Raw genomic sequence first — 144,179 nt, forward strand, 5'->3', positions numbered from 1 at the left:
ATACTTAGTGGTGAGTGAGGGGCTTATTAACAAGGAACACTGATTCCACGTTTGGAAAGCCTTCATCCCTCTCATCGGGTAATACTCCTTCATCTAAATTTTATCTCCATTTTATCGCCACTTTATCTCCATTTTATCCCCTTTTTATCTTTGTTTTATACCTGTCTTATTCCCAATTTATCTCCATTTTACCTCCATTTTATCTCCATTTTATCTCCATTATATCTCTGCTTTATCTCCATTATATCTCCATCCCATCTCTCCATCCTATCTCCATCTCTCATCCCATCCCATCTTCATCTCCCCATCCCATCTCCATCTCCATCTCGCCATCTCCATCTCCCCATCTCCATCCCGTCTCCATCTCCCATCCCATCTCCATCTCCCCATCTCCATCCCATCTCCATCTCCCGATCTCTATCCCATCTCCATATCTCCATCCCATCCCCCATCTCCCCATCTCCATGTCTCCATCGCATCTCCATCCCTCCATCCGATCGCCATCTCCCCATCTTCATCTCCCCATCTCCAGCCCATCTCTATCCCATCTCCATCTCTCTATCCCATCTCCCCATCTCCATTTTCCATTGCATCTCCATCTCCCCATCCCATCTCCTTCACCCATCTCCATCTCCATCTCCCCAACTCCATCTCCCCATCTCCATCCCATCTCAATCTCCATCTCTCCATCCCATCACCATCTCTCCATCCCATATCCATCTCTCCGTCCCATCTCCATCTCCTCATCTACATCCCATCTCCATCTCTCTATTCCATCTCCATCTCCACATCTCAATCCCATCTCCATCTCCCCTTCTCCATCCCTTATTCCCATCTCCATCTCCATCCCATCTCCATCTCTACATCCCATCTCCCCATCTCCATCCCATCTCCATCTCACCATCTCATCTTCATCTCCCCATCTCCATCTCCCCATCTCCATCCCATCCCCATCCCATCTCTCCATCCCATCTCCCCATCTCCATCTCTCCATCGCATCTCCATATCCATCTCCCCATCCCTTCTCCATCTTCCCATCTCCATCTCATCTCCATCTCTCCATCCCATCTCCATCTCCCCATCCGATCTCCATATCACCATCTCCATATCACCATCTCAATCCCATCTCCATCCCATCTCCATCTCCCATCCCATCTTCATCTCCCCAACTCCATCTCCCCATCTCCATCCCATCCCCATCTCCCCATCCCCCATCTCCATCTCCCCATCTCTATCCTATCTCCATCTCATCTCCAACTCTCCATCGTATCTCCCCATCCCATCTTCATCTCCCCATCTCCATCTCCCCATCTCCAGCCCATCTCCATCCCATCTCCATCTCCCCATCTCCATCCGAAATCCAACTCTCCATCCCATCTCCCCATCTCCATCTCTCCATCCCATCTCCATCTCTCCATCGCATCTCCATCTCCCCATCTACATCCAATCTACATCTCTCCATTCCATCTCCATCTCCACATCTCAATCCCATCTCCCCATCTCCATCTCATCTTCCCATCTCCATCCCATCTCCATCTCGACATCCCATCTCCCCATCTCCATCTCCCCATCCCATCTTCATCTCCCCATCTACATCTCCCCATCTCCATCCCATCTCCATCCCATCTCTCCATCCCATCTCCTCATCTCCATCTCTCCATCGCATCTCCATCTCCATCCCATCTCCATCTCCCCATCTCCATCCCATCTCCATCTCCCCATCCCCATCTCTCCATTCCTATCCCATCTTCATCTCTCCATCCCACCTCCATCTCCCCATCTCCATCCCATCTCCATCTCTCCATCCCATCCCATCTCTATCTCCAGCTCCACATCTCAATCCCATTTCCATCTCCCCATCTCCATCTCCTCCATCTGTCTCCCCATCCCATTTCTCTATCTCCCCATCTGTGTCCCCATCTGTCTTCCCATCATTCTCCCCCATCCGCACCCACTTCCCATCACCCTCTCTACCCTCTCCCCATCTATCTCTCCCTCATTTCCCTCTCCCTCTCCCTCATCCCCTAATCTCCCTCATCCCATGTCCTTCTCCCTTGTCTGTCTCCCCATCTGTCTCCCCATCTCCATGCTCCCTATTAGCTCCCTATTAGCTTCATTATATCTCCATTGTACCTCTGTTTATCCCCATTTTATCTCCATTTTATAGCCACTTTATCTCCATTTTATCTCCATTTTATCCCCATTTTATCCCCATTTTATCTCCATTTTATCCATGTTTTATCTCCACTTTATCTCCATTTCACCTCCATTTTATCTCCATTATATCTCTACTTTATCTCCATTATATCTCCATTCCATCTCCATCTCTCCATCCCATATCCATCTCTCAATCCAATCTCCATCTCCCCATCCCATCTCCATCTCACCATCACCATCTCCCCAACTCCCATCCCATCTCCATCTCCCATCCCATCTCCATCTCCCCATCTCCATCTTCCCATCTCCATCTCCCCATCTCCATCCCATCTCCGTCCCATCTCCATATCCCAATCCCATCTCCCCATCTCCATCTCGCCATCTCATCCCATCTCCATCTCTCCATCTCTCCATCTCTCCATCGCATCTCCATCTCCCCATCCCATCTCCATCTCCCCATCACCATCCCATCTCCATCTCCCAATCCCATCTCCATCTCCACACCTCCATCTCCCCATCTCCATCTCCCCATCTCCATCACATCTCCATCTCCCCATCCCATCTCCAACTCCCCATCTCCATCTCCCCATCTCAATCCCATCTCTCCATCACATCTCCCCATCTCCATCTCTCCATTGCATCTCCATCTCCCCATCTCCATCCCATCTTCATCCGATCTCCATCTCCCCAACTCTATCCCATCTCCATCTCTCCATCCCATCTCCCCATCTCCATCTCTCCATCGCATCTCCATCTCCCCATCCCATCTCCATCTCCCCATCCCCATCTCCCCATCTCCATCCCATCTCCATCCCATCTCCATCTCATCTCCATCTCCCCATCTCCATCCCAACTCCATCGCTCCATCCCATCTCCATCTCTCCATCCCATCTCTCCATCCAATCTCCATATCCCCATCTCCATCCCATATCCATCTCTCCATTCCATCTCCATCTCCATCTCCATCTCCATCTCCATCCCATCTCCCCATCTCAATCCCATTTCCATCTCCCCATCAACATCCCATCTCCATCCCATCTCCCCATCTCCATCCCATTTCCTTCCCATCTCCATCTCCATATCAATCTCCACATCCCATCTCCCCATCTCCATCTCTCAATCCCCATCCCATCTCCCCCTTCTGTCCCCCATCTCTACCATTTCCATAATTTTCCTCTCCACCCTCTAGCCCATCTGTCTCTCCCTCATCCCCCATTTTCCTCATCCCATGTCCTTCTCCCTATCTGTCTCCCCATCTATCTCCCCCATCTCCACGTTCCCTATTAACTTGCTATCAGCTCCATTATACCTCATTATATCTCAGTTTTATCTCCATTTTATCTCCATCGTATCCCCACTTTATCTCCATTTTATCCCCATTTTATCTCCACTTTATCTCCATTTTAACTCCATTTTATTGCCAATATATCTCTATTTTATCTCCTTTATAACTCCATCCCATTTCAATCTCTCCATCCCATCTCCATCTCCCCATCCCATCCCATCTCCCCATCTCCATCTCCCCATCACCATCCCATCTCCATCTCCCCATCCCATCTCCATCTCCCCATCTACATCTCCCCATCTCCATCTCATCTCATCTCCATCTCTCCATCCCATCTCCCCATCTCCATCTCTCCATCGCATCTCCATCTCCCCATCACATCTCCATCTCTCCATCTCCATCCCATCTCCACCTCCCCATCCCATCCCATCTCCCCATCTCCATCTCCCCATCACCATCCCATCTCCATCTCCCCATCCCATCTCCATCTCCCCATCTCCATCTCCCCATCTCCATCTCATCTCATCTCCATCTCTCCATCCCATCTCCCCATCTCCATCTCTCCATCCCATCTCCATCTCTCCATTGCATCTTCATCTCCCCATCCCATCTTCATCTCCCCATCTCCATCCTATCACCATCTCCCCATCCCATCTCCCCTTCTCCATCTCTCCATCCCATCTCCATTTCTCCATCCCATCTCCATCTCCCAATCTCCATACCATCTCCATCTCTCCATTCCATCTCCATCTCCATATCTAAATCCGATCTCCATCTCCCCATCTCCATCCCACCTCCCTCCCATCTTCCCATCTCCATCCCATATCCATCTCTACATCCCATCTCCCCATTTCCATCCCATCTCCATCTCCCCATCTCCATCTCCCTATCTCCATCCCATCTCCATCCCATCTCTCCATCCCATCTCCCCATCTCCATCTCTCCGTCGCATCTCCATCTCCCCATCCGATCTCCATCTTCCATCTCCATCCCATCTCCTTCCCATCTCCATCTCCCCATCTCCATCTCTCCATCCCATCTCCATCGCTCCATCCCATCCCCCATCTCTATCCCATCTCCATCTCTCCATTCTATCTCCATCTCCACATCTCAATCCGATCTTCATCTCCCCATCTCCAACCCATCTCCATCCCATCTCCCTATCTCCATCTCATTTCCATCCCATCTCCATCTCTACATCCCATCTCCCCATCTCCATCTCTCCATCCCCATCCCATCTCCCCCTTCTGTCCCCCATCTCCACACTCTCCCCCATTTCCCTCTCCACCCTCTAGCCCATCTGTCTCACCCTCATCCCCCATCTCTCTTATCCCATGTCCTTCTCCGTCATCTGTCTCCCTGTCGGTCTTCCCCATCTCCACGCTCCCTATTAGCTCCATTATATCTCCATTTTATCCCTGTTTATCTCCATTTTATGTCCATTTTATCTCTGTTTTATCTCCACTTTATCTCTGTTTTATCTCGATTTTATCCCCATCTCCCCATCCCATCTCCATATCACCATCTCCATCTCCCCATCTCCATCTCATCATCTCCATCTACATTTCCCTCCACCCATCTCGATCTCCCCATCTCCATCCCATCTCCGTCTCCCCATCCCATTGCCCCATCTCAATCTCCCCATCTCCATCCCACCTGCATCCAATCTCCATCTCTCCATCCCATCTCCCCATCTCCATCTCTCCATTGCATCTTCATCTCCCCATCCCATCTTCATCTCCCCATCTCCATCCCATCACCATCTCTCCATCCCATCTCCCCATCTCCATCTCTCCATCCCATCTCCATTTCTCCATCCCATCTCCATCTCCCCATCTCCATACCATCTCCATCTCTCCATTCCATCTCCATCTCCATATCTAAATCCGATCTCCATCTCCCCATCTCCATCCCACCTCCCTCCCATCTTCCCATCTCCATCCCATATCCATCTCTACATCCCATCTCCCCATTTCCATCCCATCTCCATCTCCCCATCTCCATCTCCCTATCTCCATCCCATCTCCATCCCATCTCTCCATCCCATCTCCCCATCTCCATCTCTCCGTCGCATCTCCATCTCCCCATCCGATCTCCATCTTCCATCTCCATCCCATCTCCTTCCCATCTCCATCTCCCCATCTCCATCTCCCCATCTCCCCATCTCTATCCCATCTCCATCTCTCCATCCCATCTCCCCATCTCCATCTCTCCATCCCATCTCCATCACTCCATCCCATCCCCCATCTCTATCCCATCTCCATCTCTCCATTCTATCTCCATCTCCACATCTCAATCCGATCTTCATCTCCCCATCTCCAACCCATCTCCATCCCATCTCCTTATCTCCATCTCATTTCCATCCCATCTCCATCTCTACATCCCATCTCCCCATCTCCATCTCTCCATCCCCATCCCATCTCCCCCTTCTGTCCCCCATCTCCACACTCTCCCCCATTTCCCTCTCCACCCTCTAGCCCATCAGTCTCACCCTCATCCCCCATCTCCCTTATCCGATGTCCTTCTCCGTCATCTGTCTCCCTGTCGGTCTTCCCCATCTCCACGCTCCCTATTAGCTCCATTATATCTCCATGTTATCCCTATTTTATCTCCATTTTATGTCCATTTTATCTCTACTTTATCTCCATTTAACCTCCATTTTATCTCTGTTTTATCTCCACTTTATCTCTGTTTTATCTCGATTTTATCCCCATCTCCCCATCCCATCTCCATATCACCATCTCCATCTCCCCATCTCCATCTCATCATCTCCATCTACATCTCCCTCCACCCATCTCGATTTCCCCATCTCCATCCCATCTCCGTCTTCCCATCCCATCGCCTCATCTCAATCTCCCCATCTCCATCCCATCTGCATCCAATCTCCATCTCTCCATCGCATCTCCATCTCCCCATCCCATCCCATCTCCCCATCTCCATCTCCCCATCTCCATCCCATCTCCATCCCATCTCCATCTCCCCATCCCATCTCCATCTCCCCATCTCCCCATCTCAATCCCATCTTCTTCTCCCCATCTCCATCCCATCTCCCTATCTCCATCTCATTTCCATCCCATCTCCATCTCTACATCCCATCTCCCTCTCTCCATCACCATCCCATCTCCCCCTTCTGTCCCCCATCTCCACACTCTCCTCCATTTCCCTCTCCACCCTCTAGCCCATCTGTCTCTCCCTCATCCCCCATCTCCCTCATCCGATGTCCTTCTCCCTCATCTGTCTCCCCCAACTCCACGCTCCCTATTAGCTCCCTATTAGCTCCATTATATATCCATTAGATCTCCACTATATCTCCGTTTTATCCCTGTTTTATCTCCATTTTATGTCCGTTTTATCTCTGTTTTATCTCCATTTTACCCCCATTCTATCTCCATTTTATCCCCATGTTATCTCCACTTTATCTCCATTTTACCTCAATTTTATCTCCACTTTATCTCCATTTTATCCCCATTTATCTCAATCTTATCCCCATTTTATCTCCATTTTATCCCCATTTTATCTCCACTTTATCTCCATTTTACCTCCATTTTATCTCTACTTAATCTCTGTTTTATCTCCATTGTATCCCCATCTCCCAATCTCATCTCATCTCCCCATCTCCATCTCCATCTCCATTTCCACTACCCTCTCCCCATCTCCATCTCCCCATCTCCATCCCATCACCATCTCCCCATCCCATCGCCCCATCTCCATCTACCCAACTCCATCCCATCTCCATCTCTCCATCGCATCTCCATCTCCCCATCTCATCTCCATCTCCCCATCCCATCTGCATCTCCCATCTCCATTTCCCATCTCCATCCCATCTCTATCCCATCTCTATCCCATCTCCATCTCTCCATCCCATCTCCCCATCTCCATCTCTCCATTGCATCTCCATCTCCCCATCCCATCTCCATCTCCACACCTCCATCACCCATCTTCATCCCATCTCCATCCCATCTCCATCTCCATCTCCATCTCCCCATCTCCATCCCAACTCCATCTCTCCATCCCATCTCCCAATCTCCATCTCTCCATCCCATCTCCATCTCTCCATCCCATCTCCATCTTCCATCTCCATCTCTCTATTCCATCTCCATCTCCACATCTCAATCCCATCTTCATCTCCATCCCATCTCCCTATCTCCATCTCATTTCCATCCCATCTCCATCTCTCCATCTCATCTCCCCATCTCCATCGCTCCATCCCCATACCATCTTCCTTTTCTGGCCCCATCTTCACACTCTCCCCCATTTCCCTCTCTACTCTCTAGCCCATCTGTCTCTCCCTCATCCCCCATCCCCCATCTCCCTCATCCCATGTCCTTCTCCCTCATCTGTCTCCCCATCTGTAACCCCCATCTCCACGCTCTCTATTAGCTCACTATTAGCTCCTTTATATCTCCATCATATCTCCGTTTTATCCCTGTTTTATCTCCATTTCATCTCTGTTTTATCTCCACTTTATCTCTGTCTTATCTCCATTTTATCTCCATTTCATCCCCATTTTATCTCTGTTTTATCTCTACTTTATCTCTTTTATATCTGCGTTTTGTCTCCGTTTTATCCCCATTTTATCTCCACTTTATCTCCATTTCACCTCCATTTTATCTCCGATCTATCTCCACTTTACCTCTGTTTTATCTTCATTTTATCCCCATCTCCCCATCCCATCTCCATCTCACCATCTCCATCTCCCCATCTCCATCTCATCATCTCTATCTCCCATCCAATCTCCATCTCCCCATCTCCATCTCCCCATCTCCATCCCATCTCCATCTCCCCATTCCATCGCCCCATCCCCATCTCCCCATCTCCATCCCATCTCCATCCCATCTCCATCTCTCCATCGCATCTCCATCTCCCCATCCAATCTCCCCATCTCCATCTCCCCATCTCCATCCCGTCTCCATCCCATCTCCATCTCCCCATCCCATCTCCATCTCCCCATCTCCCCCTTCTGTCCCCTATCTCCACCCTCTCCACCCTCTCCCCCATTTCCCTTTCCACCCTCAAGCCGATCTGTCTCTCCCTCATCTCCTTTATCCCATGTCCTTCTCCCCATCTGTCTCCCCCATTTGTCTCCTCATCTGTCCATCTGTGTCCCCATCTGTCTCCCCAGCTCCCCCTAATATCTCCGTGTTAACTCAATTTTATCTCCATTTTGCTTCCGTTTTATCTCCACTTTATCTCCATTTTACCTCAGTTTTATCTCCATAATATCGCCATTCTATCTGTACTTTATCTTCACTTTATCTCCTTTCTATCTCCATTTTAGCTCCATTTTATCTCTGTTTTATCTTCATTATATCTCCATTATAGCTCTACATTATCTCCATTATATCTCCATCCCATCTCCATCTCTCCATCCCATCTCCATCTCCCCATCTCCATCGCCCCATCTCCATCGCCCCATCTCCATCTCTCCATCTCCATCTCTCCATCTCCATCTCCCCATCTCCATCTCATCTCCATCGCTCCATCCCATCTCCCCATCTTCATCTCTCTATCCCATCTCCATCTCTCCATATCATCTCCATCTCCCCATCTCCATCCCATGGAGGGAGTGGGAGGGTCCTGAGGTGACATGTGTGCAGACATGTCCTGTGGCGCATTTTAAGTTGATGAATTCATTCCCGTTCAATCCTGAGGGCCCATGGTGGCCAATAACCCCACCACGTACCTCCAGTAAGCGCCCCTGCGCTGCGTTGCAGAGAGGTGGGCCAGGCCATGCCCCTTTTTACACCTCTCTGCAACGCAGCTCCGTGGTGCTTACTGGAGGTACCTGGTGCACTAGTTGGACCCCAGGGACCCTCAGGATTCAAGGGGACTTAATCCCCCAACTTACAACGCGCCAGGGGCGCGTTCGCATCGTGGTGGAGAAAGGGGGCATGGCCTTTGCCTACCTCTCACCAATCCCACTAAGTGGGGCTTACTAGAGGTAAAAGGTAGACTAGTTGGCGCCTAAAGGACCCCCAACAGTGAAGGGGACCTCAATCCCCATCCAAGAGCGTGCCAGGGAGCACATTTGTAGAGTGGTGGGCAAAGAGGGCGAGACCTGATATGAGTACTTACCAGTGCTGCTGAGTGGGACTGACTGGAGGTAATAGTTTGGGAAGTTTCCCCCAAGGATGTCCTGGGGCCAACTACTCCTCCTGTTACCTCCAGTAAGTCCCACACAGTGGGATTGCTAAAACGTCTTCGGAGGCAATGGCACCCTTTCTCTACCACTCTGCAAACGTGCCTTGTGGCAGACTAGTGATGGGGGTTCAAGTCCAATTTAGTCCTGAGGGAGTTTGGGGGCCAAGAATCCCTCCTGGTACCTCCTGTAAGTCCTATGCAGTGGAATTCCTTAACCTTCTATTGGACGCCCAGCACCTTTTCTCCACCACTCTGCAAACGCGACTAGTTAAAGTAGCATATTTCTGCACCTCTGACTTAGAGGTAGTTTAAATCCCACTGCCCTATTATGTACTAGGGCCTTACAAAGGGGGTCATGCTAATCACAGGGGTACCCCAACGCAGTGTTCCCTAGTGTATGTCGGTTTTTTCACTGTATTCCAAGTGTCTTTTAGCATAGCACTGGCTCTAGGCCTGGTTAGTCAGAGTAAGTTACCACCAGTACCCGTCTGAAAAAGTTGGGGGTACAGTATGATTTTGCAACAAGGCCTCTTTCTGCTCCTCTGTTGGTGCTTTCTGCACATGTCTTGCTTCTTCCTCCACTTTTCTTCGTCTTTGTGGACTTCTGTTGCTTCTTTCTGCATTTCTTTTGCTTCTTTCTGTGCGTTTTTTCTTCTTTCTTCACATGTCCTACCTCTGTAGGCATAGTTAGAAACTAACATTTAAAACACCTTTGAGATTCACTTGAAAAAACATAGGTTTCAAGCACGTTATAGTTAGAAATTAGCATTTAAAAAACCTTTGAAATTCACTGAAAAAAACATAGGTTTTAGGGAAAGGTATAGTTAATTGGACATTTCACTAGTACAAAACCAGAGAAATTGCCGCTTTATGGTTAGTTCAGCTAACTATAACTCGCGCCCCCGCATGCACTGCTGATGACGTCACGTATCACATCACTCATGACACGGTCAGAGACATCATTGATGACAACCCTGATGTCATCTCAAATGACATCACTGATTACATCACTGATGAGATAATCTACGTGAAAATCTGATGCACCCCCTCATACCTTAATATAACTTATGATACACCCACTCTAAATTATAGAGTGCCATTCTCAAAACCATAGACACTCCAACACCAATAACTATATACTCACTCATTGATTCTTAGGTTTACACACACATCCACTCACTCACCCGTACAGTCACTGTTAGTGTTTCTAAAAGGAATCATGCTTAGCCTCACACTGAACCATAAAAAGTAATATATGTTTATTTATTTTAATTTGCCTTATGAATATTAAAAAAGGAAAAGACCCTTGATCTTGCAATATATTGTATTATCTTGAAGAAATGGATAAAATGTATATTCTTTTTTTGAGTTTGCCAGTGCTTGTTGATTATAAAAGTCAGGCTGATACTGAATGAGCGCTTGAGAGACAAGAACCCATTAACATATGGTGCCCGTTGTTTGAGGAGACAGTTGTTACAGGTGCACCAAGTTTCTTCCCTACCTCATGAAAAGACCCCTCCCTCCAGCACAGCTATAAACACACTGAACGAGGGAGCAAATGCACTTATGCTTGTTATCCCTCCTTCCTTACCTAAAGTCCGGATTCCCTCATCCAGCAAATCTTCTGACGGTGCCTCTCTCTTCAGTGGTTCTCATTGGGACTGCAGCGCGCTGAGCAGTCTTCCGGTCCAGCATCGTTTCTCTTCCCTTCGCACAGAGGAAACTCTTTTCCCTGCTTTTCCGGTCCAGTTTTAAATGCGCACCAACCTGAAAAGAAAAGTAAGGTTTCTGTATTTAACCCCTTCGATGCTGATGACGAGCTCAGCTCGTCATCAGCTATGGCGCTCGTATGCTGATGACGAGCTGAGCTCGTCATGTTACTCGGGATTTTTGAAATCCCAGCACACAGCGGGAAAACCGCTAGCAGTCAAGGTGTTAAAAAGAGACACGAGCAAGAAGCAAGTAAGTGGATTTTAACATCTTGATGTTTATTCATTAAAGGGGCAATGCGCATTGTACACTAATATAAAAACCGAAGAAGCATTTTTGCTTTTGAAAGGCAAAACGCAATAAATACAGACTTGTGACAATTCTTTAATAAGAAATAAGATGTTTGTGAACTAAAGATTAATATAGTTTGTTGGCACAATTAAACATAAGCAATCGTGGAAAGGACCATAGATCTTACAAAAACTGTAATTTACTTTGAATTGCTGTATCAAACTTTCAAACTTGAGGAAAATTCCAGGATTTCATTACACCTACAAGAGAAAGACAAAAAAGAACATGAGCAATTTAACAAGTGTTTATTTTGCATAATAATTCTTAAGTAAGTTTTGTAAAGACAACATGTTTACTCGTAAATCATAATTATTTCGATCTCAGTGCAGTGGTGAATATTATTGTACAAGTTTTATTTTTTTCTTTGCAGAAGATAAAACAAATTATATCTAAAACTGTGCCTTAATGGAATTAAGATTCTGGTGAAGACATAACCAGATGTGAAAGATATATTAGTATTTCCTTAGTGATTCATAGATAAACATGCCAGTGTAAAGGACAATTGTTAACTTCCTTATTGTTTATTTCTCTGTGAATAGAAAGACAGTCCATAGACGCAAGCACATTCCAGAACTGAGTGAAGCAGGAACTTGGAGTATCTCTTTCTGTTGGTTAGTTTGTCCAAATTCCCCCTTCCCTTGGGAGTTTAATCCTGTCAGGCTGTGTTTAGAGATTCATTCGCCAGGAGTGGATTCTTGAGGGCAAGAGAGAAATATCTTCACATCTCTCAAGTTGAATAGCCTGGATTTCAGGTGAGTGAAGGCATAACAGAAGCGTAAGCCTTCACAAGAAATAGATTCTCCTTGAGAGATATGAATTTGGAAGACAATAGAATAGATGGTCAGGCAATGGCTCAGGCCCTTAGTGATGATGCTGAAAGAAATAATTATGTAACTGTGATGCAACACAGATGCAGTCAGAACTAGATAAGTTAAAACTAGAGAATTTGACCTTGCGTCAAGAAGTGGTGCGTTACAAACCTAGAGAGTCTTTGTGGGAAACTCCTTTTTCTTCTGCTTTTCGAGATTCTACAGAAACAGGAGCTAGATCTAAAACTTTGAAAACATTTATGGTATCCAAGACAAGTCCATCACCAGTGCAGGTTACTGTAGCTGTACCCAATGTTGTGCTGCTTTCAGCTCCAGAACACTTTTTTGGTGATAGTAGCAAGTTGAATGTGTTTGTTAGCCAATTTCAGTTGCATTTCATATGTAAACCACAATTATTTCCTACAGACGCAACTAAGATGGCTTCTGTACTCTATTATTTGGGGGGGCACTAGAGCAAACTGGACTATACCATGCATTGACAGAGATTATCCCATTTTACACAATTGGCCCTTGTTTAAAAGGACAATGACTAAACTATTTGCTAAACACGCTTACATTCAAGCAAGTGACAATGAGTTGCTTAATTTAAAACAAGGAAACAAAGCTCTGCTAACTTATGTCACCACATTTAATAGGTTGTTAACAGAAACCCAGTGGCCTGAAGAAAAGTGCACATCTTTATTTTATAGTGGTTTGCGAGACGATTTAAAAGACGCTTTAGTGCACATTGTAGACTTACCTGATGATTATTCGGAATTTGTAGATTTGGTTGTTAAACTAGATCATCGCTTAGGTGAAAGGAAAAGTGATAAGACACGAATGGAGCCTAGATTCTCAGTAATAAAACATGAGAAAAAGGAGTTGGAGAAGACTACAGAACCAGAACAAATACAAATAGGAACGATTAAAGGGCCTTTGTCAAATGAGGAATAAGATAGAAGGAGAAAATTAAACTTATATTTATATTGTGCTAGGTCAGGACATTTTGCAAAATATTGTCCTGTCAAACCTGAGGTACCTAAAAAAGACAAATGCTTTAATTACAAACCCTTTAGAGCAGGAAAACTGAAAAACTCATCAAGAACGGAGATCGCTTGTACAAGTAATAAAAAATCTCAGATCTACCAATATCTAGCAAATACTGTGCCATGAATACCTAGACATTTTGTTATACACGTCATTTTAATTATCAGTACTCAGTAGCGTCAATCAGTACCAGTCTTATTAGAGTCTGGAACCACAGGAAACTTTATGGACATAAAGTTAGCCCAAGAATTACATTTTCCCACAGAGTTGAAGACTCAACCTGAAGCAGTTTGTGCAGTAGAAGCATCTCAATTATCATCAGGAATGATAACAAAGAATACCTGTCCTATCATAATGGTGTGTCAAAATGGACATACGGAAAAGATACGTTTTATTTAATCGATACACCTACTTTTGGGCTTATTTTAGAGTACCTTGTTTGGCCACACATAACCCTAAAATAAATTGGACCTCAAGAACAGTAACCTTAGATTCTTCTCATTGTCAAGCATCATATTATAAAGAAGCTCCTAATGATTCCTTGACTATTTTACATTGTGCAGGTACAGTGATACCCTCTCTTGGTATTCCATCTGAATACCAAGATTTTAAAGAGGTATTTGATCCTGTAAAAGCGTGCTCATTACCAACACATAGATCATATGATTGTCTTTTTTTTTTTTTTTTTTTTTTTTAAATTTTTTTTTTATTAAACAAGCCGTAGGATAAACATTGGAACATTAAATACTTCATAATTAGACAAAAATTTCCAGACAATATACAAGAGACAAAACTACACAAACTGCAATAACGTACGACTAAAAGTTTTTCCTTTCATAAAGTGCTAAAACAAAGACGTAGTCAGATTGGAAATATAAAAACTATTGGTATGGAACAAACATCAAGATTGCAATACGGTTGATAAAGTGCTAGTGCAATGTAGTATGAAAGCCGCTAATTTAAAACAGCAAGAATATTATTGTAAATTTTTTAAGTGCTAGTGCAGTAACATGTAAAGTTGGCATATATAAAGAGACTAGTGCGTTAAAGTGCGTGGACCGACAATATATATCAGGAGGAGTATTATCATATTTCTTTAAAGTTCTTTAAAGTACAAATGCAAAATCGCGCAACATTAACAAATAAATATATATATGATAAGGTACACAGACAACTGATATAATATAGCAGATTAAATATATAGTTGAAATTCTTTAAAATGTAGAAGCAATACAATCTAAAAATTTGACTTAAATAAGACAATTAACTTCCTTTTATCGATTCAAGCATCTCAAAATATTTCCAGTTCCTTTCAAACCTTGCAATCGCTCCCACTCTACCTGCATAGGCTCTCTCAAAGTTACATGTTCTTCTCATTTTATTAATCCATTTTAATTGGCATGGGGCTATCATAGATTTCCAATTTTGTAAGATCAAAGACCGTGCTACCGCCGTAGAGATAAAAATAAACACTTCTTCTGATTTGTTAAACCTGTTCCTTTCTTTACAGATACCGAAAAGGGCTACCTCTGCCTCTGGTAGTAGAATTTTCCCAATTGCCATCTCCAAGTCTGTAAAAATCCCTTTCCAAAAGGATTCTAACTTAGGACAGGAGAAGAAGATATGATACCAGCCACCCTGACCCCTAGTTTTACATCTAAAACATTTATTCTCATATTCAGGAAATATTCTCTGCAAAGCCTCAGGGGTATAATATAACAACCAACGAGAAAAAAAGGACATACGTTTGTAATTAGCTGCTCGGAGTGCTTTGTTTCCTAAATGACATATAACTTCCCAGTCTTTATCTGTAAAAACACACTGAGTCATAAGGCTTATTTTTTCTAAGTGACAAGCAGTTATAGGAGATGGTCCAGAGGGGAAGAGCTTTTTATACCAGAATCCAGTACCCGTATGTTTCTCCCCATATAGAGCTGTTAACAAAACATTGGGTGTTGTGTCTAACCCTCGTATTTCTTTTTTTATAAAATTGACCAGTTGTATATATTCGAAAAACCTAATACGTCTAGGATGTGCTCTATCTATTACCGTTTGCCAGCCAATTACAGAATTTTGGATGAGTAGGTGCCTTATTTCCCCAAATCCAGCAGATTCCCATTCTAGCAGGTGATTCAAAGATATCTGAAGACCCATCTTAGCACATTCTATCAGTTTCAAATAAATAGATCCATCTGAACCATATTTTTTAAATAAAAGCCGTAATCTTGATGCATATCCTATCAGTGTCTTATATCTGGTTTTCTTAGGAAGCTTTGCAGTTTTTAAAAAGAAAAAAATTTGAGAGCCTGATTCCTCAAGCATTTTATCCAAAAAAAAATTGTCTCTTGTCTGTCTATTCCTTAATAATTCCGCCACTATGTCAAAAAAAGCTGCTTCATAATATGTTTTAAAATGGGGCAGAGCGAGTCCACCTAGGTTTACTGAGAGTTGTACCACCGAGAGCTTAGCTCTTGAGGCCTTTTTATTCCAAATAAATCTTCTCATTATGGATTCAAGTTCATTAAAAAAGGCCATGTTAACTTTAATTGGAATATTGCTAAACAAGAATAAAAGCAAAGGCAGTACGTTCATCTTTACCAAAGCCACTCTGCCAATCAAAGACAAAGGCAACAGGTCCCATTGTTCAAGTAAGCTCTTGATTTTGTTCTTCGTTCTTAAATAATTTAAACGAAAAAGTTCTTGATACTCCCTGGTCACATAGATCCCTAGGTATCTTATTGGATCCCGTTTTTCTGCTTGGGGCTGAAGTTCTAGCGGAAGAAAATCTAAATTTGAGCATAAAACAAGAACTTCTGTTTTTTTCTCATTGATCTTATAACCCCCAATCTTTTCATATTCCTTAAGATCTTTCATAAGATGAAGAATATTTTCTTTATCGGGAGCCATATATAAGATAATATCGTCTGCGAACAATTTTAGTTTTGACATTCCAACGATTGGGGGAGATATTGCTACATTATTCCTTAATTTTATTACTAGAGGTTCAATAAAAAAAGTAAAAAGCAAGGGGGATAAAGGGCACCCCTGTCTAGTGCCTCGATTTATTTTTATCTTCCCTGCTTGTCTAGCATTAATTATAACCTGGGCTGATGCCCCTTCATAAATATTCTGTAGCATATTAATAATTAGAGCAGGGAACCCAAAATAACCCAGGGAAGTAAATAAAACTGACCAGTTAACTAAATCAAACGCTTTTTCTGCATCAATCATTAAGATGCATGCAGGGATTGAGTTAATATTAAAAAAATCTAACACCTGTATCAAATATTCTGTGTTAGCAGCCATATAACGACCGGCTATAAACCCCGTCTGGTCTTGATGTATTACCTCCTGGGCTGCGAACACAAATCTTTGAGCCCAGATTTTCATAAAGACCTTATAGTCCGAATTCAACAGACTAATTGGTCTAAAGGAATTCACATCCTCGGGGTTCTTATCTTTCTTAACGAAACTAATAATTGTGGACTCTTTGAACTCTGAAGGAACCGTACCGCCAATTCGAATATAATTAAATAGATTTTTCAAGGGATCTTCTAGTTCTTTCAAAAACACCTTATAAAACTCAATTGGGAACCCATCTATACCTGAGGCTTTCGCTCCCGCTGTTTCCTTTATACCATTTTGCATTTCCAGGGAACTTATTTCGCTATTTATTTGATTACGCCTGGAGACAGAAATTTTTGGTATATCCAGATTGTCAAAATATTCCCTCATTAGTGTTTCTTCCACTTGAATAGCTGGAGAATAAATTCTCTTATAATGATCAAGGAATATTTTCGCGATCCCCTCGCACCGAGTCTCTGTACCACCGAGGGGATCCTGAATTTTCAAAATAATAGAGGACTCTTGTTTTTTTCGGATCGAGTTAGCCAAAAGCTTCCCCATCAGTTGGCTATCTTCATATAGTTTTTGCTGGAAGGCCTTTGAGCTGTTTATCTCTTCCAGAATAAAGAAGTCCCTGAGCGATGCTTTGGCTTGTTCCCATTTATTAGGCATTTGATGCAGTTTTAATGCGTACTCTTTCTCAGCGATACACTGAAGGGTAGATATTTTTCCCTTTACGGGCATTTGCCTTGTTGCTGGAAAATGCTATAATCTGTCCTCGGGCTGCAGCTTTAAATGCGCCCCATACTGCAAAAGGCTCTGCTGAATCCTTATTAACCACAAAAAACTCTTTTATCCATTCTCTGAAGCTCTCTACCCATAATGTATTCTGTAAGAGGGTACGATCCAGCTGCCACCTAGGACGCACCCCCTCCATACCCTCCAGAATCAATTCATTTTCAATCCTCCCGTGATCTGAAAACGGATTACAACCTATCAATGCGTTGGAGATTTGAAACGATGATTGTCATATAGATCTTATACCTGGGGCTCCTTTACCGAGTGGTAGAGTGTATGCTCTTTCAGAGGAAGAAACCAAATACTTAAGAACTTACCTGGATGAGTTTTTACCCTCCGGTTTCATAAGACATTCAACATCCCCTGTATCCTAGCCATTATTTTTCATTCCTAAACCTGATGGAACTTTACGCGTCTGTATAGACTATCGCAGTTTAAACAAAGCAACCATTAAGAATAAGTATCCACTGCCATTAATAACAGTTTTCCTTGACCAATTAGTCATTCAATAATTTACACCAAGCTAGATTTAAGAGGGTCTTACCACTTGGGCAGAGTAAAAGAGAATGACGAGTGGAACAGGCTTTCAAAACCAAATTTGGCCTATATGAGTACACTGTTATGCCTTTTGGTTTCTGTAATGCCCCTGCGGCTTTACAATACTTTATTAATAAAGTATTACATAAATTTCTTGATATTTGTGTAACTGTTTATATAGATGATATACTTATCTACTCTAAAACAAAAGAGGAACATATACACCATGTAAAAGCAGTATTAGCTAAATTGCAAGAAAATCTTTTATTTGCAAAATTGGAAAAATGTATCTTCATACGGACACTGTGGATTTTCTTGAGTATTGTTTATCTCCAGTTTGAATGATGATGGATCTAAAAAAGATGAGCGCAATTGAGCAGTGGCTAGAACCCACATCTGTGAAAGAAATACAAAAGATTTTGGGTTTTGCACATTTTTATACACGTTTTATACCTTACTTTGCAGAAACTGTAGTACCCCTTACTAAATTATTACAGAAAAAGGGCAAGTGTGTGTATGAACTGACCATGACTTTTGCTCATTGAAAACAAAAATTTACCTCAGCACCTTTACTAAAACATTCAGATCCAGATCATCCTTTCTTTGTTAAAGCATACGCTTCACAGGTGGCAGTGGGAGGAGTTCTTTCACAAAGAGATACTCAAGATGGTCAATTGCATCCTGTAGCCTTTCATTCGAAGAAATTACTACTGGCTGAGCAGAATTACACTGTGGCTGAGAGGGAGCTCTTAGCCATTAAATTAGCTTTCCCCGAATGGACTCATCATTTAATGGGAACAAAGTATCCTGTGATCATATTCAGTGATTATAAGAATTTGCAATTTTTTAGTTCTGTCTATGAACTTACACCTCGTCAAATGCGATGGTTAAATTTCTTTAGCGCATTTGATTTTGTGATCACTTATAGACCAGGGTCACAGCAGCTGCAATCAGATATTTTGTCTATGTACGGTTACACAGATGAGTCTAAAAAAGATGCAAGAGGTCCTACCATCATTCCTCCTCAAAAATTATTGGCAACCATCACTCAAAATGATTTTATGATGACTGTTAGAACAGAACATCTTAAATTGAATGCACAAGAATGGTTAAACGATTCCCAGAATTCTATCCAAGAAGGTTTATTTTATCATAAATCCTTACTGTTTCTACCAACCATAGCATTACAGGAGAAAATTATTTCATGGCATCATAATTCAACCTTGGCCAGACATCCAGCTTACCGAAAACCTTTAGACAGTTGTAAAAGACATTTTTGGTGGTCTTCAATGATGAATGATATTAAAGAATATGTTAATACTTGTCCTGTTTGTGCTAGAAATAAATCTTTACACAAGGCACCAACTGGATTTCTCCAACTATTATCTACCCCTCCAAGTCCCTGGCATACTATCAGTGTGGACTTTATAACCAATTTGCCTACGGCAAATAAATATACAACTATATTAGTCGTTGTCAGAGTATGGTCGGAAGCAGAAGCGAGGAGGCCGTATGGGGTTAATAGTAAAGCTTTTATTTGGGTATTGGGTATACAGTTAGGTTATGTATCAGAATATAGGTGGAAGCAGGATGGCGTAGTTGACAGTCCTGTGGGAGATCTCCGGGGTGCAGGAGTCCACGAATGGTTGTCCGGTCGTCTTTCCCGATCCTGGAAACCTATCACGGGTTTCTGGTGTCTGTTCTGTTGTGGGAAACCTATTACGGGTTTCTGGTGGTCACCCGGTTCCGGAGGCACCTCAAACAAAAAGAGAGTGGCATCAGGGTCTGTCCTTCTATATCCCCAACATACAGCTAGAAAGTCCCACCCTTTTACCTCAATAGCAGCGTCCCACCCCTTCCCTAAGCCCTTATCCCGCCATGTACCGCTAGTAGCCACAACTCTTCTGAGTTGTGGCGGCTCGTGCGTCCTCCTGGCTCCACCAATCTTCGCTCCAGCTGTCCTCGTCTTCTTCGGTCTCGGCATCTGTCCCAGCGTCGGCGTTCTTCCTCGGCAGCTCCCGGGTCTTCCGGTCGTCTCCTTCCGGGGTCTCCTCTGCCGACAGCACAAATGGGATTCCACCTTCCTTTTCTAGTAGTGGATATATCACAGGGCAATCCTCCGATTGGGTGCGAAGCGCGTCGTTCCCGCCTACCCTTGGACGTTGTGTTTCCGAGTTACGTGCCGAAGGCTGTGGGAGGAGAGAAGAATCGCGTGTTAGCGAGGGCGGTCCATTACAGGCTGCTTCATTAACCTCATACTGGTAAGGAATCCAATATGTGTCCTTGGGGCTTGGTTTACTGTTGCGGAAGGGGGCGGGGTCATCCTCACATCCCCCTTCCCTAGCTTTCTTGTCTACAAGAAAAGGTTCATAGGGATACCGTGACATAAAGTTGACGTTTGCATGGTCTTTTCCTTTCCTATGGTGTACGGTGTATCTAAAGCGCTGTAGGGCAAGGAACCACCTTAAAATCCTTTGATTCTGTCCTTTGTTTGGCGAAAGCCATTCAAGGGGTGCATGGTCCGTATATAGCAGTAACTCTCTTCCATCCAAATAATATCTAAGAGCTTCTACAGCCCATTTAATGGCTAGAGCCTCTTTTTCGATGACTGCATACTTGGCTTCTCTAGGAAAAAGTTTTCTACTGATAAAGAGGACGGGATGTTCTTTCCCATTATCGTCTTCTTGCGATAGTACAGCGCCAAGGCCATGGTCTGAGGCATCTGTTTGTAATAGAAATGTTTTCTCATAGTTAGGTTTGGTAAGAACTGGTTTAGATGTAATGGCTGGCTTTAAATGTCGAAACACATCCAATTCCAAGGATGATGGATTCCTCAAGTTTCTTTCAGCCTGACTCGTTTTTCTTAACAGATCAGTTAAGTGACTGGCGATATCAGAAAAATGAGGATGAACCTTCTATAATAGCCTAGTAGGCCTAGAAAGGCTCGGAGGTCCTTCTTACTTTTGGGAAAGGGAAATTGGGCTATTGCTGCAACTTTCTCTTCCTGTGGTCTCATGCAGCCCCCTCCCAGGAGAAACCCTAGGTACTTTACTGACTTAGAAGCTAAATGGCTTTTGGCTGGATTAATATTAAGCCCTGCGTTGTGTAATGACTGACTGACTGAATGAATGAATGAATGAATGAATGAATGAATGAATGAATTTAAACTTATAAACGCGCAACTTTGCCCAAAGGCATCAAGGCGCCTACAAAAGGAAATCAGAAAAGAAAAGGCAAAACCAAAAGCTAAGGGTATGCTTTACCAAAAAGCCATGTTTTCAGAGCCTTTCTGAATGATTGTATTGAAGGTAAGGTCCTGATCTCTAAGGGAACAGTGTTCCACCATCTTGGAGCCAGATTGGAGAAGGCTCTGCCTCCCCATTTAGCTCTTCGCACTCGAGGAGCGGTGAGGAGCAATTTCGCCGAGGAACGGAGGTTCCTTGCAGGAGAATAAGGAATCAGGAGATCTTTTACACCTCCAGTCTCTTTCCTGTTTAAGGCACCAAACACCAGGCATAACACTTTAAATGAAATCCTGGCGTCAATGGGAAGCCAATGCAAAGATTTCCTGGCGGCGGTCGCTGACGACCTTTTCGGAAGGTCCAGAACAAACTTCGCCGCTGCATTTTGCACCGATTGAAGGCCTTGCAACAGACCTTTATTGGCTCCCGCATATAAAGCATTGCAATAGTCGAGCCGGGATGTTATCAAAGCTACGACAGTTTGTTTCCGAGCTTGCACAGACAGGTAATGCTTGATTTTACGCAGGATTGCAATGATGCCCCAGCAGGTGGAAATAGTCTGCCTTACTTGAAGGGCCATGTCTAGGGAAGGGTCAATCATAACCCCCAGATTTCGTGCTGCCCGAGTTGGAGCCGGGCACGTCCCCAAGGATTCGGGCCACCATTCCGCCGACCAGATGTCTTCCTTCTCGCCAAACACGAGGATCTCCGTCTTTTCGCCATTTAGCCGCAGTGAATTGTTAATCATTCAAAGGGTGACTGCCTCCATACAGAGTCTAAACTTGGAGGCAGAAGAGCTGACAGGCTGGGCGAGGGACAGCAAGATCTGCGAGTCATCGGCGTAGGACACTACCTCCATCCCAAAAGATCTAATGAGCCTGGCCAGGGGGGTCACGTAGATATTGAACAGGGTCGGGCTTAGCGCCGACCCCTGTGGAACCCCCCACTTCAGCAGCAGGGATGGAGATAGGAACTCTCCCAGCTTCACTCTCTGTTCCCTCTGGTCCAGGAAAGAAGCCAACAGGCTTAAAGCGTGCCCCTCCACCCCTATCTCCCTCAGACGAGATGTTAAAACGAGGGGAGACAGGGTGTCAAACGCAGCTGTAAGATCCAGAAGGATCAGCAACGTACTTCCACCCTTGTCAACCGTGGTGCGGATGTTATCAAGCACCACAGTCAGGGCGGATTCCGTGCTATGACCCTTCTGGAAACCGTGCTGCGAATGATCCAAAAGACCAGAGGATTCCAGAAAGGAGGAAAGATGCTGGTGTAGATGGATTTCCAGCATCTTTGCCGGGGCTGGGAGCAGCGAGATGGGGCGGAAATTTTTCAGTACTTCTGGGTCCAGCGACGGCTTCTTCAGGAGCGGCTTCACCACTGCTTTCTTCCATTGGGAGGGGAAGATGCCTTCACTCAGGGCCTTATTCATAATCTGAAGTAACGGGGGCAGAAGAGTTTCCTTGCATTGTTTAAGAAGATGGAGAGGACAGGGATCGAGAGGTGAGCCGGACTTGGTCTTGGTTAGGAGGACTTCTAATTCCTGTAAGGAAAGCAGGGGAAAGCTATACAGCAAGGTCGAGTTTGCTGGTCCAGCCGGCCCCGTGAGGGGAGGGATCTGAGAAGTAGAGAGGGTAGGTGAAGATGCAGGAATCCTTTGGAGCTCGAGAGCCGAGACAATACCATCAATTTTGTCCTGAAAGAATTTTGCTATGTTGTCACACAGCTGTTGTGAATTGATAACAGGATCAGGGGTCTTCAGGGAAATTAAAGAGTCGACGATGTTAAAAAGCTCTTTCGGTGAGGTAAGAGCCCCAGTGAGGTTTGAGAAGTATTCCTGCTTAGTTCTTATAACCTCCGCCCTGTATTCCATCAAAAGGATTTTATGAGTCACCCTGTCCTGCATGTTCCCACTAGATCTCCAACAACGTTCCTGCTTTCTACAGGCTTGTCTTAATAGCCTTAAGGACTCGGCATACCAAGGAGCCGACTGCCTTTTTCTAGCACTATAGCGCAAAGAAGGAGGTGCAAGCTCATCTACAGCTGCAGAGGTGACATCTTCAAACCTCTGTACCGCAGAATCTACGTCCTCGACCCTCGAAATTGATAAAATGGAGATTAGTGGAGCCAGTAAATCATTGGTGACCTTCCTCAAATTCTGCCTGAGTTCCATTTTGCTGGGACCCATCGGGATATTATTAATAGGGGTAGTATCCAGTAGCAGCGGGATGGCAAAATGATCTGACCAGGAGAGCGGCACAGGTACTTGGGACAGGTGGGACAGGTGGTTCAGATGTTCCTCCCACGAGTTACTGGAAATTATGATGTCATCTAAATAGGCAGCAGCATACTGCTGATGGGGCTGTAGGATTTTATTCATTAAGCATTGGAAGGTTGCTGGTGCACCATGTAAGGCAAAAGACAAGACCATAAAATGATGTAATCCTTTGGGGGTACAAAATGCAGCCTTTTCCCTATCCTGAGGTATCAAGGGGACTTGCTAGTACCCTTTACATAAGTCAAGGGTACTGACACACTGGGCCTTGCCAAGTTTCTCCACCATTTTGTCGACTCTAGGGACGGGATATGCATCGAACTGAGATATTTTATTCACCTCCATAAAGTCAATACAGAAACGTATAGACCCATCTGGCTTGGGCACTAGTACCACCGGAGAGCACCATTCACTATTGGACGGTTCTATGATATCCATACGCAGCATTTGCTGTATTTCCTCCTCAATGGTGGCTCTCCGGGCTTCAGGAACACAGTATGGTTTTAACTGTACTATTTGCCTGGGTGTAGTATGAATTTTGTGTTCTAACAGGGTGGTTCTACCTGGCGATAAGGAAAAGACATCTTGTAGTGGGGCTAGGGTGTCTCTTAAGTCTGTTGTTAGATCCTCAGAAAGATCCGGGTTTATACTTTGTTCTGTCAGGGCCGTAGGCTGCTGGGCCATCAGCACAGGAGTAGGTCCCTCCCACTTTTTTAACAAGTTTATGTGGAAAATGGGGGTGTTTTTATTCTGGGAATCCATTTCTAGTTTATAGGTAATTGGGGTGACTTTCTCTATCACCAAAAAGGGTCCCTGCCATTGGCTAAGTAGTTTATGTTCCGAGTAAGGGCGTAGCAACAAGACCTGATCCCCAACTTCCAAAGAGCGTTCTTTAGTAGCTTTGTCATACTGTTTTTTCTGAGCTGCTTGAAACTGCTCTAGATTGGTACGTACGATCTCTCGTACCTGATTCAATTGAGACATAAGACTAGCTACGTAGTCTAATAGGGTTTTGGAGGTGTCTGTTTCCTCTTCCCATTCCTCCCTGGCCATGTCCATAAGGGTGCGGGGAGGCCTACCATAGAGTAATTCAAAAGGAGAGTATCCTAGACTTTTCTGTTGGTGGCACCTGATGGCATAAAGGGCTAGGGGAATCATATCCTCCCATTTGCAGGCTTCTTGGTCTAACAATTTCTTTAAGGTAGTCTTTAGGGTAGAATTATACCGTTCCACCAATCCATCAGTTTGGGGATGGTAGGCTGCAGTGCGGATTTGTTTGATATGCAACTGTTGACATACCTCCTTCATAAGCCGGGAAGTAAAAGGGTGCCCTGGTCAGTCAATATTTCTTTTGGAAATCCTACTCGGGCAAAGATGCTAATAATGGCTTTGGCAACTTGGGTGGTGTTAGGTTGTCTCAAAGCCACAGCCTCAGGGAATCTTGTAGCGTAGTCCACTAGTACGAGCACATACCGACACCCATTACGAGAGGGAAGTAGGGGGCCTATAATATCCATGCCCACCCGTGACAAAGGTACATCTATTACTGGTAGGGGTCTTAGGGGCACTCGGGGAGGAAGCGACTGACTGTTTTTTTGGCATACAAACACTCTCTACAGTATTTCCTCACTTGATGATAAATTCCTGACCAATAGAACCTTCCCAAGATGGCTTTCTCGCTTTTCCACCCTCCAAAATGTCCCCCTGACAGATAACTATGAGCCAGATATAACACTTTCTCCCGGAAAGGAACAGGAACTAAAAGCTGTGAGGGTTTGGTCTTATCAGCCTTTCTATATAACAATCCTTTGTTTAAAAAAAACTGCAGACCTACTTGAAGGGGGTCTTCCTGCTTGTTGGCTTGTTTCCAGGCTTCTTGTAGGGTACTGTCCTCCCTTTGGGCGGCCCGAAAACTCCTGTCATGTTCCCACAGAGAGGGTTTTGGATTTGTCAATAGGACCGGCTTTCCTTTTTGTTTTTTCTGTCTTTGCTGTCGCCTGCTTTTCCTGTTTTTGCCCGGTTCCCATTCAGTATGAGGCTCTGAGAAAAAAGGAGCTCCTCCCTCCACTCGGTGACATCTTTTCCCTCCCCTGTTAATAGCTGATTAAAGTGGGGATAATCTGTTCTCAGGATCATGGGTTCTGGTAAATGAGGAAGGAGTCCAACTCTCATTTTGATAGGATTCTGACTGGGATGGTGTTGTATGTCCAAATCCGTCATCAGATAACAACTTATTGTCTCCGTGAATGCATTGGATATTCACTACTCCCGTAGGAAGAGAGGCTGTACCAGGAACTATTTGGGGCCTTATAAGGGTCAGCTTGCTCCACATATCCACTAAAGCCTCCCTGGGTTCCCCCATTTACAGCGATTTTGCGGTGAAAGGACCAAGACACATTGGTTGGTTCGCAGTACAGGACCCTTGTATAGCCGACCTGCATTGGTTCTTCTTTCTGGGGGCATACCCTTGCTATATGTCCAAAAGCCCCACAGTGGTAACACTGGGGACCTAAGGGGGCTGTAGGTTGAGGTGTAACTGGAAGGGGTTGGGGTCACAGTTTCTGGTTTCTTGGGGAATAAAGAGGACCGAGGGGGCCTAACTGAGGGATGGTTAGGTGGTTTCCACGTGCCTTCGTCCTTCCCTTTTTGCAATTCTTGTGCTCTGAAGAAGGCAGAGGCCACCTCTACGGCTCTTTCTAGATTCAGATCGGTGTGTTGTCGAACCCACCTTTGAATGGGGGATGCAAAGAAGTGAGAAATTGATCTAAATATATCTTCTCTAGAATGGCTTCTTTAGTGGCAACCAGAGGCTTTAACCAACGAACAGCAGCGTCTTTTATGTGATAACAGAGGGCTCGAGGGTTCTCCTGTGGTCCTTCCTTGATGTGTCTGAGACACATTCTATAGGTCTCTTCGTCTATGCCCATTCTCTCTAGGACACAGCGTTTAATGTCAGGATAGGGGGTTGTAACTAGGGGATTTGCGGCTTGGTAGGCAGCCTGAAGATCTCCACTTAAGAGAGGTCCGAGATACTGTCCCTACCTGTCCTCTGGCCACTGGGCAGCACAAGCCATTCTTTAGTTTGAAAGGAAAGAGCCGGGATCTTCACTGGGTACATATTTTCGTACTACTACTGAGGGAGGGGCAGTATATCCTCGAGGTTGCCCTAATGTCTCTGTCAACTTCACTATAGCGGCCTCTTGGGACTGACTTTGTCCAGTGATAGTCTTTTGTAGTTACCCTCTATCAGTTTTTGCAGACTCCAAAAATTGGACCATTATCTTCTCTAAACGTTCCTGTCCTTCAGCCATTTTCTTGATTACAGCCTCCATGGCTTTCGATCGCACTTCTGACACCAAATGTCGGAGGGATGGTCGGAAGCAGAAGCGAGGAGGCCGTATGGGGTTAATAGTGAGGCTTTTATTTGGGTATTGGGGTATACAGTTAGGTTATGTATAAGAATATAGGTGGAAGCAGGATGGCGTAGTTGACAGTCCTGTGGGAGATCTCCGGATTTCAGGACTCCACGAATGGTTGTCTGGTTGTCTTTCCCGATCCTGGAAACCGATCACGGGTTTCTGGTGTCTGTTCTGTTGTGGGAAACCTATTTCTGGTTTCTGGTGGTCACCCGGTTCCGGAGGCACCTCAAACAAAAAGAGAGTGGCATCAGGGTCTGTCCTTTTATATCTGCAACATACAGCTAGAAAGTCCCACCCTTTTACCTCTATAGCAGTGTCCCACCCCTTCCCTAAGCCCTTATCCCGCCACGTACCGCTAGTAGCCACAATTCTCCTGAGTTGTGGCGGCTCGTGCGTCCTCCGGGCTCCACCAATCGTCGCTCCAGCTGTCCTCGTCTTCTTCGGTCTCGGCGTCTGTCCCAGCATCGGTGTTCTTCCTCAGCAGCTCCCGGGTCTTCCGGTCATCTCCTTCCGGGGTCTCCTCTGCAGACAGCACCAATGGGATTCCACCTTCCTTTTCTAGTAGTGGATGTATCACAGGGCAATCCTCCGATTGGTTGCGAAACGCGTCGGTCCCGCCTACCCTTGGACGTTGTGTTTCCGGGTTACGTGCCGAAGGCTGTGGGAGGAGGGAAGAATCGCGCGTTAGCAAGGGCGATCCATTACAGGCTGCTTCATCAACCTCATACTGGTAAGGAATCCAATATGTGTATTTGGGGCTTGGTTCACTGTTGCGGACGGGGGCAGAGTCACTCTCAAAGTGGTTATAGATTCTTTGGCTAAAATGGCACATTTCATACCAATATTGAAACTCCTCACTGCGTTAGAATTCACAAACATTTTAATTAAAGAAATAGTATGATTACATGGCTTGCCAACTAAGATTGTGTTGGACAGGGGACGTCAATTCACCTCTAAGTTTTGGACAAATTAGTGTAAAACCCTAAAGTTGGGGATAGCCTTTTTCAAAGCTTTCCATCCTAAAACCGATGGCCAAACAGAAAGAATCAAACAAACATTACTACAAACATTGCAATGTTTGATGGCCGAGTTCACCAGTGAATGGGATAAAGCGTTACCAATTGCTTAATTTATTTATAATAACAATATACATTAAGCTACACAATGTACACCATTATAATTTTTAAATGGCTTTCATCCAAGAGCATTACTCATCATGATAAGCTCTTCTTTAACACCAGTTTTTACAGAACGCCTCAATTAGTTATTAGATGTTCAAGAAAAGGCAAAGAAACGTACACCTAAATACAGAGATTTAATGAAAAAACAAGCAGATAAACCCTTAACGGCCGCCCCAGATTACCAAATTGTAAATAAGGTGTGGCTCTCTACAAAGAATCTAACAATATTAGGACCAAAGAAATTACAACCAAGATATATTGGACCATTTCTTATAACAAAAGCTGTGAATCCAGTAACTGTACAATTAGAATTGCCTACTGCTGACTTGGTTTCTCTGGCTCTACAGCAGCACTGCTGACCTAGTTCTCTGGCTCTAGAGCGGCTCTGCTGACCTAGTTCTTAGGCTCTAGAGGAGCTCTGCTGACCTGGTTCTCTGGCTCTACAACAGCACTGTTGACCTGGTTCTCTGGCTCTAAAGCAGCTCTGCTGAAACATAAGAGCTTATAAAAGTATCCTGCTGTAAACTACTAGCACTCTAGGAACCCAGTCACTGTCTATTCACTTGCAGGATGACTCAGGCATTGAGACAAGCAGTGGTACAGTCAAATGTGCACAATGTATGCGGTGCCTTAACCCCTTGCAGACTACCGAGTCAGTCCTGTAAAGGCCAGGTAATAGTCATGCTTGTCTGGAATCACAACGTGAGTCTATGTCCACTCCTACAATCATCCCGACAGAAGCATGTTCTAATCTGATCACTTTGCTGAAACATAAGCGCTTATAAACTTATTTTGCTTTCAGCACTGTTGACCTGGTTCTCTGGCTCTAAAGCAGCTCTGCTGAAACATAAGAGCTTATAAAAGTATCCTGCTGTTAACTACTAGCACTCTAGGAACCCAGTCACTGTCTACGCACTTACAGAATGACTCAGGCATTGAGACAAGCTGTGGTGCAGTCAAAATGTGTACAATGTATGCGGTCCCTTAACCCCTTGCAGACTACTGAGTCAGTCCTGCAAATCACACTGTGAGTCTGTGTCCACTCCTATGATCAACCTGACAGAAGCATGTCCTTATCAAATCTCTCTGCTGAAACATAAGTGCTTATAAACTTATCTTGCTGTCAACTACTAGCACTCTAGGAACCCAGTCACTGTATATGCAGTTGCAGAATGACTAAGGCATTGAGACAAGCAGTGGTACAGTCAAATGTGCACAATGTATGCGGTCCCTTACCCCTTGCAGGCTACTGAGTCAGTCCTGCAAAAGTCCAGGTAATAGCCATGCTTGTCTGGAATCACACTGTGAGTCTGTGTCCACTCCTACATCATCCTTATAGAAGCATGTCCTTATCTAATCACTCTGCTGAAAAATAAGCGCATATAAACGTATCCTCCTGTCAACTACTAGCACTCTAGGAACCTAGTCACTGTCTATGCACTTGCAGAATGACTCAGGCATTTAGACAAGCAGTGGTACAGGCAAATGTGCACAATATATGGGGTCCCTTAACTCCTTGCAGACTACTGAATCAGTCCTACAGAAGTCCAGGTAATAGTCATGCTTGTCTGGAATCACACTGTGAGTCTGTGTCCACTCCTACAATCATCCTGACAGAAGCATGTCCTTATCTAATCACTGTGCTGAAACATAAGTGCTGATAAACATATCCTGCTGTCAACTACCAGCGCTCTAGGAACCCAGTCACTGTCTATGCACTTGCAGAATGACTCAGGCATTGAGACAAGCAGTGGTACAGTCAAATGGGCCCAATATATGCGGTCCCTTAACCCCTTGCAGACCTCTGCGTCAGTCCTGCAAAAGTCCAGGTAATAGTCATGCTTGTCTGGAATCACGCTGTGCGTCTGTGTCCACTACTACAATCATCATGCCAGAAGTATGTCCTTATCTAATCACTCTGCTGAAACTTAAGTCCTTATAAACTCATCCTGCTGCCAACTACTAGCACTCTAGGAACCTATTCACTGTCTGTGCACTAGCAGAATGAATCAGGCATTGAGACAAGCAGTGTTACAGTCAAATGTGCACAATGTATGCGGTCCCTTAACCCCTTGCAGACTACTGAGTAAGTCCTGCAAAAGTCAAGGTAATAGTCATGCTTGTCTGGAATCACACTGTGAGTCTGTGTCCACTCCTATAATCATCCTGACAGAAGCATGTCCTTATCTAATCACTGTGCTGAAACATAAGCTCCTATAAAGTTATCCTGCTGTGAACTACTAGCACTCTAGGTACCCAGTCACTCTCTATGCACTTGCAGAATGACTCAAGCATTGAGACAAGCTGTGGTGCAGTCAAAATGTGCACAATGTATGCGGTCCCTTAACCGCTTGCAGACTACTAAGTCAGTCCTGCAAAAGTCCAGGTAATAGTGATGCTTGTCTTGAATCACACTGTGAGTATGTTTCCACTCCTACAATCTTTCTGACAGTAGCATGTCCTTATCTAATCACTCAGCTGAAACATAAGTGTTTATAAACTTATCCTGCTGTCAACTACTAGCCATCTAGGAACCCAGTCACTGTCTACGCACTTGCAGAATGACTCAGGCATTGAGCCAGTACCTAAGCATTTATAAATTGACTGAGCACTCTGTTTGCAGCACTGTCATCATTCTAGTTACCAGTGATGTTCTTATAGAATGACCTAGGCACCAACACAAGTACACATACAATATTCTGTGCACAATCCCTACAGACCTCTAAGCAGATACATATTATTGGTACACTCCACTAAATACTGAAGTAGTACTCATGTAGCCTAGGATACCTCCTGTCAGTCTCATGCAGTTCGTCAATCAGCCATCCAGCACTATGTTCTTATTGTATCACTCTGCCAATACCTAAGCACGTATGGGACAGATTTACCAGCCCCTTGCACCACCAGTAGGTCACTTTTTGTAACGTAGTGATGGCGCTGGGGATTCCTCCATATTTACAAGGAGAGAAACTGCCAGCCTGCAGTGAAACACTGCCGTGAACAGGAACTTCGATTCGAAACGCGTAGGAATTCACAATATGAAATAAAAACACTTTGAATGACCAAGAGGTGTGCCGCGACAATCTTCTTTTGTGTGGAATAAACTTGTGAGACACTGCCCTGTTCTCAACGGGAGCACCTACTGGAATGTGCTCCCTTTGCAACAGGGCAACTCGAGTGGGAAAAAAAAAATATATATATATATATATATATATATATATATATATATATATATATATATATATATATATATATATATATATATATATATATATATATATATATATATATATATATATATATATATATATATATATATATATTACCTACAGGTAGGATTTTTTTCAATGTTAAATCTCAAAATTCTATTTGGAATAACTTTGACGCCGGTTGTCGAATCTGACTGAAAATTTCCTCAAAATGGCCTCGCGGCGTTCCGGCCCTTCCCTGAAAGTTTGGGGGGGATTCGTCAAGCGGGGGCCGAGATAAAAGGGGGGTCCCAAAATGTGTTTTCCCCATGTTAATTTCCATAGGGCGGTCGCTTTCACTTTTAGCCCGAACGGCTGAATGGATTTCGACCAAATTTGGCAAAATTGTAGGGACTGGTAGCCCGATGTGCCTTTGCTATGTCTCAAGATATGTGCTCCAGTGGATTTTGAGTAATTTAGGTTCAAAAAAATATATATATCTATGGCAGCGGCTCGGTACGCGCCCCGGGGAGCGCACCGGGCGTGGTAAGCGACTTGCGCATGGAAAGCTGATTAGCTCTCGGGTGTCTGTAAACATTCGAAACAGTCCGGAGCGGCCACCATCTTGTGTCTCGGTAAAATCGAGACACAAGAGGTGGCTAAAAAAAAAGGGGGAAATGACAATAAGGGGGCAGGGATAGACCCCCCTGACGCCCTAGGTTTGTTGTTTGTGCCAAAAAAGGGCCCTGCGGGGCAAAAGATTATTTTTTTTTTTTGGATTTGCGCGGGGCAGCGCCCGGTACGCGCACCGGGGAGCGTACCGGAAAGCTTACCATTGGGAAAAAAGAATGACAGTTTTCAAAAAGAAGTAGCCTTTTATTAGAAATTGGAGGTAGTTCTGAAAAGAACTGTTTTTTTTCTTGTTTTTGTTGTTTTATATTTTTTTTATGTTTTATGAACATTTTGAACTTATTTTGGCTTTTCAGAACACTTTTATATTTTTTTTGTATTTTTCATGGGTAGAAACGAAAAAATAGGGAATTGGAAATGGCTCAACTGGAGCGAAAAAAAAGAAAAGAAATAATTAGGGTCGATTGGGGCATTTGTGGTTGTCCCCAGCAAGGACGATGAGCTTTACGCTCTGTTCTCCGTAGGAGATGGTCTTCCCACAATATTTGCATGTGATTCTGAAATCTGCAAATCGTGGCTGAACGCAACGCATCGTTTCATTTTCTTCTGGTGTTGAGGGAGTGGGTTGCTTTCTTTTTGAGCTGGTTCTTGTTGATGGGGAAGGGTTACTGGCCAGTTCCTTCATTTCTGCAGCAGAATAGTTTATAGGATGCTTGCGCTGCATGTGGCGGATCATTGTGTGATTTCCAAAGGAATATTTTTTAAGAGGGTTCCCTCTGGAAAGTTCCATGCCACAGATTAGGCAAGTCACCTTGGCTGCATTTACCTTTTTCTTCCCCTGTGGAAGAGAAAAAAACTCCCAAATAATGTGTGGTCTAGGCTGGTATGGGGTATTGTGTTCTTGGAGAAATGTTCTCGTCCTTTCTTCCTCCTCCTCCTCCTCCTCCTCTTCCTCCTCTTCTTGACCACCAATGAACACTTGTGGTGGTCCTTTTGGTTGTTGTGGTGGTGGTGGTGGTGCAGATGCACCAGCTGCTGCTGCTACTGAAGCCATTATGAAGATGAAAATTGTACAGAGAGGTACAAGCAGGTCTTCCTCAGTCAAAGGACAAAGTCAGAAGAAAGGAAAAAGGTGGGGTCTTTCATCAGAAGGAAAAAAAAAAGTTAGATCCAATGAAAAGTGTTATTTTCAGGTCACATGACCAGGGGCTTCATCATTATGAAACCAAAACTGTTATGAACCAATGAAAAGTGTTATTTTCAGTTCACATGACCCAACGCGCTTACACTACGCGCCCCGGGGCGTTCCCGGGGGAGCGCACCGGGTCGCGTCGCGTAAGCGCGTCGGAAGTTTACATTGCGCGATCGTATTCGCACAAGTGCTTCCGGGTGCGCTTACGCCGTGCGTTTCACGCAGACGCGGCTACGCGATACGTGACTATCATGTTTAAGAAAACGATAATGGCGCTTATGGGACGCTCCCCGGTGCGCTCCCCGGGGCGCTTCAATTAATTACGCTTTCTGGGGCGCACCCCGGGGCGCGCTCCGGGAGCGCACCAAGGCAAAAAAAAAATAATAATAATAATATATTTATATATATTTTTTTTAAAAATAGGCAAAATTGTAGGGACTGGTAGCCCGATGTGCCTTTGCTATGTCTCAAGATATATGCTCACGTCGTTTTTACGAAAATGAACTTTGAAAAATATATATTGGGCTACATTGGGCTATATATATATTAGAGCCAAAATGTAGCCCAATGTAGCCCAATGTAGTCCAAAGATGGCCACCAGAGACAAAAAACAAAAAAAAAATGTAGCCAAAAAAACAGCCAAAAAAAGTCAAAATATAGCTCAATAACAGAATGTCCCAGAGAACAACCAGTGCGCTAACAGTCTTACTTATAAACTGAGATTTATAGTTAGGAATTAGCATTTAAAAAACCTTTGAAATTCACGGAAAAACCATAGGTTTAATACCAGTTATAGTTAGGAATTAGCATTTAAAAAACCTATGAAATTCACTGAAAAAACCATAGGTTTCACACCAGTTATAGTTAGGAATTTGCATTTGAAAAACCTATTAAATTCATATAAAAAACCATAGGTTTCACACCAGTTATAGTTAGCTGGAAATTTTACTGACATAAAACCATTGAAATTCCCACGTTATAGTTAGTTGGACTCACTATAACTTGCGCGTGCAATGCACTGCTGATGACGTCACATATTACATCACTCATGACATGGTCAATGACATCACTCATGACATCACTGATGACACCATCCAGTGAATGTGTGCCTTTATGAAAAATAAATATGTTTTATATATGTATTTGGAAAGGTCGATGGAACAATACATTTTTAAAAAAGTGTCTAGCTACATGTGTGTGTATATGGGTTATTAGATGTTTTTTTAGTATCAGTATGAATGTCTGTATGGCTTGGTGGGGGTATTACTTAGCACATAGATGCATCAATGACTGACTCACTGTTTGTATGTGTTTTGAAGACAGCATATGTGTAGGACTGTATGGGTGGATGAGTGTGTATATATGTGTGTTAGTGAGTGAATGGCTGTCTCACTAGTGTCTTTATCAGTAACAAAATATGTTTTAATCTAGTATATGTGAGTATTGATGTATATAAGTGAGTATATGAGAGAGTGAGAGATTGTAAGAGTTCCTGTTTAAATAAGTATGTGTTTCTATAAGTGATTGTTTAAGTGAGTAAGTATGTGTAAGTTTCCTTAGAAGTAAGGTGGTAGTTTGTGTATAGTTGTATATGCAAATAAATGGATGTTCAATAGTTTATTTGCATGTGTGAGTAACTTTTGGATGACTGTCGGTGTGTAACAGGATGTATAGGTGTATCACTACATATGATGAGTGAGTATATGTATGAGTGACTATATAGAACTGTTGGTGAATGAGTGAATGTGTATATAGATGGTGTAATTTCTGAATTGGTTGTTGTAACTGGTATGGGTATCTCCATTTTTTTGAAAATGTTAGTTTCTATTTTTGAATATGTGTTTCAAGGGTTACATTACACTGAAAGGAGGTCTGTCGCTCTGTCACAAGGATGGTGTCATCAGTGATGTCATGAGTGATGTCACTGACCATGTCATGAGTGATGTAATATGTGACGTCATCAGCAGTGCATTGCACGCGCAAGTTATAGTGAGTCCAACTAACTATAACGTGGGAATTTCAATGGTTTTATGTCAGTAAAATTTCCAGCTAACTATAACTGGTGTGAAACCTATGTTTTTTTATATGAATTTAATAGGTTTTTTAAATGCAAATTCCTAACTATAACTGGTGTGAAACCTATGGTTTTTTCAGTGAATATATATATATATATATATATATATATATATATATATATATATATATATATATATATATATATATATATATATATATATATATATATATATTGGCTGCAGAAGGTCGACGTGGGATCACCTGTATCTCGGCGATCACTCACAAAAAGACTAACAAATCCCAAATGGTGGCAAAAGGATATTTATTTCTGAGAGAGGTACAGCAGCGTGGCATAAATATAAATATATATAAGAGAGTAGAACAGTCATTAATTTGGAACGTCAAACGTCGTTGCTGCTTGGTTCGACGTTCCAAATTGATGACTGTTCTGCTCCCCTAATTTTCCCCCCTACTCAAGGGAAAGAAGACAAGGACTAATTGTCAAGAAAGCAAGCAACCTACTCAAGGCCAATAGATACACTTAACCCTTGGACTACAATTAACCATCATTCCTGGTGGGAGAGAAGAGAAGCCACACCCACTGAAGGCGGCATCTTTCAAATGAAATAAAGTTTGATTGAAAAGGGTAAGCGGGATGCCTGCTTTTTGCTAAAGACCCCATGAAGAAGAGGTGGACTGCCTCGAAACGCGTCAGGCACATGGAATAAAATTGAGGAAAATAGAGGTTGCAGGTCATTTGAGAGGCTAGAAGAGCCGGATGGCGAGGAGGGTCGAGGGTGCCTTCCGAAAGCGCAGGAGCGCAATTGCTATTTTTGATGCTTTACACGGCTGCACCTGGTCGTGCAGAAGAGCACCATCTCCGGTTGTGGAGTAGTGTGACACAACGAGGGGAGGCCGTGGCAATGCACGTGGCGTTGCTGCTTGGTTCGACGTTCCAAATTAATGACTGTTCTGCTCCCCTAATTCCCCCCCCCACTCAATGGAAAGAAGACACGGACTAATTGTCAAGAAAGCAAGCAACCTACTCAAGGCTAATAGATGCACTTACCCCTTGGACTACAATTAACATCATTCCTGATGGGAGAGAAGAGAAGCCACGCCCACTGAGGGCGGCATCTTTCAAATTAAATAAAGTTTGATGGAAAAGGGTAAGCGGGATGCCTGCTTTTTTGCTAAAGACCCCATGAAGAAGAGGCGGGCAGGCTCGAAATGCGTCGGGCACATGGAATAAAATTGAGGAAAATAGAGGTTGCAGATCGATCATTTGAGGGGCTAGAAGAGCCGGACGGCGAGGAGGGTGAGGGTGCCTTCCGAAAGCGCTGGGGCGCAATCGCTATTTTTTATTTATATATATATATATATATATATATATATATATATATATATATATATATATACATATATATATATATGTAGCTCCAGAAACACCAAACACACGAGCCACTCTGAAAGCGGGTGCTAGTAACGCGATGGTGTTCGCGTAAATGGATGCAGGCTCCAAATTCCTTTGTAATACCCAGCCGGGTTGAAGGAAAACCAGCACTCACGAGAGCAGCAGCAGTAATTCAGCAGAAAAAGTTTATTTTAGAACAAATGCGTTTTGGGAATAGAATCCCTTCGTCGGTGTTTACATCGGAAAGCATTGTGCGGCACCATTATCTATGTTTGCAGATATCAATGACACAAACAACGGACTTCAACAGTCATACGTATAATGCACGCCATCTTGAAATATGTTATTTTTTCACATATAGTCATAGCATAGTATCTTATTTTTCTCATCTATATGAAAGTCATTTCATGTAAACCGCCGTATCTCAACCCAAATGCACATTAAATCAACATTTGTTATGAAACGATTTCTAGATAAACAATTTCGCCGTGTATGCCAAGGGGGAAACAACGGGTCGCACAACCAACTGGAGTTTTAACAGCAATCTGCTTTTATTTTACAAATAAAAATAGGGCAAATAGCGCACTTGATCTACGCGTTTCGGTGTGTCGCCACCTTGCTCACGATCATCGGGTTTGCCCCACCCATGTACATTTATAACCATTCTTTTTTCAAAGTAATGTCACTTCCTGTCACATGTTATACTAAGGATTCTGGTCCTTGTAGTTTTACAAGTTGTTCGAAACAAAATACCAACTTAATAGTGCACCAAAACAAAATAATTTGAACTCATTATTACTGAGCATCTTACTAGTCCTTCATTCAACTTGTTAATATAACTATGTCAAACGCCTTCCAATAGGCTGATGTCTATGTTGTTGTTCTGCCTCCAAATAGGCACACTTTGCCATCTTGCTTTCAAGTTCATATTCATTGTCCTTTTCTAAGTTACATTGTGCTGTTTATTTACAGGTGCACATATAATTCCTCCGATTGATTCAACCCATTCGGGTGCAGGGTCCTCAGGTTGATGATAAATCTCGATTCTGCTTGCCTTAGTTTTCTTTCTCGATCACCTCCCCGCTCACCTTTGGCGATCGTTTGTATGCCATAAAATCTCAGTTTTTGCCAATCACCCTGGTGTGATTGTTCCATATGTTTTGCTATGGCGTTGGAGCGGTCCTTATGGATAGTTGCACGCATGTGCTGTAATATGCGATTTTTTAGTTCTACAGTCGTACTCCCCACATATTGCATTGGGCACGGGCACTCTACTACGTAAACAGTGAATGGGGTTTTGCATGTGATGCACTGTCTGATTTGCCATTTCTTCTTATTTGCCAAAGTTATTTCCTTCGTTTGCTTGGCTATTTGGCACATTTTGCAGCCGTGGCATTTCACGAAGCCTTTAGTTTTAAGCCAATCGTCCTGTCGTTTTTTCTGGAAATGGCTGTGTATCAGATGGTCCTTTAAGTTTTTTGCACGTCTGTATGTTATGGTTGGGTGAGTGCCAACAATTTCCTTCACTGTGTTGTCCAACTGTAGTAGTTTCCAATTTTTTCTTAGAATTTTGGATATTTTTTCGCTTTCTTGGGAGAAATCCATAATCAGACGGATTTTGTCTGTTTCTGTGTCATCCTCTGGTCTTTTCCTTTTGAGGCATTCCTCTCTGGTTTTTGTGCTAGTTTTTATCAAACAGTTTTTCACTATTTTGGCTGGGTATTTTCGTTTTATAAATCTTTCCATCGTTTTTTTGCTGTTCTTGTCCCACTCATCTTGTTCACTGCATATCCGCCGGACTCTCAGGAACTCTCCGTACGGGATGCTGTTCAGTAATGTTTTCTGGTGGAAGCTGGTGGCTTCTAATGTCGCATTAGTTGATGTTAGCTTTCTGTGGAGAGTAGTGTGTATCTGCTGGTCCTTGATGTAAATTTCGGTGTCCAGGAATATTATTCTGTCTCTGCTCATGTTGTAAGTGAATTTCAAATTTTTCACACTGTTGTTCATTATCTGAAAATGTTCCTGGAATTCTGCTTCGGTACCATCCCAAATGATCAACAAGTCGTCGATAAATCTCTTCCAACTTACAATTTTGTTGACTGATGTTTCATTATTTGAATTCCAAGCTATTTCCTGCTCCCACCATCCCATTGTGAGACATGCGTATGATGGGCTAAAGGAAAATCCCATTGCGGTGCCGTTTCGCTGTTTGAAGATTTCTCCTCCGAATGTGAAGATGTTTTGTTCCAAACAAATTGTAATCATTTCCAGTAGCATCCGATTATGACTACTGAATTCCAAGTTTCTCTCCTTTAAGAAAAAATTGCATGCTTTCACACCCATCTCGTTATCAATGTTGGTGTATAACCCAATTACATCCATTGATATCAACAAATAGGATTCTTGCCAAGGTGTGTACAGTAGTGTTCGTAGTAGGTCACCCGTGTCCTGTATGTAGGAGTTTAGTTTGGCAACATAAGGCTTTAGGAAGTAATCGACATATTCTGCAACCGGTTCCAACAATGGTTGTGCGACCCGTTGTTTCCCCCTTGGGAAAAGTTGTGGATATATATATATATATATATATATATATATATATATATATATATATATATATATATATATATATATATATATATATATATATATATATATATATATGTATATACATCCACTCATTCTTCAATATGTAAGACATATTTTAACTTTACAGAAACAGACAGTCACTGGATGTTGTCATCAGTGATGTCATCAGTGATGTCATTTGAGATGTCATCAGTGATGTCATCAGTGATGTCACTGACCATGTCATGAATGATGTAATATGTGACATCATCAGCAGTGGATTGCGGGTGCGCGATATATAGTTAGTGCAACTAACTATATATGAAATTTCAATGGTTTTGTGTGAGTAAAGTAAATGCTAATTCCTAACTATATATGGTCTATAACCCATGGTTTTTTCAGTGAATTTTCAAGGATTTGTAAATGCTAATTCCTAACTATATATGGTCTATAACCTATGTTTTTTTCAGTGAATTTCAATGGTTTTTTAATAGCAAATATCAAAAGCTTTAAAATGTGAAGTACGTGGTAGGTAAAAACATTTTCGTGTTTATGCACGCTGATGTGCTTTGAACGCTGCCCCCCCCTCTTTTCTTTTAGGAGTATTCTCTCTTTGCAGATAGTGAAGGGTAGGGAACGCAGGCCTTTGCCCCCGTTGTAATGCGGCGTGCCTGCTTCCCTCTCCATTTGATTGATTGTTATCCAAGCATTTACTGTTTTAGAATTGGTTCTCTTTGGTTCATTCTCTATTTACAAACAAGCACAGAGTCGCAATACTCTGTTTAGTCTTTGCAGATAGTGTAAAATCGTTAAAAAAACAAAAGGAATCAAGCAAAATCAGTAGGCCACTAATGGGATCTCTTTTTGACCTCGCTAAAATAGAAACATTAGGAACAACCCCTCATGAGAAATACGAAACTAGTGAGAGGAACTCAGCTCGACACCATGATGGCTGCAAGACAGCTCGGCTCCGCCGCCCACCCCGCCCAAAATAACGACAAACCCTATGCAAATATTATAAATATATACAACACACCAGCAAAGTAACAGGGTAAAACGTTTTATTAAATAACTATTTACATGGCAGCCTGCTGCAACATCGATCCAAATGCATGCCGCCATTCCCGGGATTTCTCCCCGACTACTCTGTGGCCTACGAGATGGATCAGTATGGGCAAATATACACTTGGGGATTCACAAGCAACAACAAGCCTTTATATTTGGGGCTCAAAATCAACAACAGTGACAGAGAACAGAAGCAAACTAAGCACTCAGGGGCTACGTTTAAACGTAACATCATCTCCCCAGAGGTTCATCACCTTACACAGACATGCACTCTGATCTCCTTGGCCTCAGTCAAACATCAATAGTAAGATTTTCATAGGTGAGTGTAGGTTCATGGTTTTCCATCCACAGACTAAAAGCCTGGAGTGGGACTGAAAGAACCATAACTAGGTAAGAAGGAAGGCAGAGGCTGTAGGAAGGACTCTGGATATGGTATGTTGCTTGGTCCCTGAGATGCTTCGATGTCACTGCCTTGCACAAATGGCATAAGTCCTGCATGTTGGGTGCCATAGTTGAGTGTTCCGAGCAGCGCTTGTAACACTGTCTGAAGCTCATTTGCACCTGCTGCAGCTTCACTATTCTCAAAGTAAGTGGGGGCTGTTTGATGACCTGACTGCATTGGAAAGCAATGTGATGCGGTGCCTCCCTGAACCGCTTGACGGAGGCCCCCGAGGGGCGGTGTGGTGGCGCGGACTCTGAGGGGGCGCTTGGCTCCTGCCCCCTCCCCAAGTCTTGTTGCCCTGGTGTGGCCTGAGATCGCCCCCGACATAGGCGGCCGGCTCCCGGGGTCAGGCGGAACTTTTTGCCTTTTGGTGACTCTTCCATTCTGGACCTTGTCCCACAATCCGTTTGACCTGAAGACACGTCCTGCGGTGCCCTAGTCCGACCATCACATATACCTGCGCCAGGAGACGGCGTGGGGTGCACTAGAAGGGAGAGGTGGCGCGAACGAGCCTCCCCCACCTCCCCAGGTGGAGGTTTCTCAGCTACACCCCAGCGCTTCACTCGGCCAGCTGACTTGCGCCCACTCTTGCGGGACAGTGCCTCGCTCGGCCAGCTGAATTGCGCCTGCTCCACACCTTGTCCCACAATCCGTTTGACCTGAAGTCACGTCCTGCGGTGCCCTGATCCGACCATCACATATACCTGCGCCAGGAGACGGCGTGGGGTGCACTAGAAGGGAGAGGCGGTGCGAACGAGCCTCCCCCACCTTCCCAGGTGGAGGTTTCTCAGCTACACCCCAGCGCTTCACTCGACCAGCTGACTTGCACCCGCTCTTGCGACACAGTGCCTCACTCGGCCAGCTGAATTGCGCCTGCTCTTGCTATTACAGCGTCTCACTCGCCATCCAACGGAATTGCACCCAATCTTGCGGTACAGCGACAGGCGGCTGCCATGGAGCTCACAAAATGGCGGTCGGCTCCACAGACTTGGGCCTGGCCTGCAAGGATGTCTCAGGGCAACCCTGGAACTCGGACGCTTGACTGCTAGGGCATGGGCCCCATTCCCAAAAGCGTCCCCTCAGCCTTGAAGATTCTACAAGAGTCACCGGGGCCCCCGACTCCCGCAGACTTCCGGTGGGTACCGACTGCCATGATTGCTCGCGGAATGGCCACGACGGAGCCACAAGATGGTGGTGTTCTCATGCTGACGCCAGCTTCAGTCTGAAACATCCAGAAACACTGTAGACTACCAATTTGATCAGTACCGGTGGAGCCCCAACGTGACCCGGTAGAGAAGAACTAGCCCTCCCCTCTTTGACTGATGGTTCTTGTTGCCTGTCCCTTCTGTTGTCATTTAACAGAACTTTTTGGACTGCTGAAAGGGGTTCTGTTCCGACCGCTGGTTGGTGGAGACATTTTCACTATATTCTGGACCTGCATTGTCGCGTAATGCGTCATATGACGTGCCGCGTTAGCGCACCCGGAAGTGCTCCGGTGCGCGAGGCGCGAAGCGCAGCTTCCCGGAAGCGCGGCGCGGAGTGCGTAACGTAAGCATAACAGGTCATGTGACTTGTTAATAAAACTTTTCATTGGTTCATTTTACTTTTGGTTTCCTAATGATGGAAGGCTTGGTCATATGACCTAAAAATAACACTTTTCATTGGTTTAGAACATTTTTTTTTCCCAAATGATGAAAGCCCCACCTTTTTTTTTCTCACTCTGACTTGTAAAGCAAAGGACCCAGATGCATTTACAGTTTATCACTAACAATGTTCCAGGCTAATGTATTTTCCCGGGAAATTTACAACTGTCCTGCAAGTAAAATATTCCTATTTCATGAAAAAGGGCGTTTCTTCGTCCCATGAGGGAGCTGTTGAGCAAAAGAGGCTCGGCCTGCTGTCTTAGTTGCTGATAGGCCTGAATATCGGATTCTTATCGATCAGTTTATGTTGCAGGAGTGGAAAACACAACAGCCCTTGACCATTTATCTTTACTGCTTACCTGCGTATTATACCTTTTAACCGTCATGTAATCGGGCTGCTTTATTTCACTTGCCTTTTACTGATTCGAAAACAGTGGCTATTATTCAAAACTTTACCAATCTAGGTACTACTACCATGTTTTGTTTTAAAAACCTTTATTGTGAAAATGTCAGTATACAAATACGGGCCTATAACCACGTGGGCCGGCCACGGAGCAAATTGGAATCGTATATGATGAGGGGACATTTACACTGTAGAAGAACGAAACGGGCGGGCCATTAGGTTGCAAGAACTAAGGTGTCTAACAGTTGCGGAATCGGTGGACGTACATTTTATAATTAAAGTACGACAGGGCCAGTTACAATAAAATTATCTAGATATACATTTGCAGGCAAGTACCATGGGTGACGTTAATTCGAACTTTCAATAGTACAGTAATCAATAACACATCAGAACTTAATATCAATAGGGATGTCCAAATGTTCATTCAGTACCCGTCCCTGCCCGCCATGTGCTTCAAAACTGCATACGTATCTCGTGATAACAAGGCTGGGCAACCAGTACACAACAAGGAGTTGCGAGTCCCATTTATACCGGCGCCATTTTGGGCGAGGCCGGGCAGGTCCAGGATATAGTCAAAATGTCTCCACCAACCAGCGGTCGGACCAGAACCCCTTTTGGCAGTCAAAAAAGGTTCCGTTAAATGACAACAGAAGAGATAGGCAACAAGAACCATCAGTCAAAAGAGGGGAGGGCAAGTTCTTCCCTATCGGGTCACGTTCGGGCTCCACCGGAACAGATCGAATTGGTAGTCTACAGTGTTTCTGGATGTTTCAGACTGAAGCTGGCGTCAGCATGAGAGCACCACCATCTTGTGGCTCCGTCATGACCATTCCGCAAGCAATCATGGCAGCCGCTCCCCACCGGAAGCCTGCGGGAGTCGGGGGCCCCGGTGACTTTTGTAGAATCTTCAAGGCTGAGGGGACGCTTTCTGGAATGGGGCCCATGCCCTAGCAGGCAAACGTCCGAGTTCCAAGGTGTCCCAGGGCCATTTTAGTGGACCAGGCCCAAATCCGAAGAGCCGGCCGCCATTTTGAGAGTCCTGTGGCAGCCGCCTATCGCTGCACCGCAAGAGTGGGCGCAATTTAACTGGATGGAGGGCGAGACGGTGTGCCGCAAGAGCGGGCGCAACTCAGCTGGATGGAGGGTGAGGCACTGTCCCGCAAGAGCGGGCGCAATGCAGCTGGATGGGGGGTGAGGCACTGTGCCGCAAGAGCGGGCGCAATTCAGTGGATGGTGGGTGAGGCACTGTGCCGCAAGAGCGGGCGGAACTCAGCTGGATGGCGGGTGAGGCACTGTGCCGCAAGAGCGGGCGGAACTCAGCTGGATGGAGGGTGAGGCACTGTGCCGCAAGAACGGGCGAAACTCAGCTGGATGGCGGGTGAAGCACTGTGCCGCAAGAGCGGACGCAACTCAGCTAGATAGCGAGTGAAACGCCAAGGGGCGCCCCACTGCAGCTGAGGAGCCTCCACCTGGGGAGGCGGGAGAGGCCCGTTTGCGCCGCCTCCCCCCCCCCGGGGCGCCCCACGCCGTCTTTCGGCGCAGCATTGTAGGATGGCCACACCAGTGCGGCAACTTTCTGGACACCACCTCGGTGCCATCCGGATCTCGGCGCGTTGTGCTGCCTTCGGCCTATTCGCACATCGGTCCACTACTGACGCCGCCTCACAGGCCAACGGATTTTGTAGGCTTTTTATAGCCCAAAGCCGCATAACAGGTCATGTGACTTGTTTATAAAACTTTTCATTGGTTCATTTTACTTTTGGTTTCCTAATGATGGAAGGCTTGGTCATATGACCTAAAAATAACACTTTTCATTGGATTAGAACATTTCTTTTTCCCAAATGATGAAAGCCCCACCTTTTTTCTTCTCACTCTGACTTGTAAAGCAAAGGACTCAGATACATTTACAGTTTATCACTAACAATGTTCCAGGCTAATGTATTTTCCCGGGAAATTTACAACTGTGCTGCAAGTAAAATATTCCTATTTCGAGAAAAAGGGCGTTTCTTCTTCCCATGAGGGAGCCGTTAAGCAAAAGAGGCTCGGCCTGCTGTCTTAGTCGCTGATAGGCCTGAATATCGGATTCTTATCGATCACTTTATGTTGCAGGAGTGGAAAACACAACAGCCCTTTACCATTTACCTTTACAGCATTCCTGCGTATTATACCTTTTAACCGTCATGTAATCGGGCTGCTTTATATCACTTGCCTTTTACTGATTCGAAAACAGTGACTATTATTCAAAACTTTACCAATCTAGGTACTACTACCATGTTTTGTTTTAAAAACCTTTATTGTGAAAATGTCAGTATACAAATACGGGCCTATAACCACGTGGGCCGGCCACGGAGCAAACTGGAATCGTATATGATGAGGGGACATTTACACTGTAGAAGAACGTAACGGGCGGGCCATTAGGTTGGAAGAACTAAGGTGTCTAACAGTTGCGGAATCGGTGGACGTAAATTTTATAATTGAAGTACGACAGGGCCAGTTACAATAAAATTATCTAGATATACATTTGCGGGCAAGTACCATGGGTGACGTTAATTCGAACTTTCAATAGTACAGTAATCAATAACACATCAGAACTTAATATCAATAGGGATGTCCAAATGTTCATTCAGTACCCGTCCCCGCCCGCCATGTGCTTCAAAACTGCATACGTATCTCGTGATATCAAGGCTGGGCAACCAGTACACAACAAGGAGTTGCGAGTCCCATTTATACCGGCGCCATTTTGGGCGAGGCCGGGCAGGTCCAGGATATAGTCAAAATGTCTCCACCAACCAGCGGTCGGACCAGAACACCTTTCGGCAGTCAAAAAAGGTTCCGTTAAATGACAACAGAAGAGATAGGCAACAAGAACCATCAGTCAAAAGAGGGGAGGGCAAGTTCTTCCCTACCGGGTCACGTTCGGGCTCCACCGGAACTGATCGAATTGGTAGTCTACAGTGTTTCTGGATGTTTCAGACTGAAGCTGGCGTCAGCATGAGAGCACCACCATCTCGTGGCTCCGTCATGACCATTCCGCAAGCAATCATGGCAGCCGCTTCCCACCGGAAGCCTGCGGGAGTCGGGGGCCCCGGTGACTTTTGTAGAATCTTCGAGGCTGAGGGGACGCTTTCGGGAATGGGGCCCATGCCCTAGCAGGCAAACGTCCGAGTTCCAAGGTGTCCCAGGGCCATTTTAGTGGACCAGGCCCAAATCCGAAAAGCCGGCCGCCATTTTGGGAGTCCTGTGGCAGCCGCCTATCGCTGCACCGCAAGAGTGGGCGCAATTCAACTGGATGGTGGGCGAGACGCTGTAGCCGCAAGAGCGGGCGCAACTCAGCTGGATGGCGGGTGAGGCACTGTGCCGCAAGAGCGGGCGCAACTCAACTGGATGGCGACTGAAACGCCAAGGGGCACCCCACTGCAGCTGAGGAGCCTCCACCTGGGGAGGCGGGGGAGGCCCGTTCGCGCCGCCTCTCCCCCGGGGCGCCCCATGCCGTTTTTCGGCGCTGCATTGTAGGATGGCCAGACCAGTGCGGCAACTTGCTGGACACCACCTCGGTGCCGTCCGGATCTCGGCGCGTTGTGCTTCCTTCGGCCTATTCGCTCAACGGTCCGCTACTGACGCCGCCTCACAGGCCGACGGATTTTGTAGGCTTTTTATAACCCAAAGCCGACTAAAAGACAGGCCAAAGCAGCCCATTGTTGCTACTCCGGGGAGGGAGGAGCAAGGACAGTGTCAAACGGACGGTGAATGCTTTGAGATGGATGTTGCAGCAGACTGCCATGTAAATAGTTGTTTAAAATGTTTTTTATTAACGTGTTTACTTTGTTGGAGCGTTGTATATATTTATAAGTTATTAAAGTGTTATAATCCTACTACTTTGTTGGAGTGCTATATATTTGTAATGTGACACATTCTTGTGAAGACTTTGATGTACAGAAAGGCATCCCTGGAATCTTCCGCTTCAGTCTCGGTCCCACACACCCATACATTGAGAATCCCCTCCCCAATCACAATACAGGATCATTATCAGATAGTAGGAACAGCAGGACATTCCGCCGATTCCCGGAATGCGTGTGGTGTGACGGATCTCATGGGGTGGGGGCCTTGATCTACTGTAACTCCTTTGAAGAGAGGTGAATCTTTACAGATGGGGCCATAAACTACTTCCGCAGGGCTACGTAATAGCCTGGGACCGGCCTGGACAATCGGACACAGAGGAAGAGGAGTGTCAGAGGGTGCGGTAGTGAATAGGGTGAAAGGGAGGTGTCGGGAGGGAACGGGGTGTGATTCTCAGGGAAGAGCAGCGCAGATGGGGGGAGGTTTATGGCCCATGCATGAGAGAGAGAGCGGGGGTGACCAGTGCGTGGGGGAGATGCTTGCGAGGGTAGGGAGCCGTGCTGAGGATCGGCGGCGTGCAGAGAGTGGGTCTGGTCAAGGCATCTAAAATGGCTGCCGTGCACGACAAAAGTGTGGCATTGGAAAAAAAGCAAGATGGCGCAGACAATGTTTATCAATACGGATTAATTTTCCACAGGGAGAACGGGGGAGGTCAGAGAGGGGGGGTGTTCGTAGCGCCAGGGAGACGCGATAGCGCTTTCAAAATGGCTGCTGCTTGCTAGAGCGTACGTGCCTGAGTGGGGACAAGGTGGCGCCGATTATGTTGACATCGCAAACCAGATTTTAACACTTAGACATGAAGGTGAAAACTGCACCATTGCTCCCCCCCCCCGACTGACACCCTCCTTTGCCTCAGCTTGGATCATCATTTGCTAAAGTGTTCAAAGACCCCACCGTGAGTATAAGCCCAACTGGGGCCTTACTGCACACCCTGAGAAAAACTACGCAGCAAGACAATCTCTACCTTCTCCCTTTTCCATGTTCCAACGCTTTGAAATGAACAATATATTTACTCGCAGTGACAAAATGGCGGTCAACACTTCCTGATTTCCTTCAAATCGAACGTTAACAGACGTCACGCAGCAAAAAAAAATTCCGCTCACCCGCAGCCGCTGGAAGTCATGTATCAACATATATGAGCATCCTCAGCCACCCTCAGAAAACATATGGGGTCAGGATACGTCTCCCGTGCCCCCTTATACCCATTTCCCACATTGTTTTCCCTCCATCTTGTGATTTAATTAAAACGAAACACAAAATGGCCAATTCCCGTTACGCTACAGGTTTGCGACCCGGTTCGCGTACCGGGAAGCGCTTCTACCGCGAAAAATCAATTTTTTTTTATTTGCCCCACTGGACCCGTTAATAACCCCAACATCATTCCTAGGGGGTCAAGAGGGGTCTACCTTGCCCCCATCATTAAATTCCCCCTTCGTTTTTCTCCTCCTCTTGTCTCTCGATCCTACCGAGAGACAAGATGGCGGCCGTTCCGGACTGTTTAGAATGTTGACAGACACCGGAGAGCCAATCAGCTTCGCTTCGCAAAGTTCCGTTACGCGAAAAGTACGCGAACCGGAGCGCTACCCAGGACGCTGTCACAGATATATCTGTTTTTTAAAACGTTAATTTCTCAAAATCCACTGGAGCACATATATTGAGACCTAGCAAAGGCACATCGGGCTAACAGTCCCTACAATTTTGCCAAGTTTCGTGCAAATCCATTCAGCCGTTCGAGCTAAAAGTGAGGCCAACCGCCCTATGGAAAACTCAATTTCTCAGGGAAGAGCAGCGCAGATGGGGGGAGGTTTATGGCCCATGCATGAGAGAGAGAGCGGGGGTGACCAGTGCGTGGGGGAGATGCTTGCGAGGTTAGGGAGCCGTGCTGAGGATCGGCGGCGTGCAGAGAGTGGGTCTGGTCAAGGCATCTAAAATGGCTGCCGTGCACGACAAAAGTGTGGCATTGGAAAAAAATCAAGATGGCACAGACAATGTTTATCAATACGGATTAATTTTCCACAGAGAGAACGGGGGAGGTCAGAGAGGGGGGGTGTTCGTAGCGCCAGGGAGACGCGCTGGGGACCGGCGAGGGGCAGAGGGGCCATAGAGCTTTCAAAATGGCTGCTGCTTGCTAGAGCGTACGTGCCTGAGTGGGGACAAGGTGGCGCAGATTATGTTGACATCGCAAACCAGATTTTAACACTTAGACATGAAAGTGAAAACTGCACTATTGCTCCCCCCCCCCCCCCGACTGACACCCTCCTTTGCCTCAGCTTGGATCATCATTTGCTAAAGTGTTCAAAGACCCCACCGTGAGTATAAGCACAACCGGGGCCTTACTGCACACCCTGAGAAAAACTATGCAGCAAGACAATTTCTACCTTCTCCCTTTTCCATGTTCCAACGCTTTAAAATGAACAATATATTTACTCGCAGTGACAAAATGGCGGTCAACACTTCCTGATTTCCTTCGAATCGAACGTTAACAGACGTCACGCAGCAAAAAAAATTCCGCTAACGCGCAGCCGCTGGAAGACATGTATCAACATATATGAGCATCCTCAGCCCCCCTCAGAAAACATATGGGGTCAGGATACGTCTCCCGTGCCCCCTTGTACCCATTTCCCACATTGTTTTCCCTCCATCTTGTGATTTAATTAAAACGAAACACAAAATGGCGAATTCCCGTTACGCTACAGGTTTGCGACCCGGTTCGCGTACCGGGAAGCGCTTCTACCGCGAAAAATCAATTTTTTTTTATTTGCCCCACGGGACCCTTTAATAACCCCAACATCATTCCTAGGGGGTCAAGAGGGGTCTACCTTGCCTCCTTTCATTAAATTCCCCCTTGTTTTTCTCCTCCTCTTGTCTCTCGATCCTACCGAGAGACAAGATGGCGGCCGTTCCGGACTGTTTACAATTTTGCCAAGTTTCGTGCAAATCCATTCAGCCGTTCGAGCTAAAAGTGAGGCCAACCGCCCTATGGAAAACTCAATGTTAAAAACGCGTTTTGGGACCCCCCTTTTTTCTCGGCCCCCCTTAACGAAACCCCTCCAAATTTTAAGGGGCTGCTCAGAAACAAAATGTGCAATTTTCCTGAAAATTCCAGCCAATTCCGTCCACAAACGCCAAAGTTATTAGACATAGAATTTTCGAAAATCCCATAGGAAAAAAATCCTAACTATATATACCTACTGGCGACCGCCAGTAGGTAATATATATATATATATATATATATATATATATATATATATATATATATATATATATATATATATATATATATATATATATAATTCACTCTTTTCTTGAAATGGTGTAAATCAGTTCAGTTGTTGCTGAGAAATTAAAAAAATTAAAATATTGATATCTGAGCACCAAGGAGGAGTTGCAACTCCTCCTGAGCACGAACTAACTTCTGATTGGCTGCCAACACTCTAAACTAGAATGTGTTGGCAGCCATCTTGTGACTCAGTAGAAAAAAGTCACAAGAAAACAGTAAAATAAAGGTTAAAAACAAGAAAAGGGGGCAGGGTAGAAACACCCTGACCCCCTAGGCCTGCTCAGAGGGTCCCACAAAGATCCCCAGGGCCAAAATAAGCATTTTTGAAATAATAATTTCAGCTGAATTCGCGCTGGGTGTGCAAATCCGGCCGAAATTATTTAAAAAAACAAAGCGCGGTCTAAACGCTTCATTTGTTTCAAGCCCCCGGGTGGGCTAGGTCCCGGTGGCAAATGTTAATTATGGTGTGGGGTACCCGACGGTCCCCCACAGCTCCAGGGACCGCCACTTCCCAAGGGCTTTGTTTATCATATGCAGGGGGCACGCGGCCCCCTGCAGTCCCTGTTACTGCCACCTCCCGGGGCTTTTTCATAAAAAATGCATTGGTGGTTTCTGCCCCCACACTGCCCCAGGGACAGCTACCTCCCAGGGGAAATCGTAATTATGTGTGGGGTGCCTCGTGGGCCCCCAAGCCCCGGGTCCCAGACCCCCCCAAGCCCTGCGACCACCATCTGCCCGGGGCTACCTGATTTAAATGTGGGGGCTATGCGGCCACCTCCCCGGGGCTATTTTCAAAATTGAAGTGTGGGGGGCTTGAGCCCCCCACACTGCCCCGGGACCACCACCTCTCTGGGGAACTAATTATTTACATACGGGGTCCGTTATGTACCCCCGGGAACCACTACCTCCTCCGGGGCTTTAAAAATGCTTGGAGGAGGACAGCACGGCCCCACTTCTGGAACCCTTGATGGCCCTGGGGCCGCTACCCCCCAGAGCCTGCTCCTGCAATGTCCCGGGGTGCCCACCCCGAGGACATTGCCATTTGCTATGGCTGGGCGGGGGCCATGCTCCTGCCCTGTCATAGACAACACTGCTTTTCTTAATTCAAGCGAGAGCAGGAAACCTGCTCTCGCTTCAACGAAGCAAAGCAGATTGATTTTGGGCAAGGGGAGCTGCATGTTAGCAGCTCCCCTTGCTCAAAAGCAATGTCGGCTCCCGCAGGAGGTGGGGAGCCGGCTGGGACATTGGGGCTCCCACCATGAACCCCAATGCGGAGGCCAGGCCCTGGGGGATGGGGTCCCAGGGCTGGAAGTGGCCCAAGAGGGGGGCCCAGGAAAAATAATATTTTTTAAAAAAAAGGAAGGCCAGCCCCATGGGATGGAGTCCCCTGGGCCATAATTCGCCCCCCTCCAAAATATTTGTTTTTACAAAGAAGGCTGGCCAGGCCTCGGGGGATGGGATATTTAATTATTTTTTAAAAAAAAGAAAAGCTGGCATCTCACCAGAGGCCCCGACTGCTCCCTGCAGCACTCTGCAAATGCATCCCCTGGTGCGTTCTAAGCTGGGGGATTAAGTTGCATTCATTCCTGAGGGTACCTGGGGGCCAACTAGCCCACCAGGTACCTCCATTAAGCCCCAGACAGTGGGATTGCTGAGAGGTGGTCTGAGGCCACGCCTCTTTTTACACCACTATGCAAACGTGGCTCCTGGTGCACTGCTGCTGGGGGGATGAAGTCCTCTTGTGTCTAATTGTCGCATTTACCAAATATTCTATCATCTGCTGCCTAATCTGCAGATTTGAACAACAAAGCCTTGTTACTAGCTCAAATGGCTCAAATGTTCCCAAAAATGTGGCTTCACATGTTACAGCATGGTGGAAGGCCCTTTGCAAAGCTGGAATGGTCACATGATACTTATTGCTAAATGTGGGTGTTAAATTGGTACTAATGGTGCACAAACCTCTCTTCTTTCTGTGCCTCTCTTGCCTTTTTCTGCATTTCTCTTGCATCTTTCTGCACCTTTTTGCCTCTTTCTGCACCTCACTGTCTTCTTTCTGCACTTCACTTGCCTCTTTCTGCAGTTGTCTTGCCCCTTTCTGCACCCCTCTTGCCTCTTTTTGCACCTCAGTTGGTTCTTTATGCACCCCTTTTGTCTGTTTCTGCAACTCTCTTGCCTCTTTCTGTAGTTCTGTTGCCTTCTTCTGCAAATCACTTGCCTCTTTCTGCACTTCTATTGCCTCTTTCTACAACTCTCTTGCCTCTTTCTGAACCTCACTCTCTTCTTTCTGTACCACTCTTTCATCTGCACTTCTCTTTTCTCTCTCTGCACACCTGTTCCCTCTTTCTGTGCTCCTTTTGCCTTTTTCTCCAACTCTCTTGCCTCTTTCTGCAGTTCTGTTGCCTCCTTCTGCACCTCACTTGCATCTTTCTGCACTTCTGTTGCCTCTTTCTGCACCTCTCTTGCTTCTTTCTGCACCCCTGTTGTCTCTTTCTGCACTCGTCTTCCCTCTTCCTGCACCCCTCTTGCTTCTTTCTGCACTTCTCTTCCTACTTTCTGCACCTCTCTTGCTTCTGTCTGCACCCTTCTTTTCTTTTTTGCATCCCTCTTGACTCTTTCTGCTGTTCTCTTGTTATTTTATGCACCTCCCTTGCCTCTTTATGCACCTCACTTGCCTCTTTCTGCACTTCTCTTGCTTCTTTCCCCACCTCTGCTGCTTTCTTCAGCAATTTGCTTACCTCTTTCTACTCTTCTCTTGCTTGTTTGTTCACCTCTCTTGCATCTTTCCGCCCCTCACTGTCTTCTTTCTGCACTTCACTTGCCTCTTTCTGCACTTGTCTTGCCCCTTTCTGTATCCCTCATGCCTCTTTCTACACCTCTGTTGGTTCTTTCTGCACCCCTTTTGCCAGTTTCTGCAACTCTCTTGCCTCTTTCTGTAGTTCTGTTGCCTCCTTCTGCACCTCATTTGCCTCTTTCTGTACTTCTATTGCCTCTTTTTGCACCTCTCTTGCTTCTTTCTGCACTTTTAATCCTTCTTTCTGCACCTCTCTTGCTTCTTTCTGCACCCTTCTTTCCTTTGTTGCATCCCTCTTGACTCTTTCTGCTGTTGTCTTGTTATTTTCTGCACTCCTTTTGCATTTTTCTGCAACTCTTTTGTCTCTTTCTGTAGTTCTGTTGCCTCCTTCTGGCCCTCACTTTCCTCTTTCCGCACTTCTATTGCCTCTTTCTGCATTTCTCTTGCCTCTTTCTGAAAGTCACTCTCTTCTTTCTGCACCCCTCTTCCCTCTGCACTTCTTTTGTCTCTCTCTGCACACCTGTTCCCTCTTTCTGTGCTTCTTCTCCCTGTTTCTGCAACACTCTTGCCTCTTTCTGCAGTTCTCTTGCCTCCTTCTGCACCTCACTTGCATTTTTCTGCACTTTTGTTGCCTCTTTCTGCACCTCTCTTGCTTCTTTCTGCACCCCTGTTGTCTATTTCTCCACTCATCTTCCCTCTTTCTGCACCTTCCTTGCTTCTTTCTGCACCTCTCTTTCTTCTTTCTGCACATCTCTTGCTTCTTTCTGCTTCCTTTTTTCCTTTTTTGCATCCCACTTGACTCTTTCTGCCGTTCTCTTATTATTTTCTGCACCTCTCTTGCCTCTTTCTGTACCTCATTTACCTCTTTCTGCACTTCTCTTGCTTCTTTCCCTACCTCTGTTGCTGTCTTCAGCAATTCTCTTGCCTCTTTCTGCACCTCACTTGCTTCTTTCTGCACCCCTCATACCTATTTTTGTACCCCTTTTTCTCTTTCAGCACCTCTCTTGTGTCTTTCTGCACACCTGTTCCCTCTTTCTGCACCTTTCCTGCCTGTTTCTGCACCTCTCTTGCCTCTTTCTGTACCTCTGTTGTTTCTTTCTGGACTTGTCTTTCTCTTTCTGCACCCATTGTGCCTCTTTCAATACCTGCTGCTTTTTTCTGCACTTGTCTTCCTTCTTTCTGCACCTCTCATGCCTCTTTCTGTACTTGTCTTGCCTCTTTGTGCACCTCTCCTACTTATTTCTGCACCTCTTTTGCCTCTTTTTGCACATCTGTTGGTTCTTTCTGCACTGCTCTTGCTTCTTTTTGCACATCTTTATACATTTCTGCACAACTCTTGCCCCTTTCTCTACCCCTCTTCCCACTTTCTACAACTCTCTTGCCTCTTTCTGCAGTTCTCTGGGCTCCTTCTGCACCTCTCTTGCCTTTTTCTGAACTTGTATTACCTATTTCTGAACCTCTATTGTCTCTTTCTCTTTCTGCACTCATCTTACCTCTTTCTACATCTCTCTTGCTTCTTTTTACACTTCTCTTGCTTCTTTCTGCACCTCTCTTGCTTCTTTCTGCACCATTCTTCCCTTTTTTACATTCCTCTTGCTTCTTTCTGCCACTCTCTTGTCGTTTGCTGCACCTCACTTGCCTTTTTCTGCACCTTACTTGACCCTTTCTGCACTTCTCTTCTTTCTACATCTCTGTTGCTTCTTTCAGGAATTCTCTTGCCTCTTTCTGCTGTTTTCTTGCCATTTTCTGCACCTCTCTTGCCTTTTTCTGCACCTCACTTGCCTCTTTCTGCACTTCTATTGCTTCTTTCCCCACCTCTTTTGCTTCCCTCAGCATTTGTCTTGCCTCTTTCTACACTTCTCTTGCTTGTTTCTGCACCTTTCTTGCATCTTTCTGTACCTCTCTTGCATCTTTCTGCACCTCTGTTGTCTCTTTCTGCACCTCATTTAGGGCTAGATGTAGGTAATTTTATTTTACCACTTCTTAAAAACCGAATTTTACTGATTCGGTATTTAAGAAGTGGTAAAATAGAGGGGGGGATGTAGGTATTACAGAATCAGTAAATACCGAAGCGTTAAGATTCGGTATTTACCGATTCTGTAAATACCGATTCGGTAATGCCCATTGATTCCTATGGGCATTGAAGCCCATAGGAATCAATGGGCATTACTGAATCGGTATTTACCGATTCGGTAAACACCGATTCCAGCAAGGGTGCAGGGGGTGTCGCTTTGACACCCTCTAGCACCCCAAATACAGTCATGTGTGCCATGTGGCACACAGACATGCCCTAAGGGCATGTCTGTCTGTCACATGGCATAGGTGTGCATGCACACATGTGCATGCACACCTGGATTCGGTATTTTACCACCCAATTGGATTGGGTGGTAAAATACCGAATCTGAAAGGCCTTTGGGACTCAGAAGAGTCCCACCTACATCTGGAAGTTACCGAATCGGTAAAAATACCGATTCGGTATTTTACCGATTCGGTAAATTTACCGAATTGGTAAAATTGGCCCTCTACATCCCAAAAACCCATTTACTGGTCGGTAACGGCCGAAATCGGCCGTTACCGGCCAGTAAATGGCCACCTACATCGGGCCCTTGGTTCTTTCTGCACCCCTCTTGCCTTTTTTTGCACTCCTTTTTCTCTTTCTGCTCCCCTCTTGTCTCTTTTTGCACTTCTATTGCCTCTTTCAGCACCACTCTTGCTTCTTTCTGCACCTCAGTTGCCTCTTTCAGCACCTCTGTTGTTTTTTTCTGCAGATCTCTTGCCCCTTTCTGCACCTCACTTGCATTTTATCTGCACTTCTCTTGCTTCTTTCGGCACCTCTCTTGCCTCTTTTGGCACCTCTGATGCTTCCTTCTTTACATCTCTTTCCACTTTCTGTACCTCTGACTTTGAGGTAGTTTTAATCCTGCTGTCCTATTGTGTACTAGGGCCTTACAGGGGAGGTCATGCCAATCACAGGGGTACCCCAACCCTAGTGTATGTATGTGTTTTTCTATATTCTAAGTGTCTTTCAGCATAGCACTGGCTCCGGGCCTGGTTAGTGAGAGTCAGTTACCATCAATACCAGTCAGCACAATGTTGGGGGCACAGGTAGACTTTGCAACAAGGCCTCTTTTGCACATCTGTTGCTTCTTTCTGCATATTTCTTGATTCTTTCTGCAATTTTCTTCGTCTTTCTAGACTCCTGTTGCCTCTTTCTGCATTTCTCTTGCTTCTTGCTGCACCTTTCTTCCTCTTTCTGAACATGGCCTACATCTATAGGCATAGTTAGAAATGACCATTTAAAAAACCTTTAAAAATGTACTGAAAAAACCATAGGTTTCAAGGATGTAAAAGTTAGAAATCAGCATTTAAAAAAAACCTTTGAAATTTACTGAAAAAACCTTAGGTTTCAGGGACATTATAAAAATCCTTTGAAATTCACTACAAAAACCATAGGTTTCAGGGACACTATAGTTAGAAATTCGCTTTTAAAAAACCTTAGAAATTCAATTAAAAAACCACAGGTTTCAGGGATGTTATAGTTAGGTGGACATTTCACTTGTACAAAACAAGAGAAATCCGGCCGTTATAGTTAGTTGAGCTAACGGATCAGTGATGTCAATGACCATGTCATGAATGATTTAATATGTGACGTCATCAGCAGTTCATTGCGGGAGCGCGAGTTATACTTAGCTCAACCAAGTGAAATGTCCAACTAACTACAACCTCTCTGAAACATGTGTCCTTTTTCAGTGAATATATATATTCCCGAAGTGGCCACTTAAGGGAACTTGGATGGCTCAGATTAAGGGCTTCAGAAAATTTCCTAGTTGCAAGGCCTGTAGATGTCGTTGCAACAAAACCCAGTACTTTAGTCCCTCTAAATCAGAACCCATTACAATCAACAAAAGATTAACATGCAAGACTGAGTTTGCTATTTATGTGCTGGAGTGTCCTTGTCGGCTTAAAAATGTGGGTAGCACAAAACTACCAGCCCAAAAACAGATACTCCAGCACATGAGTACTCACAAACTTTCTCTTGGGGCCACATTTACAGTGTGGTTTGTGTCCGAGGGCAGCACCAGTGGGGCGGGGTCAGTGGGGAAGGGAGTGGGGCTATAGCAAAAAACTGTGACCATGAGGTTGATCACAGGTCCCTGCAGCGGATGCCTTCGTCCACTGAGCCACCAGACATAACATACATACATCTCTCTCTCTCTGTCTCCCTCCCTCTCTTTCTCCCTCTTCCTCCCTGTCCTTCTCCCTCTCCCTCCCTCTCTCTCTCTCTCCCTCCCTCTCTCTCCCTCCCTCTCTTTCCCTCTGTCTCTTTGTCTTCCTCTGTCTCACTCACTCTGACTCTCTCACTCCCTCTCACTTCCTCTCACTCCCTCTCTCCATCTCTCCCTCACTCTGACTATCTCACTCCCTCTCTTCCTCTGTCTCACTCACTCTGACTGTCGCACTCTCTCTCTCTCTGTCTCCTCTCTCTGTTTCCTTCTCCCTCACTCTGTTTCCCTCTCCCTCACTCTATTTCCCTCTCCCTCACTCTATTTCCCTCTCCCTCACTCTGTGTACCTCTTTCTCCTTCCCCCTCCCTCCTTCCATCTGTCTTCCTCTCTCTCCTTCCCTCTCCCTCATTCCCTCGGTCTCCCTCTCTCTCCTTCCCTCTCCCTCACTTTGAGGTCTACCTCACTCTGAGGTCTCCCTCTGTCTCCAAAACTCTAAAGGTTTCCCTCATTCTGAGGTCTCCCTCTCTCTCCCTCCCTCCCCCTCACTCTGAGGGATCCCTCTCTCTGAGGTCTCCCTCTCTCTCCTTCCCTCTCCCTCACTCTGGGGTCTCCCTCACTCTGAGGTCTCCCTCACTCTGAGGTCTCCCTAACTCTGTCTCACACACTCAGTCTCCCTCTCCCTCCCTTTCCCTCCCACCCTTGCTCTCATCCCTCTCCCGCTGTCTCCCTCCCTTTGCCTCCCTCCTTCTCCCTTCCTCTGTCTTGCTTGCTCTCCCTCCTTCTCCCTCCCTTTCCCTCCCTCCCTCTCCCTCCCTCTGTCTCCCTCTCCCTCCCTTTCCCTTCCTCTGTCCCCCTCCCTCTGTCTGCCCCCTTTCCCTCCCTCCCTCGCTCTCCCTCCCTCGTCCTCCCTCGCTCTCTCTCCCTGTCCCTCCCTCACTCGCTCTGCCTCCCTTTCCCTCCCTCCCTTGCTCTCCCTCCCTCCCTCTCCCTCCCTCTGTCTCCCTCTCCCTCCTTTTCACTCCCTCTGGCTGCCCCCTCCCCCTCTCTGCCTCTCCCTCCCTTTCCCTCCCTTGTTTTCCCTCCCTTCCTCCCTCTCCCTCCCTTTCCCTCCCTCCCTCACTCTCCCTCCCTCTCCCTCGCCTCCCTCCCCCTCCCTCTGTCTGCCTCCCTTTCTCTCCCTCCCTCGCTCTCCCTCCCTTTCCCTCCCTCCCTTGCTCTCCCTCCCTTTCCCTCCATCCCTCCCTCTCCCTCCCTTTCCCTCCCTCGCTCTCCTTCCCTCTCCCTCCCTTTCCCTCCCTCAGTAGTCCCTCTCACTCTCTTACCCTCCCTATCTCTCCCCCCCTGAGTCTGCCTCCCTTTCCCTCCCTCCCTCTCCTTCCCTTTCCCTCCCTCCCTCCCTTGCTCTCCCTCCCTTTCCCTACCTCCCCCTGTCTCCCTCCCTCTGCCTCCCTCTGTCACCTCACCATGCCTCCGTCGCCCACACGCCCCCTCCTGAGCTACAACCATTTCCACCTCTTTGGCATTTATTTTATTTGCTGATTGAGCTAATATGTGTGTATATTTTATTTACCTGAATGAATGGTAAAAAGATAATATATAGAGAATTATGCACCTTTGTGATGATTTGTTATTAATGAAGACAATGGAAAATGGAAATGTGACAGCTTCCAGGCGCACACACACAGCGGCACCCGAGCACTTCACTGGACTTTAAAAGACCATTGGCATGTTAATGAGGCTTTGTTCACCTCTCAGCACCCCTGCAGCCCCACTCTGACTATGGCGGCAATCGCCCGGCCCCCACAGAGCAGCAGAGTCTCTGAGTCGAGCTCTGGTTGCAGCACTCTTTAATAAAAAAAACCAACTTGGGTACGATGTCGGCAAGGTCCGTGGGCCACCAGTGGCCCGCGGGCCGTACTATGAGTACCCCTGCTCCAGCACATAAGAGCGATTACGGGAAAGGACCAAGCGTACCCAGTAGCTAGACATTTTGAGCAGACACATAATAGCAATCCAAATGTCTTGCAAAATTATGTAATCGATACGGTTTTGCCAATGAAGCGGGTGGCAACCGTGAGGCAAAGTTATGCCGACTTGAGACTAGTTACAGAATTGAGCTCGACACAAAAAATCTGGTAGGATTGAACTCTAGCGAAGACTTTGACACTTGTTTATAATCTTTCCCTTGTATATCTATATATTGTTCTTGGATATTTAAAACTTTAATGTGGCCTCACATTGAATATAAATATGACAGCTGTTAAAATCAGGTTCTGGCTTTTTAAAATACGAATTGATTCATTGATTATTTTTTTGCTTTTTAACACATTCTCCAGCGAATATAACAATAGTGTACCACGGCACCTGTAATGGGTGCTTTTGTTCACAAGGGCGTTGTTTATATTTGCACTATTTCGCACATTTTTTAGTATTGGCATAAATGGATGTTGAATACAGGATTAATTTCATAACTATCTCAGGATTAGAAAACTTTGCCCACTTAGGCTATATAAAAGCATGGTTTAAAACAAATGTGGCAATATAAAAGGTTTTGGAAAATGCAGAATTTATATACAAAGGTTTTATAAACGTTCGGCCCGCTACGTTAATTTAAGTGTGTATACCTGGATTTCCAGGTCACAAGTTTTATAGGGCGAATACTAAATGTATATATATATATATATATATATATATATATATATATATATATATATATATATATATATTACTGCTCCGAAAAACACCAGAAGCGAGTCACTCTATAGGGGCCGATTATGATCGCGGACGGACTTGCGTCCGTCCGCGATCATTGAGGAGGAGGGGACGTCCACATGGGCTGCGGAGTCCCCTCCTGTGCGATTAGGATGTGACCGCCAGGGTGGCGGTCACATCCTCTATTTTTAACATTGCGGCGGGTGCGGCTTCAAGCTGCACCCACGGCAATGTTAAAAATGCACGCATTGCATTTGCATGCAGAAAGAGGCAGGCACCGCGCGGTGCCTGCCGCTTTCTGCATACAAATGCAGGGGGGTACCATAGGTACCCCCCATGTGCACCCCCCACCCCCCCTTCACCTAGGGGGCCCGCAACGGGCCCCCGCAGTGAAGTTACACATGCTTTTCCACGGCGGAAAAGCCGCCGCGGAAAAGCATGTTTGCAGGCACATACTAATCTGGCGGACGGTGTCTGAGAGGCACCGTCACCAGATTAGTGCTTTTCCTCCGCGGTTGTAAGCCAACCGCGGAGGTAAAGCTGCAGACGGAAACCAGGACCCACCAGCCATCCTAATGTGGCGGTGGGTCTTTGGTGGGTCCGCTGCGGATTTTCCGCATCCTCCGGGCCGGCGGTGGCTTCCGCCGGCCCGGAGGATGCGGAAAATCTGCAATCATAATGAGCCCCTTAATGCGGGTGCTGCAGCGCGGTGGTGTACCGTGATATTTATGAAAGCTCCACAATCTTTTCCATTCCACGAAAAGAATAAGCAGCGCACCCGGGATATCAGCAAAAGCGAGTTTTTATTCTCAAGACAGACGCTTTTCGGGAAAGCTCCCTTCCTCGGTGTCAAACATTTACGCTCTGCGCGGCGCCATTTTTAACCAAACAGCCGAACATAGGTGGTAAACACAAATGAGGGATACCTGCGCATGACACACAATAGTGAACGCCATTTGTAAATGGAATATTTACAAAGAAATTAGCATTTTCAGACAACAGTACAATTCATTAGTTATCTGTAAATTAAACATATGCACAATTCTACGATATCATCATCGTGGTACACCACCGTGCTGCAGCACCCGCCTTAAAGAGTGATTCGCTTCTGGTGTTTTTCAGAGCAGTAATAAGTTAATGCGAGTGCACCGCCGCAATTGAGATTTTGAAGAGGAGAGTGGCAACCCCGATTCAAGGGAACCAGCATACCAATGATGAGTGTCGGACTGAAACGCGATGAAATGCGGTAAGCCTTGAATCTTCTTGTACACTCATATAAACTTTCGGTTGCGGCAAGGCGAGAGATTAACAAGCAAGTTAGCGATTTAGTGGGGGAGTGGCAATCCGGGACCGGAGCACCACAGCATCCACCACCACTCAAAGATGTTCAATGTCACGGAACGCAGAGAAGCGGCAGCGGGGATGTTTAAAAATAAAAACCCAGACATCACACAGCCTCTGCAGAAACTGGTGGCGGAGGTCGGAGGCACGCTGGCCACGCAATACATGAGACTTGAAAAGCTCTATGAAAGGGAAATACGCAAATGGTGGGAGGGCACCTCTCTTCAAAGCTATATAGAGGTGCAACGAGTCCCAAGAGGTTTGCATATTTTTACTGTCCCAGCTTACGAAAATCCAGATCCCCTGCTATTGGAGGCTTGGGCTGCACACATAGCCCTATCCTGTAAAAGGATGCTGGAGATTCTGATACAATTTGCTTGGAGCGATCGGGACAAAGTCTTGAAAGAGATCGCGGCCCTCGAAGAAGAGTTATTGAAGAACTATGACAAGGACCAACAAGAGCAACTTAGAGCATTAATGAAGAAACGGTTGGAGAAATATGAAATGAAAATTAAAATCCGAAAACAAGAAAAATTTGATCGGGACGAACAGGACTATGCAATGGGCAGGATTTTAACCTTCGCAAAGAGATATGGTCAGACCCGAAAGGAGTTGGCCAATAAAAATAAGACTCAAAAAACGCCGGTACAAACTACTGTGGAAACTTCAGAATCAGAAGTAACCGAAGAAGAACAGTCAGGTGATGAACTAGCAGGCTCCTCAGGAACATCAATGAAAACCCCTTTTCAGCAGAATTCAAAATCATCAGACAAAATTGGCTGTGGGGCAGAAAGAACAAACCCCCAGAAGAGGCAGGCAAACCAGAAGGGGCGGCTGGAAGGGGAAGGGGAAGAACCAAAACCCACAACGACGAGAGTAACAAGGAGCAACAGAGGAGCCAGATGGTAGAGAAACAAGACCTCCTGACCATAGTAAATCTCTCGAAAAAAGTTTAACATCTTGTGAAGAGTCTGTATTAAAGCTAGGACTCACCTTCTGCCCAAATGATCGCATGGAATACACCCAAACGAGAATAGACTTATTTAAATTTGTACGCAAAATGAAATTGTATAAATATCACAAGATCAAACCGACTCCAAAAGAGATTAAGTTCCTTAAAATCAGTCATAGAGAAACGGATCTCCTTAATGTGAATGACTTAACAGCATTGGAACTATTGGAAAATTTACGACAAGAAAACATTGTGGATTACACCGCAACCCCCACATCATTGACTCAAAGACTGTCCAGAGTTGATATCGAGCAACAGGCACCGAGTAGTGGCCTGAAACCAACCTCTAAATTTTTACCACAGATGCCTCCGGATGCCATAGATACTTTCTCGGATTTAATTATCAAGGAGCTGATGGCTTTCAGAGTAGAGAAGCTACCAAAGAACAGGAAAGACAATCTGACCAAAGCACAACGCCTGGCGCTGAAACATCTAGCAGAGGATAGCAGCATTATCTGCAAACCCTCGGATAAGGGAGGCAATGTGGTTATTCTTTTGCGTGAGCAATATGTGGAGGAGGCAATGCGGCAACTTGGAGATAAGACTTGTTATGAATCCTCTTCAAAGATTGCGTATCTTGAGAGCATAGAGAAATCGTGCAACTTGTTGAAGAAATGGCATGATACCGATTTGGTTTGTTTAGAAAGCCCTCACTCACCGACCTTAGCATTTCCATACCGCCGGGGTTTAATTCACCATAGGTCCTGACGAATGCCAGGTTAATTACACCAACATTGGCAGAAACAAGTTGACCACCACCTAATGATATTGGAAACAGACCATTCATTTAGTTGGTCGTGTTTACCAACACATTTTTTAATATGTCCTTGTTGATTAGTCATTAAATCAATTTTTTATACAATCAAGGCATTTTTAATTCACCACGTCACTCTTTTCACGTAATCCATCACTTAGCTCTCACATCTTCACATTACCCGCTCCGCAGTAAATCTGGCGTTGAAGCACACTGGGGTGACATTCGGTCACTTCCAGTGGGGCCCGATGATGAAGCATGTCACCGACCAGGTCGGTGAGTGAGGGCTTTCAAACAAACCAAATCGGTGTTGTTTCTCCCTTTTGCTCTATTACTTGTGTATTCTCATAACAAGTAACACTCTTTCATTGTTATTTTTCAAGTCATAGTGGGGATCAAGAGTGTTGCTCCCTCCCTACCTCTCTCTTTGTTGATATGTAATTAGCAGCGCACAGCTGTGAGAGTTTCTTTACACCAGGGCCCCAGTCCTGGATTCTGGGCTCTCTCTGTGACCAGCCTATCGGTGTCATTAATTGACTATCTGACACCTTTCTCATCCTGCATCATGGCAAACTTGGGACTTAATTACACAGAAGCCGAAATAGAAGCAATCATGTCAGACTCCTCGCTTTTTGCAGATCCGGCTATCTCTCAGGCCATAGCACACACCTCTGACTGGGAGAAGCTGACCGAACAAAAACGGGATCGGATTAGGACAATTTGCATGGTACTATTCTGAAGCAATATTTAACATCAAATACTGCACCTAGAGCTTCTGGTGACTAATGCACCCCGCATCTTTCTCAATGATGCAACATTTCGGAAGGAATGGGCCATGATCGCGTGGCACTGCACGCGGGATTGGCTCGTCCTCATAATTAAAACCGCTTTACGCCTCTCCGAGGCTCTGATGGTTGAGATTCAAGAAACTGAATCACAATTCAGAAAAACTGTAACCGTATATAAAAAGAAGCTTGATGAGATCAACCGGGAACTTAATGAATACAAAGCAAACCTGATGCAGTCCAAAGTTACCAAATTTCAAAAGGACTTGAAAAGGTTTGAATTTAACAAAGTCTACCCTTATGCTGATCCCAATTTCACGATCCCAGCCAAATGTAATAAGGATTCTGACCATTCTGATGACAACTCCTCCAACAGCAGTGGGTCTAGTACTGGCTCTAACAGACAAGGACGGAGACGAGGGAATAGAGGCAATCGAGGGAACCAAGGATACCAGAACCATCAACCAAACTGGCCAATGGCACCTCCTCCTGGATGTGGACCCCCGCCTTTCCCCTTCCCCAATCCACATTTTCCTATGATGGGCTGGAACCCTGCCTGGCATCAACCACATTTTCAGAATCATTACCAGCAGCCTTTTTTAGAGAGGGGCCGGAGAGGCAGAGGCAAGAGCACAAGAACACCCAACCAAGTGTCCTGGCAGACAGACGACCCGGTCAGAAACCACACCCGGAGCAAAACACCCCAACAAGCAACCAGTAAGTCTTATCACAAACCTGTCAGACTTGCAATTAACGACTATTGAACAACAAGTACTTGAGAAAGGTCTGGGCTTTGTACCAACAGCCCGTCCAGACAAATTCAGATTGCATTGAGAACCGACTGATTTTTTTCAGGAAGTTAAAATTAAAAGCCTTCTTCGAAGGTAAGGAAGACCCTAATGCAGACCTACGTAAAGGCGATACTGGTCTCAGACTTAAATCTACATTTACACCGCCCCCCCATACAGTACCAGCTGCTATCACAGCTTTTGAGCAGGCAGTATTTCAAGACTTGGAGACCTGCCAAGAGCCTACCACATACGGGAACTTCAGCACTGAAAAGTATAAAGCACACGAAACACTAAAGAACAACACCAAGATCACAATTAAACCCGCCGACAAGGGTGGAGGTATTGTCATCAAGAACACCACTAACTACGAGAAAGTGTGTCAAATCTACTGAATGACATTAACAACTACACTCCCCTCAATCATGACCCTTCTGCTGATCTCCAAAACCGAATAACCAATATGGTCAAGGAAGCTGAACAAAATGGACATTTATCTAAAAATGAGGCAGACTTTCTCTCAACCAGCAAATATACTGTCCCCTACTTCTACACTCTCCCAAAAACCCACAAAAACAAACTGCCACCTCCGGGCCCCCCTATAGTTTCGGGCATTGGGTCTCTACTTGAACCCTTGTCCACTTTCTGTGACTATTTTTGGAAACCCATCCTCCAAAATACTCCCACATACCTTAAAGACACCAAGAGCCTGCTTCACCAATTACAAACCATGTCCTTTGAAGCAAACTCAGTGATATTGGCTACTCTAGACATAGAGAGCCTATACACGAGTATCCCTCAAGACGAGACTATCAAAGTATTGAGCACAGTGCTCAATTCTGCTACATGGGAATACACAACTCCCAAAGAATTCATAGTAGACTGTGCCATCATTGCGCTCAAAGAGAATTTCTTCTCACATAAAGGACAACTGTATCTCCAATGCTCTGGTACTTCGATGGGCAGCACCTTTGCCCCTAGTGTGGCAGGGTTGTATGTCTTTGATTTTGAGGCCAAAAATATCCTACCCACAACCAATCCCTTTGCCAGCAACATCTTTTTCTGGAAGCGCTATATAGACAACGTGCTCCTCATCTGGCAAGGGAGCATGGAACGCCTGATGGAGTTTCTAGGATGGGTCAACACCATTGACAGGTACCTGAGATTCACCCACACAGTGAGCACTACTGAAGTGGTATTTCTTGAAGTAGTGATAACAAACACTGGAACGGCCTTAACCACCAAAACACATTACAAAGCAACTGCCAAAAACAACCTCCTACAATTTACCAGCTTCCACCCGTGCCCGCTAAAAGAAAACTTGCCCTATGGTCAATATTTAAGGATCTGGCGCAATTGCAGTAGCATTGATGACTTCAAACAGCAATCAATTGACCTAACTGACAAACTGCAACAAAGAGGTTACCCTAACCACATCTTAAACAAAAGATTAAAATGGGCACGCAACCAACCCCGTGAAGTTCTACTAGAACCATCTGACAGAACCCCGGAGGAACCTCCCCTCACCTGTGTCACCACCTACAGCACCCTGTTCAATTTGATGAAAAAATCTATCAATAAAAACTGGAAAATCATCACCAGTACCAAGAAGAACTGGGAAAAACCACTCTTCTCGTTCAGGAAAGGGCGCAGCTTGAAAGATTCCTTGGTGCACATCAGGCCAAAAGAACACATCGCAATGCCAATACGCAGTATTACCGATGCTTGGAACCTACCTAGGGTCACTGGACATTACCCATGCTCCAATTGCTTGGTGTGTCATTTGACCACGGCTACAAAATCCTTGTCTCTGGAACCAGGTAAAACCTGGTGACAAAAATCACACACAAATTGTAACTCAGCTAACGTTGTCTACCTTATCACATGCCCCTGCATGCATCGATACGTGGGTATGACGACAAGAACAAATAAACAGAGGGTGTGTGAGCACAGGAGCAACATCAGGTGTCGTAAAGTGACAACCAAGATGAGCGATCACTTTTTAAAAACCAACCATACCACCAATGATTTGAGGTGGACAGTCATAGAACAGCTCACTGAGGGCTCTAACATTGCGGAAAGACTTTTTGAGAAGGAGCAGAGGTGGGTGTATCGTCTCGGCACCCACCTTATTGGTCTGAATGATGATATACCCTGGTCTTCGATCCTTAAGTAAGAGAACACTTTACATTCCCTGACCAGTAAGAAGTCCGTCTGTCATTTTGGACCTTTGTAGCCATCTGGGTTTCTCAATTGTAGACTCATATATGTAACCCTGATATTGGCACCCCAATGCTGTTTTTCTCGTGGATTTAACTTTGTCCCTTGTAAAACATGTATAGTACCGCCGTCCACGACTCCCTTGTGGTGTTCGTTCGATAAAAACAAGATGAGTAAAGTTTTGCCGGTTTTGCATCAATAGGAGCGCTTCAGCGCTCTAGTCTCTACTCGGTGACACGGCTGTGTTGTCATCAGCGGCTGCTTCCCATTGGTGTACTCTGCGCATGCGCAACCAAGCCACGCCCCAACCCGGAAATATGAGCGTTGCTCGTTCAGCCCACACTACTTATGCCGCCCCTTTCCACCGGGTCCCCATCGTTGAGACCCGGTTCAGAGGGATCGTGCAGGTTCACTAACGGGTGCCTGGCGTCGTGGGCGTGAGTGTTTCCTGGGCCACATTACCAGAACCAGGTAAGTATTTCTCATGGCTTCTTTTAACAGTTCGTCCCTTTGTTTGTTTCTTTGCAGGATGTGCCAAATACGCCATTACCCCCCTCCCCCGTTCAATGTGGTGATGTTTTCTCACCTTTCAAGTGAGATCCTTTGAATTGTTATTATGTCATTGCGGGGGTTAGGGGTCACTGGCCCTTGGTCCATTGATCCGCCTGTGACACACATATGACACGCCTTGCGTTGTTATAGGGCTTACTTCTAAAGCTCCCCTCTCCCATAGTGTCACGTATTTTTTTGGCCCCACTTGGCGCATGGTATCACACACGCGCTCCAGTTGGCAATATCCATTGCTGGCACGGGCACTTCTCTATTGATCGGCTGTACACCGAACTGCTGTCTTGGACGCAGCTCAACACACACCGCCTGTCACTTAACTTTACAGCTAGTTTAGTGTGTTTCATTTGCCGGTCCACACGAGCACAAGTCACAGTATTGAGACTCCCTAACTCGAGAACAATAACTAATTGTTTGTTTGTCTCTCTATGTTTGTCCGTGTCGTTTGCCTCCACAGGTGCATTTTAATTTTTGAAGTCTCTAATCCAGAGACTATTAGGGGCTGGTGCCACCGGGTTTTTGTTCCGTGTGGCCCACCTCTCTAATTGCACTTTCACAGACGACTTTTCACTTTCACTTCCCTTGGTAGGGTGGGCCTTAGCGTGTCCATACCTCCGGAGTTTAATTCACCATAGGTCCCGATGAATGCCAGGTTAATTACACCAACATTGGCAGAAACATGTTGACCACCACCTAATGATATTGGAAACAGACCATTCAATTTAGTTGGTCGTGTTTACCAACATATTTTTTAATATGTCCTTGTTGATCAGTCATTAAATCAATTTTTGATGCAATCAAGGCATTTTTAATTCACCACGTCACTCTTTTCACGTAATCCATCACTTAGCTCTCACATCTTCACATTACCCGCTCCGCAGTAAATCTGACGCTGAAGCACACTGGGGTGAGATTCGGTCACTCCCAGTGGGGCCCGATGATGAAGCATGTCACCGACCAGGTCGGTGAGTGAGGGCTTTCTAAACAAACCAAATCGGTGTTGTATCTCCCTTGTGCTCTATTACTTGTGTATTCTCATAACAAGTATCACTCTTTCATTGTTATTTTTCAAGTCATAGTGGGGATTAAGAGTCTTGCTCCCTCCCTACCTCTCTCTTTGTTGACATGAAATGGCATGATAAACATATGCTCGATTTGGATAAGTATCTCTTCTTAAAGAGGACAAACCCGATTCTCCCGACTTTCTACTATCTTCCTAAGATACATAAGAGCATTGATAAACCGTCGGGACGTCCCATCATTTCCTCGATGGGTGGACTAACGGAGAACCTCTCGAGATTCTTAGACTATTTTTTGTTTGAATTAGTCCTCTCTTTGAAATCCTAAATAAGAGACACTACAGACTTCGAGCGGATTGAGAAACTTGACTGGCAACCCTCATATTGTTTGATTACACTTGACATAACTAGTCTCTATACGTGCATTGACCATATCCAGGGTTTATATGCGGTCGCTCACTTTTTGAAGAAACGACCATTAAAGCTGGCAATGCACAATGAAATGCTATTGGAACTAATTGAATTTTCTCTTAGGAATAATATCTTTCTTTTCCAGGACAACATTTTCAGACAAGTCTCCGGCACGGCATGGGTTCCTGCTTCGCCCCCAGCTACGCAAAGTTATTCGTAGGCTGGTGGGAGGAGCAGGTAGCCTGGGCCCCGGAGGATGAGGAATGGTCGAATAAAATTGTATCTTGGCACAGATACATAGACGATCTGTTCCTAGTCTGGAATGGTTCGATAGAGGAGGCTGAAAGCTATGTGAGATTACTAAATAATAACAGTTGTAATCTAAGATTTACTGGCCAGGCAAGTCTGATAACAGCCAACTACCTGGATCTTAAGGTAGAGATCTGCAATGGGAAAATTAAGACAGCACTCTATAGAAAACCCACTGCGGGAAACAGCACGCTGCATGCGTCAAGCAGTCATCCCCACAGTCTAGTGAAAAGCATACCCTACGGGGAATTTCTTAGACTCAGACGCAATTGCTCGATGGATTCTGATTTTAATGAGGCAGCCAAAGAGAGTACTAATAGATTTCTGGCAAGAGGCTATAAGATCAATCTCCTTGACAATGCACTCCGTCGTGTCAAACAACTACCCAGGGAGTCATTGTTTAAAAAGAAAAAAGAAAAAACGAATCTGGAAGATGGGAGGTTTAGATTAATAACTACATACTCCTGTGATTCCAATAGACTCAGGTCTCTGATGAAGAAACATTGGCATGTCCTGAAGACGGACAATATCATTGGCTCGGACATTCCCCCCGCTCCTTTGATCACCTTTAGGAAGGCCAGGTCGCTTCGCGACAAACTTGTACACAGTCATCTAGATCCAGTAGTAAAGAAAACGGGATCAATAAAGGATGCAAAAGGATTCTTGACCTGCGGAAGGTGCAAAGCCTGCGCCTTCAGAAAACGTGTACTGTCCTATGAGGTCAAGGGTTGTAAGGGAGGTAGAAGAATTAACAAATTAATGTCCTGCCATACTAGCTATGCTGTATACTGCTTGTGTTGCCCCTGCAATCTTACCTATATAGGGAGCACCATTAATCCGGTGAAACTAAGAATCCTGGAGCATATGCGAGCAATTGCAAATAAAGACTTTTCCTATCCGGTCGCTCGACACTTTGCGATCAAGCATAAAAGCGACAGAAACCTTCTACAATATTTTTGTCTGGATCATGTTCAAGATAATTTGAGGGGAGGCGATAGGTTACAAAAGCTCAGGAGATTAGAATCACGATATATAGTGGATTTACAAACGAAGGTTCCTCAACAGTGGGGAGGCGATGGTAGTACATCTGGGCTAGAGGAAATTACAGCTGGAAGAATGTAAAATGTATACCATGCAATCAGTTTTTTACATGTAATCACTCATGGATTTATCATGCATATTTTTTCATATACCTCACGCTTTTAATATGCATTTTTATAACATGCTTTTCTGTATAGATGCAAACACCGAAACAGGTGGTATGCAATATTCAAGTTTATATATTGGATGAGCTAAGTGTGGTTCTGTATCTCTGCCTTCGGGAAGCGGTGGGCTATGGGATAAGACAGAAGTAGACAACTGTCCCTTATTTAGACCAACACTGATTCCGTTTTTTGGATGAAATTGTTATAACTTAGTGGAAATTTTGGAATGAACTAATGTATCGATTGATGTTTTATAGGAGGGATGTAGCAACCCGGCTGGGATCCACGGCAAGATAGTGAACGATGATGATATCGTAGAATTGTGCATATGTTTAATTTACAGATAACTAATGAATTGTACTGTTGTCTGAAAATGCTAATTTCTTTGTAAATATTTCATTTACAAATGGCGCTCACTATTTTGTGTCATGCGGAGGTATCCCTCGTTTGTGTTTACCACCTATGTTCGGCTGTTTGGTTAAAAATGGCGCCGCACAGAGCGTAAATGTTTGACACCGAGGAAGGGAGATTTCCCGAAACGCGTCTGTCTTGAGAATAAAAACTCGCTTTTGCTAATATCCCGGGAGTGCTGCTTATTCTTTTCGTGGAATGGAAAAGATTGTGGAGCTTTTATATATATATATATATATATATATATATACATATATATATATATATATATATATATATATATATATATATATATATATATTTTTTTTTTCTTAGTGTGAAACATCAGGTTATTATGATGGTTGGATATAAAAATATTATTGTGGCATATAATTTCTTTTAGAGATTCAAAAAAGTTTTTTTTTTTTTTTTTTTGGGTAAACCTTTATTGTTACGTAAAGCAGTTACAATCACAGGCCTAAAACCATCACAGCCGGCCAGTAGTTCAGAGGCGGTCAAAGCAAATCAGTCAAGCCATAAGAATGCAACAGTCTGCCTCCCAAATGCCCCGTTGTAGCTCAGGATAATGTCTGTACCATATTGGTACCAGGTTTAAAGAGGTTTCTTTTAGAATTTTAAGAAAAAACAGGATCTGGTGCCGCACAATCAAATAATACCAAAGCAAGGGGTTATCATAGGTCAGGATATGCACGGTCAGGACTACTGCAGGCAGGACGGTGGCGCTAACGCACATTAATCAGGATAAACAATAAGCTATACATTTCGCCCACCAATACAGTGAATGCCCGCCGTAACGCAAAACTTTATAGAGACATCCACCCTTGTAATTCGTACCACTAGAACGTACAGAGAGAAGCCTGTTACTCGGTTCCCAGAAGAAGTGAAGAAGAGGAAGAGTGAAGAGAAAGCCGAAAGAGACAAAGGAGAGAAAAGAGGCCCTAGAAACAGAAAAAGGAAAAACAGTATTATCCCCCCCAACCCCCCACCCTGCACCCCTGCCTACGGCTACGGCCTCCCCCTTAGCAGCGTGCCTGTCGCCCAGTGTATGAAACCCAAAATATAGAAGAGAAGGGAAATATAAAAGAAAAAGATATAGTGGGGGGCCCCCAGTACAGGCCCCGGCCCCCCGCATAGCTGACAATTATAACAGCGCTGTTGCAGAATATTCAGGAAACCCACCGAAACAGAGCAGAAGTCGCCACGCTAGTTCACCCAGTCACCCAACCTCGATGATGGCCCCCCCTTTCAGCAGCTGAAGAAAACGATCACCATTCTGCAACCCAGACCCACCCGGCCAAAATCAGAGGCGTGTCCCAGTCCGTACAATACGTAGCCAAGCAATCAAGGTACCAAAAGTACATTAGTAAGGGATGTCCAGAGAAAGGCAGGAAATCTTGCAGTACACTAGGACACGACACCTTCCAAAAGCCGTTCACCGCCCCCAACCGCCTCCCGCACAGCAGGACAAAGTCCGGTTCAGAAAGAGTAGTCAGTTCACGTTGTCTGGGCTGCATCACAATGTCAGCCATCGGAAAAGGGGCAACAGATGAGTCCCCACAAGCCTCACATCCGATGGAGTCCCCGACCACTCCATGTGCCCATGGACCAGGCGCCATTCCGACGAGTCCCTCTGTAACCATCAAGGAGGCCCCACGCACCAACTCTCACTTATCAGCAACATGTAGGGTCGTGTAGAAACACCCATCCGGGCCTCACCAAAGATTGTAGAGGGAGTCACTGAACCAAAGTCACATGGAAAAATACCAGCATTAGGCTCACTCGTATCTCCACATGTGCCGGGATCTGATCTCCATGCAAACCCAATCCACACGTTGTGCTGCCAGAACACAGGGGGGGGCATCCGATCTCCACGCTCCTGTTGAGATGTGCATCGCCATCAGCACGGGCGGACACGAATCCATGGGTATGACGCCACCAAACGGGGCCCACGGCATAAGTGCCGCTGGAGCCCACACCAAAGCCGCCATCTTGTGCATCATCCGAGCGTCCCCCCGGTTGCACACGATGTGGTAGCCGTCTCAACTGCCCCACCGATGGTCCCATGCATGCCACCCAGTGCATCCGAGCGATGCCAGAGCGCCATATGTCAACCGGCTCCGATCCCTCGAAGCGCGGGATACAGTCTGCTGCAAGCGGGTCGCGTCAAGCTCCAGCAGGGAGACAAAGAGCGGTGCCACAAGCCTTCATTTCACAAGGCAGCATTTGGGGGAGGAGGGGGGGTCCATCCGGCATGGGGGGACGGCACGCAGCAGCGAGAGCTAGGGTCCTGTTCGGAACAGGGCAAAACGCCCCGGCGGGTGACCGGCACTTTCTGGGTCTTCCTGGCCATTGTTGTTCCACTCGCGGCCGGCAACAATATCACGCGAAGTCCCGGCTCCGGGACTCGTGTAGGCCACACCGACCAGGAAGGCATATCTCCATCCCCCGAGCTCGGAGAACCTCCGGAGTCACTCTTGGCGGGTCAGGTCCCACTCCGACGTCCGGAAATGTGTCGGCAGCGCCGCCTCGACAGCTGGATCCAGCAGCAGGGGGAAAAGGTCAACGGAGCCGGGAGCCCGGGCGACCATCTTGCCCGCCGGCCTGGCTCCGCCCCCCCAAAAAGTGTTTTTAAATATTGATATATTTATTATGATATTTATATATTTATTCACAACGATGCCTATATGACTTTATACATAACATTTTGCACAGTTCGATTGTAAAAAGCTGCTAAGAGTAACTTGTTGCTCTCCATGATATGATTTGCACTGAGATATTGTCATTTCCTGTTTACACACATTATATGCCGCCCTTTCCTGTGACAACGCGTCATGTGATCAAGACCCGAGTGGGGGTCGAAACGCGTTATGGCGGACTGGCTGGTTTGAGAATAAAGTACTTCTGATTGGCACGAAAGTTTGGGTCCACTTCTCGTCTTTTGCCTAGGAGAGGCAGCTTCAAGCGACGATTTGGATGCATATATATATATATATATAATTTATTTTTTTCAAGCATCAATATTGTGAGGTTGAGTCAACTGTTTTCAAGTTGTATTGTGAAGGAGATCTGATGGGTTGGGTACAAGAGACACATTTGTGAAATTAGGTACATGATTTTGGGATGTTACAATTTTGTGATGGTTGAGTAATAATTGTAATGTATGTGATACTTACAAAGACATAAATTGGGAGAAATACTAATCATGTTATGCCAAGGGCTTATGCATGTCGTCAGTTTACATGCAAAACCTATACATCTTCCAGTTTTAGTTCACCTTTGAGTGGAATGATTGTTGTCTCCCACTGAGGTATGATGTTGTAACATAAGGTGGCACACTGCAGAGGAGTGGGACCTTTAGAAGTCTCCTGACTAGGGTTCGAGACCCCAGTGGGGAGGTTGCCTTTTGATGCATGATCTTTGAAAAATTGATGGACATATAAAATGTAATATGCATATGAGACTTCTGTTGCTTTTGGGATGGATTTGGATTTCCATCATTGGCGGAGTAATGAGTAAATACTAGTAAATAATATTTTATGTAAAAAATGTATGATAGATTATTTTTGAGATGATATATACCAATGATAGGTGTACAATAATTGTGATCTATAAGAAATCTAATAAGCTATGGATTGGGAGCAGAGTCAGTTATATAAGGAGAAGCATAGTGATAACTAAATAACATTTTCTAAGATTCTTACACACCAATGAATTGGTTTTCATTTACTCTTAACAAATACTTCATAATATATTATGCGTAACACATTATTAGATCAAATTGATACCTGATCAGCACATTGAAAAGATTTATTATGTTATATGATTCTGGACTAGTTTGAGTTATAGATAGTGAGTTTAAACTAGGAACAGAATTATAATGTGTAAACAATGTTTTTATAAGATTGTGGCGTGGGAATTTGTATATTAGTTTGTGACTATTTATGATCCTCACTTCTAATAAGTATAATTATAAATGTCATTTGAAATGTCATCATGGAGCTTTTGTGATTCGTAACACAATGAGATTCAAAGATATTATAAGATTGTGTGAAATTTAAGGAACTTCACATCATCACAACATATAATGTTGTCAGCTATTTGTTCACAGGATTGAATGTGTAAAAAATATCGGAATAATAATTAATGTCCAAGAATTCTTTTCTCTTGAAAGTGTGAGAACATAATAGAAATTATACATTACAGTGCAATGTTGAGATTAACGATAATTAAAATTCTCCCATCTAAGGAACTCTTCCTGATTGTAAGTCCCAAAGAACCAGAAAAGCAGCCACAAGTGCTTGTGCCAGCTTCAAAGGGCCTTCCTTCAGCCAACCCTTAGCCTGCAGATATCTTAGGAAAGGAACCTGAGTAGCGTCCCCAATTCTAAACTTCCACCCATGTGTAAATTTGGCCTTCTCTCCATCATCTCACGAAAAGGAATCTCCAGATGAGGGTGACGTCTCCCCACTGAGCATGCCTTTACTCTCCCAAAATCTCTCAGACATCCATGTAGTGCTATAGTACAGCCACCCATAGTGAGAGGGTATGCCAATGTACAAATACTATCCTGTGGAAGGATCGAGTCTATCAACAATGAGCTTCTGTGTGTGTGGGATATTTGTGGTGGACTTTAAAGGTTGGTGCTGTGGATGTACTGCACCATGCAGGCGACCCCCCTACACAATCATATTCAGCTTGACTGTTTCAGCAAGCTTGATATAACACATTCTGGAATTGATCTAGGGTGGTAATTTCAACTTTTCACCATCAAGTGGTACCAAGTGAAGGGACCCATAAATTTGGCCATATTTAATTATTTGTGATGCCTTTAATATTTTGTATGTACCGGTGATGGCCCACCTATACGTCCAAATGAATGAAAACGTTATCAGCTTTTATTTTAGCTGATTTACAAAGATTAGTTAGGTTCTTTGTCCTACAACTCTACCTTCTGTGTAGGTTTTACACAATACATGAATTGTTCTGCACTCAATTTTTCCAAGAGTATATCCCTTTATTAATACTGAGATGGTAATTACTACTCCAAATTGGTTCTAAAAACAAACCAAAGCAGAAAATGGTTGTTCCTGTTTAGCTCCATTATCATGCAGCTCAAACAAGCCCTCTGATAGAAGTGCCTGTTTCAAGCATCCAGGGTACAACCTGATTTTCAAACCAACGAGGGGCCAGTATTGTACAACGGGGGACATGGACATTCCCCCAACGTGTGGCACTGAACAGCAACTACCTTCCCCGTTCAAATTTCTCCCAACTTAACTCAGCATACCATGACTTTTGTAAACACCCATCCCACTGATGAATATGTATTACAAAACTAATTTTGTTAACATTTTTAAATAAACACCAATTGCACCTACCTCTCTCCAACCTGTGTGCCATCTCAAGCATAGGCCTGTAGGTGGGTGTTTAAGAATAGTGAATGAATGAATGAATTTATTGTTGTTTGGTTACTCAAAACCATTACATTAAAACCAAGATACAAAAATTACAAAAGTAAAAAAAAAACAACAGAGAAGTCATCTTCTTTAAGGCAAGTCTATGCGACTAAAATCTGAATACTTGTGGGCTGAAAGGAGTAATGTCCATAGTCTTGCGGCCCAGCATGCCTTGGCTAAGTCTCTGGTCGTTTTCGTTCAAGATGGCCATCAGATTAGTGCGAGTCTGTTGAATGAATTTACCAAATGTGGCCATCTGTTTTACTGAATTCAATGTGAATAATTGATGAAACACCTCCTTTGCGGGACGCGTCCCCAATTGTAAGATGATCGGCCTGAGATAAAGGCAGCGAGCTGTGTGCAGGGCTGTGCAGCAAAATAGAAGGTGGGCCAGAGACTCCCGTTTGTATTTACAGAGCCTGCATTCCTTGGTCGCTGTACCTGTCCGTTCAGTGGTGTATAATTCTTTAAGGGGCAGGGGATGTAATCTGCAGGCTAAAATCTTATGTAGGGCTGGGCGGCCCACTGCCTGTGTGAGATAGAGTTTAGAATTGTGCACTGTATGCGGCAGACTTTGGGACTCATGCAGGCCTTTTTTTGCCAGTGACTCCAAATCCAATGCACAAGAGCAGGTGCGGACTTGTTTTTTTATTGCATTTTTGATGGCAGAATAATTAACTAGCTCAGAGTCCCAGTTCTCCGTAGCTAAGTTAAGGAGATCCTTTGCCGCAGTGAGGGTCGCTGACCAAGGGTTCCCAAATTCCAGGAAGATGTTTTTTAAGACTGCCTTCAATGTCTTCTCGTGTGCCGCCATTGTAAGGTAGTAGTATTTGCTCAAGGCAGCCATCTCTTCCAGCTTTTGTTGGTTCAGAGAAAATTCTAGTCGTACAAGAGTGTTTCTGATGCACACGGGTAGATGGAATAGCCTCTTATATGCGCTACAGTTGATTTTTTCCAGGTCCTTGTTTAGTTTTCCAGGGAACGCTTGTTGGGCGTAATTAAGGGCTGGCATTAGTTTTGCCTTTAGTACTCTTTGGATAGCCATTGTGGTGGGGCTGTGTAAGGTGGCTTGTAATTTGCAAAGGGCGTAGGTGATTGTTTTCCCTTTGCATTGAATTTTCCTTAGATGAGCACCAGGTAGCCCCGATTCATGGTACCAGACACCCAGGTAGTTGTATTGCTGCGTACATCCCAGAGTCAAGTGACCAAGCCTCCATTTAGCTAGTTTTTTTGGGGGATAGTGCCCGAAGATTACAATTTTTGATTTGGCTGGGTTGGCCACCAGCCTGTTTGTATCGTTGTATATTGCCAGGGCCGTCAGCGCCTTTTGTAGGCCTATTTTATGGTATGATCCAGAAATCCAAATCATCGTTGTATTGCATAAACAGGATTTTAGTGCCCCCGATCCTTGGTGTAGCTAAAGCCGCTCCAGTCAAGGCTTGGTCCATGTCTGCTGTGTATAAATTAAACAGCACCGCTACTAAAACGCACCCTTGCTTTAAACCTCGGTCCGTTTCAATCTTCTCTGATGTGGAGTCGCTCGAAAGTTTGATTCTGACCCACGTTCTTTGGTACAGTGACTGAATTGCTTTCAGCAGGGCAGGGTAGGGGTGATGTTCCAAAGTGCCACCTTATTCCAAATAATTGCGCGGTCTACCCCATCGAGCGCTGAAGAGTAGTCGATGAAGCAAGCGAATTGGGGAAGACTTTTGCGCGACCGTGCTTGGTGGACTAGATAAGAAAGTGCTGTTATATTATCCACGGTTGAAGACCCGGGTCTAAATCCTGTTTGGAAGAGGGGCAAAAGTCCTTCTGTGCTTGCCCAATTTGCTAGATCCGCCAGGATGGTACTCGCGAAGGCCTTGCCCTCGATGTCCAGATGGGCAATCATGTAATAATTGGACGGGTCTGATTTAGGCCCTTTCTTGTGTATTGGGTGCAGAAGCGACCCTCTCCAGGAGTCTGGGACGTCCCCCAGGAGCCATTTTATTTAAGAATAGTGTTATAGATATTTTTGGAGTGCCTATATTATTTGCCATTCACTGTTAGGTGAAAACACACTCAGTCAGTCAGTAATTCTTTATTCGGTGATTAAAAAACACCATAAAAGCACAATTATATACAAGTTAAAATACAATTAAATCATTATCTGGAGCCTGACTGGTTTTTACACATGGGTTAAGAAAAGATTAAAAATTCATTACGACAATCAGTATCAAGCCTGCCCCCTAGTTTTCCTTAATCTCATCGAGACTTTAATAAAATTCATAATGCAACAGAGTGTTCTAGGCTCATTTGCCCTTTGCAGAAAAAGTAGAGCATCTTTAGCATGATTCAATTTGGCTTGTTTTAAAATTTCTACCAGAAATCTACGCCTGGGTATTGCATAAAAGGAACACAAAAGTACAAAATGAAGGGTGTCCTGCAGAGACTTATTGTCGCAGCCGCAGGCACCCTTCTGCTCAATTGTCAATGTAAAACCTGGCAGATCAGCCAGTAGATGTGATAAAAGATTGAGCCTAAACCGAGACATAAAAAACCTGTCCTGGGCATTATACAAGAGAAAGAGATACGGTTCCATCCCCTCTGTGGTTTTAACAAGGCAATGGGCGCTTACTGAGTGTTTGGTCCCTTCAACAGCTGCTCTACGTGTGATTCTCTGGTCCAAAAAAGATCTCTTTATTTTGGCCTTGTCTTGAGATACAATTACCGCGAGGTTTGTGAAAAGCTCCTTGCAACCTAGACTTTCCAGGCTATTCTTCACATATAACAACAGGATATTCATAATTTTGCCCCTATCGAGGCAATCTTTTAAGATTTGTCTACTCAGGGCTGTTTCAGGGTTTATCCATATTTTTATCCAGGCTAAGATAGGTCTATATTTAACCAAATCCTCAATGTAAGGCCTCCCTAATTCCCTATGAGCAATTACAGCTGGGAAACTCTGGGGTATGCAAAACACACAAGAGCAGACCAGGTCAAAGAATGGTGTATAACTACCACAGCTACTGCGAAACAAAGAAGGTGGATGCGTTGAACAAGTTGTTGAGAACAACAACTGTGGATGACAGAAGGCTGAAACAATTTCCATCAGACCACACGCAGGTGGAGTGTTACATCACGTGGAAATTGCTGATCATACCATGCTGACTCCGACCGTAAAGTGTCGGTACGGACAAGATGTCAGGAGTTCTCCTAATAACGTACATCCTAAAGTGGTATGAAAAAAGTGCAGTGCTTATGTAGTGATAGTGAATAAAAATGACTACTCAGACTCCAGATAGCACTTACACAGGAGGCTAAGTGACAAGGGTTAAAAACACGCCAGGTGGTGAAGTTGACCTATGGCGCTGTGCAGTACGGTCGACATGTTTCAGCCTAATGGACATTTAGCCCGGCTTTCTTCAGGACCTTGGATTAAATAGCTACTGCAGTCAGATATGATATATTGCATTACAAGTAACAAGAATGTACTACTAGAGAGTTACATCTATATCATAAACTAAGATACTTAAGTGTCCACTGAGGGGGAAGATATACGTCTTCTTCCTATAAAAAAAAACAGAAAAAGTTGGACAATATGTAAATCAACACTCAAACAAACACATCCACCTAAATATGTACACAGAGACCGTATAGCCACACCTACAGGAGTAATTTACAACCTGTACAGTAAAAAGCATACTAGCTTAATCGCACCGAGGCATTTCCTCGGAGCTTTGTGTGGGTGATGGCCTCACCTCACCCGGCGACCGCTCGGGAGTGCAAGGCCCCGCTCTGCAGTGTAGAGAAAAAGGACACAGCAAGCTCACTACTTTACAGTGTCCAAACCAATGGCTCTACACCTAAAACTCAACACACGTGTGATAGTGCCCTGCTGCCATGCCAAACACCCACAACTCAAGGGTTACCAAAGGGCGCATAGGGATGGTACCTGCTACTGTGTGAGCCATGTTGCAGGGTTACTGCTGACTCCCTAGTTAGATCTTAAATGGCTTTTATTACACTTATTTTCAACACACTGTAGGAAAATATTTTATAAAGCAATGGGTAGGGGTACTTCAAAACATAAGAGGGAAGCAAAATGGGCCACTCATAGTCTTATACTCCTTGACTGTCAACGAATATCTAAACGACAGACAAACCTCCCAGAAGCAAAGTATAAAGGAGGATCAGTATCATCCTGACTATTTCAGAACTTCCTCCCTTTGCCGACAATAGTTAATGTAGCGTCCTGAGAAGGAACTGACTGTAAATAAGAGAAAACGCCCGGTGACTGACCTGTCCGTCGGTGCCCTAAATCCGGTAACGAGCGGAAGTGGAGGTAAGCGGGATGCCGCCATTCCTCCTTAAGTAGCATCCGTTTAAGACGTGACAAGAGCTCCATCGCGTAAAGATTTGGCCAAGTGACGGAGGGCGACGCTGCTACTATCGCGCATGCGCGAAAAGCAGTAGTCACTAATCCCTGGCGCACGCGCAAACCAATGATCGTGCGCATCAAAAGTATGCCGTTTTTTTGCATGTAGAAAGTGTGAATTCTGTTGGAGTCGTTCTCAATCTTATGAAAATAAGGTGTTAAAAGTCCAGTATAGTTTCTGAATAGCTCAATCTCTTCATGTGATTCGTTAGCATAACCCGGTGAGAGCCACTGCTCCTCTGTCATGCGCCCTGTGAAAAATACCGGCCCGGGCACAGCAGTTTATAGGGACTTCCAATAGCAAGAAGAGAAAGATCATGTTTAAGAACATATCTCCCATTATGGAATTTAGCGATGTTAATAAGAATAGAAGGTGTTGTTAGGTTCCATACAGTGTTCAAAGAGTCATAACACCATATACAATAGAGACCTTAAATTACAAAGCGCATGTTCGCCTCTGTGAGTCACTCTCTGGTGGAAAAGGTGACCGAGCCCTTAAGAAATTTTGTATACCACAACAATGAACGTGGAAGGTGTAGCTCTTGAGTGTAGGTGAAGGCAGACAGACAGGTTACACACACAATTGAGTTGAGTGAGCTAAGGGGTGCAAAACAAATATGTTTGCATCTTAATCAAAAAGACCCGCAACTAGACAGTTGCACTTAATACAAAAAACAAAACAGGTGTGTGGAGGGTCTGGGGGAATATTTTATGACCTGTCTACTCACTCCCTTGTATCAATATGCAAAACACACAAGAGCAGACCAGGTCAAAGAATGGTGTATAACTACCACAGCTACTGCGAAACAAAGAAGGTGGATGCGTTGAACAAGTTGTTGAGAACAACAACTGTGGATGACAGAAGGCTGAAACAATTTCCATCAGACCCCACGCAGGTGGAGTGTTACATCACGTGGAAATTGCTGATCATACCATGCTGACTCCGACCGTAAAGTGTCGGTACGGACAAGATGTCAGGAGTTCTCCTAATAACGTACATCCTAAAGTGGTATGAAAAAAGTGCAGTGCTTATGTAGTGATAGTGAATAAAAATGACTACTCAGACTCCAGATAGCACTTACACAGGAGGCTAAGTGACAAGGGTTAAAAACACGCCAGGTGGTGAAGTTGACCTATGGCGCTGTGCAGTACGGTCGACATGTTTCAGCCTAATGGACATTTAGCCCGGCTTTCTTCAGGACCTTGGATTAAATAGCTACTGCAGTCAGATATGATATATTGCATTACAAGTAACAAGAATGTACTACTAGAGAGTTACATCTATATCATAAACTAAGATACTTAAGTGTCCACTGAGGGGGAAGATATACGTCTTCTTCCTATAAAAAAAAACAGAAAAAGTTGGACAATATGTAAATCAACACTCAAACAAACACATCCACCTAAATATGTACACAGAGACCGTATAGCCACACCTACAGGAGTAATTTACAACCTGTACAGTAAAAAGCATACTAGCTTAATCGCACCGAGGCATTTCCTCGGAGTGATACTCACCCAGCTTTGTGTGGGTGATGGCCTCACCTCACCCGGCGACCGCTCGGGAGTGCAAGGCCCCGCTCTGCAGTGTAGAGAAAAAGGACACAGCAAGCTCACTACTTTACAGTGTCCAAACCAATGGCTCTACACCTAAAACTCAACACACGTGTGATAGTGCCCTGCTGCCATGCCAAACACCCACAACTCAAGGGTTACCAAAGGGCGCATAGGGATGGTACCTGCTACTGTGTGAGCCATGTTGCAGGGTTACTGCTGACTCCCTAGTTAGATCTTAAATGGCTTTTATTACACTTATTTTCAACACACTGTAGGAAAATATTTTATAAAGCAATGGGTAGGGGTACTTCAAAACATAAGAGGGAAGCAAAATGGGCCACTCATAGTCTTATACTCCTTGACTGTCAACGAATATCTAAACGACAGACAAACCTCCCAGAAGCAAAGTATAAAGGAGGATCAGTATCATCCTGACTATTTCAGAACTTCCTCCCTTTGCCGACAATAGTTAATGTAGCGTCCTGAGAAGGAACTGACTGTAAATAAGAGAAAACGCCCGGTGACTGACCTGTCCGTCGGTGCCCTAAATCCGGTAACGAGCGGAAGTGGAGGTAAGCGGGATGCCGCCATTCCTCCTTAAGTAGCATCCGTTTAAGACGTGACAAGAGCTCCATCGCGTAAAGATTTGGCCAAGTGACGGAGGGCGACGCTGCTACTATCGCGCATGCGCGAAAAGCAGTAGTCACTAATCCCTGGCGCACGCGCAAACCAATGATCGTGCGCATCAAAAGTATGCCGTTTTTTTGCATGTAGAAAGTGTGAATTCTGTTGGAGTCGTTCTCAATCTTATGAAAATAAGGTGTTAAAAGTCCAGTATAGTTTCTGAATAGCTCAATCTCTTCATGTGATTCGTTAGCATAACCCGGTGAGAGCCACTGCTCCTCTGTCATGCGCCCTGTGAAAAATACCGGCCCGGGCACAGCAGTTTATAGGGACTTCCAATAGCAAGAAGAGAAAGATCATGTTTAAGAACATATCTCCCATTATGGAATTTAGCGATGTTAATAAGAATAGAAGGTGTTGTTAGGTTCCATACAGTGTTCAAAGAGTCATAACACCATATACAATAGAGACCTTAAATTACAAAGCGCATGTTCGCCTCTGTGAGTCACTCTCTGGTGGAAAAGGTGACCGAGCCCTTAAGAAATTTTGTATACCACAACAATGAACGTGGAAGGTGTAGCTCTTGAGTGTAGGTGAAGGCAGACAGACAGGTTACACACACAATTGAGTTGAGTGAGCTAAGGGGTGCAAAACAAATATGTTTGCATCTTAATCAAAAAGACCCGCAACTAGACAGTTGCACTTAATACAAAAAACAAAACAGGTGTGTGGAGGGTCTGGGGGAATATTTTATGACCTGTCTACTCACTCCCTTGTATCAATATGCAAAACACACAAGAGCAGACCAGGTCAAAGAATGGTGTATAACTACCACAGCTACTGCGAAACAAAGAAGGTGGATGCGTTGAACAAGTTGTTGAGAACAACAACTGTGGATGACAGAAGGCTGAAACAATTTCCATCAGACCCCACGCAGGTGGAGTGTTACATCACGTGGAAATTGCTGATCATACCATGCTGACTCCGACCGTAAAGTGTCGGTACGGACAAGATGTCAGGAGTTCTCCTAATAACGTACATCCTAAAGTGGTATGAAAAAAGTGCAGTGCTTATGTAGTGATAGTGAATAAAAATGACTACTCAGACTCCAGATAGCACTTACACAGGAGGCTAAGTGACAAGGGTTAAAAACACGCCAGGTGGTGAAGTTGACCTATGGCGCTGTGCAGTACGGTCGACATGTTTCAGCCTAATGGACATTTAGCCCGGCTTTCTTCAGGACCTTGGATTAAATAGCTACTGCAGTCAGATATGATATATTGCATTACAAGTAACAAGAATGTACTACTAGAGAGTTACATCTATATCATAAACTAAGATACTTAAGTGTCCACTGAGGGGGAAGATATACGTCTTCTTCCTATAAAAAAAAACAGAAAAAGTTGGACAATATGTAAATCAACACTCAAACAAACACATCCACCTAAATATGTACACAGAGACCGTATAGCCACACCTACAGGAGTAATTTACAACCTGTACAGTAAAAAGCATACTAGCTTAATCGCACCGAGGCATTTCCTCGGAGTGATACTCACCCAGCTTTGTGTGGGTGATGGCCTCACCTCACCCGGCGACCGCTCGGGAGTGCAAGGCCCCGCTCTGCAGTGTAGAGAAAAAGGACACAGCAAGCTCACTACTTTACAGTGTCCAAACCAATGGCTCTACACCTAAAACTCAACACACGTGTGATAGTGCCCTGCTGCCATGCCAAACACCCACAACTCAAGGGTTACCAAAGGGCGCATAGGGATGGTACCTGCTACTGTGTGAGCCATGTTGCAGGGTTACTGCTGACTCCCTAGTTAGATCTTAAATGGCTTTTATTACACTTATTTTCAACACACTGTAGGAAAATATTTTATAAAGCAATGGGTAGGGGTACTTCAAAACATAAGAGGGAAGCAAAATGGGCCACTCATAGTCTTATACTCCTTGACTGTCAACGAATATCTAAACGACAGACAAACCTCCCAGAAGCAAAGTATAAAGGAGGATCAGTATCATCCTGACTATTTCAGAACTTCCTCCCTTTGCCGACAATAGTTAATGTAGCGTCCTGAGAAGGAACTGACTGTAAATAAGAGAAAACGCCCGGTGACTGACCTGTCCGTCGGTGCCCTAAATCCGGTAACGAGCGGAAGTGGAGGTAAGCGGGATGCCGCCATTCCTCCTTAAGTAGCATCCGTTTAAGACGTGACAAGAGCTCCATCGCGTAAAGATTTGGCCAAGTGACGGAGGGCGACGCTGCTACTATCGCGCATGCGCGAAAAGCAGTAGTCACTAATCCCTGGCGCACGCGCAAACCAATGATCGTGCGCATCAAAAGTATGCCGTTTTTTTGCATGTAGAAAGTGTGAATTCTGTTGGAGTCGTTCTCAATCTTATGAAAATAAGGTGTTAAAAGTCCAGTATAGTTTCTGAATAGCTCAATCTCTTCATGTGATTCGTTAGCATAACCCGGTGAGAGCCACTGCTCCTCTGTCATGCGCCCTGTGAAAAATACCGGCCCGGGCACAGCAGTTTATAGGGACTTCCAATAGCAAGAAGAGAAAGATCATGTTTAAGAACATATCTCCCATTATGGAATTTAGCGATGTTAATAAGAATAGAAGGTGTTGTTAGGTTCCATACAGTGTTCAAAGAGTCATAACACCATATACAATAGAGACCTTAAATTACAAAGCGCATGTTCGCCTCTGTGAGTCACTCTCTGGTGGAAAAGGTGACCGAGCCCTTAAGAAATTTTGTATACCACAACAATGAACGTGGAAGGTGTAGCTCTTGAGTGTAGGTGAAGGCAGACAGACAGGTTACACACACAATTGAGTTGAGTGAGCTAAGGGGTGCAAAACAAATATGTTTGCATCTTAATCAAAAAGACCCGCAACTAGACAGTTGCACTTAATACAAAAAACAAAACAGGTGTGTGGAGGGTCTGGGGGAATATTTTATGACCTGTCTACTCACTCCCTTGTATCAATATGCAAAACACACAAGAGCAGACCAGGTCAAAGAATGGTGTATAACTACCACAGCTACTGCGAAACAAAGAAGGTGGATGCGTTGAACAAGTTGTTGAGAACAACAACTGTGGATGACAGAAGGCTGAAACAATTTCCATCAGACCCCACGCAGGTGGAGTGTTACATCACGTGGAAATTGCTGATCATACCATGCTGACTCCGACCGTAAAGTGTCGGTACGGACAAGATGTCAGGAGTTCTCCTAATAACGTACATCCTAAAGTGGTATGAAAAAAGTGCAGTGCTTATGTAGTGATAGTGAATAAAAATGACTACTCAGACTCCAGATAGCACTTACACAGGAGGCTAAGTGACAAGGGTTAAAAACACGCCAGGTGGTGAAGTTGACCTATGGCGCTGTGCAGTACGGTCGACATGTTTCAGCCTAATGGACATTTAGCCCGGCTTTCTTCAGGACCTTGGATTAAATAGCTACTGCAGTCAGATATGATATATTGCATTACAAGTAACAAGAATGTACTACTAGAGAGTTACATCTATATCATAAACTAAGATACTTAAGTGTCCACTGAGGGGGAAGATATACGTCTTCTTCCTATAAAAGCCTGCCCCCTAGTTTTCCTTAATCTCATCGAGACTTTAATAAAATTCATAATGCAACAGAGTGTTCTAGGCTCATTTGCCCTTTGCAGAAAAAGTAGAGCATCTTTAGCATGATTCAATTTGGCTTGTTTTAAAATTTCTACCAGAAATCTACGCCTGGGTATTGCATAAAAGGAACACAAAAGTACAAAATGAAGGGTGTCCTGCAGAGACTTATTGTCGCAGCCGCAGGCACCCTTCTGCTCAATTGTCAATGTAAAACCTGGCAGATCAGCCAGTAGATGTGATAAAAGATTGAGCCTAAACCGAGACATAAAAAACCTGTCCTGGGCATTATACAAGAGAAAGAGATACGGTTCCATCCCCTCTGTGGTTTTAACAAGGCAATGGGCGCTTACTGAGTGTTTGGTCCCTTCAACAGCTGCTCTACGTGTGATTCTCTGGTCCAAAAAAGATCTCTTTATTTTGGCCTTGTCTTGAGATACAATTACCGCGAGGTTTGTGAAAAGCTCCTTGCAACCTAGACTTTCCAGGCTATTCTTCACATATAACAACAGGATATTCATAATTTTGCCCCTATCGAGGCAATCTTTTAAGATTTGTCTACTCAGGGCTGTTTCAGGGTTTATCCATATTTTTATCCAGGCTAAGATAGGTCTATATTTAACCAAATCCTCAATGTAAGGCCTCCCTAATTCCCTATGAGCAATTACAGCTGGGAAACTCTGGGGTATCGCTGTTAGGTGAAAACACACTCATCTATCTACAGGCACGTCTACGAAAGCTGAAGAGAGTAACAGCACATCTAAGTATGTTTTAAAAAAATACAAATATATATAGAATTTTTGGGGAGGGAAATAAAAAGAAAGAAAGAAATGTGAAATGTGAAATGAGGCATTGGTTCTGATATTTATATAAACATGTCAGCTGTCCTTGTGGAGTGAGTGGGAGTAATTGTACCTTAAATTAGGTAGCAGGAGTCAGTGTGTGTACATTGTGCAGTGGGATAAATAAAAAAATGAAGGACAATATCCAATACAATACCCACAACAAATTGTTTATATTCCAAAGGTAAGCTTCCAATCTCTATTAAAATCCAACATAAAATCAAAGTCGGTCCCCAAACTCAGATGCTGTTTAAGAACTGCTGTCCTTGACAAATGTTTCTTGCCATCCAAAGACTGGGAGAATATGGCCATTTGGAACGCCTCCTCGAGAGTGTGCATTACAAGTTGGTAAATTAGATGATGCAAATATTGTTTAGATAATGTCAATATTGTATTGACATAAAAAGTGCGATATATTAATTTTATTAATGTATTGATACTTTCTACACAATTATTAGCATATTTTTCCTGTAGCTTGGTAGTGTCACTCTCTGCCTGCACTAGCTTACATGTGATTGCCTTGCAGTACCAGAGATTGACCATGCGTGGAGTAGGACTTATTTGAAGGTGTGGCTGGAGCAGATTTGAGCATGTTTGAGCTGTAGCACTACTGTAGTAGATATGGGTGTAACTTTGGTGAAGAACAAAGAGGTCACTTGTTTGTAGGTGTGATTTTTGGTTTGCATGCTGCTGTCTGTGCCATCATTCAACTTTTCCTTTACTCCACCCATTTTGTAGTAGATATTCTTCGCGGTCTTGCCACTCACTATGGTCTCTCCCACATTCACCCCTAAAAGATTTACTAAGGTGTGCAAAGTTCTCCATGCTTGTGGTAGAGAAATCAGCACATAAGATAAGGGAGTCATAGCTGGATCTCGAATCCTGGGCTTTTATACGTAACATTTGAGTGTATATACACTAGTACTAGAGGTGTACTACTTTACGTACTCAAAAATGCTTCGGTGAATAGGCCCATAATTGGTAACATATGTAATATGGTCTTCTCGTGCCACCTCTGGGCTCTGGCGACATTTACAACTGTAGTCTCATGGTCTCTGATGTCACCAAACCTGCCATTGGCAACAGAGAATCATATTTTATGGTTATTAGTTAACCATCCACTATATATAAAATATTGAGGTACTTTCATTGCACCACACCAAGCAGTGATATAAACCCATATTTCACAAAGACATGTGACATCATGAAAATGAAAACTATTTCATATGGCCTAATGAAACATTGAAAATATTTCACTGGTGCCTGGGAAATAGGAGTTTCATTATAATAGTCTCAGCACCAAACCACTCTGTGCAGTTTTACCATTATCCGTTGCTTAATCACATTCTAGTTTTAAAAGGTAAATAAAACTGAACATTCAAGCTCCGTGGAGTGTCCATTGTTGGCTTACACTATAGAGAACAGCTTCAAAAACTCTCCCTTGTGCAGACAAAATGTTTGTTTAAGAAAGCACATCCTATTTTATTTCAATGTCTTCATTTTAATTACAAAATTAAGTACTTTCTTGTGTTAGTTCTACAGATAATAAACCAATACAGTCCAGAATTGTATTACTGATTTCAATAACCATTAAAGGGTTATGGTTATCTTTCATAATTCATGGAGTCAGTAAAAGATGACTTTCAATTGAGTTGATAATGAATGTAAGAGGGATGAGTGACATATATTACACATATAAATAGGAATGTGGTAAAGGGTTGTTCACTCACCAAGTAATTGTGATAGTCCCTGGCTCCCGTTTTCTGTAACAGTGGTGTTTTTCTTTAAGATTTAACCTTCTGACAGGTAAACATCATTCTTTGCGCTTCCCGTCCTGTTTAATGACGGCCGCAGCACGGCTGCGAGCAGACGCGTGCAGCGGATGCGCCTCTGGCGGTCCGTGGGCGCCCCAAAGGCAAGCCCATCTGCACCCGTCCGCGACCCGACCGCAGCCAGCGCCAGGAACCCTGGATCTCCTACACTCCACTGCTACAACTCAGACGCCCTCCTCGCACTCAACCCAGGAAGAAACAACAACTGCCAGTCGTCGATGCCAAACACCACCCAAGGCCAGCTCTCCTGCGGTCACTGCCGCCAACCCTTCACCGCTGACCGCAACCCCACGGCCCCCGCACCAAACAAAAAGAAAATTTTCATTGCAGAATTCAAAACTATTTTTGATAGGCAATATACCACAGAAATTGTTACGGTTTTACATATTTATTGAGTTATTAATAGGAATTTCATGACATCCATACTCTGACCTTGCGAGCTGAAGATATCCAAATGACTGTATTCTTCTAGGATTTACTGAATAGATGACAAACACTTGTCAGGTGGTGTCTCTTTCAAGTATGACCATCAACATTATGGTTTAGTCCTAAAATTAGTTCAAGGGTAAAGGAAGCGAGGAGAAAGGGACAAAATGTGAACCATGGAGGACAGTCTTGAGTAGAAATACAAAGCTTGCCCATGTTCTTTAGACATCGGAATAAGTTCATTTGTGGACGATACAGGGTGTCCTGCCCAAGAAAATAAAAGTATTTTGCAAGACACTCAGGGCCCGATGTAGGTAAATCTCATTTACCAACTCTAGAATACGGAATTTTACCGATTCGGTATTCTAGATTCGGTAAATGAGATGTAGTAAATAATTTGTTAATTTTTACCGAATCGGTATGATTCGGTAATTACCGAATTGGTATTTACTGATTCGATAATTGCCATTGATTCCTATGGGCCTTGAGGCCCATAGGAATCAATGAGAATTACCGAATCGGTAAATACCGATTCAGTAAAATTAACGAATTGCCAAGGGTGACAGGGTGTCACTTTGACACCCTATTGCACCCCTGATTCTGGCTTGTGTGCCATGTGGCACACATACATGCCCTAAGGGCATGGACAGATGTGCATGTACACTGGAATTCGTTATTTACCACAAAATATTATTTAGTGGAAAATAACGAATTCTTAAGGGCCTGTGGCACTGTTTTCAGTGCCACCTACATCTAGATTTACCGATTCTGTAACTTTACCGATTCGGTATTTTACCGAATCGGTAAATTTACCGATTCTGTAAATTGTAGGCCCCCTGCATATCAAAAACCAAATACCGGTTGGCAACGGCCAAAATCAGCCAATACCGACCGGTATTTGGTGTCCTACATCTGGCCCTCAGTTTCTTGTGTGTCGGATTCTATGGCCATATGGCTTTTAAACTTTTGAAGAAATGTTTCCACAGCTCTTATATTAAACTCTGTGGCTTATGCCTTAAGATATTACATACACAGCCTGTTGCTTCAAAAAGGAGCATTTACACCTAAAACTGATCCTGAGGCTAAATTCCCATGGAAATTAACTGTACATAGATGAATAATTCCGCAATATACAAATAATTCTTAGCCATTAATGATTGTTTTGACACCTCTTTGATTGAGCCTTTCGCACTGTAATCATGATTGCCTGTAACTATGTGTTTTTCGACATTAGTTACAGTCATGAATCAAAGGCAGACACGGGTTCTATTTATTTACCAGAATTAACAACTGTGTAACATTCTCTCCATGAGGGGGGAAACATGGTGGCCACTTAGAACGCGGTCGCGGAGGCTCCCATGAAGGCGAAGCGAAAATAACTGCAGTTTTTTGGGGAAAGATGCCCAAAAAAGGTGCTAAGGTTGCGTGAGCATTTGGGGAAAATCAGCTTGTGAGAAAATCCTGGCATCGCGGCAAAGCGGCAAAAATCGGGTAAACTTACCGCAATCGGTAAACTAAGAATCTGAGATGCGGTGCGGGCAGGCAGGGAGAACGCCGCGAGTGAAGAGCAAATCGAGTTTGGCATACCTTGCTAGCTGAACTTTTGGAATTGCTAGTTTGGTCTTCGTGGCATTTGGAGGCAGAGGATAGCTACGAGGAAGCACGGCAGCACGACTGGAGAGGCTGGAGAGGCGATATTGGTGATATTGATACTAAGAAGGTGGGATAAAAGGAAAATCGAAAGTGGATTCTACAAAACCTGCGAGTCAGGACCCCTGCTGCTGGGCCCGTGTGGCTTGAGAACTTGGCAGGGGCCGGAGAGCACCAACTCGGAGAGTGAGCAACGGAGGGCTGCAAAAAGAGAGATTAAAAGTGAGTAGAGGCAGTATTGATTCTGGGGGACGAAGGAGGTGAGGGAGAAGAAGGGCGCTGCATGTGAAGAGAGCAGGCGGAGAGAAGTGTGTGTAGGGAAAACAGGCAGAGAAATTTGGGAGGCAAGAAAGTAATTTTAAGCTCCACAGTAAAAAGGGTATTGGGCCTCAAACAAAGAGAGGTGAAGAGGGTGAGGTCCAGGCAGCAGTTGGCTTTTTTCCTGTAGGGGAGGTAGGAGTGGTAAAACCCCCACAGAAAAGATATCAATTGAGAAGTGGCAAAGGGGGTGGTCGTAGGTGGGGAGGGCAGCCCCTATCACGCAACCCAAGTGAAATAGGAAATGCAACAACCTCATCTACAGAGGTGGGTGGTAAGGATCCCGGAGAGTGGGTGACCCCCAAAAATAAGACCCTAAAAAGAAAAATCCTAGGACACAGAAAGGAGAGTCTCAAGCCTCTAACCTTAAGATAACCCGCCCCTTAGAACCTTTTTTAAGGTAGTCCCAAAAACAGTACTGTTAAAACATCCAACGTTAGCCTCGCCCAAAGTAGCTTCAAAAGAGGAAAATATTTTAAGTGCTAATAAGTACCAGATTTTGGCGGAGATTTCGGAATCTCAAGAAAGGGAGGCTATAAAAAGAGAACGAGGACAAGCAGGAGTTGGAGAGGGAGATCCTTCTGAAATAATGGACCTACAATTGAGCCAATGTCAGCCCCTTATACAGCAGGAAACATCTCCACAGCAGGTTGCGTCGCCTCAGATCTTAAACCAAGATGGAGCAGAAACAGTAGGGAAACAAATGATGACCACTAGTTTTGGAGGGGGAGATATAATGCAATCAGGAGGTATGCAGGAAGGAGACCAATCTCACCCACTACCTTTGATACAGATGGTCTTAGACGGTAATTTAGATTGGTCTACTAAGGGGGCGTGGCTACGGCGCCAAGGAAGATGGCCGCAGATCTGGAGAGCTCCGTTACGACGTGAGGTGAGGGGGGTTCCTCCAGGCGACTTCTTCCTTCTTGGATTACCGGACCAGTATTGAAGTGTGGCAGAAGGTACGCGGCACATCTACATGTGCTTTCCAGCCCATAAGAAGCTGTCTTTACCGGTATTTCACACTTTCAAGTTCCAGACGGCTTGTGTTTGAACCGCGGCCGCCATTTTGATTCCATCACTTTGCCGTCTTTTGCCGCATTCGTTCTACTGGAGTCCCTCAACTTTAGACATGCTGGTTATTTACTTCTATTTGGTGACTTCTGGACTGTGGTTGTTTTTTGCTATGCTTTCCTGTTTCTGAGCCTCTTATGCTGATTGAATAGCATATTTCTAGATCTCCTCAGGATGTGGCCGCCATTTTGATTTTGAGATTTTCCTCATCTTGACATCAAGTCTTGTGCTGGTTTCTCCTTTTGACGCAGTACGTTTTGCAGTTGAATTCTCCACACAATGGCAACATCACGTACCAACCGTTCTGCTGCCCTTCAACAACGCACTGTTTCTCATGCACCTTTGGAAGATAATAACCCTTTTAGCGTTTTGCAAGAATCTTTCGATGATTCACAATCGGACAACGTTACCATTAAGGGTTCTGCTACTCCTGGTCCGCGTTCCACAAAGTCTCTTTCCAAATCTTCCTCCTCGTCTTCGAATGCTAATTCAGGGAGGAGATCCGAGCTCTTAAACCTTATATGTCAGAGACTAATTCCCGTCTCCAGAGTCTTGAAGATAACTGGTCTCATACACAGCAGAGAGTGGTGGATCTTGAGAGTTCTTTGGCTTCAGCTCAAACGGTCATTGTCCAGGTTCCTTCTATGCAGAAAGAGATTGCTTCGCTCAAACAACAAATTGAAGGTTCGGAAAATCGAAATAGACGTAATAACCTACGTATTTATGGCCTTGCTGAAAATCTTGAAGGGTCAAATCCAATCTCGTTTTTTCAATCTTTTCTTCCCACTCTTCTCAACCTTCCACCTTCACCTCCTTTGAAGATTCAACGTGCTCATCGTCTGGGTCCAGCGTCTCGTCCATCATCATCATCTTCCACTTCCTCCATGAAACCTAGAGGTGTCATTCTGTATTTTCTGGAGTATACTGACCTTCTTCGAGTCCTTCATGCAGCCAAATAAAAAAGGAACATTTCTTATAATGGTTCTAACCTTTTCCTTGCTCAAGACTATGCCAAGGCTACTGCAGACCGCTGTAAGAGATTTTTGGACATGAGACCGGCCTTACGGCCCCTGAATGCTCGCTACGGATTATTTCTTCCTTGCATATTTAGGGTCACTTATAATAACAAGACAACATCTTATGAATATCCTGTTCGCTTACAACAGTTCCTGGATTCCCGTCACGCCGACTCGATGGACATACCACAGCCATGATTAGTGTTGGTCTTACTGTCTTACCTAGTGTGATGCCTCCTCTAGTGTTTGCCCTACTCCTAATGTTGGCTGTTTCATGCAGATGTTATGATGTATAGCTGCAATGTCTTAATTTCATGTTTTGTTTGACATATTTGTTATTTTTTCTCCCTTGTATCCCTTTAGTTGCTGGTCTTGTGACCCCTGAGATTGTTTTTCATTTGTTCCTCTTCAATTGCCTGGTGGTTCCTCCCCTTGCCGCGTCTTCGTGGAGGTCTTCGGTCAGTTGTGCTTCCTTCCTTTATGGTTCCTCCATCCCCAACACTCTTGTATTGTTACGGTATGTGTTTTGTTTTTATATTGAATTTCTATTTTTGTCTTCTTTCTGTACCTTCTTTCCTATTTTTTCCTCTCCTTTTACTCAGCTCTCTTCTTTTCTTTTCTTCACTTTCTTGTTTCTTAAATCTTTTTTCTCCATCTTCATCTATCATCTTCCTCTTTCTTTCATTACTTCTTTCCATTTCTCTATACTTTTTCCATCACATCTTCATATTTTCTTTCCCTTATGTCTTCTTTTTTCTTATCTCTATTTCCTTATATACTTGCCTCTTTTCCGTTTATTGCTCGTTGTTGGGTTGTTCTGCTGTTATTACTCATATTACTCATATGGTTCAATTTTCTCTTAGAATTTTAAATGTCTATTAATGTAATTTCTTGGAATGTTAAAGGTTTGGGTTCTCCAATTAAGAGACAATGTGTTCTTTCCCACTTGGCTCATCTGAAAGGAGATATAGTATTGTTACAAGAAATTCATATCAAAGATGTTGAGGTCTCTAAACTACGCCATAATTGGGTGGGTCAGGTTTTTGCTTCACCAGGAACTGGAAAATGTAATGGTGTCGCTATTCTTTGTCATAAACGTTTGAATGTTCAGCTTGTTAAACAAGATAATGATACGGAGGGTAGTTGGGTTGCTGTATCATTGTTGGTCAACAAAATTCCATTGACTATTTTTAATGTATATGCTCCTACTGTTCCTGATAAATTGTTCTGGCCCCAAATTCTTTCTTCCACGATGCAATACACAGATGATTTTTTTATTTTGGGCGGGAATTGTAACATGATTATGGATCCTTTCCTTGACCGTAAATCCACTCTCGATTTTCTCCTTCACCAACACATGCTCAATTCACTTTGGTTATTTCTCAAAGATCCCTAGTTGATTCATGGAGGCTTTGCAATCCTACCTTGCAAGAATATACATATTTCTCCCCAGTCCACTCTTCTCAATCTCGTATAGATTATCTTTTTATTTCCAAAGCCCTTACTCAACTCATCACCCACTCTGATATAGGTTCCATTTTAATTTCAGATCATGCCCCAGTTTCCCTTCAGCTTGATTGACTTCCTCCCAGTAAGGGTAACAGGAGATGGAGGTTCAACAATTCCTTACTCCTGGATAATGCCTTCTCGGTTGCTTTTCTTAATTTTGCTTCCCTTTTCTTTGCGGACAATGAATCTCCTCAAACATCCCCTCAATAGGTTTGGGACACTTTTAAAGCTGCTTCTAGAGACTTCATTTTTTCCTATGTCGCCAAAAAGAGACGTTTAGCCACACATTCTATGTCCTCTCTTACCTCTCGCATTAAACACTTGGAACATGTATATTACTCATCTAAATCCCAGTCTGACCTTAATAATCTTATCTCTGTCAAACTTTCCTTTAATAAGATATCCACCGAATCTGCCAATTTAATTTTGCTTAAATCCAGTGCTAAATATTATTCCTCACAAAATAATGCTGGAAATATGTTGGCGAATTATCTTAAGGTTAAAAAAGAACGTATGAAAATTGAGTCGATTGTCTCTTCCTCTAATATCACCCTTCATAAGGATGAGGATATTTTGGGTGAGTTTTCCAATTTTTACCAGACTCTTTACACTCCTGAATCTCCCCCTTTGTCTTCAGCCATTGATCGATATCTATCTTCCATCCCTTCTCCCTCAATCTCTGATGTAGATTTCTCTTCCTTGGACAAGGATATTAGCTCTGCAGATATTTTAGAAGCTATTCGTGTTCTTAAAAAAGGGAAAGCTCCTGGTCCGGATGGTTTCTCCATTGAGTTTTATTCTCGTTTTTCTTCTTTTCTTGTCCCTAAATTATATCACCTTTTTTCTTTCTTTATATCCTCTCAAAAATCTGAAGGCTCTTTTCAAGAAGCGTTGATTTGTCTTCTCCCCAAAGACAATAAGGACCACACCCTTTGTAAAAATTATAGACCTATTTCTTTGATTAATCTGGAATATAAGATTTTTGCAAAAATTCTTGCTCTGCGTTTAGACAAAATTTTACCCCAACTGATAGGGAAAGAACAATGTGGTTTCATCAAGGGTTGTCATCTCTCAGATAATACTCGGTTATTCTTCAATGTCCTTAGCAAATCACAAACTTTGCCTCATTCTTTGGCTGCTATAGCCTTCGATGTAGAGAAGGCTTTTGATAGGGCTAATTGGCCTTTTCTTTTGTCTTCTCTTAAATGGTTCGGTTTTGGGTCTAAATTTCTCTCTTATGTCTCATTATTGTATTCTTTTCCTAGATCCTTTATTTTTGCTAATGGTCTTATCTCTCTTTCCTTACCCTTGTTTCGTGGAGTTCGTCAGGGTTGTCCTCTCTCGCCCCTTCTTTTTATTCTTGCTTTAGAACCGGTTCTAACAAAAATTTGGCTTAATACTAATATTTCTGGGTTTTCTTATGGAAAAAAACAAGTAAAGTTATCTGCCTATGCTGATGACATACTCCTCTTCATCTCTAACCTCAAATCTCTGTCCCTGCTTTTCTTTCTGAGGTTTCTGATTTTGCGGCTGTGTCAGGTTATAAATTAAATGTCGATAAATGTGAAATTCTTCCCCTTAATAAATTTTGTTTTCATGCTGATTTTTTGGGTTCCTCTTTTCATTGGAGCCCGTCCAAAATCAAGTATTTGGGTCTCTGGTTTGCCCCCTAAATCAAAGAAACTGTTGCCCTTAATATTAAACATTTACACACCACTCTCACAGACTCCACGACAAGATGGCATCCTTTATTTTTATCCTGGTGGGGGAGGCTAGATTCTATTAAAATTATGATGGTTCCTAATATTTTATTTTTACTTTCTAATCTTACTATTAATATTCCAAAGTCTTGCTATAAAACTATTTATTCCATTTTATCTCGTTTTTTATGGCAAAATAAAAGAGCCAGAATGTCTTTCTCTAAGCTTAGACGTCCCAAACATTTGGGAGGTGTTCATTTTCCAGATTTTTCATCATACCACACTTCCTTTTTTCTTTCTCACTTTGTTTTCTTTTTGTCTGAATCAGTACTCGATACTGCCTCTTCTCCTCTGTGGGTTGACATTGAATCCTCCTTTCTTCATCCTTTTTCTTTTAAGGAGTTTGTTTCATTACCTCGCGTCCCAAAGCAGATGTCTTTACCTATTCTAAGGAACTCTAGGAAACTTTTCCTTCCAATGTTTCTGGCTGGTCTTAATGAGCGTACACGATTTTTACAGTCTCCTCTTTGGTATAATCCTCTTATCAAAATCAATAATAGAACTCTTTTCTGGGTAGTCTGGTATACTCACGGCCTTTTTTCGGTTCATCAACTTTTTTCTCACTGTACTTTTATTCCCTTTTCTATCCTTCAGACTCGTTTTTCTCTTCCTTTGTCCTTTCTTTCCAAATACAATTTACTATTAGCTGCTGTTCAATCCAGTTATGATTCGCTTGCTTCCTCCGTCTCTTGTAACTCTTCCTCTTCTACTCTTACTTTATCCTTTTTGTCATCCTCCTCATCTGCCTCACAGATTTATAAAAAATTACATGAGTCTTCTGATGACAGAGATAAGTCAACAGTGGAGCAGGCGTGGGAATTGGATTTGGAAGAATCTTTTTCTATCTCTTTGTGGCAAGATATATGGAATAAGATACGGAAGTCTTCTAGAGCAGCCAATACTACCCAAACGTTATTTTTTATTTATAATCGCCTTATGCTTACTCCTGCCAGATTGAATACAATAAATTCCTCTCTTCCCTCTAAATGTTGGTCTTGCTCGGAATTACGGGCAGATTTCAAGCATATGCTCTTTTTATGCCCACTGGTTCGTGTTTTTTGGTCTAAAGTTTGGCATCAACTTAATACAATTATTTCTACTGACTTCCCCTTTTCTTTTACACATATTTTCCTGAACAGCCTTTCAGATATATGGTCCTCCTCTGAGTTTAACACTTCTATTGTTGACCTTCTCCTAGCAGTAGCGTTTCAACAAATTACTAAAGCATAGAAAGATACGTCGTCCATTTCCTTTCAGGCCTGGTGGTGTGGTGTTTGTTTTAACCATAGATTAGATAGAGCATATGTTTATCCTGTTACGATTGCTATCAAAAGTGATTTGTTATGGTTACCCATTACTACCTTCTTGGAATCCTATGCCAATTCCTCCATGCTCCATTCCCCTCGTACTGAAGAAGTACCCAAACCCCCATGATATGTTCTTGTTTACTCCTATGCTTCTGTTTTTATGTATGCATTTTCTCCCTATTTTTATACCTCTTTTTTCTGGAATATTGCAAGTTTTCTTTCAACATGTTGCATTTCAGATGTTGATATTGTACTTTCTTTGCCGAGTCCCCTTTTTTTTCTTCTCTCTTCTCCCCCCTTTTTTCTCCCTTCTTTTCTTCCTCTCTCTCCTTCTAATTTTCCTCTTTCTTTTCCATATAGTTTTTACTTGCATTGTTTTTTGAATATCAATATTGTATCTTTTTACTTCAATGCATTCTTATACCCAATAAAGATTTTCTTAAACTTAAAAAGATTGGTCCACTAAAAGTAGAAGCAAGACGCATAACAAGTCGAGGTCATTAATATTCAACACAATTAAATCTCTAGGGTGGTGTGACATCTGCAGAGAAAAGAAGGGGTTGTTAAAGAGTTTTACATTTAATAACAAAAAATACGGCCATCAGTCTAGAATAGACTTCTTTCTAGTGAACCAAAGCATAAAACATCAAGTTGGAGACGTAAACCACGTGGGCGCGCATATATCAGACCACTCAGCCATAACGCTAACGCTGTTTCCACAGGACACGGAGGTACCACAGCGATGGACTATGGATCGCACCATATTGGTGGATGATACGTTAATAGAAAGACTAAGTCAGGAATCCCAAGAATTTTTCAATAACAATCTAGGAAGTGCTCCCTTAGGTATAGTTTGGGACACTTATAAAGCCTTTCTAAGAGGGAGAATTACATTGTCTCAGGTATATAAAAACAGGCAGAGGAAGGCGGAAATTCAAGACCTAGAAAGAAAGATTCAGACTCTGGAACATAAGATACACAATAATAAGATAGGATGTGAGGAGGGTCAAGCTTCTATCCAGACTCATAAATTAAATCTAGTAGCCTTGCTAGAAAAGAGCTTACAAGATAGATGGCGCGCTGGTAAACTGGCTCATTTTAACTATGGGGAGGGGTGTGGCAAGCTTTTAGCTTGGAAGATAAAAAGCGACCAGGCAAGAAGCTACATAAAGGAGCTAAATTATGAGACAGCAGGAGGCCCAATAAAAGTGGGGGATAGTATGGAGGACATGATACTAAAATATTTTAAGCAAGTATATACAGAAGACCTGAGTACAACAGGGGCTGAGATATTAGAATGGCTACATCAAGAGCTCCCACTTAAAATATCAGAGTTTCAGAAGGAGGGTATCAATGAGGAGTTAACGGAGGAAGAAATTGAGAAGGCCATTAAACTAGAGAAATTAAATAAAGCGGCGGGCCTGGACGGCCTCCCTTCGGAATTATATAAAAAATTAGAGAAAGTCTTAGCTCCGGTTTTAAACTAAAACCCGTCAAACCACCAGACTGTTGTGACTCGTATAGGCCTATCTATCTTTTAAATTCTGATTATAAGATCTACTCAAAAATATTAGCGGATATGCTAAATGGGGTGGTGGGAGCACTCTTGCATGAGGATCAAAAGGGGTTTGTGAGAGGGAGAAATATTAAAGACCTCACGTATAACCTCATAGGCGCCATTGATCTAGCCTTGTGGACAATTTTGCCTTTAGCAGTTATTACTGTTGATGCAACCAAGGCTTCGATACCATGAACTGCCGATATTTAGAGGAAATTTTGAGATTATCTAATTAAGGAGGGAATTTCTGTAGGGCATAATGCAATTATATACAGCCCCATCTGCAAAAGTATTAATAAATGGAAGATTATCCAAGAGGTTTAACATTTGTAGGGGGACAAGACAAGGGTGCCCGCTATCCACACTGCTCTTTAATTTATATATCGAGCCTCTAGTGGAAAAGATTAGGAAGCATGTCAAAATCATTCCTTTTAAAGCAAGAGGTTGGGAAAAGAAAGTGGGCTTATACGCCGATGACCTAGTGGTGTATACATCAAGTTTGGATTCAGCCTTGCCAGTGGTGTATGAGCTTGCTGCCAGTTTTGGCAGGATTTCTGGTTATGAAATAAATCAGCGTAAAACTGTTATAATGGTTTGGAATATTGATACACGGGTAAAATGTGTAAAAGAGGAAATGAGATACCTTGAGAAATGAGAATCCATCGTTTTTTTGCACTCCACACCACCCTAGGTCAGACAATTGTGATATGCAAATCAGCCTTGACCCTGTGCCTCGTGGGAACAGTCCAGCCCGAACTACCACGCCATGTCTTTCCTAGACCGGAATCAAGCATCCAAGGACCGGTTTCTGGCTATCAGTCTTCTTCAGCCTGGATAGCTTGACTCCAGTGATGTGGAGAGCCTGGGACTCACATCTGAGCATACCCAGCCCACTCGGGGTGAAAATTGCAAAAAAACGATGGATTTGGGCCCAGATCTTTGGACTGGGGTGAATGTGTGACATTGATCCACATTCTGTCCATCACTTGTTTTGTTTGCAATTGCCGCCATAAGTGCGCTGGGGATGCTCAGACGTGGGTCCCAGGCACTCCACACCACTGGAGTCAAGCTAGCCGGGCTGATGAGAGGTGTTACCTCGAAACCGGTCCGGTCCTCGGATGCTTGATTCCGTTCTGGGAAGGACATGGCTTTTGTAGTTCGGACTGGACTGTTCCCATGGGGCAACAGGGTCAGAGCTGATTTGCATATCGCCATTGTCTAACCCAGGGTGGTGTGGAGTGCAAAAAAACGATGGATTTGGGCCCAGATCTTTGGACTGGGGTGAATGTGTGACATTGATCCACATTCTGTCCATCACTTGTTTTGTTTGCAATTGCCGCCATAAGTGCGCTGGGGATGCTCAGACGTGGGTCCCAGGCACTCCACACCACTGGAGTCAAGCTAGCCGGGCTGATGAGAGGTGTTACCTCGAAACTGGTCCGGTCCTCGGATGCTTGATTCCGTTCTGGGAAGGACATGGCTTTTGTAGTTCGGACTGGACTGTTCCCATGGGGCAACAGGGTCAGAGCTGATTTGCATATCGCCATTGTCTAACCCAGGGTGGTGTGGAGTGCAAAAAAACGATGGATTTGGGCCCAGATCTTTGGACTGGGGTGAATGTGTGACATTGATCCACATTCTGTCCATCACTTGTTTTGTTTGCAATTGCCGCCATAAGTGCGCTGGGGATGCTCAGACGTGGGTCCCAGGCACTCCACACCACTGGAGTCAAGCTAGCCGGGCTGATGAGAGGTGTTACCTCGAAACCGGTCCGGTCCTCGGATGCTTGATTCCGTTCTGGGAAGGACATGGCTTTTGTAGTTCGGACTGGACTGTTCCCATGGGGCAACAGGGTCAGAGCTGATTTGCATATCGCCATTGTCTAACCCAGGGTGGTGTGGAGTGCAAAAAAACGATTGATTTGGGCCCAGATCTTTGGATTGGGGTGAATGTGTGACATTGATCCACATTCTGTCCATCACTTGTTTTGTTTGCAATTGCCGCCATAAGTGCGCTGGGGATGCTCAGACGTGGGTCCCAGGCACTCCACACCACTGGAGTCAAGCTAGCCGGGCTGATGAGAGGTGTTACCTCGAAACCGGTCCGGTCCTCGGATGCTTGATTCCGTTCTGGGAAGGACATGGCTTTTGTAGTTCGGACTGGACTGTTCCCATGGGGCAACAGGGTCAGAGCTGATTTGCATATCGCCATTGTCTAACCCAGGGTGGTGTGGAGTGCAAAAAAACGATGGATTTGGGCCCAGATCTTTGGACTGGGGTGAATGTGTGACATTGATCCACATTCTGTCCATCACTTGTTTTGTTTGCAATGTCTGTTTACAGCGGAGCAGATTTTGTTAAGTTATGTTATGTTAGGCTGATCCACATTCTGTCCATCACTTGTTTTGTTTGCAATGTCTGTTTACAGCGGAGCAGATTTTGTTAAGTTATGTTATGTTAGGCTGAATTTGTAAAGCGCACTGACACCATAAGTTTCCTGGTGCTGAGAATGAGTGCAGAAGATGTGGCAGAGCAGGCTAACCGGACCTAGCGTATAACCAGGTTTTTAAGGTCTTTCTGAAATTCAGTAGGGTACTACTGGTCTTGATCGCCAAGGAGAGGGGATTCCACAGCTTGGGTGCCAAGTGTGCAAATCTGCGACCTCTTAGCTTTTTGAGTTTGATAGTGGGGGTGACCAGTAGGTGAAGGTGAGCCGAACAGAGATTGCGAGCCGGGCAGTACTTCACAATGAGGGCTTTGAGGAAATCTGGGCTGTTGCAGTGGAGGGCTTTGAATATAAGACAGCCGGTCATGAAGGCGGCCCTCTGTTCGATTGGTAGCTAGTGCAGTTTACGCAGCAGGGGTCAAGCTGATTGCATTTTCGGAGTTTTGTAAATTAGTCTTGCTGCCTGATTTTGCACGATTTGAAGGCGGCGGAGTAATGACTGTGGTAGGCCGAGGTAGAGGGAGTTGGAGAAGTTGAGACGGGATAGTACCAGGGAGATCACAACTTGTACCAGCGCCGCGTGCGAGAGCAGGTGGTAGATCTTCCGTATTTTTCGCAACTGAAATATGCTAGATGAAATCCCTGCCCCACCTGAGCCTTGAGGGAAAGATTGGAGTCGATGATCACCCCAAGGCTCTTCAACGAGCCAGAGGGTGTGGGGGATTGGCCCAGCTCATTAGGCCAGATATGTGGGCCCAAGTATGCCACGCTATTGCCTGGCAGGATGAGTTCCGTTTTTCCAGGGTTGAGTTTTATTTGGTTGTGATTCATCCACCGCTGTATGTGTAGCATCATTGCTTGGACTTCTGTTGCGGCATCGAGAGGGAAGATGATCTGTAGATCATCTGCGTAATTGAACACAGTGATCTTCCACTTCTTTGGCGAGTGGATCAGTGGCCGAAGGTACAGATTAAATAGTAAGGGTGAGAGGGAGGATCCCTGGGGGACACTGCATGTCGTGGGTGCCTTAGTCGCCGTGAAAGGACCCAGACGGACCGTTTGCACTCTGACCGAGAGAAATGACTTAATCCACTCAAAGGCGGGCCCTGGATGCCAGCCTGTCCGACACAGTGTAGGAAGATGTTACGGTCCACCGTGTTGAACGCGGCAGACAGATCCAGGTGCACTAGTGCCTGCGGGCCACTTTGTCTGCGTTCCCCCTCAGGGCATCTAGTACTGCCAGGATAACGGTCTCGGCGGAATGTGCCGGCCTGAAACCAGCTTGATTGGGTTCGAGAAAGCAGGAGCTCTCGATGAATTTTGAGAGGCACATGGTTACATGGGCCTCGAGGAGCTTAGATGGGTAGGGCAAATGGGAAATGGGGCGGTAGTTGGAAAGGTTGACGGGGTCTGCCCCCAGTTTCTTCAATAAGGGGACTAATATAGCCTCCTTAAAAGAACTGGGAACCGTGCCTGTGCTAAGGGATGCATTCAGAAGGGGGAGGATACTATCTGGTAGGGAAGAAAATACATCCCTGAGAACAGGGGGGGGGCAGCAATCGTTGGGAGACCCTGATTTAATACGATTGATGAGCTCTGAGAGGATGCTAGAGCTGATGACGGGGAAGTGAGTCAAAGATAGGGGGTTAGAGGGAGAAGAGTCCGACAGACTGACAGAGGAGGGGGGGGAAATGGTGTTCTTGATATCCACGATTTTCTCGATAAAGAAGGTGTTCAGCGCATTGCATGTCTCCTGTGTGGGAACTTGGGTAGGGAGAATTCTGTCATCTGAGGAGAAATCATTCATGATTGTAAAAATTTCTTTTGATTGTTTTTTTGCGGGCTGAGAGGATTCTGTCTGAGACATGTGTGGATTTGGCCAAGGAGATCGCGTTTTTATATTCTTTGCGGGCCGCAACAAGAGCAGTCTATCGGGGTTGGAGTAGTCGCGTCTCCAGTTCCGTTCTAGTTGGCGTAGCTTCAGTTTCTGTGCCTTAAGGTCACTCGAGAACCATCTATGTGAGTTGCCATGCCTGGCATGCGCAAATTTAATGAGGGGGGCGAACCTATCACTGGCTGTCTGTAGCCAATTAGCAATGTCTCCCTCCATCGAATCGACACTAGAGTCGAAGTTAACGGGGGCGAGTGTTGGCCAGGAAATCTAAGAAGCCTTGGAAGTCGTAGGAGCTCCATTTACGTGACAGCCCACCTGCAAGGATAGGGGCCTTGGCCCTACCCCCGACTATGACAGTGACATTGATCATGTGGTGGTCCGACCAGATACAGGGGTAATTGATTGGACTGGATAGTACTAGGTTATGTGTCCAGATATGGTCGAGGATGTGGCCCTTGATATGAGTGGGTACAGTAATTTGTTGAGCCAGATTAAGACTGGTTACAGCTTCGAATAGTTCCGTGGCGTGCGGTCCAGCTCGGTCTTCATCAAACCAGTAATTGAAATCGCCGAAGAGAGCAACTCTGGTGTGGTACGTCATCAAGTTTACCATCTGTTCGCTCAGGGAGATGGGGAACCAGGGCATAGGCTGAGGGGGACGGTAAATGAGTACAAGCGCAAGGGCACCTGCGTCGGTCTCAATGTTGATGACTAGGTTATCCACCTCTGGCAGAGCCAGAGAGGCAGTGGTGATGAATTTGAGGTTTTTCTGTATGATGGCTGCTACCCCACCCCCAGGACGACTTGACGATCGATTGGCGTTAAGGATGTAGTAGTCTGGGGGGAGGGCTGCCAGAATGTCGGGGTGGGAGTCTGGAGTGAGCCATGTTTCAGTGACCAGTAGCACATCTGGTCTTTCAGTGGTCAGTAAGATGAATATATCTAGCTGGTGTTTTACCATAGAGTGCGTGTTGAGGTACAGTACCCGGAGAGACGGGTCTTTCCTTGGTGCCTGTGGAGAGGTGTTAGGGGGAGGGTAGACTCGCGCACACTGCTGGCAGGGGAGCTGCGTGGAATACTCAAGGACAGGATTTGCTCAGAAAAGCCTGGGGGGAGCGGTATATGGGAGGCCTGCAGCTCTCTGAGTACCTTAGCAGGGTAGGAGAGGAGTTGCGCAGAGCTCCTGGCCTCTGGGCCCGGCCTGGCGCGGACGGGTGCAGACGGGCTTGCCTTCGGCGCGCCGCCGGCGTGCCTGCTGCGCTCCCGTGGGGACGATTGCATTTGGCCTAAACGTCCCACCTCTAGGCTCCGCCCCTTGAAGGCCTATTGGCTGAGGCCTGAGGGGAGTGAGCAGGGGGAGTGTTAGCAAGAGCTTAGGGATCGCGATTCGAGGAGGAACGTGAGTGAGGTGGCAAATTTTAAAAGACACACAGTTTAAAAAAGTTTCACACAAATTCCGCTTTCAATTTAACCAAACGAGCGCCTTATTCAATCAAAGCAACGCGGTAGCAGTGAGCAGCGCGCACAGCATTCAGCAATTGCCGGCTTACTGCGGAGGGCTGGCTTTTATCTGACGTCCCACCTCCAGGCTCTGCCCCTTGAAGGCCGATTGGCTGAGGCCTGAGGGGAGTGAGCAGGGGGGAGTGTTAGCAAGACCTTAGGGATCGCGATTCGAGGAGGAAGGTGAGTGAGGTGGCAAATTTAAAAAAACACACAGTTTTAAAAAGTTTCACACAAATTCCGCTTTCAATTTGTCCAAACGAGCGCCTTATTCAATCAAATCAACGCAGCAGCAGCGAGCAGCGCGCACAGCATTCAGCAATTGCCGGCTTACTGCGGGGGGCTGGCTTTTATCTAACGTCCCACCTCCAGGCTCCGCCCCTTGAAGGCTAATTGGCTGAGGGGAGTGAGCAGGGGGGAGTGTTAGCAAGAGCTTAGGGATCGCGATGATTCGAGGAAGAAGGTGAGTGAGGTGTCAAATTTTAAAAGACACACAGTTTTTAAAAAGTTTCACACAAATTCCGCTTTCAATTTGTCCAAACGCGCGCCTTACTCAATCAAAGCAACGCGGGAGCAGCGAGCAGCGCGCACAGCATTCAGCAATTGCCGGCTTACTGCAGGGGGCTGGCTTTTATCTGACGTCCCACCTCCAGGCTCCGCCCCTTGAAGGCCGATTGGCTGAGGCCTGAGGGGAGTGAGCGGGGGGAGTGTTAGCACAAGCTTAGGGATCGCGATTCGAGGAGGAAGGGGAGTGAGGTGGCAAATTTTAAAAACACACAGTTTTAAGAAGTTTCACACAAATTCCACTTTCAATTTGTCCAAACGTGCGCCTTATTCAATCAAAGCAACGTGGTAGCAGCGAGCAGCGTACACAGCATTCAGCAATTGCCGGCTTACTGCGGGGGGCTGGCTTTTATCTAACGTCCCACCTCCAGGCTCCGCCCCTTGAAGGCCGATTGGCTGAGGCCTGAGGGGAGTGAGCGTGGGGAGTGTTATCAAGAGCTTAGGGATTGCGATTCGAGGAGGAAGGTGAGTGAGGTGGAAAATTTTAAAAGACACACAGTTTTAAAAAGTTTCACACTAATTCCGCTTTCAATTTGTCCAAACGCACTCCTTATTCAATCAAAGCAACGCGGTAGCAGCGAGCAGCGCGCACAGCATTCAGCAATTGCCGGCTTACTGCAGGGGGCTGGCTTTTATCTGACGTCTCACCTCCAGGCTCCGCCCCTTGAAGGCCGATTGGCTGAGGCCTGAGGGGAGTGAGCGGGGGGAGGGTTAGCACAAGCTTAGGGATCGCGATTCGAGGAGGAAGGGGAGTGAGGTGGCAAATTTTAAAAACACACAGTTTTAAGAAGTTTTACACAAATTCCGCTTTCAATTTGTCCAAACGTGCGCCTTATTCAATCAAAGCAACGTGGTAGCAGCGTACACAGCATTCAGCAATTGCCGGCTTACTGCGGGGGGCTGGCTTTTATCTAACGTCCCACCTCCAGGCTCCGCCCCTTGAAGGCCGATTGGCTGAGGCCTGAGGGGAGTGAGCGTGGGGAGTGTTATCAAGAGCTTAGGGATTGCGATTCGAGGAGGAAGGTGAGTGAGGTGGCAAATTTTAAAAGACACACAGTTTTAAAAAGTTTCACACTAATTCCGCTTTCAATTTGTCCAAACGCACGCCTTATTCAATCAAAGCAACGCGGTAGCAGCGAGCAGCGCGCACAGCATTCAGCAATTGCCGGCTTACTGCGGGGGGCTGGCTTTTATCTGACGTCCCACCTCCAGGCTCCGCCCCTTGAAGGCCGATTGGCTGAGGCCTGAGGGGAGTGAGCGGGGGGAGTGTTAGCAAGAACTTAGGGATCGCGATTCGAGGAGGAAGGTGAGTGAGGTGGCACATTTTAAAAGACACACAGTTTTTAAAAAGTTTCACACAAATTCCGCTTTCAATTTGTCCAAACGCGCGCCTTATTCAATCAAAGCAACCCGGTAGACGCTAGCAGCGCGCGCAGCATTCAGCAACAGTGAGTGTGCAATGGTGGTGTTAAGGGTGTAGGTTGAAAAACTGGCTTAAAAACTGTCCTAAAGGTCCCAAAGTGCACAGGGGTAATTTCATCATGGGCCCTTGGCAGTGTTAAAAACAATGTGCAGATGTGTTTGGAGGTGATTAGGTGCTCCCACATCCAGTGTGGTCAATTTCTGCCAGACCTTGTGTTGATTCTGGCTTTAATCAAGACCTATGTTTGAGTGGTGATAAAATGTAGGGGTTTACAAAGTGTGTAAATGCTCCTAAGTGACGCACACACTAAGGTGCGGTGAATGTAAGAGGATGGTTTCCTCTAGGTTTGTACCTGTGGAGGCAAAAGGGACAAACAAACACAGAGACACACATACATAAAATGAGTTGATATCAAGTTAGGCACTGTTATTTTGAGATTTCATACTGTAGTGCCTATGTGACAGTTGGAATAAATGCCGAGGTGTGCAGTGGTACGTGTCGGCTCGTGATTCAAATATGCCGATTGAGAAACAAGCGGTACTGTGCTATATATACAAGTGGCAGGCTAATATTACATTTTGTGACTGCCGTGTTTTATAGGAGACATGAGAAACACTTAATTCTTATTCTTATTTTAAAAGAGTCAAACTCCATGAGTCCCTGGAGGGGGTCCGGCTGTCTGTAACACTCTGGCGATAATTAAAAGAAAGTTGAGTGAGAAGTGACCCTGCTCATTCCTCGGACACAGCTCCAACAGTCTTGGGATTGTCACGAGTAACCCCCGTCTTCCCCACTTACTTCAATACAGCACTAATACATGCTGGAACCTAGTGTATATTAGAGGTTGTCGGTGTAAAAGTAGCCATATTATCTCGTCCGGGAGGTTGGGAAGAATTGGCAGGAGAGAGAGAAGACAGACTATACCACAGGCGCGGTGCGTCCATTGGGGTGTTGGGGCGTAGCCCCACTAAGCCCCATGGACCTACCGCGTCGTCACTAAAAGCCCAATACAAATATTTTAAAAATCGCTCTATCTGCCGGCCGGGAAACCGGGAGACACCCGACTTTTTCCGGAGTGCGCAGGGGGGGGGGGGGGGGGGAGGATGGGCCTGCTGCAGCTGCGCAAGTGTATTTTTGGGCACAAGCATGCCCGTGCATGCGCAGATCGTTTTCCTGTAAATTCCCCCTTAGAGAGAGGACCAGGAGGCGGGCGGCAGCCCTCGGGGTTACACAGGGCGACTGGGCGAGGAGTCATGGTGCCCCCCAGCCAATCCTGGCGCTGCATGCAGCGCCAGGATTGGCTGGTCAATACATAGCCCGGGTATATAACCCCCTGTCTGGGGGGGGCAGAGCTCTCTCTCCCTCCCTCGTACTGCAGCCTCTGTTTGTATGGGGTTTGATTGAAGACTTGACCTCTGACCTGACCGGACCCAGGAATACGACAAGTCCTGAAGGAACCGCTTGGCCAGGGAGACCCGGCGTTCACACTCAACTCAGGTATGATCAGAATTCAGAGTGCTAGGATACGGCCCCGCCGAACCCCATCACCGCCACATAAATAATGAATGTGCACTATGGTGCTCCTGCCTCTTGTGTGGGCCTATTCCATGTGCACTTTCCATTTCAAGCGTGACCACTGTCTGCTGAAAGCTCACTGGATGTCCATAAGTGAACAATTGCTGCAGTGCTGAATTGTAAGCTGGAGGGCAAGCCTTTTTTCTGCTACTGGTTGGGGGCAAGTGGTTCATGCCTGTGTCTGTCAAGTCTTTGACAACGAGGTACTTGGTTGCTTTGCATGTGCCTGGGTACCACATCTGCTTATGGGGCAGCATGTGCATAGCAGGATGTATTGAGTGTGCGTGTGTGTGTGGGGGAGGGGGGAGAGGGGGAGGGGGATTCGCTTCTGCCTCCCATGCAGCATCAGATGCTGCCCTCTTTAGTGACTATCAACGCATTACAAAATGAGCTCGCATGGGAGAAAGCGGGGATTCCCATTTTGGTGTGTAGCTCAGTTGTAGAAATGTATACATGACTTTGGGCTCAATATGTATGTTCCGATTTTGGTGTGAATTTGTAAAAATGTATACATGACTTTGGTGTGAATATGTACCATCAAAACTGCAGGGCCACACCAAAGGGGAGAAGATGTGGTCTGACGGTTAGCGCGGCCGACTTTGGTGCTGGGAAACCAGGTTCGAGCCTCTTATTGAGCAATAAAAATGTATACATGACTTACTTTTGTGTTAAATAAATAGATATTTAAAAAAAACAAATACAAATGATGTTCCGACTAAGGTGTGAAATTGGTGTCGAATAAATACATGTTTTAAAAACAATTAATATTAATCATGTATCATTGGTGCTGGAGTACAAGGTTCGAGACTGGTATTGAACACTGACAAGCTGTGTGCAAGTTATATGGTCATAAAAATACATGAATGATGGATGGATGCAGGATGGATGATGGGTGGGTGGATGGGTGGATGCATGAATGGATGCAGGATGAATGATGGGTGGATGGGTGGATGCATGAATGAATGATGGATGCAAGATGGATGCAGGATGGATGGGTGGATGCATGAATGAATGATGGATGCAGGATGGATGGGTGGGTGGATGGATGGGTGGATGCATGAATGAATGATGGATGCAGGATGGATGGATGGATGGATGAATGGATGCAGGATGGATGATGGATGGGTGGATGGATGAGTGGATGGATGGATGGATGCATGAATGCATGATGGGTGCAGGATGGATGCAGGATGGATGGGTGGATGGATGGGTGCATGAATGAATGATGGATGCAGGATGGATGGGTGGATGGATGGATGGATGGATGGATGGATGGATGGATGGATGGATGGATGGATGGATGGATGGATGGATGGGTGGATGGATGGGTGGATGGATGGGTGGATGCATGAATGAATGATGGATGCAGGATGGATGGGTGGATGGATGGATGGGTGCATGAATGAATGATGGATGCAGGATGGATGGGTGGATGGATGGGTGGATGCATGAACGAATGATGGATGCAGGATGGATGCAGAATTGGTGGATGGATGGATGGGTGGATGGGTGGATGGATGGGTGGATGAATGATGGATGCAGGATGGATGCAGGATGGATGGGTGGGTGGATGCATGAATGAATGATGGATGCAGGATGGATGCGGGATGGATGGGTGGATGGATGGATGGGTGGATGCATGAATTAATGATGTATGGATGCAGGATGGGTGGGTTGATGGATGGGTGGATGCATGAATGATGTATGGATGGATGCAAGGTGGTTCGGGCTCGCTCGCTCGCTGCGGTGCAATATGCAAATTAGTTTATGCCACACCACTTTCAAATGTCACCAGCCGCCCCTGCTATACCATTATATTTTTAAATATTTAAGTGTGAAGCATTCACTTATTGGTGGTTTCTAAGCGCCAGTTGTGCAGTGGTATGCGAGAAAAAGGTTGTTGTCATTTCACGCATGGTGTTTAAATATGCCAAATTAGGGATTAACGTCAAAGCACCGCAGTGTGTGAAATAAGGTTGTGCTACTTACATACATAATGATTAGAGTTCACGTAGTGTTCAAGTGCCTTAGAGTATTCTGGCTTTCCTCATGACCGATTTTTAAAAAGGTGTGGTGAAATAAAACAGACTTAGTGTTGTGGTACAGACTATGTGATAGTCTTTCTGGTCAGTGCCTGCCTTGTACCTGTTGTCCCGCCGTAGTCCTCGGAGGACGACGGCGGGACAACAGGTACAAGGCAGGCACTGACCAGAAAGACTGGTCATCCCCTTACCGCTTCCCTCCAGGAAGCCTTGGCTAATAACCCAAAGCGTATGCATGAGAAGGGAATCCCACTCTCACATATAGAAAAACGCCTTAGTGAGTGTATCACATAGTCTGTACCACAACACTAAGTCTGTTTTATTTCACCACTAAGCATGGGCGAATTTTGCGAATCTGGCGTTCGCGAATTTTGCGAATTTGCGAACTCGCAATCCGCAAAATCCGCGAATTCTCGCGAATTTGCGGATTTTTTTTGTGTTCGCAAGTATTTCTGCCAGTTCGCAAGGATTTCTGACAGTTCGCGAGGGTTTTGTAACAGTTCGCAATCGCAAACTTACATGTCGGCTCGCAACGGTCACGATTATGTTGTTTCTACGTCTGGTTCATCATCATAGGTTCCCAGCACCCTCTGTTTCACCCCTGCCACCCTCTGTTTTACCCATGCCACCCTCTGGTACATCAATGCCTTATGCCACCCTCTGGTTCATCATCACTGTAGATTATGGGGGGAAAAAGCAAGCACACCTGCCTGCTTCAACTGACATTATTAATTTGGGGTTGATTTATTAATGTGTCACTGTTTTAAAATTCCAGTCTGGCACCTGCATCCTTATCTGTAATTTGCTTTCTGTTGCAGTGCAATTTTTTTTTCCAGGACCTTTGTGGCCTACTTGTAGCTATTCTATGAGCCTGCTGTGAGGGTCAGAGCAGGGTCATACAATTGTTGCAACTAGCAACTGAACTCTGGAGGGGCCCTTGTCAGGAAGCACTACAGGGAATGGTTACTAATGATGAGTTTGAACTTTTGAACCTGTTGAATGCTTTTTTTGTGTTCGCAAGGAATTCTGCCAGTTCGCAAGGATTTCTGCCAGTTCGCGAGGGTTTTGTACCAGTTCGCAATTGCGAACTTACATGTCGGCTCGCAACGGTCACGATTATGTTGTTTCTACGTCTGGTTCATCATCACAGGTTCCCAGCACCCTCTGTTTCACCCCTGCCACCCTCTGTTTTACCCATGCCACCCTCTGGTACATCAATGCCTTATGCCACCCTCTGGTTCATCATCACTGTAGATTATGGGGGGAAAAAGCAAGCACACCTGCCTGCTTCAGCTGACATGAATTAATTTGGGGTTGATTTATTAATGTGTCACTGTTTTAAAATTCCAGTCTGGCACCTGCATCCTTATCTGTAATTTGCTTTCTGTTGCAGTGCAATTTTTTTTCCAGGACCTTTGTGGCCTACTTGTAGCTATTCTATGAGCCTGCTGTGAGGGTCAGAGCAGGGTCATACAATTGTTGCAACTAGCAACTGAACTTTGGAGGGGCCCTTGTCAGGAAGCACTACAGGGAACGGTTACTAATGATGAGTTTGAACTTTTGAACCTGCTTTCACTTTTGCAAAACTCGTTTTTCTGCAGAGCAGCATTACAGCAACTTTAATGCCCCACCAAGCTTATATGAGAAAGTTGATTTCTAATCCAAAAGTTATCCAAAGAAAATCAAAAGGCCTCAAATCTAAAAAAGTGCAGGCAAATGTCAACCTGAGGAGTTATTCTGATAAAAATAATCATTTTCAGAAGGTCTATGCTGCTTGCTAGTAGATTTCTTGTGCGGAATTGCAATTTTTGTAATTTCGCGAGTGCGAGATTGTTGCTGCCCGCCGCACCTACATGTTCGCAATTGCGAACTTACACCGCAAAGAAAAAAAATCCGCTGCGTGCGAATTTGCGGATTTTGCGGGAAATTCGCGAATCTCGCGGATTGCGAATTTACCGAAAATCCGCAAAATCCGCGAGCGTAACGGATTTTCCGCCCATGCTTATTCACCACACCTTTTTAAAAATCGGTCCTGAGGAAAGCCAGAATACTCTAAGGCACTGGCTGAAACATGTCGACCATCTGAAGGACGCAGGGGGCAGTAACTCGCCACCCTCACGCGTCCTGTAGCCTTACTTTTAACCGCTGGTGAGTTATTAAAATTTAATTTACCCTCGAGTACTGGGACCACCACCAAGCCGTTTTAAATCACAACTCACCCAACCTCACTGCACTCTCAGCAATATACCAGCTCCGCTGTAATCAGGCGTCGTAGCACACCCGGGACATACTAGGTGTCACTGGGTGGGCCCGATGATGAAGCATGCCACCAACTAGGTTGGTGGGTGAGGGCTTCATGAATACACCAATAAGGTGCCCGTGACAGAACTAATTTGAGTACTGCAACACTTTGGTCAACTTAAGCTAGTCCTCTTTGTTTCATCACATAATGTGAATCAATCACATACATCAAATCGCTGTTTCAGAATATTGTATTATACACAGGGCCAATGGAAATATAAGATTGCGTGGCCAATGCATTTTCACATAATTATGGATTTGCCTCATTTGACACATAATTCATCCTCTGCTCCATAATCTGCTGATTTCACCAAGCAAAATGTGTTGCTAGCTCAAACAGTTGAAAAGTTACTAAAAATGTAGCAACATATGTTGCCGTGCAGTGGAAGGCCCTTTTCAAAGGTTGACTGGTCAACTTTTTATTCTTTATTGCTATATTTGCCTATTTTGGGGGACTAATTTGGTACTAACGAGGTGCAACCTGTGCCCAGACAGTGTTAACAAGTGTAAAAATGCCAAAATAATGAAGTAATACTATCATCAAATGCATCATATTATGCCGCATTATGTTTCTTTTCTTGCTGCATAATTTAGCCAACTCTACCAGATGATTTGGCCCTCCCCTCCCGCATAATTCAAGTGGCCCTGTTTATATGTTTTATGTACAGGAGCAAACAATCAGTATTTCCCATACTGCAGACATACTACATAAATTCAAACATGATGCATAGTTCCTTAAAACTTGATTTAGCAAAAAAAATCTGAACATTCAAAGTGAAGGATAGAAAATGCAAAGGCGCCCTTCACTGTTGTGAGTGATCAATGTGAATAAAATATGAGAATCAAATGAAATTCATTTCAGTATCGAATATATACAGTGGGTTAATCTGCACAAGTCCGAAAAACATGGATACAAGCGGGGATACTATTTTAAGTGCTTAGCCAGTCATCTGAACTCCAATGCCTCTGGTAAAGGATGGAACCACTGATATTTTGCAAAGGTAAACCTAAAATAATATTCTTAATCTGGTGACCCTCTGATGGAAATTCGTTCTCTGGGTTTTGGTCCCATGCTCCTTGACACTGCTGTCAAATCAAACAGGATCAAAAACAAGAGAACCATTATTATAAGAATGATGCTACCAGACACAGAAGACCAGCCACAGTCTAACACCCTAGTGTCCAGGTTTGAATACCCTCTACTAATCTTCTCCACGCCCATTTTCTCACAAAGAAATTGATCATAGATATTTGGGTCCCTATTAGCTGGGAAAAGTAACCAATCCGTTTAAAGTCAAATTGGTCACACTGGCCCACTTTCATATTTATGTCCATCTCATAAAACCAGTGCTGTTTATTTATGCGTTTTTATATAGCGCATACTTAGCCCAGAAGTGTCAGAGAGCGTTACAAAAGAGCAAAGGACAATACTTAAAAAACTCCACCTAACATGGTAAAGGTGATAGAAAGTGTGACTACTAGTGGTGAGGGTAACATACTTACAAGGTAGATGTTCACACAAAAAAATACAAATTGCATACTAAATAAAGTTCAGAGCAACTGGGGCTGCATAAGTACATCTTAGATATTTACATAGCTGAGATCGGAGTTCGAACCTGCTCTGGTGAGTGTAATGAAACAGTCAGAGTCACGCCAATGAATGTGGGGGCGAGTGCCTGGTGGGGAGCAGCTACCAAGAACCCAAGACACCCCTCTTGTGACAGCCACACCCCCAAGAAGAGACTGCGGTCTTTCAGTGTCTGGACATCCATTACAGAGGGGTTGTCATGCAACAACTGGTGGACTGGGAGGGGTGTGGTCCAAAGATTATCCAGGGGTATTGAAAAAAGACATATCTGTTTCCCATTTGGTCCTGTGCGTTTCATGCTGTCAGCGCCACAACCCTGCATCACATTACGGAAGAGGGCTTATTGGATGGATCTCTGTTAGCGTTTCTAGGGCCCTATTGTTCCGGATGCTCCCGCTTTTACCACTGAGCCGAAGTGGTTGTATGTCACCCTGTTCGGTTTCTCTTGTTAGTTTTTGCAACTGCAGAGGTCTGCGTGATGTGGACGGATATTACAACATCCACCGAGGCAGAGGACAGGTTACAAGAAAAAGCCTCATGCCACACTCTGGGAAGAATCGCCTGTTCAGAGCACTCTGGAAGGGAAACATTCTCCAAAAGCAGCCCTACCAAGGTGCTCTGTACCAGGACACTAGTTTACGATAGGCGTAGACTGGGGAGAAATATCCCTATACAAGCTGGCCACTCACTGGTCATTGGGCGCTCAGTGGCAAAAGATAAAGAGGGAGATTCGATTCACTTCAGGAGCCCTTCAGCTACCACCGCTGCAAGCACTCAGGATCTGACTCTAGAGGTGGAGCACAACTTCACTCCTGAGGGAACCACCAGCCAAAGCCGAGATCGGATGTGTTCCACTTGCGTCGTTTACATGATAGTTTTGCATAAGAGGTGATATTTTTTTTTTGGGGGGGGGGGGGGGTTACACAGCCCGAACTCGACTTGGGCTGCTCCACATATCAAGATTTGTGCACAGTTCAATAGCCTGGCCTGAGTGAGTATTTTTTCTTGAAAACTTCCACAACACTAAAGTTATATCATAGGTTCCATGTGGCCTTCTGTTTTGTGAGATAAATCCATCCAGTGCTAGCTTTTTATGCACTGTGCGCTTGCGCTTAGGGATTCGTGTTTGCATTTCCCCACTGAATGTACGGACTTCTAGTCCCAGCATGCACGGTGCAGTTTAGAATAAAGTCAGAACTGGCTGATTCGGGTCATACCGGAAACGAGTTCTTTTAGCAGCTGTTTTCCCTCAATGCGCATGTAATGTACAAGCACACCTGTTTCTCAACGTTTTGCAGCAACCCGAGGGTGAAAGAAACGCCTGTGAATTTGAATGTTGCAAATTGGAATCCCATGAGGACACTTTTCATAGTAAATCACAAAGCAAGCGAGGACGTTCCGTTGTCCTTCCTCTTCAAATGTCAGCACAATACATATCCACTGACTGGTTACTTTGCAAATAGAAGTCAAAATGTAAAAAGCAACAAAAATGCAGTCTCAAGCTACTTACATGAGTTTCTCTGCACCAGTGGCCCTATATTTACATTGATAAATGCATATACAAAAACTTGCTCCTGTGATGTTAGATGCCCTAAATATGGCAGGTATCCCAAGACGTGACCCCATGCCCACTATGCCGTAAGAGTCAAGAGCCCCTAACTGATGAGGTCGACGTTGGATGAAACCGGTCTGGGATTTCTTCTAGAGGAGACCTGGCCTGGTAAATTGTGCCTAACTGTTCATCCAGGAGCAAGCTCAAGACCTGATAGGACAGAAGCTGAAGCTCACTGGTGAGGCCCAAATAGTCAGAAATGGGTGTGCTCTTCCACAATGGTGGACGAGCATCACCCCGCTGGCTCAGAGGGAGCAAGTGAACAATACAACAATATTTTACTATTGTTCTATTTTTCACTTGCCAACTCTGAGCCAGCGTATGCAGGGGGCGGGGGGCGGTCCTAGGCATGGAAGCAGGGAGGAGGAGTGCTATGTGCACTTCTAAGTGCACATGTGTGTTTGGCCAGATGTCTCAGGCTGGCCAAACGCACATCCGCACTTAGGTTTCTCCAGCCAACCTGCATTGAGCAGACGGGCTGGAGAAACCCTACAGACTCCCTCACCTGAACTGAGCATCTTCTCAGCCAGCTCAGGCCAATTCCTGTGCTGCTTTAATAGAAGTGCAGTGCAGGGATTGCACAGAGATTATGTGACACTGCCCCAGTGCCTGCTGGGACAAAGAAGTTCACCAAGGTGCAATGCGACGCTGGAGGCGGCCGGCAAGTTAAGGTAGTGTTTTTTTTCTTTTTTAATTGTTACCCGGCGCGTGTTTCACCTCCCCCGCTCCCCCGCCCCATCACCTCTTAATTGTGTCAGCCGTCACTGGTGCAGAGTTCATTGGGTTTCTGGTCTGAAGCAGACCATGCCTATAGTTCAGCGTGCACATGAACCTTTGAGTGAGGACTCATCTACCACCAGAATCTAGTATGCTGGCTGATTGGAGCAATTCATCCATTATGGTGATGTGGTGTCACCTTGAGGTCACAGCCTCCAATCCTTGAGAGTCCAGTCAGCCTTTCGTCCATCCCAGGCCATTGAAATTAGTTCCATCGAGGTGTGTAATTATTAACATCTGCTGTCAGTGCTAAGAGAGTAACCTCCTCATTAATTGGGCTATAGTAAGTAAGTGTACTTTTTATTACTGACACCAGAAACCAGATGCCAGATCACGTAAAACAACATAATGGACGTCTTGAAACTAAGATCCATTAAGCTCTATATTGTAAGGTTGTGTCACGTTGCTCTGTTTAATTCTGTTGTGGATGGTAAAGTTTTGTTGTTGCAAAAGTTAATATTGGCTCTAGAGGGAAGTACAAAAGTTCATTTTTGCTTCTGCAAAACAACACTGTTGCTTTGATGATAAAATGGAGCAAATTCGCAGATCCTAACTGAATGTTGTATGTTTAAAAGAACATGGGGGCAGATCATCATGTTCCGGGCAGTTACTTGTATACAATTCCCAAATTCATCTTCAAATAGCATCATCTGTGTGCCTCGGTGTCTAAAACTAATCTAGGCATTGTAGCAAAGATGGGAGATTATGTGAGCCTTCCCTTGTATCAGGTTTCCTTATTTACCTGGATGATGAAAATATTTGTGACGAATATTGCTCATTGGAAGTGCCCTCTACTCCTTTGGTTCCATCAGAAGTGCTGAGAACTGAGGAGTCGACACAAGCACTTTCTCTCCCTATGCATGTAAGTGCAGCTGCGCACGAGGTGACGGGACAGTGACAGGCTCTCTGTTGCTGCATCTCACATTCCCAGATCTCCACCTGTGCTGCAGCTGCCTAATGACCGGGCAGCACAAGCATGAGTAAAGATACTGTCTCATTGGCTGCCTACCGCACAGGCTGCTGGGAAATGGGCTTACATCACTTAAACTAGCCCGGAAAGGCTACCACCTGCCTGTGCTATTGTCTCACTCCACCTGCCTTGCCACACTTTGTAAACTAGGACAGTGATATGTCCCGAATGAGTGTGTGTTGAGCACCAGGGTTAAAACCAGCACTTTTTTCACCCTACTCCTTTTTGTTGCAGTTTTGTATAGCACGAACTGGACCCGAAGGTATCAGAGCCCGTTACATGAGCACCAGTTACATTACAGGAGGACACATTGATTTTATGGTAGGCACGGGGAGATTAAGGGATTTGCCCAGAATGACACGATGCTGAGCCATGCGGAAACTCGAACCTGGTTCCCCAGCTCCAACGTCGGCAGCTCTGACCGTTACACCACACCCCCCTTAATGAAAAGAAAAATACCGACAGCTGGCAATCAAACCCTTTGACCAATAGGATGGTCCTTGTCACTCCAAACTCGGTTTTAACCACACACCCCTCATAACACAGAGCAATCGCTAAACATCATTGTGTACACGCACTTGACACGTGTATTTAGGCCTGCTCGTGTCAATGCTTTTTAAAGCTGCCCTGTGGCCCTATGCACTGGCTTACACCATCATCCACTGATGTTCATGTAGTGTTGTGTCAGACCATATTAGAAGCCATCTTTAAAGAGCAAAATGTAGAAATGGCTTTGAGTTGTCAGCCGTGCGCCATGTATAATAAAATATGCTTTTTCTGCTAGAAATATTATGTCGGCTCGTTCAGCCTTGCACCCCGCAGCAGAGTCTCGGTTTCAGGCAGATAAGCACGGAGAAGCCTTGCACGCAGGCCTTCGTCTCCGAGTCAACCCTACTCGCGAACAAGGCCGCGCTTGGCGATAAAAAAGGGAAACTGTGCTTCAACTTTCACGAAGCAGCTCTCCCCCCTGCTCAAATGTTCTCTTCCCGGCGATTGACGTAGGAGAAAGGAAAAACAAGAGATAATCTCCCATCCTCCGTCCCTCCAGCGGGGCTGGTTCCGGCCAGGCCCTTCCAATTGGCCGGGCATGGCCGCCCCTGCGCCGGGAGAGGGCCCTCCCCGAGGAGGGCCCCGTTGCAGTACAATGTTTCAGCAGTTTGTGAAAGGGGCTTTCATGCACCAATCCCGCAGGTGCAGGCAGGACCTTGGCCGGAAGCAGGCTGATGACTGGCTGAGGAAACAGCTACACTGTATTGTTAATCCCGGCTCAAGGTCCTGCCGGGGCATAAATGGTGGAGGCGGAGGCAGGCCCTCGCCACAGCGCCTTCGTCCCTGCCAGGTAAGCCTCGCTGCGCTTGAGTTACCCGCTCTAGGCATACGCGCTTCATTAGCACGCTGTCCGCAGGTTTACTTTTTGCGCCAAAATAATGAGCAGGTGTTTTCAATCTTCTTATACTATAATGTGACTTTTTATGAATGCAAATGTCTAACATCTATTGTGCACCTTCCTTTAAAATAGGAACCACTCAGCAATGTAAATGTGTCTTTTAATATTTTAACTGCACGTTAAGGTTTTATTCTGAATTTTGAGATGTGTTTATGTCCATAATAGGAATCACGTCAGCTATTTGGAAATGTGTTTTAATATTTTAATTGCACGTTAATGTTTTATTGTAAATTGTGAAATATTTTGGTTTCCATTTTGGGTGTGGGGAACCTACAGAATATTCATAAAAACATGATTTCCCTTGCGTTATAAGATGTCAGGTGCAGGTGTCTCATTGGGACTGCGTCAGTTCTTCTCCTGCCCTCGTTTATTTCCGGGTCAGCGGTCGGGACGCTGATTACTCGTCGTTCGATCTTCCTATGCATATACCTCTTTGAGAATTGGGTTTAAAGAGGCATAGGGCATGGGGAAATTGAGCGAACGGGGTCCTCTTCTGTCGCTCTACGAATTGATGGCAGTCAAGGAAATCTGCAACCCTGTTACTTAACATGCAGTGGTAAACGTGACATATGTAAAATGCATGCTAGCGAATTCACCTTGTGAGAACGTCTTATTGAAAATACCGTTGCGTTCGTTTATATTGATAGTGTGAGAACACTAACATGTTTTTTCTCTCAATCGCAGGCGTCTTAAAGTGTTGTTTTCAGTTGTTTTTAGATACTCACCATGTCACCAATATTAACGAGTTTTGGTTCTTGGACTGTTGTATTTGTTTACTGTATTTTGGCAAATTGGACGTTTGTGCATTTTTAATTATTAAAGAGAAAGTATGCTCTTTTCTACGGTTAGCTTAGTAAATAAATACCGGTAGCTTAATGTTTACAACTTGCTGGACATGTGCGTGCAACACTGGTAAAATGTTCATCTCTTTCCATTATGATCGAATTTTGCAATTTTAAGTGACAACCCCTATTTTGTTTAGGCGTGTCAAATGTTTAAGTGCTGCTCGCATTAATGCAATGTTCGTTTGAGTACTTACTGGAACTGGCTAACACCTTCTTTCTTTTCCTCTTCCAACCCTGCTTCCCCTCCAGCCCTCCTCGAGATTGGATACGACTAGATCACAAACGAGGTAAGCCAACACATGGAGTATTTTGTAGCGGGTCTAGAAAGTGCCGTGGATCTTATAGGTGGTCTAAGCGCTATATGGGGACAAAAATATCATGAAACTGGGAAACGTAGCACATATAATAATAGATTAGTAATAACATGGAATTATGATTCTACACAAGTGTGGAGGGCAAGTCTGTGCTATATATATATATATTCGTGTTTGCCACTTTACATTTAGTAACATGCAGATAATGTAAAGAACAGTTCACTACAAAAACGGTGTTAGTCCGTACTGGTTTGCATAATTTTGTGACAGGTGCCGTATATAATAAATAACTTTCATGCGGCAAAGGGCACGCGTAATGCTAGCTTCAGTGCTCTCCTAACTCACTCCCCCCCATTCTTAATCTGACAGCAATATGTAATCACCTTTTTATTGACTGGGGAGATAATAAACATATCGTAGATGTGATTCACGGATCTACAGGGCACAACTTTTCCTAACATTTTTTTTCTTTTCTCGTTACAGGAATGTCTCTGTATGTGCACAGTTCAGTCATGTTTCGATGTTTCACATTTTCTATAATAAAGCATTGCAGTTTTAATTCAAATTGTCTGATTCATTGAGTTTTGGCCAGGAGGTGGGATGGTGACCCCGAATAATTGATTGGTGAATTCTAAACATTAGTCATAAGCTATCCGTTGTTCATCTGACAAATGTATTCAACCGTTACATTATTTATTTCATTATTTATTTTATTCAAACATTATTTATTTTAATGTCCCTGCTAAGTGCATCTCTGGATAAAATCAGAAAACCAAAAAAACGGGTAGCAATTTATTTACATGTGAACCCAAAGCTAACGTGGTTTGTTTCATGGTAATGCGCACATAGTGCCCAAGCACCGACCGACTTTAGTCTTTCGGTGTTTCTTAGCACCCTAACCGTGTAAGACCCCCCCCCCCCCCCCCCACCTTAATGTTACTTTTGAGTGCACCAGGGGAAGACCAAAGAAATGCAGTGGTGGTCTTTTATATTACAACGTGCTTAAGTTTGTGTATAATAGCGGCAGCATTTATATGGGATCAGCGCACAGTGGGGTGCGCTTCTAGTCTGGGTTTTCAGCTCACACCATTGGATTGTGGCAAGGAGTAGTCACAAAAATAAAATATTTTAAACTGCACATGGCACTGAAAGAGCGAGCAAAGTGACCGAGCCACGCCGTTTATGTGAAGGCTCAGAGGAAATGTTTCCCTGAGGGAAAATGATGTAAAATGCTGACTTGCGGAACAATTTTCAAATAATTCGTCCAATGAAGAACAGCTGGCTATTTCCTAGCCTTTGCTTAGTTTTACTTGCCTTTACTTCTTGCCCTTTTCTATTTTTAATTCTTTCATTTTTTTCTTTCCAGCTTTCTTTTATTCTTCATTGTGCATCCTTTATTTCTCTGATTTATCCTCTATTGTTTTTTGCCTTTTATATATTTATCTTTCTGTTCTAGACAATTCTCCTTCCATTCCTTCTTTCTGGCAATTTTTCTTCCTTACTGCTTCTCATTCTTGCTATATTTCTGGTTTTATTTATAGTTTTATTTTATTTGCATCTTTCATGCTTCCCATCCATCTACATTTTTTTTCCCTTCCCCATCTCCCTGTACTTCTTTGTCCACTATTCGTCATTCCTTCCATTCTTTAAAGTGGTCTCCTTCCCTTTGCTCTTACTTTCTTTTTCTTAGCTTTATTCCTTCACTTCTCATTCGTATTTTCCATATTTCTTCCTTAATTTTTTATTCGGCTTTCTTTTTGTCTATCCTTCCCTGTTTCATTCCGTTTACCTGCTTTCCTTCCTTCGATTCTTAACTGTTGCCTTTGTTTCTGGGCATCACGTATTATCTTTCTGTTTCTGACAACCCATTAGCAACTTGCGTGTTTTTTTCATTTTCACTATTTCTCTGTCTTTCTGTCAAGCGTTTCATCCATGTGGCGTCCCTTTGTCCCCGCCCACAACTTTGCTTTGGTATCGCGTTTCCTGCAATATTTACTGGCTCCGGTCTTGAAACCTGCAAGTCATGTAAAAAAAAAGGCAAAACTATGTAAGCTATAAAGGGCACGTTATTATGACCCCAGCTACAGCTGGTAAAGCGAAAGCTTGCCTAGCCCTTTCTTGTAGTTCGTGAATGCAGGGGAGCCGGGTTTCTTTTTCTTAAAGAAAGCAGAAATACATGCAGGGGAGCCGGTGCTAGCAGGCAAAGGGAGGGGGTTAAAATGCCTGGACTGTTCAGACACCTCGCACCTCTCACGGGGATAGGGCCCTGCACCTTAAACACCCTTGTAAGCACTTGTTTTCTCAGCGCTCACTACAAATGCGTTCCTTTGTTTTATACTGTACATAAAGCGCTATTTTGTGCCTCATGGCACTTCACTGAACAACTGCGCTGTGTGTGCTGCAGAGGTAACGTGGCTGAAGGAGTCACCCACATAGATATTTAATGACTGACTGGGAAATTGGGCCGCAGGGCCCAGGTGCAGTGCGTAATTTGTGCCGCAGGGCCCAGGTGCAGTGCGTAATTTGTGAAAACATAGGTGCCAGGGCCCTCTTCAGGAGGCCACTGCTGCTTGCACCGCAAATTGTCCCTAGCAGCGCTGCAAACTGCAGTAGCAACACAACTAGCAATCACACTCAACAAGTGTGACAAATTCTGACCATTCCAAGCCTCCCAAACTATAATAGCAGGTTTTAGTCATTTTTACTTTATACTCAATGAATAAACAACGGTTATGTTTTTTCTATAAATGGCCACCACGTGGCAGGGTGCGATAATTGCCGGTGTTGACCATTAAGGGCCGGTGAGGAGCACCGGAAATCATCGGCTCAAATTAAGCACTGCTCCGGTGCCTGTTTTCCTACCAGTTGCAATACCTGTACACCTGCGGATACGTCACAGTATGCGTATCTCCTTAACATAGGGCTCAAATAACTGCACGTTACCAATGAAGCAGTGCTTAATGTTTTGGTTTTAATAAAGCAACCCAATGCTTTCTGGGAGTTGTAGTCCTGGTTCACTTCATTTGTTACACTTGAAGTGACACCTAAAACAATGATTGGTGAAAGGAAAGCCTAGGGCCGGAGCTCTGCCTGATTGAGGACATGGGGTCATCTGGTAATGGTAATCACACGGGGTGCAGCGCCTCAAGTTCTCTTCACGCGCCTCAAAGCAGCAACATCGCACTGGTTGTGTCCCCGGACCCTGACGTCCGCAGGTCACCAAGCGCTAGTGTTCCCACTCCCGCCCCCTACACACACACACAGCCTCCTTCCCCAAACTAACCGACCCCCTCCATTAATTCGAGTCGTACTCTAAGGCCCACGCGTCCAGAGTCAGAGAAACGACTTTTTTTTTAATGACTTCAGCTCTTCTCTTCGCAGTCAGTGTCATTTCTGGACACTGCTTTCAGGAGGGGGGAAGGTAGTTCGCTGCAGGGGGGGGGGGGGGGGGGGGGGTGGCACACAGTCCTCATTGGGTCACTTTGCTGGTGGCTGTGGAGCTCATGGTAGAAAGGAGCTTCTGTTATACGGGGGAGCGCTGGACCCGAGGCTAGATCCCGCCTGGAGCCTGCGTTCTAGATGTGGCTGCACGCAGTGCCGGTCCTAGGCCTTCTGAGGCCCTGGGCGAAAGGGAAGATGTGAGGCCCCTCTAATTGCATATTGCCTCGCAAGAATAATCCGAAACTGTGCCTTAAAGGCCTCTAAAGTACATATCACAGGACAAGCAAAGAAAGCCTGATTGGGAAAGAAGCACAATGAAATTGAAACTGAAGTAAAGTCGTGAAAAAGATATAATAAAAACGAGCAAGAGGGATGTAGCATTCTCTTCATCCATCTGCTCTGCTCCTCCATCTGTTCTGGAATGCTGGGTCGTGTCATTGTGTAACAGCATTCTCGTTAAAAAAGAAAAAAGTGGCCCAGTTACCAGACTGGATTTTTGAGAGCAGAGGTACTCAGTTTGGGTACTAAATGTAATATTTGCACGTGGAATTGCTTTAGATGCGGTGACTCAATGTCCTAATGTGAACAGCGAGGCTGCCCACACGACTCACAGGGATACCTGGGTGAGTTGAAGTTAAGACAAGGACAATGGTTGCCATCGAGGACAAATTAAGGCATGGTACTTATTTCAAATAGTATTCACATAGCTATGCAGTGAAAAGTAACTCTAACAACATAAAGTAAACAGTCAACTCTCATTAGACACGTTTTTGAATGCACACCATAGATCGTTACATTTTCACCCATGAATCACCACCTGGGGCACGGAGCTCTTTCTACATGTTCCACCTTCCAACAAACATTTTTTTATTCACACTTTTGTGAATGAAACTTTTTTTTTTACTTTTCACGTCTGATTCACCATCTTTGAGCACACCGAGCACTTTTTAACACACTTCAGACGGACGCAAGTATATTAACTATTTTAGGTTTTGTGACTCAACTCCCTTTCACGTTTCCTTGGGACCGCTGTGTGGCCCAGTGTTGCAGTTCCACCCGTGCCCTCTGTCCCCAGTCTGACAGTGGTGGTGACATCTTGCAGTACATAAACGAGCTGCTTTAAGCCTGCCTGCCTGGGTACAATCATCCCAGCATGGGCCATTATGGGTGAGGCTGTAGCTGTTGTGCACTAGTTCTCTTCACATAATACTGGACTGTGCAATGCCATGTGTAAAGGCATGCCTGTGTGCCCAGGACACACTGTGACTATCACAGTCTGCATGATAGAGAACTGAATAGATACTCTGCGGGTCAAAACATTCAAAACTGATGTATAAGCCACACAGTCTTGTGACAGTGGGCGTCTCCCGTCCTCTTGACTGTCAGATCATAACGCATGTTACAACAGTACCCAAAAAGATACCAGCAGGAAAAGTCATAACTGAAAATACAAATAAAACACAAAATATTCGGCTACTGCTATGTACATTATTTTATTATATAAAATAAAAGTAAAGTGCTTTTTGAAAGACCGAGGTAAGGAAGACAATAGCAAAACAACACATAGCAACCTGGGAGTTACCGTCCCATACCATGCCTACCCATTAAACCATCTCCCAAATCCGAGCCCTCAGGTCTGTCTGCTGCTGCAGGTCTTTCTCTTACCTTAATACGTAGTAAAACGCAGCCCGGCCCTGAACCGTCCGACTCCCGACTCCACACCACCCTGCTCTCCTCTCCTGGCCAGGGAGCACGTACGGTGTCATGCTGCGCAGCGTCACCGTCACTGCAGAGCGGGGGCTGGCCAAAATGATGTCCAGGGCCGTCATTGGTAGCGCTTTCGCGCGCTACCAGATTGACGGCCTGGCCGCCCTGGGAAAGGCCTGCCGCCCGCGGACTGCGAACTGCGCACAGCACCACCACCACCAAGGCACCACCACCACCACTAAGCTAAATGGTGGGGTGCGTGCATGAACACGGTGACTGTGTTGAGACTAGTTCCCTAACTGCCTGCCCCACGCGAGTGCGCGCATCACTTTTCATCACGTCGGGACTCAGGCAATACATTATACATTTATTTGTTGGGCCCCCAGCGTTTGGAAAAAATGGATTGATTTATTTTCTACTTTGCTATTAACTCTGCTGCTAAATGAAAAATGTACTTGTTCTCCAGTACTGCTCTCTGCCCTGCGGTCTACTGCGGGGCCGGCGGCGGGGCCCCCTGAGTGCGAGGCCCTGGGCAGCTGCCCATACCGCCCATGCCTAGGACCGGCCCTGGCTGCACGCATGAGACGGCCACTCATGACCCGGAGGCGGTGGCTGCACCTGGAGACGAGCCCTAGTCATGAACCAGAGGGTGGGCTGCACCATGAGGCGTGACCCAGAGCATGGGCAGCACCACGAGGCCCACCCAGGGGGTGGGCCTCTCCCCAAAGGCGGCTGCACCCTGAGGTGCGTGTGACCCGGAGGGTGGGCCACACCAAGAGGTCGCTGCACCCCGAGGCATGAACCGGAGGGTGGTGGGCCACACCCCAGAGGAGGCTGCACCCCGTGGTGCGTGTGACCCAGCGGGTGGGCCACACCCCAGAGGAGGCTGCACCCCGAAGTGCGTGTGACCCAGAGGTGGGCCACTCCCCTTGAATTTTTTTTTTTTATTTATGCAATTTTATATAGCGCGGACTTTACCCGAAGGTGTCAGAGCGCTTCACAGAAGGACCAATAATTATATACAGGAACAAAATACAAAAGGAACAAAATACAAAAGCAAACAATAAGTTACATGGATCAAAAGTGACACTGGTGAGCAACCAAAATACATGAGGTAGCAATCGGTGCATTATAGGAGAAAAAAGTGATAAGGGTGCAGGTTACAAAAACGTAAATAGCATGAACCGAAGGATGGTGAGCCACACCCCAGAGGCGGCTGCACCCCGAGGTGCGTGTGACCCAGAGGGTGGGCCACACCAAGAGGTCCCTGCACCCCGAGGCATGAACCGGAGGGTGGGCCACATCCAAAAGGAGGCTGCACCCCGAGGTGCGTGTGACCCAGAGTTTGGGCCACTTCCCAGAGGTGGCTGCACCTGGAGGCGTGACCTAGAGAGTGGGCCACACCCAGGTAGCTGCACCACCAGGCATGAACCGGAGGGTGAGCCACACCCCCAGAGGCGGCTGCACCTGAAGTGTGTGACCAGTAATGAACCCGAGGGTGGGCTGCAGGTGTGCTCTTGGCTCCGCCCCTCCACCAGTGCCCCTTTACCCCCGGGTGAGACTGGGCTGAAAGCTGAGCCCGCACCCTTTTTGGCTGCGCGCTGAGCTCGAGAGCACCTGGTCACTGGGCAGGCCTGGCCATTTATGTTTGCAGTTATATAGCGCGTGCCCAAGTACATTGAGGCGCTTTATATATGAGCACCAGTTACGTTACACACGGTCAGATGCATCATTTTTAGGCCCGGGGACATAAAGTGGGTTGCTGGCTCCCTAGTTCAAAAGTCGGCACTCTATCAATAACGCCACTTTCCGGGTGAGGGAGTTTGGGGAGCCTTTCTCTCACTCCACCCCATCCTTCCTTCCTTTATCTATACCCCAATTGCCAGGACTTCGTGCTTCGAGTCCTGGACGCTTCTGTTCTATATATTGTAGCCAGTGTTTCAGCCCTGTTAATAACCCCAGACTATAACTGCAATATACCGCCCTCGCGCCGCTTTATTTCTATTACAATGATTTGAAATGTCATGAGGAAAGGGGTGCTGGATATTTATGACCCACTCAGCAGTGTTTGCGCGGGCGGATACAACCAAATACAACCCCAGCTGTAAGCAATGATGTTAACATCCCGACCCCGGGGACACATTTCCCCAGACCAATTACAGTATGGTAGAGTTGGCAAACCTAAGTCTTGCGCACCCCATGCCCCGCCCACCGGGCCTACTCATCTACACCGGCGGCCCTCCCATCAATCGTGCCTACCGGGAGCGCGCCTTACGTCACTGCGGCGCCAAACCAGAGGGTAACCACTAACCAGTGACCGACTGCAGCCCATCTGCAAGTGATTAACCGATCAAACCCACCCCATTAGGGTGACCAACTGGCATTTGTGCAAATTCAGGACGGTTAGTGTAAAAATTCAGGACAAAGGGTCAAAATTCAGGACACAAATTCAGGACAGGAGGTCAAAATTCAGGACAAAACTTCAGGACAATTGGATGAGTTTTACAGACACATCAGAGGTCGCGCAATTGTGTATAAGTAAGCCCAGCCATATCTAGACATATTCAGCCATTTGCAAACCTATCCATCATGTGTCCTTCCATCTTTCATTTCACTCATCCATCCCTTCATCCATCCTTTCACTCATCCATCCATCCGCCCTTTCACCCTATCCATCTGTACACTCATCCATCCACTCTTCTACCCATCCATCCATCCATTCACTCATCCATCCAGCGATTTACCCTTTCACCCATCCAGCCATCCTTTTACTTACTCATCCATCCACCCAGTCACTGATCCTTCCACCCATCCACCCTTTCAGTCATCCATCATCCTCCCTTTCTCTCTCCATCGACTCTTTCACATACTGTGTTAATCAGTGTGAGTGTGATTGTGCCATTTCTCTATTTTATTACAATATAGACTGCATGTTTGAAGAATTGAGGTTTGTTTACAATTTAGTGACAGTAATTAAGCTCTGTGAAGTGAACCACGTGCTGCCTCGGTGTAATCAGGGCCGGTTCTAGGATGTTTGGAACCCTGGGCTGAAAGGGAATGTCTCACACCAATTGCAGGTACAAGACGCATTCAGTGCTGTTTGCATCTGAATAGATGCCCCTGAAGCTGCCGCCCCTACCTCTGTCACCTTCAAGCACCTCTTAACAGCTCATCAAGGGCTGAAGGTGTGAGTTGCCATCCCGCTGTGCCTCGTCAATGCTGCTTGTATCTGAGCTTTTGTACTGCTTCTGAGTCTGTTACACCCGACCTCAGCATCGGAGTCAAGAAGGGAGGTGGGGGCCAGCTGTGCCGGTTGTGCGACCAGTTAAAATTACGGACAAATGGCGTCCGTTAAAGAATCCTTCACGGACAACGGACAGACGGCCGAAATTACGGACTGTCCGTGAAATTTACGGACGGTTGGTCACCCTGCACCCCATCCACCCAAATAAAGTACAGCCCTGCCAGGTTTTCATGTGCATACGTGACGCATTGATCTTGTACGCGTTTTTCTCTGAATTCTGGGTCGTGTAGTCTTTTAAATTCCATTATAAAACAGTAATACAATACTCAGAATTCAAAGTATAAAAAACCCTGGACGGGAGCAGCATTTTAAAAATGGGCCGGGGAAACTTGGCAGCTAAGTATGTGGGGTTAAAGAGGTTCATCCAGCTCTGGCTTTTTAGCCGACACATTGCATTCTGGCGCTTATAATTATAGTAAGAATGCTCAGTGGTGTAAACTAAAACGCCATGAGTGTCTGAGCACTGCTCATCTGCCAAGAATCCGATGTGAGAGCCTTCACCGGAGTCTTTCTAACCATACAGGTGACCAGAGCTTGCAGGAGCACCTGCAGGCTGCAGAGTGTGATACCGCCTCTCCGTTGTGGCCTTTGAGACGACAACACTAAACTACAAGTCCCAGAATGCAAGTGCAGTTGACCAAGTATCCAGGACGTAGGATGCATGACATGGCGCCACTTGGCACCTATATGTGTATTTCATTAAGCATGCAGATTGGAGCCTCGAAAGTAGTGTTGTCTGCTGTTATAGCTCTGTTAAATGCACTGTAAAATGTACATTGTAATCAAACTGCATTGGAGGTAAGATACATAACTACCGAAAATATTTCACCTCCAGGAACACGTGAGCAATGCTAGAGGTACACCGCATTAGATGACACTGAGACAGCAAGTAGGGCTGGCCTTACTATATGTAGTACTTGGGCGAGTGGCCATGTGGAGAGCTGAGGGTAGTACGGTTAGGGAGTCTGTGTTTCCGTATCATGTGTATATGGATTCTTTGGGTGAATGATTGATATATGTGTGTGTTTAAAAGATGTATCACTTTATAGTGTAACTGGATTGTGTTCTTAGTAGGGCTGCCACACAACTACAGATTTCGAGAATAACGCTATTTCTAGGGCAACACTTCATTTAATGTACAGGTGCATTGTGGGACTTGTAGCTGCGATATAGTTAAATTTAACCCATTGCTATGACATGTCTCAGATCAATGATTTGCATAGAACAAAGTCCAAAACTAGCTAGTGTGTATCCTTTAGTCATGGAGTCACGAGACCCCTATCTCTACCTGAAAACAACATCCATCACTCACTCCTAGTCTGTTAATTGGTGGCGGCCCATCCAGAATGAAGTGCTGACCACCTGTGCAATGCTGCACAACCTCTCTGATGTCAAAACCACATTTACATGTCTCCTAAACTGGTTTAAACACCAGGCAGTCTGGGAGAGGACTCTTTACACTTATGCTACTTGATAGACAAACCCTCTGCCCCTCTCTCCTGACAGCAAGAACCTGCACAGAGTGTGAGAATGAGGACATCCTAATGATGGAAGGGAATAATAATGAATCTGTAGCGAAGACATGTGGAAAAGAATCTTTTATATTTTGGTATTATTGAAAAAATAATTTTATGCAATCTACATTTTCGATATTTAAAAAAAAAGGACAACATTACAATTTATAACAAGCATTGGCAAAGCCAATGGGCCTGATGTTGGCCGCCAGGCGTCTGGCAGTTCATGTTTTCTTTTTATCTCGGTTTTTGCTAAACTTTATTGTTTGAGAATATGTTGGGCCCTCATCCATTTAAATAAACATCATTTGCTGTAGGCAATAACGTTTATTCGGTTCTAAAATAGTTTTTGGGGTTTCACCATCCTAGCACTGAAGGGAACTACTCTGTGTGTGAATGTGTTCCTTCTGAAAGGACAGATGCCATGGCTCATGAAGTCAGCAAGAGGTTGAAGTAGGCTTATGTGCTGCCCCTTAAATGCATGCTTGAGTTGGCGAAAGAAAGAAAGAACAAAAGCTGGAAAAAAAAGAAGGAAAGAGAAAGAAAGAAAAAAGGAAGGAAGGAAAGAAAGAGGAAGAAAGAAAGGAAGAAGAGAAAAGAAAGTAAGAGGAAAAGAAAGAAGAGAAGAGAAAGAAGGCAGGGATGAAAGAAGGCAAGAAAAAAGGCAAGAGAAAGAAAGGAAAAAAATAAAAAGAGGATCACTTAACACAGAACTGTTTCACACAGACACAATCTTGTATGCTGTGAAGCAACAGCAGCGAGAAAAGTAAAGTACCCCAGATGTAATTTACAAGAGCATTGGCAGGAGATGGGATGTAAAAACATTGGAATGTACCCTGTATTTATATCAGATGCACCCTGCTTTTGAATTGGGCTCTAAACACTAAGGCCACACTAAAGTAATAATAATGTTAAAACAAAAACAATGACACTGAACGGAACTAGGTTGCGTGTAGATGTGTTTCTTGTGAGAGAGCAAAATGCAGCCACTCAAAGTGAAGTTAACCAGTGGCTTAAGTAGGCGGCCCCACTGCCCCCATGCTGTATGCTGGGCTGGGTAGAATAAAAATGTGAATGACACAACAGAACAATGGACGGAGAGAGGTGGCAGACGCCCCTATATGTAATCATATTTTACATATTTTAGTAAAATCAAAATGTCTTGGCTAGCGACCGATCTAAAAAGGGTAAATTTGTAGACATGGTTAAGTGAGGAGACTGGTGTAGACAGATCTGTAGTTATAGGTGTAGAGAATAGGTATTATTCACACTGTGGGCAGGCCTCCATCCAGGATGTGAGTTGATGTGGGGGTAAGGAGAGTGTCAGGCTCTAGCCAAGAGGAGCACCCACAAACATCATATGAAAACGGTCCTGTAATGTTGGTGAATAAAAAGGAGAGCGGCCGCGAGTCGCTATAAACGCGCCATCAGTAGCGTCTTTTGTCAGACTTGTTTTGGCTGGGTGTAGATGTCAAAGATGTGGCTGCAAATAACCCTCAAAGTATCCCCTCTGCCACATTTGTGACATCACTGTGGGCACTTATAAGGTGACATGTCTACCAATAGCATGTTGTTGATCGTGCATTTTAAAAAGGGATACCTGTAAACCACTGCAATGTTTGAGTTGTTAATTATGATCAGAGCTACACGAGGACCGGTTCTTGTGAAACACCTTCACCAATCAAGGTATTTTACCCAACAGTGCATTTTATTTTGGGACTCGAGGTTCATGTGCATCCCTTTACAGAAGGGCACTATAATTCCAGCATGTGAAGTCTTCTAGGCTAAAATTCCAGGACTGGCTCTCAGTGTGTTGCACATTAGCTGGGTTTGAAAGTGTGGGGAAAACAAAAAAGCAAAACAAAAATGAACACTTTTGTCAAAATTTCCTTAAGGTCCTTACACTTTTTTGCTAACAATATTTTTCAAGTTTACATGTGGCTTGATTTCTATGTTTTTATCTTGCGAACACTTGGGGGCACATTTGTATAGCGGGCAGATCGCCACCGCCCGTATGGCGGTGGCGATCGGCCCACTGAAAACCACCGCCTGCTCCCAAATTCCACCTGCCAGATTACCATGGCGGGAGGGACCCCAGCGGACGTACAGACCGTCCGCCGGTTTTCCGCCCCGTTGCAGAGTAACCAGGTGGAAAAGCAGCTAACATGGTGGCGGTGTCTGGGAGACACTGCCATCCATATTCGCATGGGTGCAGGGATTGCCGCCACGGAAAGGCATTACGGTTTCTGCCATTGGGGGTCTGTTGTGGGCCCCCAGGGACTCTGGGGGTGAAGGGTGCACAAGGGGGGGTACCTATGGTCCCCCCAGCAGTTCTATGGACAACATAGCAGGCACCACGCAGTGCTTGCATGTTGTGCATGGAAGTGCAAAAAATTCCTTCCTGGCATTGTGGCGGGCGGTGCTGAGTGCACCACCTGCCACAATGTTAGGAATTCAGGATGCGCCAGCCACTGTGGCGGGCGCATCCTAATGGCACCCACTGGACCCCCGCCCTAATGGCGGGCGATCCTATTTCATGACAGCTCTGCCCGCCATCCTAATTGGGCCCTTAGTGTGAGGTATTGAAAAACCCTACTCCAAATAAGTTTTTCCTATATTTGTTCGTCAGTGTGCCCTCAAACGTCATACATTATTTAGCCTGCTTGAATATTTTTAATTTACATTGAAAAATTGTGAGAAAAGATGTTTACTATTCTGGGAGCCCAGATGATTTTTTGTTTTACATGAGGGGGGTGTGGCATTAATTAAAACGTTTGAAGACAATTGATGTAGAGTGAGGTGAAGACGGAGACATAACTGTGTGTGAGGAGTTGAGAATAGATGTAGGTAGAAAGGTAGGTGTAAAGGTAGAGGTTGTTGTGGAAGTTTTCAGGTAGGTGTAGCAGTAGAGGTAGCGGTAGGATAAATTCTAGGGTTGCTATTAAGGTTGATGATGTTTTTTGGGAACTTTTTTATGGTTTCTTCATTATCAACTTAATTGTTAATGAAAAAAATTAGTTCTTCAATTTCCATTGCAACATTTAGTATTTCTTCATTATGTCATTCTTCATTTTCACATAGGTGCGAGAATCGAATGCAGAAAAATCAACTTTAATTTTTTGAGGTTTTGAGACATTCAGGATCTAGCCCATATAACTTAAATACCTTTCAAAGGGAAAAAAACACTTTAAGGGGCACAGATGTACTAATATTTTCCATTGGGGTTGCATAGCTTATTTGTCACAGCCATAGTGCAAAATCTATTTTGGGATTTAAAAGCCACACAGAGACTAATTTGTGTGGCTTTGCTTGACTTTGTAAAAAAAAGTAATGCAAAGCAGCGATTAGCACTCCCATGCGTTCGTTACATTGGGTGGGGGATGCGTTACATGGGTGGAACATGGGTGATCCCATGCATCTGCCATGCATTTTGATCTAAATCCATATTTACTAAAGCCAGTAAACTTGGGATTGCTCTAAAATGGTGTGCCTAAACAAGGCTGGCCTAATGACAAGAAATATCTTTATTTCTCTTCGTTTTTCTCTCTTTGCATGTGTGCTGAATTCTGCACCACACATTCAAAAAGCAAATAGCCTCAAAGAATAATGTTTCTGCAGGAAGGGATTCCTTCTTGGGGAAAATCTATCCTGTCTACGATACAGGCACCCTTGCGATATGACGCAAGGGTGCCTGTGTTGACACTAGGCAGCTACATTTGCTCCTGAGCTATGAGAGAGCAGAGCTGAGCCATATCTTTAAAAACATGTCACAGTTCTGCTCTCTTACACGCATGGCAGTGCAAAAACTTCCCTTGCTGCGCTGCTTTGCCCTACAGTCTAGTAAACATGCTCCTAAAAGTAGTCGTAGCTGGCACAGGTAAGAGCAGTGGGGCGGGAAAACGGCATACGACTGCATAAGTTCAATAAAAAAAAAAATAAAAGCACTTACCGTGCTCTCGACGCATTGCTGAGTCGGCGATGCAGCGTGCGAAGGTAAGTGGTTTTACTTTTTCTTATATTTAATTTAACTTATCCTGTCGTATGTTGACTTCCACCGACCCCCACCCCCCCCCCACCTCCCCACCCCACCCCGCCTCACCCACTGCTCCTACCTGTGCCGGCCGCCACTGCCTAAAAGTATACCTTCAATGCTGAGATGCAGTATTACTGTTCCATCATTGTTAATAAATGTGTTGGCACAATATAATCAATGCAACTGACACATAGATGGAAAAACACATTAGATGCAGAACACATTACGTGATCAAATCTAAGTCAAGAACTGGAAACATACAGTTCTGACAACACTGAGCAAATTGAACCCTACCTTGTAATATGGCTTTAGATGTAGGGATACTTTGTAACAGCAACAAACTCTTGCTCGACCATTAGACAGTTCCTAAAAGTAAAACCACCCTTATAGGAAGTTCTGATGCTGTTTGAGTACAAGTATAGTGACTCGGCTGGGAACTGCCTTTGTATCTTTGTGTATGTAGTAAAGCGTTACTGCTGCCTAGCTGTGACAGCATGAGCGAGATTTTATCCAGCCCATATTTTTCAACCAACAGCTTTGTGCAAGGTGGGACTTGTTGCCTATACATATTTATGAAAATTCGATTCCCCTTTGGTAAATTTCTAGCACTGTTTGACTAAATGCATTGCCGAACTCCCGATGCATGTTGAGAAACTTAATTAAATCAGAGACATTGTAGTGCTATCGATTTAAAGGGCCATCGGATCATTGATGTCACAATAGGTTTCAAAACCCAAACAGACACCAAAGGAACATTCTGGAATGCTCATTGTTGGTGACTGTTGAGGATACAGGGCTGCTAAACAGAACTGCTTTTTATTATACATTGGATGGCCCCTTCAAAGAACAGCAACCCTTCAGAGTAGGGCCAAATTCCTCCCATGCATAGCATAATATAGCAGCACTGCTGGACTGTTAGTGTTGACCAGGTGTGCATGGCCCACAGGGCTAAACAGGCTTCAGCCCCCCTCTGCCATGTGTCTCAAGCCTGGGCTTCTGCAGCTCGAGCTGCTGTGGACTCGACTGGCCACTGTCTGGAGTCTTATTTCCGGCACGCCTGAGTTTTTCACAGGTCTTTAAAGGACATTTTCATTTTACATGCCTTTGTAAACTGGTTACGGAGGTTTCGTTTTTTTGTCTGTTTCCAGTACCCCCTGGGCCCTTATTCTGCCTATTCCTTACATTTGTATTTTACATTTACTGCCATAGTGTGAGAATGCATTTCATGAAAAGGAATATAAAGTAGGTTTGCCAAAAGAAAAATGCCAGCCACGTGTTGTTTAAAGAGTCTGCAAAGACCTCGTCTTGAAACTAAATAGGGTTACAAATAAAAAAGTATGCATTCATTTGTAATATGTCTTTTCTGTCTTTGTTTCCTTTAATTATCAGTCATGGATCATTCAGGCAGCCTTAGTACACAAATAAAAATGCTTTCTATTTATATTTGCTGTTTGAAGTAGGTACAGATAAGTGTTGAAAATATGGTTTTAGGTGACTGCTTATTTTTGTACCAGCTGAGATATCAAAATAATGAGCTGGAAACCCTTATCATAAGACTGGAAGTTTGTTGCAGGATCCGAACATTATTTATTTCCCCAACCCTCGATCCCTGATTAATGCCATAATAGCAATAGTTTAACTTATATCTGGAACCCTACGCAGCCATCAATAACATGCTGAGTTACTTCAGGCCTCTGGGAATGCACCCTGCATTCAGATAATTAACTCCCCATACTTGCCCTTCACTTTCACACTCTCCCTGCACTCACAGTGATCACAATGTACTTACACTGATCACCATGCACTCACACATTCACCTGTTGATCCTGAACTCACAGTGATCACTCTGCACTCACAATTCACTTGCGCTGTTCACCCTGCAGTCACACAAGCACACTATTCACCCTGCACTCACGTGACACTTCACTCACCTGTCCCCCTCACTGCTCAATCTGCAATCTCACTCAAACAAGCCCATCACTAACCATGCAATAATTTGTCCCAATCTGCACTTACATCTGTACCCAAATTCATATGGTCACCTCACTTACCCTGCAGTCATTCCTCTTACACTACTCTCACACTGTTGCATCGATCATTGTGCACTCACATGGGCACTCCTGCCACCTACATAGCGCAGAGGGTTACAAGGAACGTGTACCATTAAGATCACAGAACTGAGTGCGAGTAAACTATGAGTAGCGCTATTAAAAAATGAAATGTTTGTCTAAAAGGTGTTTGTAGGCGGCTGGCTTAGTTTATGGTGCTCATCTATGCGAGTGTAGCACCTTGCACTAATCATGACAACCCTTACAGTGACTTTAGTGGTTTTAGAAAACCATAGAAAGCACTCTAAGTGGTAGGTGTGGGGAGCAGCCTTCAGGCGTAGTCCAGAAGGAGTGCAAAGCAGCTTGTTTTAGCAGTACATAATCTTATGGTGTGAGTTAAGTGAAAAAGAAACACACAGTGCACTTACAAAAATAGGTATTTATTATAATCACTCATGAACACATAGCAATTACTCCTACCTGGAGATATCACCACAAATATACAGTGGTCCCCGGAGAGACAAACCATATACTAAAATAGTGGAATGTGAACCACAACCTAATTCGAGACTGGACCCAGAGGGCGTAGAAGAGTCGGGAACCCAAGGAACCACCTAAGGTGAGTATCTAGGTACCCCACATAGGTTGTGTGCAGAGTGGAAACATGACCGCGTGCTAAATACAAGTCAATGGGTAAGTCGCAGTTGCAGTTTTAAAGTAGATCCCAGTGATCCCTGAAGAAACCCAGTGGAAGATGGAAGGTTGGAGAGTCACCCCACCTGTGAATACCCCAGGAACCAGGATACTTATGCCAGGGAAGCCGGGTGCATAGGTGTGAAGTGATGTCGGAAACCGCCGTAGTCCAGAATGGAGGACTTCAATACAGATGCTGCTGGAAAAAAGGTGAAAGAGTCCGGTGGAACACAAAGGAGGATTCAAGGTGAGAAGAACCTTCAAGCAGAGGGGACAGAGTCTATGCCACTCAGGAGCGACCAGGAGGCATGGAAGATGAATGCCTACCGATGTCCCTAGATGCAGGAGTTGACTGTGCCATTGAAGTTGCAGCTGTGTAGACCAGGCAATGCTGAGGATGGCCAGAATCCAGTTACGAGCTGTCCCACATCAGATGTCCAGAGCCAGGAGGTTAGTGTCCGCCGGGGGTACCAACAAGCCTTGGCAATGGAAACAGGCGCAGTATTCTAAAAAGGTGCAACATCGGGACCAGCAAGGTCCAAGTAACTCACCACAATCAGGTAAGTCAGAGCAGGCCTAGAGCAAGCAGGGGAGCCCACTGGAACCAAAGAATAGCATCAAAAGGACCCACAGGCTGGAGGCACATTAGTCGCAAGGGGACCTCGAACAGCTCACCAGCGATGAAGGGCCACAGTGCATAGGATGTGGTGAGGACAAAGATCTTGGCTGCAGGAGATGCCAGAGTCCGGAGCTTCTTGGAGCCCAAAGATGTCTGGAGGAGAAAGTCAACAAGCCTGGGCAACAGCAAGTTGATGCAGTACACAGAGGTACTGCTCCAGCGGTTCCCACGAGGGATACTGGCTTCAAACTTGCTGTGACGACAGGTGAGGCCTCAAGGGAGTTGCAGAAGCACTGCCTGTGTTTCTGAGCCTCTCAGAGTCTGTGGGAGCCCAGGATCAGGTCAGATGCATTGGGGAATGACTCCTTCACTCCAAGGGAGATTCCTTCAGGTTTCTTGGAAGTCCACAGGACCTGTGAAAAACCTGTATGGAGCATGGGCACAGATGTTGCCGAAGACTTGCAGAATGGTGAGACCAGGAGCAGCACGAGTCTTCCAAGTTGCAGTCTCGGTTTCCAACGTGAAATCCAGAGTGCGTAAAAAGTCAAAGATGAAGTGGAGTTGGATCTGAATCTTGTTCCACAACAAATCTAGGGACCCACATAGAGGTAAACACTTAAGTACCCTAAGGAGAGGGATGGGGTGATTCAGGAGTCCTTCTCAGAGGTGGGGCTGGAGAGCGGGAAGGATACTTCCAAGTCGTTTGTCTAGTTTCACACCAGAGGAGGAGCCAACGGCTCCCTGAGCTGGTTTGAAATGGAGTATGCAAGGAGGGCACCAAATGTGCCCTTCAAGCAGTCTCAGTGGTACAGGAAAGCACCCCCACCCTGTTCCAATACACTAAATCCTGTCTGGGAGGTGGTTACACCTTCTTCTGGCAGGAAACCTATTGTCCTGCCTTCCCCTGCCCAAGCCTGGCTCAGCAGCAGGTGGGCAGAATCGTGGCTCTGGTCGGCAGAAGCCATAGCTTGCTGTCCAGGTCTAGAAGACCTGTGCGGGGAGCACTGAGGGCCTACCGAGAAGCTTTACATTGCTTTTTACTGTGTTGGGGCATAATTCCAACATGTTTAATATCAAACAAAAAAGGGTTTGTTACAGCCAGTTTAGAGATGGCCATCGCGCAATGACGCATGGCCACTCTATGTATCATAATGGCTGATGCACTCACAACCCATGAGAATGGACTCCGAAGGTTGTTGGGGTGCCCTGCTCATGCAGGTGCACCATTACACTTAAAACCGATCACCATCCCTTCAGGATGTAAAGGCCTGCCTTAGGGCTGACTTATAGGTTTTAAGTGCAGTGATCTCAGATATAGTTAAACCTATATCTATCATAAGTGTGCTAAAACCAGTTTACACAGGCTGCAAAGGCAGGCCTGTAGTTACAATTTGAGAACTCCCTTGTGGGTAGCATAATACATGCTTAAGCCAATGGGGGACCCCTGGTGTATCTATGCCCTGGGTACTCTAGTACCATATACTAGGGACTTACAAGGGTACATCAGTAACCAATCTGGGGGGTACGTAAGTACCCACTGTAGGATAGTAGGGTCTGCTTCCTATGGTAACCCCCACTTTTTGCTGTGATTCTGTTTTTTCGACTTTAGTGTGACTGTGGGCCTGCCAATTAGACCCACAGCCCAGCTGTTCTCTCTCTAAATTGATACCATGTACTTTAGGTACATACCAGATTGGTTACTGGTTCACCCTTGTGAGCCCCTGTATAGTATACCCTAGGTACCCAGGGCATAGGTGCACCTTAGGCCTACCAGGGGCTGCAGAATGTATTGTGCCACCCCTGGTTTGCCTTCCAAACTGATACCACAAGTCTGTTCACACAGCCTGAGTAAGGCAGTGTAATCATCCCTTACTTAGATATAGTATACCTATATCTATATATACTCCTAACCAAACTGCCCAAGCTTTTGAAAGAGCACTCGACAGCGCTCGTTACCCAAAGGCAGCTTCTAGCCTCGTTGCAGCTCACCTCTCCTGTACCATATGGTGTCCTCATGCCAACGCGTTTCGAGGCTTGAACGCCTCTTCATAGGCTTGATAAAAACAGGCTCTCAGGGTTCACTTCATTAACAATGTTCTTTAATTACTGACACGCCTTCAGTGGGCTTGGTTTAATGCAGTTTTTCTTGTCAGGGCATTATGGGATGTGTTGTCCCTTGAAGTGAATACATTATTTCCTTAGTAGGTTGCGTGTCCCGTTTTTATTAAATAAAAGCATTTATAATCCTTTGTAGGTTGGACAGTCAAGGCAAGCTTCCGTAAGCAGTTCGAGCGCTGTGCTTCGCAAAAACAACATGTTTGTCTCCACAGCCTTCCACTCAGCATGGAATGGTGCATCTTCCCACGGCGGGCCGCCGTGTGGATATTTTCTTAACCAAACTGCCCAAGCTTTTGAAAGAGCACTCGACAGCGCTCGTTACCCAAAGGCAGCTTCTAGCCTCGTTGCAGCTCACCTCTCCTGTACCATATGGTGTCCTCATGCCGACGCGTTTCGAGGCTTGAACGCCTCTTCTTCATGGGCTTGATAAAAACAGGCACTCAGGGTTCACTTCATTAACAATGTTCTTTAATTACTGACACGCCTTCAGTGGGCTTGGTTTAATGCAGTTTTTCTTGTCAGGGCATTATGGGATTTGTTGTCCCTTGAAGTGAATACAATAGTTCCTTAGTAGGTTGCGTGTCCCGTTTTTATTAAATAAAAGCATTTATATATACATATAGACACATATACACCTATAAGTCACTCCTATGGCAGGCCTTAACAATTCCTGGAGGCAGAATGCTTAGTTTTAATGTGAGAGGGTGCCCAAGCATGAACTGAGCCCCTCTGCAGCTCTCAGAACCATCTCCTTATAGTTGTTCTATGATATAGCCATACCATATACTCTTAAGTGCATTATAATCCTGGCGGTTAATGCTAACTTTGGTTTGGCTTTATCAAAACATGTTATGTAAGGTGTCAAACACTTTGGAATACTACCCCCCCCTGCTAGTCCTGGCAGCGGGGTAGCATTCCACCCTTCTAGAGGGAGAAGACATTTAGTTACTGGTTTACCCGGTTAAAGTTATACAGAGCCTCAGCATCACAAAATGGATGCTGCTGCCACAGACACGACTTTAACCTCCTGTTGCTGGACGAAACACCGGCAGGGGAGGCATGGACAGTAGGTTTCCTGTCCAGGGAGGTGCTGGCATCTCCCCAGACAGGCTTTTGTGTATTGGGGCAGGGAGGGCTACATTCAGTGAATGCTTTCCAGACACTGCCTGGGGCACACTAGGTGCTCCCTGTATTTACCAGTTCAAACCGGTTGCTGGGGCACTCTGCCCCAGCTCTGGCGCGAAACTGGACAAAGGGAAAGGGGTGTAACCAACCCCTTCTCAGGTCCATCCATAGGAGGGACCTTAAAGATAGTCCAACCCCTAAATTTATTTATTTATTTATTTTTGAGATTTTTATTGCGCAAACAAATACCCTGGGGTGTCTCGGCGCATGTGTGAGCTAGCAGGACCATAATAGCAGAGTTCACTGGTCAAACAGCCATGTCTTTACGAGCCTCCGGAAGCTCATCAGGTTGGGGGCATTTTTGATATTTAATGGAAGAAGGTTCCAGAGTTTTGGTGTGGCCACTAAAAAGCGACGGTCTCCCCAAGTTGCCGTTCTAGTGCGAGGTACAGGAAGAAGGCAAGTGTTGGCAGATCTCAACAGTCTTTTGGGGGTGTACAGCTGGAGTGCCTCAGTCAGGAATTTGGGTCCTGTGCCATGCACTGCCTTGTAGGCAATGCAGAGGGCCTTGAACTTAATACGGCTCTCTACTCTGAGCCAGTGAAGCTGGCGGATGGCAAGGGTAGTAGGCTGGTGGCGAGGGATGTTTAAAAGAGTTCTAGCAGCCGCATTCTGTTCTGACTGTAACTTTGACAGCACAGATTTCTGGGTATTGAGGAAGAGGGCATTTCCATAATCCATTTTGGAGAATACCAGAGTGGTAACTAAAGTCTTCCCGGCAGAGGAGGGGAGATAAGGCAGCAATTTCTTTATTTTCTTTAGCGTGAAGAAGGCAGAGGAGACAACCTTGTTAACATGAAGGTTGAAAGTTAGTTTGCTATCGAAGATGACTCCCAAGTTCCTCGCTTTTACCACTGGGACAGGTGGAGAGCCCAGTTGTTTGGGCCACCAGATGGAAGACCATTCTGGGGTGAGGTTGCCAAAGGTCATAACCTCGGTTTTATCCGAGTTGAGCCTTAGGCAGTTGGAGGACATCCACGTACTGGCAGCAAGCATTGCTTCCTGAAAATTGGCTGCCACTGCTGTGCCGTTCTTGTGGATCGCCAGCACCAGTTGGGTATCGTCGGCGTAGGAAGTTAATCGCACCCCATAGGCCTTTATTACCCTCGCTAAGTCCGCTACGTAGATGTTGAATAACGTGGGACTTAGCGAGGAGCCCTGTGGTACTCCACATGGTAGTGCAGAGACGGGAGAGTAGAAATGACCCAACTTGACTGTCTGGGTGCGGTCGGCCAGAAAAGATGAAATAAGGTCTCTAGCCGAACCGTCAATCCCCAGAGCTGTGACACGGTCGACCAAAATAGCATGGTCGACCGTGTCAAATGCAGCGGATAGATCCAGAAGAATTAAGATGGCCGTTCCTCCCTGACCTAAACTTAGTATGAGTTTAGGAACCCAGTCCCTAGGACTTAAGATAACCCTGGATGAATCTTTGCAAGACATATCCTGGACCTTCGACATTCCATTTCGACTGGAAGATGGAAGGCATCTCCCTTGTGGTCAAGGAGTGACTACCATGTTCAAACAGGCACCAACAGCAGCTTTGCCGGTCTGCATTTTTGAGGCTCCTGCCAGATTGCGAAGAATCTATGACACAGACCATAGATTTCCAGATATCTCTGACTCCGACCCATACCCACAGCAAAGCTGAGACCCGTGGCAGACACGAGAGAGGTGGGATCAGAACTCCTGGACATCCTGCATTTTGCAAGCTGCACTCCTTTCTCGAGGTATCTTAAAATTGTGCATTAGGGTGCTTGAAGCCCACGACCCAAGCACCATTTGCACCGAAGCTCAGGCCTACACACTCCACGAGTGTCCCGTGGGGTCCGCTCCTGCATTTCAGCTTGACGCATCTTCCCGGTTCCTTGCCTGTTAGCTAGTGAGCCCCCTGAAGAAGCCATTTTGATTCTAACTCTCTTTCCGGGTTGCTCCTGGCTTTCTCCAACTTCCCTACAAAGGAGAAGTTCCTCAAACCTTGCTGGTCCGCACCAAAGCCATTCTCGACGTTCCTCATGGGTTGCATTTGCCAAGGCCTGTTAGGTTCAGCCCAAATACCGACACCGCAGTCAACTAGATCCTTTGTGAGACAGATCCAATCCAGTTCCTGGTCATCATTGACATCTCCTGGTCCTTGTGGCTGAAGAGACAAACTTTACTTCTTCACCTGAAATCACCTGACATCACCTGATTCCTTCCTGGTTCCATCCTGGTCACTGGCTTGTGACCCAGAATCTGTCCCTTCTGCTTTCAGGTTCTTCAGATCTTTGGATCCACCTGGACACATTTCCTCTGGTTGCCTGCAGCACTTCTTTGCAGCTCTCCATTGAAAACAATGACGAAACCCGACACGAAAAGACACCTATGCACCCGGCTTCCCTGGGTGAGGTAACACGAGTACTCCGGTGCTCCGGTGGGTCTTGAGTCTCGAAGTGTCCTAGTTTAAAAGGGTTCCATCGTAGTCCATCCGGAAGTGTCCTTAAATTGTATATTTGTAACTTTTACGTTTCTCGTAGAAAGTCAATGGTAACCCGCACCTGCGTTTCGACATTGCACGCGTCTCCCGTGGGCCTCCTACTTCCTAAACTTTGGTTGTTTAGAGTAGCCCCAGCGATTCCACAGGCCCCAGGCCTTCTTT

Source organism: Lissotriton vulgaris, chromosome 5 (assembly GCF_964263255.1).
Source record: "Lissotriton vulgaris chromosome 5, aLisVul1.2, whole genome shotgun sequence".
In the NCBI taxonomy this organism is placed as follows: Eukaryota; Metazoa; Chordata; class Amphibia; order Caudata; family Salamandridae; genus Lissotriton; species Lissotriton vulgaris.